General features: G+C 45.2%; 2 protein-coding genes and 1 pseudogene across 4 annotated transcripts; 2 read left to right on the top strand and 1 right to left on the bottom strand.

Moving 5' to 3' along the window:
• Positions 1–999: 999 nt before the first annotated feature.
• Positions 1,000–75,155, top strand: ZNF609 (zinc finger protein 609). 3 transcript variants are annotated; one of them, XM_087972725.1, is made up of 11 exons: positions 1,142–1,273; positions 15,562–15,716; positions 20,527–21,410; positions 56,327–56,552; positions 64,430–64,517; positions 65,402–67,781; positions 68,687–69,053; positions 69,796–69,971; positions 72,099–72,309; positions 72,480–72,558; positions 73,273–75,155. In XM_087972725.1, exons 3-10 carry the CDS (start codon positions 20,658–20,660, stop codon positions 72,551–72,553), a joined length of 4,275 nt encoding a protein of 1,424 aa, XP_087828851.1. In that variant the 5' UTR covers positions 1,142–1,273; positions 15,562–15,716; positions 20,527–20,657; the 3' UTR covers positions 72,554–72,558; positions 73,273–75,155. The 3 variants fall into 3 exon arrangements, with proteins under 3 accessions (XP_087828849.1, XP_087828850.1, XP_087828851.1); XM_087972723.1 differs by lacking the exon at positions 15,562–15,716 and having other exon boundaries at positions 1,000–1,273; XM_087972724.1 differs by lacking the exon at positions 15,562–15,716 and having other exon boundaries at positions 1,053–1,279.
• LOC148129698 (uncharacterized) lies at positions 36,932–38,297 on the top strand (annotated as a pseudogene).
• Positions 75,156–77,796: 2,641 nt separating the features above from the next.
• Positions 77,797–89,404, bottom strand: OAZ2 (ornithine decarboxylase antizyme 2). The gene is given in 6 exon segments (XM_087972726.1): positions 77,797–78,986; positions 79,915–80,000; positions 81,213–81,388; positions 82,853–82,933; positions 82,935–83,010; positions 89,228–89,404. Coding segments are annotated over 6 exon segments (576 nt in total). The 5' UTR covers positions 89,248–89,404; the 3' UTR covers positions 77,797–78,849.
• Positions 89,405–119,217: the final 29,813 nt, after the last annotated feature.

Below are 119,217 nucleotides of genomic sequence, written 5' to 3'. Positions count from 1 at the left end.
TGTCTGGAAATACCTTTTGGATTAAGCAGCTCTCTGAAGGATTGGGTAAACTCAGGATTTATGAATCCATTTGCTCTCAGATGAGCTGTTTGGGTTCAGAAGCATAACTTTTGCTTGCGTGATCTCAAATGACGCAAAGACTGTCTGGAAACTCCACAGCAGCTGCTGCTAGAACCATGGTGGAAGTGGACATTCAAATCATTTTCAGCCCAACCCTAGTTAAGTGGGCAATACACCCAATGCAATTTAACCCTGGCTTGGCTTCCTCAGAAGGTTGCATCAAGGCTGTTGAGGTGAACATGCAAATGGACTTCGGATCAGAGCCTGAAACAGGTTTACCTGAAAATCACTCCTATTCTTCTTTCTGTGGGATGAGATCTGCTCAAACTTCCCCAAAGTACAATAGCGGAAATCCTGGACTGAACAAGTATACTAAACTGAGACACTAAACTGAGACACCTGTCATCTTCCAGATCAGGCAGGGGTCTCCAACCTTAGCAACTTTAAGACTTGGGGACTTCAACTCCCAGAATTCCTCAGCCAGCTTGGCGGACTTCAGCTCCCAGAATTCCTCAGCCAGCTTGCCGGACTTCAACTCCCAGAATTCCTCAGCCAGCTTGCCGGACTTCAACTCCCAGAATTCCTCAGCCAGCTTGGCGGACTTCAACTCCCAGGGAATTCAACCAGGGAATGGTTGGAGAGCCCGCCGGGGCTGCCTCGAAGGGAGGCGCAAGCCATTGAGGCGCATGACCTGCCAGATGCCCGGGCGGCGAACCGCTTCCTCCTCCCCTCCCGCCTTTCTCCTCAGAACCGCACCGCCGCTGCTGCAAAAGCCGCCAACTACCGCCTTCCCGATCCGCGCCTCGGCTCCTCTCTCCAAGCTCCGGGTTTTCCTAGAGGCGCGCCCGCGCGCGCCGGGAACGCTTCTTCCCGCCCGGGCTTTTTTCCCCCTCGCGTTCCAGCCTCCGCGTCTTCCTTCCCGCCGAGCCGAGCCGAGCCGCTGCTGCTCCGACCGCCTCGACTACTCTTCCCCCTCCCTCCTTTTTCGAAGAGCGGCCGCGCGGAGGGAGGGCCGGGAAGAGCCGGATCGCAGCCGCTGTGCCGGACGCGCGCACACTCCCCTTCCCACAGGCGGCGGCGGCGGCGGCCGGGAGGAGGAGGAGGAGGAGGAGGATGGCGGGCTCGTGAGGCGGCGGCGGCGGCTTCATGGAGGACGAGGCGGCGGCGGCGGCGGCGGCTGAGGGGCGCGCCTGGCCCCGGCCGGGACCCGAGAGTGAGTGTGAGGCGAGGCGTCAGGCGGGCGAGGCCGGCCGAGCGAGCGAGGGAGAGCGCTCCTCATGGCGGCACGCTAGGCCCCGGCCTGGCTCGGGGCTCCTTGCTGAGGCCGGACCGGCGGGAGTCGCCTCACGCGGGGGCGGCGCGAGTGGGGGGAGACCCCTCCCTCGGCGAAGGGGAGGGGCGGGGGCTGGCCTCATCCGGGGCTTTTCCCGTGCGGGAGGGGGCGTCCCTCCCTCCTCCCCCTCCCACCCCCCTTACACAAAAGCCCCGGTGCGCCCACCGACCATGTGGAGGGAAAAACCTACCCACCCACCCCCGGGCAAAGGGGCCGGCCGGGGTCCTTCTGCGGGAAAAAGGGGGCGAACGTGGCCCCGAAACCCCCCAGGAGGGCAAGTGGGGTCGTCCGTCGGGACAGCCAGCCGGGGGCCTCCCTTGCCCTCCGGAGCCGCCTCCGCGCAGAGGGCACGGCCGGGGTCACCGCCGAGCGTCGCCTGAGGCCGCTCCGGGCACGTGTGGGCCCGCCAGCCTCGGGGACACCCCCGGCTGCCGGAGCAGCTTTCCAAGCCGTCTCGTCGTCGTCGTCGTCTCGAGTTCCGCAGCTTCGGGGAGTCTCCGCCGACGGATCGGAAGCCCGGAATTGGGGGGCGGGCGGGCGGCGGCAACCCGACGTCGGGGCGGGCGGCCTTTGAAGATGGGGAGGATGGGTGCTGGCGCTGGGCTTGGTGTTTTTTTTTTCCCTCCTTCTTCTTCTCGGCATTGGCTCCGGGAGGCAATTTATGGTTGCGATTGTCGGGCTTGGAAGGTAGGGCTCGTTCAGAGACACGTGTTTCGTCGGTGGGGTGTTGGCTTTGGGACACCGGCAGTCCGCAGGAAAAGGGTCGTTGCGCCCAGTTTCTTCGAGGATGCTGCTGTCAAGATAATGGCTTAGCCAGAGGGTTATAAGCCGACTCCTGCTTGTGGATAGGTTAAGCCAGAGGTCTCCAAACTTGGCAACTTTTAAGACTTGTGGACTTCGACTCCCAGAATTCCCCAGCCGGCACCTGTACAGCAAGGCTCAATAGAGATTTTTAAAAAATAAAATAAATAAAAAGCAAACTTAAAAGGTCTCTCTCCTTTTTCGTGCTTTTTAAAAGCACATACTTCCATCCTCCAGCAAGCATTTAATTGGGGGGGGGGGACACTGAATCATTTAGCTCAGAGGTCTCTAAACTTAGCAACTTTAAGACTTGTGGACTTCAACTCCCAGAATTCTCCAGCCAGTGCTGGTTGGAGAATTCTGGGAGTTGAAGTCCACAAGTCTTAAAGTTGCCAAGTTTGGGGACCCCTGGGTTAAGCTGTGCTCTGGTAAAAATCGTTGCCCAGAAGAAGATCTTAGTGGATATAGGTAGCCCTCAACAGTTCGTTTAGTGTCTGTTTTGTGCTGAAAAAGGGACTTCTTTTGACCGTTCTTTCACATTTGTGACCCTTGCAGCGTCCTCGTGGTCACCCGATCAAAATTCAGATGATTGACAATTGACTCGTATTTATGACGGTTGCAGTGTCCTGGGGTCATGTGATCAGCTTTGGCAGCCTTCTGACCAGTAAAATCGATGAGGAAGCCATCACGTGTTACTAACTTAACAAATGCAATGATTCACTTAACGGGGCCCAATTGTGGTCAAACCTCAGGACTTCCTGTGGTTAATGGCAGGTTTGTTGTAGGTCTGAGGCCATAAAATACTGGTGCTTCTGGTATCTCTCAAGACTTCCATAAAACCTCAGTGTCCTGAAGGAGTTGCCTTATTTGAAAGTGACGTTTGAATGTTGGTGTCTGAGGAGCGCAGCATTCAGGCCTGGTTTCTTGCGTGATATTTCTAGCCAGTCTGGCTGCCTCACATGGTACAGACCATCCTTCTGTCTTTGAAGAGTTCCTGAATCTAGAGTGAGAAATGACAGTTCATCAGCAGTGCCCTCAAAGGGTTGAAGTAAAGGCTGTTTTAGCATTTGCGGATGGTTGTAGGAGGAAATGAATGGGTAGGTTGAAATGTCCTGTGGGAGCCAATCTGGTTGCAGCTAGCTTTATTTATTTTATGCCTACATTTGGGATTTATTTAGACTAGTTATTTGACTCGGGAACAAATGCCTTTTGTCAGGGTTTGCTTCCGATATATAAGAGCTGTTCCTCTGAAGCTGAATTCTCACCTTCTGTATCTTAGCTCCCATCAAGCACTCTCTTCAGGAACCAAAGCCCTACCGTGATAGAATTAAAAGCTCTACTTTTCCCTCTGAGAAGGACAGGCGTATGGTACAGAAGTTCTGTAGTAACAGTTATCACTTCTGATGAGTTTCAAAAACTTAAAACCTTTCATTGGTCTATTTTGGACCCCCCCACTCCCCCCCCCCATCCCCGTGATATTACAGTACCATTGCTCTGAAAATGGTTTAATTTATACCTAGTCATGTTTTGTGATCTTAGTTTAGATCACACTGAATTTTTCGGCCTGCATGTGTTGTGAACTGCAAGGAATTATTAATCTTTAAATGTTAATGTACTGGAAAATGCATCCACAGCTATCTCCAGCAAACCACTTATAAGGTTAAATCTATGGAATAGTTCATGCTTTGTTTTGCTCTTTTGATAGAGGTGCAGGATGTGCACAAACAAGTTATTACCTCAAATGAGTAACTGTATTTGCTCGGGGTCCTACCTCCCCAGTGCAAACTTGATAGGAACTAAGTCCTTAAATTTTTGGATTTCTGTACAAATAAACAGACACAGAATGTCGGTACAAAAGCAGTAGCTAGCACTTTTGTTCAAATACTGGTTTTTTTTAAATTATTTTTTTATCTGCTTCAGACTCTCTTGCATAATTATAATGACAAGTAATCTCAGTGGAAATCCTAAGAAATATTTTTAAATTCAAACTGTCAACTAGTTATGTTATTATTTTAAAATATTAAGATTTCTTAGGTTTATTTTCTGTTAATTTTTTAATGTGTCTCAGTAGTATTTTGCATAATAGTTTTTTACTTGGTACTCTTAGACTTCCATTGTATTGGATATTAATAGAGAAATGAGCATTAACAATATTTAATCTTTTTATTAGTGCAGCAATAGCAGAAAGTTGTAATATTAGCAGTCCATATATGTCCAGTTTTAAGTTGTTATATTCTGAATAACATCTAGATAGTGACTGAGTCTTTCTCAGCTTTATAGCCAGAATACCTTTCTGGGATCTTCATTTCAAGACAGATGTCCTCTCCTGTATGGGACACCCTAAAAATGATGTCAGATGATACTCATGTATATCTTGCCTGGTGCTGGGTATATGTTGGAGAGAGAGAGAGAGAGAGAGAGAGAAATTTTAAGCAGTAAACAGTTTGCTGTTCAGATTATTTCAACATTTGCTTCTGGAGAAGCTTTAAAAAAAAAACAAGCTCAAATTGTCCTTGTCACTTTCCTTGTGCTTCAGCAAGCATAGACCTCTGTGTGCATTTGTGCGTGGGAATGGGATTGGTCTGGAGAATAATAGGTTCTGATTTGTAGGTAAAATTCCTTGTACTGAAGAACAGCCATACTGTGATGAGCGTGTTTTTGTTCTGTGCTACTCTGGTTCTTGCAAACCTGGAATACTTGCTGATTCAGGCGAGCAGCTACTGAAAGGTTACAGGGAAGGGTGTCAAAAGAAGCATTTAGTTGGTTCTGTAAATAGTTTTTGAGCTGATGCTGGGGGACTTCTGAGCTTTGTACAGGCAGGTGGCAGTTTGGCTAGTTCAATTTCCTCATACTGGAGAACTATAATACTTCGCTTGTCTTTGTGCTTATTCCCTTCGAGAACTGGTGCGGTGTGAGAGGCTTGGGCTTGGAGTCATATCACTGTAGCCAAGCAATGACTTGGCTGCTTTGTTTTGAAAGGTTTTGTGGTCTTCCTCTTTCTTTGTGAGCCTCCTACTTCTGACAAGAGAATGAACTCCTCTTGGGGGATTCACGGAATTATCTGGACAGACATTTCCAAGCTTTTGAACTTCTGTATCCAGAGTATGTGCATTAAGAGCTTCTGGTCACACAAAACACCCAGAGATCGTATCTTCTCCTGCTGTTTAGCCTCAGTGTAAAATACAATTTAGTGACTGGCTTTAAAAGTCAGTAAATCAGCTTAATTATATGGATTAATAGCACATTATGGTAGGATGCTAAGATCTAACTAAAACTGTTCTCACTATTGAAATTAAAACGAGATTAAAATCTGGTAGTAAATAGTGTCATATAAGTTACGTGAGATAATAGACTAAAAATAGTAAAAAAAAAATCTAGTCTGATACTAACAGAGGCCACATGAAATTACAAGATTAAGGTATAAAATAACAGATTAACATTGATGTTACGTGGATTATTTTATACAAATCTGTAAAATCTTAACACTAAGATCTAATTTAAGAATGGTTCTTAGTTCTAATATTATAAGACTATAAAGTTACAATGCAGCTACACAATGTAGATGACAGACCAGGAAAAAGGACACTTGGACTAAATAAAGATAAAAGCAATTTCTTACTTTATTATAATTTATTATCTAGATTAAACTATAGATTTGCTATAAAGGCATGGATATAAGCTTTTATTGTATGGGATACCACCAAGTCTACCTTGCAAAATTTTAGAAAGTAAGGCATTAGAAGAGGCCAAAGAAAATCACTAAAAGCATAGGCAGAGTGAGAATTTTAGTTGGATTTTCATCTAAGTAGCAATGGATGGTTCTGCTAAAGTCATTTTGTATATCAAATCCCATACACGCTATTTTACGGGGAGTTGGAGAAAGTCTGCAACCTTTTAGTTTTGATTCCAGTGAAATTATCCTCCTGGAGTGATGCTGATCATGTAGAGTTAAGGGGACTAGACCTTCTGGAGAATGATATGTCACCTTAAGCCGTTACACTAGCCTGCTTTGCCAAATCAGGGCTTCTAAGCAAATGAAGCCAGCTTTCTTTTACAGCATTCGAAATGCACCAGGAATCACTAAAATCAACCTCAGAATTTTAGACTGTACTTTCCCAAGTCAAAGAGCTTTGATTTATTAAAAACAGCCACTTGATAAGATTTATTAATGTAAGTGCTGTCATACACAGAAACAGCCTGTGCTCCAGTAGGGCCTCAAGTTATACAAGAAAAGTCTATAGCATAGTGATAGTATCTTCCAACTGAAGTTCTCATTAGATAATTGTAGTGCTGTGAATGGGCTTCACCCAGAGAGTAGGCAGTTTCAGAAAAGAAGCCATGTGATGGTAACTCATGCTAACTGAAGCCACTGTCGGGGATCTTCTTTGGCAGCACCAGGTAGAATTTCCAGAGGCTTTTCAACCAGTCTGTGAGACCCCACGGAATGGAAAAGAGACCACTTGCTCTGCTAGGTTCACAAAACTGCACAGTTTGCAATCTGGTTAGACGCCTAACATCCATGGTGGGTAGAGGTGTGACCCTTTGGCCCTGATAATTATTCAGAGCGTTGCCCAAAGAGCAGAGATACCTGAAAGAGGAGTTAACCAAGGTCTGTAGAAGAGCCAAACCAATGGCAGATGTGCAAACAGAACCGTGTGACCTCCGGGACCTCAGTGTAAGCCAGACTGTAGTTTCAGCAGTCTCAGGGAAACCATTGCTCCAGACCAGGGGTCTCCAACCTTGGCCACTTTTTTTTTTTTTTTTTTGGAGTTTTAAAATGCCAACCTTGGCAAAGCTGGCTGAGGAATTCTGGGAGTTGAAGTCCACAAGTCTTAAAGTAGCCAAGGTTGGAGACCCCTGCTTCAGACCACTATTCTGAGCAGGCTTTACAAGAAAATGTCTGGGGAATTGATTCACCGGATCCTAATTGAAAATAAGGCCAATAGGAAGGCCCTGTCAGCAGCAGAAACAACAAAAAGAAGAAAATAGATGCAGCTAGCTTCTTATTTGCCCTTTTGCCTTTTCTTCCTAGATGGTTTCACTTAGAAGTATGCATTGGGATACTCGACAACATAGGAATAGTCATCAGAGTTGGGGAGAAAAGTTTCTGAAGAAATATCTTTCAAATTGATGCTATCAGCTCCCTGGTAGAGCGTCTCTTGGCACGTAGACAATCCAATTGGAGCAAGTGAAACAGTTCAGACTGAAGGAGAGATTCCTACCTTCCCCAGTTTCAAAGAAAGGAGACACAGCAGAGAATAGGACATGTCATAGATCATTTATGGATAATCAATGCAGTAGAATATGTTCCAAACCAAGAAGGAAGCTCTGGCCTGATCTCCATTCTGTCCAAGTCACCAAACAGGTTCATCAAACAGGTGACCTTCATTCTGGAGACTATGATGACTAAGGTTAGATGCCTTTATTCCAAACAATTGGCTAGCCTCTATAACTTTTGGTGATCATGGTGAGTATGCTGATAAGCATACCAGAAATTTCTCTGTTTTGTGTACAAGGTTCAGTTTATCAGGACCAGTTCATGTCTGTCCCCTTCAAACTGGTGTTGGAGTTTTTTAACCAGAGTGATGGCATAATTCATCAGGCACCTGAGGGCTTGTTGGGTTCATATTTTACACCCTGTTTGGATGACCTTTTCATCACAGTTCCCTCAATGGAAAAATAATTGAATTAGCTTAACTCCAATTCCTTAGAGATTACAACTTTGTGATAAACATAAAGAGCTCCCTTGTTCCCTCCAAGTGACTACTACTACTGAATAGATGATAGGCCTGAAAGAGGGAAGTCTCTTCCTATCTCCAGAACAATCCAGGCTACAGAAGAATCCAACATGAGAAATGGTAGATTACAGAAAAAAACAACCCCTCATGTTGTGGGCAAGACCACAAAGAGTGATAGCAGCAGCTCAGAACATAGTCTTACCCCCACATTTTCATTCCGGACTGCTCCAGTTGCTTCTGCTCTCATTACAGGAATAGATAGCCTCCAGTATCCAAATAACCCTGATAGTCCTATGCAGGGGGCAGATCTCCGAAGTGGTGATTTGTAGTAATCTGTTCTAACCCCCCAGTATAGTTCTCGAAGAGCCGAACAGAGAGAAGATAACCATAGAGGTCACCTGAGCAGGATGAGGAGGTCATTTTGTGTCTCTCGGTTCAGAGCCTGTGGCCCAGTCTAAGGCCTTCCTCCTGCCCAATCAGTTGCTCAGAGATTCAAGCAGTTTATCTGGGGTTGTTGAACTTGAAGCATCGGACGAGGGGAAAGGATTTCCTAAGAAGGATGGACAATACTGTAGCCAGGGAGGCATGAGGTCAGTGGGCCTTTAGAAGGAGGCAAATCACTTAATGAGGTAAGCAGAAAACCACACAACTGGCTCAGCCACCAGAATATTATGGGGACATTTTACCCAAAGGTTTTCCAGAAGATAACAGAGATATTCAGTTTATTATTGATCATCTTATTTGCAACAGAGGAGAGCAGGCAGGCGAGCCATTTCTCATTTTTCCATGATGTCAGAGCACAGGAGATAGATGATCTGCTAATGTCATGGACAGAAGGATTTGCTCTACACTATTTTCATTGGCATAGATAATGTCCAGAATAGCATAAAAGATGAAGCTTCTCAAGGCATGAGTAATTGCGTTCGTTCCCTTCTGGCTCAGAAGCCTGTACTTCTCTGTATAGATGTCAATAATAAAGAAATTGCTATGGCTTCCTTTGGGCAAAGCAAAATCGCGGAGGGAGGGAGCGATTGTTCACCCAGACCAAAAATGGCTTTGGGATTGTGCTTGGAAGTTGAACACGGGTGCTTAGTGAACCCCAGTTTTCAGATTTCGTAGTGAAGATTATCTGCTGGAAAGAAACACCAGATGATCTGGCAAATGTTTGATAGTAAAGGAGAAGGAATCTAGAATACTGGAGATTCTGGGGTTCCTGTAAGGTGATCTAGATAAAATGCTGGTATCAAGTACCCTGACAAGGCAAGCTGCCACCCTTCGAATTAAACTTTTGGATGGGTAGGGAAAATGGCTTTCAGGTTACAGGCTTGTGTGTCTTTTCTCAGGGGGTTTGGCTTTTATTTCTTGCCCATTTGTTCCCCCTTTCTCATCATGGATTTAACATTGGTCCTCAGGATGTTGACCCCAATTCCTTTGAGCCAATTAAGCATATCTTTATGAGCATCCTATTTGGAAAGTAGCCTTACTGATGGTATTAGCCTCTGCTCGGCAGCTTAGTAAACTGACAACCCCTATCAGTGCAGGATGACCTGGGTGTGTTCCATCAGGAAAAACTGGTGTGAAGACCAGTTTCCTGCCTTTATATGCAAGATAAATTTAAGTTTTCATTGGGCACGGGAGATTGTTCTTCCAAATGTTCATCCAAATCCTGTTAATCCTAGAGAGCATGGTAGCGTTTGTCTGTCTCCTATAGAACAGGCAATCTAGGGAGGTGAGTTTCTTATTCTCCTATTGGCAGATGGGTTAAGGAGGCCATCCTGTGGGCTTGTAAGTTAGCAATGAACAGTTACGGGAGACATTATTGCTGTCTCCGTTAAAGGAATACCAGCCTTACAGCCTTATTGGCATGGTAGAGAATTGCAAAGCAACTATATAGTTGTCTGCCTAAACATTAATGGGGGTAGACATTGGCAAATACATACTCCCTTCCCTTCCCCATAATAGAGCCCATTCTTGCAGCTCTACTTTCAGAAGTGACCAAGAATGGCACATGGATTTAGCATGAGATTCTTTTCAGGCACAGTCCCACCCCAGTAAGATCTTGTTCTTCAGGTCATCTGCCCAAGTATTTGCTGGAAGGATCTTGTTTCATGTCAAATAATGAGCCTTCTGCGTTCCGATTTTAAGATATACAAGCTATAGAGAGTTACAATGTGTGCTCTGAGCTGTTTGTTGAATAATAAAGTGTTCTGTTTATACTACCTTTTGGCTGAAGTCAGTTCATGCAGTTGACAAGCAGGACTTAATCTCTATGGGGTAGCTGCTGCTGCTGCTGCTGCTTTTTTTTTTTAAGCCAGAGAAAATGAAGTTAAGCCTTTCATTCCAGGTCCATCTTTAGTGATTAGAAGGGCATCTTACAGAAAATGCAAGTGTTAATTTACAGTAGAAAATATCATGAGGTCTCAGGGCAGTGTTTTTGTTGGCATTGGCACCTTTCCTGGGTTTTGGTCTGACCCTCTCAGTCACAGTGGATTGAAAAGCTATTGTGGGATGGTTTCATTGTCTTTTGGGCATTTTTATGTTTCAGGTACGCTCTTGATATGTAGAGCAGCTGCGTAAGCATAGTTAAAAAAACATTAAACATCTCTACATTCCCTTTGAGAAACTGCAGTCTTTCATGACATTAGAAGAAAATCAAAACAGAACTGCAGTTAAAAGTATAAAATAGGATTCTCATGTGTTTTAGCTGTCTCAAACTTGTTTTAAAAATAGCCCATACTTAGAAATCAAATGTTTAATTGAACCTTTATGATATTACTTAGTTGCATAAAAGTAGCCAAAATGGAGCTGTTAATATGATGAGCATTTTTTCATGGTTTAAATACTGATTTTGGCTATTTTTTTACTGTTCTGTTCCTATTGTTTTTTATATACTGAATATGAAGATACATTAGGACATGTATGTTCTTTTGTGTACATGAAAGAAATCCATATTCTGCTTTCAGAATAAACCATGCTTATTAAGTTAGCAACTTAATTTAGTTCACATGCATATGTGTTTGCTTTATAAAATGTTTCTTTATAATATTTTGCAGAATGGAAAAAGAATATGTGCCTTGGGGCAATGGGACAGTAGGAATAAAACCTGTGGAAAAAGAAAAGAAATTAATGTTACTTTATACAAAAACTCTTCATCTATGTATTGTTTAAAGTTGTTTGGTTCATTTTCTCTTTTCCTTTCATTAAGAAAAGAGGAAAAGTGTATATTATAGACAAATGATTTATTTCCTTAATATTTACGCTGTTTCATTCTCTGGTTCTCTTGTATCATTTCAAGTAAGTCTTTGTATCAAACATGTATGTAAACAATACCATTGTCCCTCCCTACCCCTTCGCCCCCCCCCCCATGTTTTAAACATTAAACTTATTTTTAAGAAGTTATTTGTTCAAATACATACATGGGGAAAAAATCTGAATTGTATTGTTTTTATTTTTTGTGTGCTAATTATTTAACTAATATATTAAGTAATTTGAGGATTGCTGCAGTTTACAATTGTTACAGTCATGTTAACATTGATTTGGTAGCAGCCATGCAAAAACAAAGAAATCTTACATATCATTGGTACAGTGCATTTAATTTACGAATGTGCTTAATCCAGTAAAATAGATCTCTTGTGTTCCTTTGCAATGTGGGAGGGGGGGTATCCACATACAGTTGTCATGTTCTCCATTTTATCAAATGAATGGGTACCCTTCAGATAATGATAGTCAGGAATGGGGATTCCATTGCAACGAAGAGGGTAACTTTCTGCTTCAGGGCAAAGACAGTTTTTTCTGCTGCAGTTTTTACTCTCTCATATCATGACAGGAGAAGATGACAAGTGCAGGTAAACAGTCTACCATTACCTACAAAGCCCATCTCGTTCCAACATGCCTTACTTAATTAGTTGCTGAACGAATGGAACTGCAGCTGTTAGCCAACACAGCAACTGCCTTTTATGTCTAGAATATGGTTTGGTTTTATTACCTATTTATTGTCTTCCCTGAAGGCACCAAGACATCCCGAGCTGCCCATTTCTGATCTCCCTGAAGAATCCTTCAGTTCAACCTGTTTATTGCCCACCTGTAATGGGGTTTGAAGGAGTGAACAGGAGCTTTCAGGAACATATCTGAGGTCACCATTAAACCTAGTGTGCCTTATTCACTCCTCTGCAGGCTAGAATTTTAACTGTTGCTTGTGGCTTTATTAGGCTTACTTCTGCTTAACCTGTTTTTGCCCAGGATGTTTTCCACTTGGCAATACTAAACAATAATAAGCCATTATTATAATTGCTTTTCCTTGGATGCTCGGTGGCATGGAACAGGCATTTATCTTTAAGCCCCATAACTATGCTAAGTACAACTATGGAGTTATAGCTGCTATAAAGAAGACTGAAAGATACTTTTTTGTATTTTTCTTTTCTATTTTTGGCTTGGCAGTAATACATATAAAACGATTCTGGGTGTCCTTATTGTTTACAAGGTGAACATGAGCCCACAGCTACATTAACAAGAGCATTAGAGTCCAGATCAAGTCGTGAGTTCTCTTTTGCTAAAGATGAAAATGAAGTTGGATGGGTAATCTGTTAAATGCCACTGGTGGTTTCACTAAGAACAGGGCTGCAGCAGATAACCTTCGTAAGATCCCTTCCTATTATGATTTCATGATTCCTTGATGTAGCTTCCTTCTCTGGGGAGAAAGGATATAGAGTGGAAATGACGTAAGCCGGTTGTGTGAACACAGTAGCATCTCCATTTTGTTAATTTGATTACATGTTGTTATGGCATACTTAAAGTAAGAGAAGAGAAGATGGAGTATTTTGTTTGTTTTCCAGTCATTTAATTTCAGAAATGGCAAGATGGGTCCATCCTGAGGGTCAATTTATTAGGGGCTGTTATTGTGTAAACTTGAATAGAGGTGAGAGTTGGCTAGAGGAGAGGGATAAGAAAACAATGAGGAGTATAAAACACAAGAATCACCTTGTGGGACCAGATCAGAATTCTTCATTCAGCATCCTAAATCCAATAAAGGCCGACCAGATGCTCCCAAGAAGCTCACAAAAAGGGAATCAAAGCAATCACCTTCCCCTTTGTTGTCTTCCACTAAAAAGCATTCAGTGGCATGCTGCTTCTCAATTTGGAAGTGTCAATTAACCTTCATGGCTAATAGAGTTTCATGCTCTAAATATTCTTATTTAGAGCATTCTGTTCCATTAGGTTCTTGTGTGTTCATGAAATACACAACTTAGATTGGAGCAGCCACAAAGGAGAACTCCCAAGATTATGTGTACAATGCAGAATGAAGAAATCTGCCATGTGGGATGAGCTGTCATTTAAATTGCTGTCTCCCCAACCGATAGCTAGAAACGTCGAAATTAAGCTATAGGCATCACATATTTGAACATTTGAACAGAAAAAAAATATTTATTAAATTTGCTTGCCATCCATCTCACCACAATACATGAACTGCACATTTGTACTGGAAAAAATCATAATAAATTCAAGAACCAGATTGTCTGATAATTTAGGCAAGTTGAAATTTTCTTGGGCATAAATAACACCTTTATCCATAAACCTGTTATTACCATATCTGACATTTGGGGCAGTGTAACCTATTGCCTCCTGTATTGTGATTTACAACATTGATTTTAAAACAATTCTTTTTCAGATCATACAAACTGTTCTGAAGTCTTGCTGTTTATTTGATCTCTCATTTACAACAGTGTCATATAGTTATATACATAGGCATAACTCAGAAGCTGGCTATGAACATATTTTATAACTGTAGTTATCTGCGTCAGAAAAGCATTACCCCCTGACACAAAGTAAACTTGCCTTTTTATTACTTTTTAAGTGCTCTCTGCTCCACCTTGTACCCTGGTGATAATCCATCTGTTGTGCGTTTAAGAAATTGTCATAAAGATTGAGTAGAGCAAAACCCTCGGTCTGGTTTTGTTTGGATTTTTTTTGAGGTGTAATTATTTCTCAGATGAGAAGCTGGAGAAATAATGACTCAGGTCGACCTTTTGCAATTAAGAACAATTTTGTGAGATTATTCTAAGGCACGGACAGGTGTGGATAATCCTGTGCGGGACCTTTCATTTTAAGTTCAGTCTTGCATTTCCCTGTGCATCCCAATCTTTGTGGCTGGGCATCCATATTATAGGCAAGGCCAAGAGATTTGGCTGGGGGGTGTTTGCAACAGCACATTTTTGTAGTCCGAGGGGGATCTGCCTCAGAAAGAGAGAAGCAAGGGCTCCCTGCCTCCCCCTGCCAGCAGACAGTTCCTCAAACGAAAAGCAGCGAGTGAGGAAGCTCCTTTGTGCAGATTCCTTCATCTCCTTCTGGCTGCCAGCTGGCTTTCATTCAACATTGTTTTCATCTCTGGAAAGAGCACAAGAGAGAGAGAGCAACATCTTAAAAAGGAGGCTACAAAAAGACATGGGAGTTGCTGGGGGGGGTGGGGGAGAGAAGAGAGAGAAAAGAAAGAAAGGTTCGACCTAAACAAAGGAGCTGGAGGGAGCTGGGCTCTGTAGTGTGAGGAGCTCAGAGTGCAGCAGCTTCCTCCTCTGCCAAGTGAGATGCATCCCCCTGAGTTTCTTTAGTCAGGAAAACAAAAAAAGGAGCCTGTGACGAGGTGGTGGATAGAGGAGAGCCGTGGGCTGGCTGCCAACCCCAGGATGACGGGAAGAGCGACCCTAGAATACAGCAGCAGCTGCTGCTCAGGCTTCCACAGCCGTCTCCAGAAAAGTAGGCACCTAAGAGAGAGGCTGGATGGGCTTAACGGAACAAGGTCCTGGGTTAAGTGGAATTACTCTGGGCCCTCCGAGGTAGGTTTGTTACAATTGTCGGAGGCAGACTCATCTCAAAAACTGCTTTGTTCTGCTCTGGTTGCTCTTACTTGTTTTCCTGGGGATTGCCTGGAGCCAGAATGCACACAAGCTGGCTTGCTCTGGCCCTGGGAAAGAGAGAAGGCAACCATCTGAAATCCCTGTGAGCCTTGGCCAAGCTCTGGAGCTGCGGTTGCCTGGTGCTGGAGATTTTCCACTGTTTCTGTTGTTCCTCAGCGATGGCATTCCTGAAAGTTAATCAGGTTGAAAATTGCTGTGGGTAATGTCTGGAAGCAGCTAAGAGTTCTGCAGGCTTGAATGTAGCTGGTAAGAGACGTTCTCTTTGTATGTAGCTGAAAGTGCTGGTGGGATCAATCCATCTCTCGGTGTCACATCGTTCCCAGTTGGCTTTTCTTTGCAAGCTCTTACTTCTCCGCCAAAGGTCAGCAGCAGTGCAGGCTGTCGTGATCAGCAAGAGAGCGGAAACTCTGTGAAAAGTCAAAATGAGTCTTTGCAAGCTCTGATAGAGGTGTGTGTCTTCGTAGAGGCTACAGTTTGGAAGTCAACTTTCAAGTTGCTCTTTAGTGACATGACTCTTTCTCAGAATGCAAATGCAGTCAGTGGTGGTTTCATGCAGCCTTTAATGGAATTAAATTATTTATGTCTGGCCCTGCATATATATGTGGTTTTCCCAAGTGAGAAGCCGTCTCTCTCAGTATTTCTGTTCCAAGACTTCCCTTAGAATCCTGTTGGAAGACTGCCAGTTGTACAAGTGAATACATGCAGTTTCTGCTTTGCACAGGTAGAATTCTGCATGGCAAGAAGGAAATGGAGGAGAATTCCAATGCTTGGACTGATCCTATCTGATCCCCGTAATTTCTTGGGGTTTGGATGCCTATTTCTGGTTTCTGTACTAGACATTCTGGAGGGGCAATGTGCCACAAGCTGCAAGCTAAGGTACAGTTGGATAAATAGGATGTATCATTTCAGACATCTGTGGCTGAATCCACAGATTTTATTAGTTACATTTTCCAGCGATAATTTTAAACAAAACTAAACATTGGGACTTGCATACAAGCAGCAAAATTCTACTTTATTTCTGTTATTTTTATTTTTGTTGTTTTTAATAGCACTTAGACTTAATATACCGCTTTATAGTGCTTTACAACCCTCTCTAAGTGGTTCACAGAGTCAGCCTCTTGTCCCCAACAATCTGGGTCCTCATTTTACCCACCTCGGAAGGATGGAAGGCTGAGTCAACCTGGAGCCTGGTGGGATTCGATCTGCCAAATTGCAGTAGGAATAGCTTGCAGTACTGTACTCTTAACCACTGCGCCCCTGAGGCTCATTCATATGCTCCCAGATGAAAATGATCCATTGCATTTTACAGTAAAAATACAGTAAATTAAAAATACAGTTCTTATTTTTCAGATATACATTCAATAAAACAAGCGATATTATTAATAAGATAATCTATATGATAACCAGGACACAACTCTAGAGTACATGGTAGCAAATTGCAACTTGAAGGCTCTCTGGAAGAATTCCATGTCAGTTGCCTTCTGCAGTTATGCCAGTATAGCTACCAACCTGATCTTTGAGAAAAGGCTGTTCCAAGTGTAGGGGGCACCACAGCAAAGTACCCCTGGCCTCCCATAACTCTTTTCCACTTAGGTTATGGTGAGCACTCCAGTCAAGAACAAGTGTCCAGGACAGGCATTTCTAATTGGACGAGAGTATCCTGAAGATACTTGGGAGCTAAGTTCATAAGACCTTGCAGGTTAAAACTAGCACCTATTGAAATCCAATGTAACAACGCAACACTTGAAATGTGAGTATGATATGGTTGTAGCAGTCCCACCTGCTACTATATAGGCAACTGCATTTTGGACCGGTTCCAATTTGTGAGTAGTCTTCAAAAGTAATCCCAGGTCATGCACACTGTAGTAATCTCAGTGATGTTGAGGACGTGGGTTACTTTAACAAGAGTTTAGGCAGAAATTATTCACACACTCATACCTACACAGCCACACCCAAAGAAGCCTAGACAGGCATGGATCTAAGACACCAGAAGTGGAATTCATATTAAGAACCCTAATTCGTATCAGTATTAATACTCCACTCATTGCAGTAAGCATTTGGTGGCACTGATAGAGCTTTGATGCCACAGTGGTTAGAATGCAGTATTTGCAGGCTGATTCTGTTGACTGCCACGAATTTGATTTTCACCAGGCTCAAGGTTGACTCGGACTTCCATCTTTCCAAGATCAGTAAAATGAGAACCCAGGTTGTTGGAGGAATATGTTGACTCTGTAAATAGCTTACAGAGAGCTGTGAAGTGGTATATAAGTCTAAGTGCTATTGCTATTTGTCTTACAAGGCAAGACATAGTTTCTATAGGTAGCCTTTTGTGCCATTCTGTGAACGCAGCAGGAACAATATAGAAATGTTTTGTCTAGAACAGTTTATTTTTGAGGGAGAAGGAACATTTTGGAGAATCAGATTGTGTTGCTGTAGGTGAAACTATTTTGTAATTACTGTAGCTTGAGATGAGTTTGAATGTAGACTGCTTATTCAGTCTGTAGGTAGTAAATCCAAAGTTTTCACATACACCTTTCCAATTTTCTTAAAATGTGTGCTTCTGCTGAACTGATCAAATGATGACAGCCTAGTCTGCTTTATTAAGCATTCAAATACTGAATGCAGGTAATATTTATGACAGAAGCGCAATTGTGAGATATAAGAAAAAGCAACATCAGCTCGTTTGTTTGCAGTGTGTTGTTTTCTGTGATGAGTGCAAAGATATGATTGCCATGGAGGAGGGTATTTACTTTTTAGTACTGACAGAGTTGGTTGGCTTAAAGATAGTTTACACTCCCTGTTTTTATTTGCCAGGTGTGCAGTATTCAGATCTGAAGCAGGAAAGGAATTCCAGATCCAGCAAGGGTGGATTTACTGTGCCTGCCAGCAGCTCCTTAAAATGGTGTTTTTTTTCCAGAACTTACACTGTAGCTAATGGTAAACATATTTTCCATGGACCATGTGTAAGTCTGGAAAAAAGTATGTCTTCTTTAAAGAACCTCTGGCAGATACAGTAAATACATCAACCACATCTGAAGCTCCTTTCCTGCTTTGGAGTTGAGCACTGCATGCCAGATTTTTGACCTGTTAACGTAATCAGGACTGAAATGCAACTCTTCAGATTCTGTCATCTGCCATTTTTCAGTATGACAATTTAATTTTGTGTATTGCAACATTAGCTCCTTAAAAAGCATGATGCTTTATGCTTTAAAAGCAAACCAGTCTTGGGATCAAGGTAATTGTTGTGAGTTATAAAGACCTATTAAACCAAGGTGGTTTAATTATTAATAGTAACCACATTATTAACTTGGTTTAAGATAAACCATGTATGCAGTCTCCTGATACATTTATGAAGATGGATTTGGGCTATATTTAATACAGCAGTGCTTCTGAGCAGGCATCCTTCTACAAATCTTAATTCCCATAAGCCTTTTCAATTTGGCAGAAATGTCTGTAGAATGCTGTAATTTCTCTTCCAACCTCTTGAAAAACAGCAAAAAAAATTCAAAGAGTGTTAGTATGCACCGGTACCTGCTCTTCTGACTGTAGAACATGTTTCTTGTTCTATTAGTACTTAAAGATGGGGCATGTCGATAATCCATTTTGTGGCTCTGCCCCCTCTCTAAAACTACTCCAAATAGGAAGAAGGTTGCTTCTGATCTCATTAGAGGAATAAAGGCTTAGGGACAAGATGTGACAAGCCAATCAGCCAAAATATTTCAGGGAGACAAATAACAATACTATAAGGTATGTACTCTATCAAAAGGTGAGGTAGTGATAGGCTGCCGTTTTACAAAGCCATTCCTGATTCTGCAGCTGCTTATGCTTCTGCATTTATCTACCGTAAAGGCCAAATCACTGCTGTGTTTTTTAAAATTTCTTGCTCTAATACCAAATCTCGGCTCCTGAGGTTAAAAATCTCCATAATGACCTGTCAGAGACAGATTGTTAGCAGCCAAAATCAGAGAATCTATGGGGGAATGAATGGAAAATAGTGCAGCTACTGCAATCATATGAATTAACTGCTAATATTATACCTTGTTCCTTCCTCCTAATCTATTTTACCAACCTGCATCCTTGTGCTACTAAAACAGAATCCTTGTGCTTCATGGAATTAAAAAATAAAATGAAAATACAGTATCCATCTCTCTAAAAAACAGTATTGCTGTTTTGTTCTCTGAAGCGTTCCCCATGTGTTATAAGTACAGATCATCGGTATCTCGTGGTTAGCATGGAGCAGCAAAAGACAATAATGCTTAAAGAAAGCCACAGACGGAGGGGCAGCCATGGGTTCATAGGTGCACCTGAGAATGCCCTTTGCTGGCATTTGGCTGACTGCAGGGAAAATGCTATTTCATGTGCTAATTACACCTTGTAAATATAATTGTCTTATCTTACGGAATGACTGGCTTTCCCCTCATTTATCCTCCAGGGTACAGTCTTCTTGAAGATTTATTTATTTACTATATCTGTATGTCACTTATTCCCAAAGGTGTGATGGTCACTGAATCATTACAGGCTAAGAATCATTACAGGCTAGTATATGGGAATCAACATCTAAGTATTAATCTGGCCTACAAATGCAGTTCTTCTGCATATAGCTCTCACTGTTCTAATTTATACTGTTCTTATGTTTACCAGACTGTTTACCTAGTTTGGACTTCTAATTTGTTTCTTGTCTATTACTATCACTTTCCAGTAAATTTAATATTTCTGGGACTGTTACATTAAATTTACGATTTGTGGAGGGGAAATCATGTAGTTTTTCCTTTTCTCTGTAGATAATGTAGGATTTTGGAAGAAACAATTTTCAGGTGATGTGAAATACCTAGATAACATTGTCTCTTATTCAAGTCATTATGGCTCATAGTAACGGAATCTGGGATGTGTATATCAGCTACATTGAGCAGGCTTTTGATTTCTGTCCTCTAGTTAAAGCTATCAGGATATAAGGGGATATTGTTCTTTAAAAATAAGCATATTGACTGTGCTGGACCTGGTTCTTAATTTGAATTATGCAAGATTGTCTCCATTCTTTTCTAGGTTGCTTTTATTCTTCAAAATGAAGCCTGGTACATATCTGTTTTTTTTTTTAAATTGAGCTTCATTCTATTATGCAGTAATATTGTGCCCAATTTTGGGGGGTGGGGGGTGGAGTTGTAGCCTTTGAAAAGTGGTACCTTGAGGGAAATTTGTCCTTGTCCTTTGGATCCTGTATTCATTTTATGTGTACCATGTAACTAGTGCAAAAAAAAAAAAAGGTATGTAATCTAAGATATATAGGACAGATAGACTATAGTAGAAGAGCAAATTCTTTGCATGGAGAATATCTCATATTCATTCCCAGGCACCTAATAAAAAAAAAATCAAATAGTAAATGAAGGGAAGGTTAGAGACCGTAGAGAGCAACTGCCTATTGTAACATACTGGTTAAATTTATAAAATTATTTGACTTGATGTAAGAGTAGAGTCTGTAATCCTATGAAAATAATTTAATGTGATTTGACTTTCAAATTTTTCTTTTAGCCTGAAATTAAAGCAGGAATGGCTGATGATATTACTCTGCCTGGGCATTTTACATCTGCATGTAAAATCCTTTCCCACATTTGTATGTTGTGTATGATTTTAAAACACACTTCCTAAAAAATAGCAATGTAACATATGTTGTCCCTGCTTTTCCTTTCAGCCATTATGTTATCACCTGGGTACTTCTTGATCACTGGAGGCTTGAGAACATAGCTGAAGCTGCTACTTCACACTCTGAGGCTGAAGGAGCAGACAAGAGGCTTGAACCTTGAGGTGGTGGTTAACTCTAAGATGTCCTTGAGCGGTGGAGCTACCGGAGGGAAAGGAGTGGATGCAAACCCAGTTGAGACATATGACAGCGGGGATGAATGGGACATTGGAGTAGGGAATCTCATCATTGACCTGGACGCGGATTTGGAGAAGGACCAACAGAAATTGGAAATGTCAGGTTCCAAGGAGGTGGGTCTGCCAGCCCCGAATGCTGTGGCGACATTACCAGAGAACATCAAGTTTGTGACTCCAGTGCCTGGTCCACAGAACAAGGAAGGCAAATCCAAATCCAAACGGAGTAAGAGTAGCAAGGACAATGGCAAGGCTGCCTCAGGATCCTCCCTGTTTACGCCAAGTGAAGGGACTACTGGCAAGAAGGAGGTTCAGGGGCGCTCAGGGGATGGTGTGAACTCTGGGGGTTTGGTGACTACCATTGCCCCCAAAGGCTCTGAGAAATCAGCCAAGACTTCTCGTAGCGTGGCGAACTCCAAGAAGGAGAAGGAAGGTGGCTCTTCCAAGAGTAAGAAAGAAAGGAGTGAGGGTGTGGTTGCTCCAGCAGAAAAGGAGCCCACTGTACTCCAACCTCTTGCCTTGGCGGTCAGGGTTGGGCAATACGATGGTGGCCAAGGATCTGATCCGACTGCTGCTGCTGCTGAGCAGCTTGGAGGTATAGCTATTGACACGGGATCTGCGCTCAATCCTTTGGGAGTTAAATCAGAACTGGAAGATGGGGACAGCGAGTGCCGACAGCTCAAAAAAGTCAAATCGGAGAAGGTAAGACACAGGTTGGTTTTCGGGGATTCCTTGGATGCTGCTTTTGCTTGAAACCAAGAGATTATTAATATCCACGGTGTTTTTCTTAACAACAGGTGGAATATGCTGTCCTGTAGCTTATACGACATGCTATTTTGCGATGGCGAACCTATGGCATGCATGCCACAGGTGGCATGTAGAGCCATTTGTGCCGGCACACAAGCCGCAGGCAGACTTATCTCACTGCGCATGCATGCGCCTCCCAGCTGATTTTCGGCCCGTTTGATGCCTTTTTCAGCCCCCCAGAGACTTGAGGAAAGCCTTTGCAGGCCGAAAAATAAGCCCGTTTCATCACTTCCTGTATTTCCGGAAATACCGGAAATGACGAAACGGCCCATTTTTCAGCCTGCAAAGCCTCCAGAGGCTTTCCTCAAACCTCTGGGAGGCCGAAAAAGGCCTCAAACGGGCCGAAAATCAGCTGGGAGGCGAATTGCAGGTAAGAGGGTGGTGCAGGTAAGAGGGATTGTGTGCGCAGGGGATGTTGGGGGGGGGGCGTGCATTGCCTTCTGGGTGATGGCATGCAAGGGCGTGCGCACAATTTTTGGGACAGGAGCCCCAAAAGGTTAGCCACCACTGCTGTAGGGTGTCACTTGGTCTGAAATCTTGATAGTTAAGTGGATGTCATTCTTTACCCAGAAGAACCGGAAGGCTGATTTTTAATAGTTTTTAATCTGCTGATGTGAATGGTTGTTTCTGAAAGGCAATTGATGGAATGACGAAGGTGTAACTATTAATAGCTCTTTGTTGCTGCTAGACAACCTGGGAACTGCCTATCCTGTTCCTTATATTGTTTGTATGGAATTGCAGTGACTTTAGTGATACAGGCTTTCTTCTGTAACTCAGCCTGTTTATGCAAAGGCACATATCTGGAGAGGAAGGGAAGAGTCACGACAGGTAGTCCTCAGTTAACAACGGTAATTGGGACCACAAGTTCAGTCACCAAACAAAGCAGTTGTAAAATGCAGTGTCTCGTGACCACAGTGGCAACCCCAGCAATCCCTATTGCCACCATTGAGCAAGGATCCTGAATTGTTTAGCCAGGAGCTCGTTACAATTTTTGCCATTTCCCAACAATCCAAGTCAGTGGAAAAGACAGCAGGAAAGTTGCATGTCCCATGTAGCAGCCTAGCGTGTTGGTAAGAGGCGGCTCTCAGGTGGGGAGGTTGCACGGGTGACAAGTGCAGTGTGAGGGGGGCTGGGGGTGGTTGCTGCTGGATGAGGAAGGCTGACCACAATGACTTGCAACTTTCCCTGCCGGCTTCCCATTAATTCTGTCTGTGGAAAGCCAATAGGAAATGTTGCAAACGTTGACCCCCATGGCCGTGGGACACAGCAGCCATTGAGAGTGCAAGCCAATTGCCAAGTGCACAGATTGCAGTCACGTGACAACGGGGGTGCTGGACGGCCGGAATTTAGAGGACCAGTCATGAGTTCCACTTCTTCAGCACCATCATAACGTCAAGCAATTGTCGAACGAGTGGTCATTAACAGAGGATTAGCTGTATTCCTAGGAAGAACAGAAGGCATGAACGCATAAAGCTGCTTGGTTGCATCAAAAGATTTTAAAAGCAGACTGTGTGTTTAAAAGCTTGTGCGAGCTGTATAACTTGATATATTATTTCTGCTACTGCATCTCCCAGCACATCTATGAAGTGTCACCTGCCCGTACTGAATTATTTATAGCAATGTACTGTTTTTGAGGAGAAAAGAGCATCTTCATGGATTGTGCATAAGGCTTACTTGACCTTTCAGGTGCTAGTCTAGGAAATGCTTGAAGCTAATGGCTTTCAGAGAATCAGATCTGTAGCCCAGCTGATAGCTTATTACCTTCTTCCACCTAGATTCTGGAAATAGCAACACTTTATGTATGTATACATGTATGTATACTTTATGTATGTATACATTGCCTGGTTTTAGCTTTATTATTATTTTTATGTGGAAACATTGATGTGGAGAAACGGGGAAAAAATGCACATAGCTACCTACGTATCTCATAAAGGAAACAAAAATCTACCACTTGGGTTTACAGTGAATCAAGAGAAGTCAAATAGGATTCATGAATACTTGCTTCTCCACTATAGGGTAGCCATTCCCAGCCTGATGCCTTCCAGATGGCTGCTGAAGTGGGACTGAGCTCTTGCTTACACTGTAAAAAAAAAAAAGGGGGGGGGGGAACGCCTATTCAGTATCATTTTCTCCGGAGTGCTGTCAAGGTTCATCACTTTCCTATCATGGTTTTTATGGCAAGAGCTATTTGCAGAGGAAAAAGAAAACAGATTCTGGCTTAAGTGCTGTGGAAGCCTCCTGATAGTTAATAGCCGAAATCTGCATTTTCAGGACTCTTGTATAAGAAGGGAAGATTAGTCTATATATATATAAAAGCGAAATATCACTCATGCATCATCACAAAGTCTCCAGAACCGTAAAGCCTGCAAACTTGAAATTTGACACATATGTTCCTCTTGGCTTCTAGGGGCTCTCTAAGAAAGGATTTTTCAAAATGATCATCAGAGCATTAGTATTTCGTAAATTATTATTAATGAGCTTTGATGCTAAGGAGTTCTACTCCCCCTCCCCACTTGAAAAGAAATCTCTTCCAAATGCAAAACACAAGCAGAGGAGAGGAGTTTCAGTTTCACAGCAGCAAGTAGCTTTAGTACAGAACAGTTGAGCTAAACCATGCCCAGGCTCCTTGCTGTCTCCTTGCTCACACAGCAAATACTGTTTCAGTTTCCAAACAGCCCTCAAACTCTCACACACTGACAGAACGCTAGCCAGATGAATACCGATGGATGCTGGTAGGCAGAGGCACAGTTTCCCCCCCTTATTTTCATCCCCCAAAACTAAGTCCGATCACATAGTTTCGTAGCAAGCACGGGTATAGAGCTAGTATCTTTATATTTTAATTTATTTCCCTTTCTATCAACGCGATGAGCTAGAATATACTTTGGTATACAATTAAAATAGCATATATTGGAGGGTTGGCAGATTTTTTTTTTTAAAAAAAGTGAATAGAGACATTTGTTCGCTACATGTTTATTGCCCTACTACTGAGCTAGTTCACTTCTTTCCTATTGAATATAAGTAATGGTTTGCATTTATATTGAAGCTTACTGTCATTACCTCTATATGGTATAAAGAAAAAAGACTGGCTGTGTGATGCCTTTTCTCAAGCTAACAGATGTGTACAGAAAACTGGTGTGACAGTTCTGTAATATGTGGAATTTAGATTCCAGATTCTGAAACAAAATTGATTAGCCCTGTCAGATTGAGCATAAAGCTGGTTCTGCTTTTTATAGTCACAAAAATGGCCTGTGGTAAACTTAATAGGAAAACATGGCTTATAAGTCTTGCTTGTTTTCTCCTCCTATTATCTCCGGGCAGCACATCCAATGGGAGCTGTATTCCAGCTTATTTGGAGGGCAAGGATTTTAACAAAAACTGTTTAGCTTGAATTTGGCAATAAGGCATATCTTTATGAAATTGAAGTAGCAACAGAGTCCATTTCAAGGCACCTTAGCAGAATCCTATCCATCACATTTGGGCCTGAATAGAAAATGAAATAGTTGGGGAAAAAGTTTTCCAGAAGAGACTTTGCGTGCATCAGAAAAGATCCTACTCATCCTTGTAAATCTCTCCCTCAGGCTGTTGTGTTAATTGGGAGATAGATCCGTGATGGCGAACCCATGGCATGCGTGCCACAGGTGGCATGCAGAGCCATTTGTGCAGGCACACAAGCCCCAGGCAAACTTACCTCACTATGCATGTGCACGCTTCCCAGCTTATTTTTTGCCTGTTTGAGGTCTTTTTTGGCCTCCCAGAAGCTCGAGGGAAGCCTCTGCAGTCTTTGGAGGCCGAAAAACAGGCCCGTTTCATCACTTCCTGTATTTCCAGAAATACCGGAAGTGATGAAACGGGCCCGCTTCGGCCTCCAAAGACTGCAGAGGCTTCCCCGAGCTTCTGGGAGGCCGAAAAGACCTCAACGGGCCGAAAATCAGCTGGGAGGCGCAATGCAGGTAAGGGGGTGGGGGAATCATGCGTGCATGCGCAGGGGGCATGACCCACCCCCCGCGCACATTGCCTTCTGTGTTCTGGCATGCGAGTGTGCATGCGCGAGCGTGCAATTTTTGGCACAGGAGCCCAAAAAGGTTAGCCACCACTGAGATAGATGTTTGTATAAAGTATAATGCCAATATTTGTGTGTGGGGGGGTGTTCCTTTTTGGGGGGGTGACAGGTTCTTTTGCCCATGACCTTGGGAAAGAAATAAGTGGAAGATCAGGGGCCTGTTGTCTGAGCGTAATGCCACTTCACGTCCTTCTGCCAGCTCAGAGATTACGTGGCTGGCAGCTGGCAGTACTCTGGCTCTGTACTGCTTTGTGCTGATAATAGCACAATAAATGGCAGTTTCTTGCTGTGGGGCAACAACTTCTGTAGTGCCTGTGAGAGTGGGAGGAACAATCTAGTGGACTGGCAGCTCCATCTGTTATCATTGTTCTCTGCTGTGACTGTCTGCTTGACTTAGGATAAATGGAGAAGAAGGAATGACCAGTGGACAGTACAGCTTCCCTTCCCCTTTGGTTCTGGTGCAGCTTTGTTTTAATTTAAGAGTTGTGGGGTGGGGTGGAGAGAAAGCATGCTCCTCCGAGATATGGGATGCTGACATGATGCTATTAAATGGAGGAAGATAGGATTTTAATAAGCTTCTTGTAGAGGTATGTATAGGCAGCTAGTTTTGCACACGTAGTATTCTGAATGCATTCTTTATCATTGTCAAGGATTAGGAGACTCCATTACTCTCCGACTAAAAAACATAGTTGGGGAGAGGCACCAATTGCAATTTATAAATCAAAGCATTTCATACTGTATGTCAGTAATTATTCATAGGCCCATTTGAAATTATCATGACTCTTAAAACTTGCGGGGAAAACCCTCCTTTCTTTGTGGCAGAAACAAAATGAAAATGTGTAGTGTCGCTTTGTACCTTAACCATTTGCATATTTTGTAGGCCGCCGAAGACAATTCCTCTTCACCCAGTGCAGCCCAAGCAAGCCAAAAGGCTGGGCACACACACCGTGTAACTTGAGAGATGAAAGATTACATATTTAAAGTCAAATAAATACTTCTAATGGATGGTGTGGTGTACAATCGTTAGGAGCCTTAAGTTCAAAACAAATCCTTTTATTATGCTGAAACTATTACGATTAGATAAGCTTCTATCTGTTCTTTTCCTTAAATTCCTAGAGCTTTCTACTGGTTATTTACTTAGAGTGGATTTATTACCTTTTAAGTATTTCTTTAAGCAAAATAGTTATGCCTGAGCTTGCAGATTAACTGGTAGCATGTCCTCTTAATCTTTTAAGAGGAATTATGTTGCACTTGGCATTTTTGTCCACCTACTGAGCCCTTCCCAAGGACCTGAGGGAGGCAGATGTTTATAATAATAATATGGCATTGACAGAATCCCCATCGGTTAATTGCAGAAGGCAGCTTTACTTGGAACAGCTTACATCCTGTGATGATACCTTTAACACCATCCCAGGTCCTTGAGAAAGATTCGAGAGATGGGCAAAAATGCCATGTCCCGTCCAAACGTCTGGCTGTAATGAACGGTTATAATAATCCGTGCTTCTGTCTGGAAGGAGGAGAGATGATTTTCGGAAGCTTGTGCCTTCCGAATCCCCTTCCTCTCATTTCATCTATACTTTGAAATGTTAAAATTTCTAAGTATTCTTCAGTGGTTTGGAAACAAGAAACAATTAGGGAATGCAGCACGGCTGTGAGAGGAGTAACATAACAACACTAGAAATAACTGAGGGGAGCTGACATTTGGAGGGGTTCTCACACATTTATCGCTGGAGGGATATGGTGTTTATGGGATTGTTGGAAAAATAATGGGCAAAGCCTTCGCCAGAAGCACCTCAGTGTGAAGAAAAGGAAAAAAAGCAGAGCTAAGTACAGCCACAAGCTTTCGATCCCCTTTTCTCCTGGAGATGTGACAAAAAGGGCAGCAGCTTGTCAGAGACAATTTCCCAAGCCATCAATTTCCTTTCTTCTAGCCAGGCAACTGCTCCCGATGACAAGGGCTGAAGGCCAGCGAGCTAGAGTAGAGGCATGCTTATCATACTATGGTTTCTCGCTAAGTGGTGCCAGTCAGTTGCTGTGATTCTAAAAATGCCAGCAGCAGTAAATATACCCATTCCTACTCAAAACAGTTTGTAGCCAAGCAGATAATACACTCAAGTCTTGACTGCTGTTGGTATTCACGTTTACTTTTTCCCTTCCACCTATCAGTCCAAAAGGCTATTCGTGGCTGGAATTCCCAATGCGCCCGATACATTTTGAGGCCAGTAGTTTTTGCAAAGAGGCCAGGAATTATGTGTGGCGTTATTATGGTAGCTGCACTCATTTTTATTTTCCATTCTAGTGGCAGAGACACCACCTATTAACTATTGCATTCAATTTTCCACTTACTTGCTGTGGTGTGTTGCCTGATTTGCATTCTGACCTAAATATTTCTGGAATGCACCAGAAGGTGTTCCTCTCTTGTTGGAGCTTCCAGTTGCTGCTCAAACTCTGTTCCTTTTGCTGTACTCCCTGAGCAATGCATGAATAAGCTGCTAACTGGGCTGCCTTTGGAAGACTTGCAAATGAAGATTTATTTCCTTACCTTCCTCCTGCTTCCTTGTTTTAGAAACCAGGCCGAAATCTGGTGCATTACCCAGTATGTGTACAGAGACATGTACCATCAACCATGAGATGCCATAGGTTTGAAAGTAACACACCCATACACACACAATGATTTTTTTCATTTTTATTCCGCTTTCCTTATGAGACATACATGCTTACATGCTCACTACTTCAATCCACCCGAGATCACCATTTCATCAAATCAAATCTTTATTATGATCCTAGGTAAGCATCGCCACCATTTCTTCTTCACAGCATTCCAGCATTTTTTGAGTTGTGAAAGTTCCTATGAGCTGTGCAGTGGGTTGTTGCCTTGTTACCTTGTGCCTTGTGCATTTTCTGAATTGTGAAAGGGCCTACGAGCTATGCAGTGGGTTGTTGCCTTGTACTTATCTGCAGTGCCACTGTTAGCCTCCAGCAAAAGAATAATGATCTGAAAAATTCTTTCCAATGGTTTTGTTTTGCCTTCAGTTTCCTTGTTGACTGTTAAAACATCACTCAACCTATGGGAGAATTATTTTTGCTTATGCAATAACATTAGCCAAACACATTATACCTTATTCTATTTTTTATCTCCATTAGGCCAAACAAGAAAGGCAGTGGTGCCTCTTAAGATTACCATTGTGCTCATAGAAAAAAACTAAAATATTTGGCACGTTTGTAATTAATTAATTAATTCTCTAAATCACATTCAGGCAGTGGTTATTATGGATGCTAAAACACCAAACATGGTAAACAGCAGTAGCTCACACAGCACACTAAACAAAAACAAAAAAGCATTATGGCTTATTGTGATTACTTGGTTCATAGAGTACATTAAGCTATTAAAATGGTTGTTTATGGTTTAATGTGAAGATAACATATTAATTGTCAAGGAAAGGTTTAATGTGGCGTGGTCAAAAGAATATTTGTTCAAAATAAGGTTTCCTAAAGCATATCTAATATATTTTTATGCTTCTCTTAAAAAACCATGATGTAACAGAGCACCTGATAATTTAAAAATATGTATATTCTCCCTGATACAAGTTGATACTAAAGATGCCCCACTGCTAACAGGTCTTAGTCTTAATCTTAATAGTAGGGTCTTCATTTTTTTAGCTGTCTCCTGCATATGTGACACATGTTGGGTGTTTGAGATAGAAGAACAGCCCTTGGGCCTCATATTAGTCTTGGCGTGCCAATTGTGTCTTCAGAAATAAGGAATCAGGTACCGCACACTTTAGCTTCCCTTGGAGATGGAAAGTTGTGTGCTGAGTCAGACTCCTTTGTGCATCAGGACACAACCCAGAAGACTGAGGTGAAATAAAAGAAATTGAAGGGAAAAATGGATTACTTGAGTGCTTTCCAAAGGAACTCTGAAACCTTGCTTAGTTTCTTCATTCTATTATTTAAAATGGGATGCACTTAGTGATAGCTTGAAATTTCGTTATCTTTCCACAAAAGAACATTTTCGTAATTTTTCCTTTTTGGTGTTTTCCAGATTTGTTAGTACGTTTCGGTACCCATCTGCATCTTGTATTAGTAAGCCCCTAAAGGTATTGCATAGTTGATTTAAAGCCTCTGGACACTCCTAGCAGGCATTAAGGCAGATGGCGTTTGTTCTGCTTTTCAGGTCTGCTTGCCAGAGGAGGTAATTTTGAAGGATTTGATATGTCAGTAAATGGAAGGGGAAAACTGGTGCCTTTGCCCGTGACTGGGAAATGAGCCAGCCCTGGGCTGGCAGGGAAAGCAGCAAATTCATAGAAACTAACGGCTGCAGCTGAAAAGCTCTGGCAAGCTATTGGGTTCCTGAGCAGGGGAATAATAGCAAAAACATAATACAGACAACTACACCTAAGGAAATAGAGGTTTTCCTGTTGTTAATAGGGAACCTTTGGTTCTGTGTTCCATGGTGGAGCCTCCATCAATTGCAATACCCTAACAGAATATTGGCCATAAAGCTTCCTCTGGAAATGAATGAGGGCAGGTAGATGGATGCAGTTTTGCTTGCTTAAAGAAAGAAACGTTAAATGCGAAACTAACAATTTTAATCATGTACTTTCTACCTTGCTACTTTCTCTTATCTACATTGTATTCAAATATAAGAATGCTGCAAGTATTAACATACAAAAGCAGGTTTTCCCTTTGCAGTTCCAGAACTGAAAGCTGCTCAAAGAGCTGAATTATTTTGGGCTCATTTTCTATTGTGTATGCTAAATGTGGATTTGTTTGAAACAGGATTTAAATATTTGTTTCTTCTAAAAAAAATTGTGAAATTGGGTTCTGTTAATCTCTGTCCAGCAGGTAATACTTGCTAAACATAATACCCAGGTCTGTACGTGTGCTCCCAGTGTGCCAGTGGTTCTGCCAATTGAGGTTCTTTTGTGTCATGCCAGTCTGGTAGGTTTTGCAATGCAGAGACATTCTTGGCATTTCTGCCTCAAATAGCAATTGCTGAATGAATTGAGTAGGTTAATACATCCACAGTCTTCTCGATTCTTTCTAAGCCATTTAGAACATTAAGGTAAGCCAGTGAAACATAACCAAAGAGGAGTTGTGTGTCCACAAAACTGACACTCAATAAATAAATTATTTGTGTGTTTTTGTATTCTTCTGATATTTCCTATATTTTTATTACAGCCAGCGTGTATAACATGCTTGATGGAGTTTCAAGACTTATAATCAGGATTTGTCTTGGATGTTATAGAACATCCTTTTTCTCAAATAAACATGCTGTCAAGGGTTTCTGGGAATTTTAATCTGCAGTTGAAGAACATTACATTGGAGAAGACAATTTTAGAAGCATGTATTCATTCTTAACACATACGCCTTATGCTGCATATCCAAAAGTTTCAGCAGAAAGAACTAATTGTGACAATAAAATAGAAAAACTACAGTAATTTTCTTATAATGGACACCTCTACAGGTATTGCTAATGCCATGCATATTTCATATAAGACACTTACTGTAGTCAACATGGTGAATCTGATTTACCACATTTTACTTGGAAGTAAATTATCTTAATACGTATCCTGAATTCATTCAGCATGGTGGCCTACAAAGACTTGTTACTATTTTAATACTGATCACTTGTTAAAAAACTATTCTTTTTCAATCCTTAGTCTAGTTTGGAAATCACAAAATTCTTGAAAAATATTAGAGCTTTATTGTTAATCATTTTAAAACTTTTTTCAACAATGGTAGGTCAAAGTTCTTAAAAACTATACAAATTCTGGAGTTGACTGGATGTGTTATCAAATACAGTTGACATGTTAGGTGAGAGAATAGTGGATTCCTCAGATTGGAAAAAAATTCCATTTTGCTTTATATCTCTCCTTTAATGGCAAAATCTGACTATCCCGTGGATATGAATATGAGAGCAACAATTTGCTATAACTGTGAACCACATGCTTAGTTTCTGCTGTTCTTTGTTCTTGGAATCATCCCTTCACATCTGTTGAACAGATGGAAGCTACTGTACTCTCTTGTCTTTTTTTCTTTTCTGTGTGCTTTGGAATGTACTCACTGCCATTTAGGAGTAGAGTCCTTTTTCACAGGTAAGACCGTCTGAGTTAAAAAGAATTCTAGCATCATGTAGATTTTTGTGTCTCTAGTGAAATGTGATAGATCAAGAAAGCTCTCTTCACAATTGCAAAATACAAGGGTCTGTCTTGTCAGAATCCCTGTACTTAGGAGCAGCAACTCCTTTATTAGAAAAATACGGTTTATTCCTTGGTATAAAATCATGGAAAAAGCCTATTAACATTCTTTCCAAGCACTGGTTGTGCTAAAAGTTCTCTGTGTTCTAATTCTAAAAATGCTTTTTACAGCCAGAGTGCAAGATCTTTCCAAACATCCATGTGCTGAATACGTCCATCAAAGAATTCAGGGAAGTAGTTAGCAAGGAGCAAGTAAAGACCTATTGATGGAGGAAGGAGATGTGCGGACTGCTACACTGAGCAGACTGCTAGTGCTTACTCTAAACCACATCCAGATTCAATGATCTGATTGCAAATACTACCCACCTGTGAACAGTCTGTGAACAAATAGATTGATGAAGCACAGGAAAGTTACCCAATGTCCTAAAGCAGGGATCTTCAGACTTGACAGCTTTAAGACTTCAACTCCCAGAATTCTTCCTCCAGTCATGTTAGCTCAGGAATTCTGGGAGTTGAAGTCCACAAGTCTTAAACTTGCCAAGTTTGAAGGCCCTTGTCCTAAAGTTTGGGTATGTTTGGTTTTATGTTATTCGCTTTGTTCTGGTTTTCCTTGCTAAATAAACCGTACAACAATCTGACAATGTACTATTGAGAGGAAATTGTTGGTAATGTGTTCCAGTCTATACAATAACTCTGTTATCCTAAACCTGCTGGCTTTGTTTCTGTTGGCTAAAGACTAGAATATGTTGTGAGTCTGTTAGCTATATTTGTGTGACTGATTTATCCAATTAAATAAGATATTGTAAAGTGTTTTAGTTGGAATTGGAATTGTTGGTGTCTATAAAAATCACATCTTTTGTAAGTGCTCTGAATTTGATTAATGCTGTGTGTGAGTGGTTACCCTAATCCCTGGTAAAAGGAATTCTATCAATAATGTCTTACTCCTAGCAATCATCTTGTGGTATTGCTAATGAAACAATAATATGTAACTATATATTTTTTTTTGTTTTTGTTTGCCATTTAATCCATTGCTATCAATTTGCCAGGGCAAAAAACAAGGGCCTAAAAACTATTCAGAAAGTTTTTGTTCAGTCAAATTGTGGCCAGAATTAGTTATGCTTTTTCCCCTGTCCAAGCACATTTTGTGTAATTAATTGCCTGACCTAGGCATTTTTATAGCACTATTTATTGTTTATGTTTACAGATTGTTGTTTCATTATATGCAGTAAATTTCTCAAATGATATATTATTTAGGCAGAACAAGAATGGTATATCATATATTTGGTTTCAATAAAATTGGAAGAGGCCTGATTTTCTGATAGCCTGTACCAAATTGCAAGTAATTATACTTTTGTTTCTTGGTTTGTGCTAAATGTATTTTGTCTTGCTGTTTTTCTGAGAAGCCAGAGAAGATTATAAAGCTAGAATTTGATGCCATTGATTGTTCATGCTGAGAATAGAAGAATTGGAAAGGTTAAATGGAATTTCTGATAATTTCCAGACTGGGCAAGTGAAACGGAAAAACCAAGCATATAGATAAATTATTCCATTCTGTATTTTGTTATATAATGGTTGTGTTGGATAAATTCCAAGGTCCAATACTGATGGTGTAAATAGCTTAGATAATGTAGAGATTCAATGTATTCAAAAAGTTCTCATAGCAAGATGGTAAAAAATAATAATCACATTTCCTCATTCACAGCAGAATAATAACAGAATGTTGTGACTTTTCATATCCTTCCTTCCTTGTATCTTTTCAATAAAATCCAATAACTCATACATTTGGCAAATCTTGGCCTTTAAAAAAAGACAACATTTCTTTAATATGTTTTTGTACAAGGTCCAGGACAATCTTGTCCTCCTTCCATCTCTTAATTTCTTAAGAATTCTAAAGCTTAGCTCCAGCTTTGGGACAAAAGGCAATTGCCAGCACTAAATTGGCAGGCCCATCTTATTGTGCTGTTCTGAAATACAGAAGTAGGCGGTGTTTGTTTAGTAGGGTTGGTTAGGAGCAAGACAAAGGCACATACCAGCCCTCTACAAGTGGTATAATAGTATGCAGCTAACCAGGAAGAATTAGAGCATGGAGAAATTACAACAGGTGCAATAAATGCTTTTAACATAGTAAATCAGGAAGCAGCAATAGCAGAAGCTATTAAACCATACAGGAAAGAGTGAACTGCAATTACAGTGAGTCAAGCAGTGGGTGATAATTGCAAATATTCCTATGTTTGACATTCTTTCTCCTGACTGTAATTTTCCTACTGGGATCTGAGTGGCATTATTTAGAATTCTGTAGCTGCAGAAATAAGTAGTAGTCCAGCTTCAAAACACTTAGGCTCCAGACAGAATTTCCATACATCCTTTAAGCCAGGGGTCCTTAAAGTTGCCAAGTTTGGAGACCTCTGCCTTAAGCAGTAAATAAAAAGTGCATGAAATTATCAGGTGAACCCTCTTATCGTTGTACTCCCTTCTACATTTGGGATTATTATAGTTTATTGTAATAAATGTACCTTTACCTGCCTGCTATCCCCAAGTGATTTTTCCCCCAGTGCCTTCAACAGTCACTAAATGAATGGTTGTAAGTCAAGTGCTACCTGTATGCAGTTATTTGGTAGATAGTTAGGCAACAACTTGTTTTATGTAAGAGGCTTAAAAGTGCTGGCTGCTCTATGAAAATGTACATGAAATTGCTGATACCATGTTCTGTTCTACTTATATTGACATTTTTTGAAAGAATAAAACCGGTGGTGAAGTGAAGGAGAATAAGCAAATTAGGCACTTCCTTGCATAATGACGAGGTAGAATTGTCATAAAGAAGAGAAATTTGAGGAGAGGATGCCAAGTTGCAGTTGATCTCATGAAATGGCTGAATGGGACCTAATTGACCGTAGATTGCAGACAGCAGGAGGAAAGTGTGTTTCATCATTCATTTCACAATTAATTCTGCTGAATTCCATACTGTGAGAAATGATAGTAGCTGCTAGTTTAATGGCTTTAATAAAGAATCAGACCAAATGAGAGAAGATAACACCTGTTGGTGTAAGCACTAACCTGTAGCCAAACCACCCTCCTCTTTTAAAATCCAACAATTGTGGGAAACAAGGTATTGGACAAGATAAGACTGTTGATCTGATTTAATAGAGCTGCTTTTTCGGTGCTGCATGAAATGTGGTCCATCTCACCTCACCTCCGGTTCTTCTGTATAAGTAGTCCTGAAATTTGTTTTCCCCTTTTCCTTTGTCCTGAATTTATCTCTTGATACCATGGACTATATTTTGTTTTTCTCTCCTGTGTGGGGCAAACGTCTACCATTCAATCCTTCCTGGCATTCAGTTTAGATGATTACGAAAAAACATGCACATTTCAGGATGGTGATTTTTACCTTTTAGTTGCTAGCGAGTGTTCTTGTCCTCTCAATACCAAAAGGGGATTGTCATTAATACGAAGAGATGGTGATTCACACAGACAGGGTTGCCTAGTTGAAAATTTGAAATGGCTTCCATTCTTATGGAGAGTGAAAATTGGTTAATGTGTAGAAAGGCTCCAGCTTCTCAGAAAGCTATAATTTGCTGTGATCCATGTAATTCCCTGTTTGCATTGCAAGCAAATAAGAAGTGCAAACATTACATTCAGAATTTGTGGGTGGCAAAGTCACACACTGCAAACGAGCGATAGGAAAACGATCTGCAGTGAATTGCTATCAGATCATCTTGCTTCTGGGAGACCCAAAGCTCTTTGTGACCCTATGGAAAAGCAACTCTGTTTTTATTGGTTTTGGACACACTGACTGAAGAGCTCACATGAGATTTTTATGCTTGGTTGTTCTGCGTGGTTAATGGAGTTGCGCTATTAGTTTATGAAATGGTTATTCAACCATATTATATAAAGTGTTGGATGAGCAGACCTGCTGTAAATGATTGAGTTGGTGCTTTGCATATGTTGAAGTTGCACATAATATGCCTCTCCAAATAGTGATGTCATTACCCATCTTCTTAGCAAAAGTTAAAACACTTTCCTTTCTCGTAAGGTTACGAGAGTCCAGGCAAAGGGTTAACTCCATCTCCTAGCTGATTGGACTGAGTCTGTCAAAGCTGTTTAGCTCCACCTCTGTTGCTTGACCACCCTCAGCTTTCAATTCCGTCCTCAGCCAGGACAGATGTTGTTTTTACCTCTCTCTTCCCTAGCTGCATTTAATTTAAAAAATGTTTTTAAAAAAGTGGCTCCGCTTTACAGCTGATTAGCGGAGTCGTGAAACAGGTGTTTGGCCGCTTCGGCAGCTCCGGCGTTGCTGCCACAGGCCGCAGGGACAGTTTTGGGGCTCCGCAGTGAAGAGGAAGACCACGTGTTTGGTGGCCATCGTAATTTGGCAGGAGGACTTGGTCCGCTTCTCCAGGCCCTCCTACGCGCTGTACAAGCCAATGCTGGGGCATCTGCCCCTCTACAGCTACTGGATCTTGTTTTTTGGTAAGGTGCGTTTGGTAGGGTGAGGTGCGTTGTGCGGGTGTGGGAGCATGCTCCCTAGTGCCAAAGTAGACTGGGCTCTACAGGCTTTGGGGCCATGCCCAATCCTTGTTTAAGCCCAAATTGAATTGCAGCAGGCCCTGTTGGGGGGCAATAGTGCCAGCAGGGTGTGATAATGCCCTGCTGAGGTAGCAGGGGCTGAAGAAGGAGTGGCCTGGCGCATTGGGGGGATAGGATAATTTGATCCTCCCCCCCTCATTAGCCCCCATCAAATTATCCTCCTTGTGTGGGTGTGCACAGAACAGAAGCCTCATTTTCAGTACGGCAGACACCCCTAGAGGAGGCAGGGCCTCTAGGGCAGCCACCCACAGCTCCATGTCCTCGGCTCTTCCTCATTAGATCAAGCAAGAAAAGAAGGCCTTGCCAATAAAGAAGGCCTCGAAAGCAGAGGAGAAGGACGCTTCTAGGCGTCAGAAGGCTCCAGAAAAATAGATTGTAAAAAGCCAGAAAGGCTTCCAGTGGGAGGAGCAATAGATCACCTTCAAAGGGTGACTCAGCTGCTTCCCAACATAGTGAGGATCTTCCACAAGAGCAAGATCCTGGTCCTTCTACCAGGACAAGAGCTCAGGCATTTTCCCCACATGTCACTGAAGGTCCTGCTATGCAGCAATTACCTGCAGAGAGCAGGCGTTATGGGGATCCCCAAGATTTGGCCTTTCGTTCAGAGCCTTGGCAACAGCAGACTGGCAGACCTAGGCTGGAGTGGAAGCAATGTTCCCTCCTACAGCAGCAGGTCTTAGGGCCACTGAATCTACTGAAGAGGAAATTCCTTTTAATATGCAAGTCATTATAGACAGGGCCATCCGGAAAGGCATAGCTGAAGATATCCAGAGGTCTTGACATTCCCCTGAGGGTTCGGACGTATCTGTGATCCTACCAAGATAACAGGTGGGACGCTTGTCTGAAGGAGGTTTTCTAATCCTGGGTCTCCTGATCCTTCAGTGTATGCTCCTTCCTCCCTGGCAGAGAGTTTGACCTTTCTGAGGACGAGGATTTGGTACCTGATCAGCCGGCCTTTACTGGTCTGGTCTGTCCTATTCTAGTCAAGTCATTGCTGTTTAAGGCCAGAAATGCTGCCAATCTGGGTACAGATGCTGATGATGGAGATCCTGGTAGGGACGCTCCTATGGAAGCTGATACTCTGATGAACCAACTATTTGAGCAGAGGTTGTTCCATCTCCTAAGCTCTTTCTTAAGGTGGTACACAAACAACTGGATACACCTGCTTCAGGTCCTGGTCTATCTGCTGTGCATCGTAGATTTTTCAATGTGGGTCCAGAACTTATCAAGAGCCTGCAAATTCCAGTGGTCGATGGCTCTGTGGCGGCCTTGGCATCAGCTTCATCTGCGCCTCCTGATCCTGAGGAGGTCCTCAAAGCTGAGGATAAAAGGATGGAACAGTTGTTGCAGAGAGCACATCAAGTGGTTGCTTGGGCGGTGAAGGCATCCATGGCTGCCTCTTTTTTCACTAGAGCCTCTCTCAGATGGCTACGACAGCTACAGGATAGGCTTCCAGTCTCAGATATTAGAGCTCACCAGGATATTAATAAGTTGGTTGCGGCTGCAGAATTTACTGTGGATGCCACTCTGCATGGAGTCAGATTTGTAACTAAGGCCATTGCTGCTTCGGTGGCAGCTAGACATATGTGCTGGCTTCGACATTGGTAGGTGGATGGCAGGAGAAAGTGGAAGTTGGCCTCAAATCCAGTTCGAGGGGATTGGTTGTTTGGAGATGCTTTGGATCCTCTACTCGTGGAATCCAGAGATAAAAGGAAGGTGTTACTGGCTCTCTATAAAAGGGCAGAATCTCGCCCTTCCCCATACTTTAGACGACCGTCCTTTCGGTCGAAGCCAGCTCCCAGTCTTGAATTGTCTCAAAGGCCTCCTTACCAGCGTCCCGATCAACCTCAAGATCGAGCAGGCAAGGGCAGGCAACAATATTCGGGCAAACGGCCCTTTCGAGGAGGAGGAAGTCGTCCATTCCGTCGCCAACGCTAACTGAATTCCCAGCCCTCCCATCGGTTGCCGTTTTGTTGATAGATGGAAGGAGATTACATCAGACGCCTAGGTGTTAGTGAGGTCGGGCCTTTCCCTGGAGTTCCGCTCCACTCCTCTGAGGTTTTTCATTTCATGTCCTATTTCTAGGGACAAGGTAAGGAGGGGATTCATGGAGTCTGCCGTCCAGCATTTGCTGGATCTCCAGGCCATCCAGGGAGTTCCCATAGATCAACAAGGACAGATATTTTACTCGAGACTTTTTCTAATCCTCAAAGCCTTGTGGGCGGGGCGGGTGGAGAGCAATTCTAGATTTGAAAAGGCTCAATAGGTACCTCATTTATCGGTTTTAAAATGCAGTCCTTCCAGACTATTCTGAAGAGTGTTAGAGAGGGCGACTTATTTGATGGAAGCCTATCTCCGTATTCCTATCCGCCATTCACATAGATAATTCCTTCATTTTTGTTATGAAGGTGCAATTTTCAGTATAGGACCCTTCCATTTGGATTATCCTCTGCCCCCACGGTTTTCACTAAAGTGTTAGCTACCCTGGCAGCGCACCTTTGTACAGTTCCAGTGCATCTGCAATATTATTTGGATGATATATTAATATTATCAGCTTCGCGACGGAGCAAGAAAGGACCTGCAGACTATCATGGTCTTGCAGAACCATGATTTTTCAATAAATGTCAAAAAATAGTCAATTTATTCTTTCCACTTGTTTGCTTCGTTTAGGAGCCACTATAGATACTATATCTTGTCAGGTTTTTCTTTCTCAGGACCGTCAAGAAAGTTTGCAAACTTTAGCTAACCGTTTCCGGAGAGAGGGATCCACCCCTTTGGCTCACCTCTCTCAGCTATTGGGAAAGGTGGTGTCATGCATAGGCATCGCCCCTTGGGCCAGACTTCATTCCAGAACACTGCAGTGGTTCCTCTTACCTTATCAAAAGTTGGGCAAGAGCCACTCTTTGTTCAAGGTCAGGGTCCCCAAGATGGTGACGTGGTCTTTTAAATGGTGGCTCTCCAGGGCCATCTCTAATGGGATATTTTTCAAGGAGGCAGACAAGGTCATCATCACGACTGATGCCAGTCTCTCAGGTTGGGGCGCTCACTTGTTGTCCCAGGTGGCACAAGGTCTATGGTCAGCAGAGGAACAGTCTCACAACATCAATTGGCTGGAGCTCAGGGCTGTTTGCCTGGCTCTTCGACACTTTCAACAGTTTGTGGAAGGTGCACATGTCCTCTTGATGAAGGATAATGTGGCTACCAAAGCCCATATAAACAAGCAGGGAGGTACTAGATCTTGGTCCCTCATGTTAGAAGCAGAGGCCTTGGGCAGATGGGCAGAGAGACACCTGCTGTCCATCCGGGCAGACCATATTTCAGGTGGCGACAATGTACAGGCAGACTGGCCCAGCAGGGCCACGATAGACTATGCAGAGTGGAGGCTGCATCCTTTCCTTTTTTCTTCAACTGACTCGAAGGTTTGGTCAGCCCTTGGTGGACCTGTTTGCCATACCTGTCAATGCGCAGTTGCCATGATTTCTCCTGAGAGCCGTTCGGATCATCCAGTGTGTGGGGAGGTGCTCCAGTCTGCGTCGTTGTAGGCTGAGCTTAATTACTGAGGAACGCTCCGCCCTCCGTCACGTGGCTCCCTTGCGTTCCCCAGTTTGCGCTCAGCCTACGTGAGATTAGGCTGTGTAATTCTTCTCTCTCTCTAGGCCATTCCTTCCGGCCATTCCAGCCCCAGGACCGAACCGATCCGGGCGACAGGAACAGGAGGGGCAGCGGCTACAGGCACCCCTTCAGGGGTTCAGGAGGGAAGCCCTTCCGGCATAGATAGATCCCGTCCCTCCCTTCCCATCGGCGGCCGCCTCTGGCACTTCGCCGACCGATGGGACCCCTCCACTTCTGATGCTTGGGTCCGTGATACCGTTAGACTTGGTCTCACGCTTGAGTTCCAGCGCGCCCCTCCTGACTTCTTCATGGCACCCCCCCCTCAAGGGACCCCTCCAAACGCAACCTAATGGATTCAGCAATCCGTCATCTCCTCACCATACAGGCCATTCAACCCGTCCCACCATCCCAGCGTGGACAGGGGTTCTATTCTCACCTCTTCGTGGTCCCTAAATCCTCTGGTGGATGGAGGGCCATTCTGGACCTGAAAAGTCTTAACCGTTATTTGGTTTATCGCAGTTTCAAGATGCACACCCTACAGTCCATCTTACTCAGAATCCGGCAGGGGGATTGGCTATCCTCCATAGACCTTTCCAAGACATACCTTCACATCCCTATCCGGCCCTCCCATTTCTCATTCCTCAGATTCTGCTACAACCATCGCCACTTCCAATATGTGGCCCTTCCCTTTGGGCTGGCCTCGGCCCCGGGAACCTTCACCAAGGGCCTCGCGGCCCTGGCGGCCCACCTCAGGAACCTCCCGGTCCGCCTCCATTGTTATCTGGATGACATCCTCATCCTCTCTCCCTCCAAAACCCACGCAGAGAGGCATTTTAGAGCTACTCTCTCAGCCCTCCAAGACCATGGCTTCCTAGTTAATTGGCAAAGAGCCAACTGTCACCATCTACACGGATCACCCACTTGGGGGCCGTCATTGACTCAGTTCAGGGTAAAGTTTTCCTTTCCTCGGAGAGATTCCTTAGCATCCAGGAAGCCATCAAACATATCAGGTGATCAAGGAAGGTAACAATTTTAGGATTGTCTAAATTACTGGGTAAATGGTCTCTTGTATTTCCATTGTTCCATGGGCCCGTTTACACTCTAGATCCCTACAGTGTTTCCTGCTCCCGTTCCAGCGGGCCGGCAGAAGCAATTCAAAGGCCTCAGTCAAGGTGCCTTCAAGGGTCCTCATGTCTCCTCTGGTGGACCCGTCCCACCATCAACAAGGGCCATTTCTTCAAGGAGCCCCAACACCTCGCCCTCACCACAGACGCCAGCCTGTCCGGATGGGGCGCCCACATCCACTCCCTCTCAACACAGGGCAGATGGTCACAGGTAGAACGGGAATACAGTATAAACGGGTTGGAACTCCGCGCGATCCACTTGGCCCTGCGCAATTTCCTTCCACACGTATGCGGGCGGCATGTCCTCATACCCACGGACAACGTCACCGCCAAGGCTCACGTCAACCGACAGGGGGGCACCCAGTCCATCTGTTTGATGAGAGAGGCCGAGCACCTTGCCGTTGGGCGGAGCGCAACCTCCTCTCCCTCAAAGCCGAACACATCTCAGGGGACTCAAACACTCAAGCGGATTGGCTAAGCAGGACCACGGTCGACCAGTCCGAGTGGCGCATCCACCCGTTACTGTTCAGGGAGGCGACCAGGATGTTCGGTCTTCCATTGGTGGATCTCTTCGCCTCCCCGCTCAACACACAACTACCCAGGTTTTTCTCCAGGTACCCCTCCCACGGGGCCGAGAATTACGACGCCCTCCGTTGTCCCTGGCACACAGGGCTCCTATATGCATTCCCTCCACTAGCCCTGCTTCCCAGAGTCATCCAGAAGCTTATCTCCGAGAGAGCGGAGCTGATTCTAGGGGCCCCCCTCTGGCCCAGGCGCCCTTGATTTGCGGACCTCCGCAACTTGTCGGTGGCCCCTCCCTGGAAAATTCCTTCCAACAGGATATCCCTCTCCCAGGGGCCCCTCCGACACCCGGACCCTCAGTGGCTCCAGTTAGCCGTTTGGAGGTTGAGCGGGAACGTTTTAAAAAACGAACACTTTTCTGACCAGGTTATTACTACCATTTTAGCTGCCAGGCGGCCTTCAACAACCCGTATATACGACGCCACTTGGAATAGCTTCTGCAAGTGGTGCCATAGTCTCCAGGTCAACCCGCTTTCACCTCCCATCGCTCAAGTCTTGGAGTTTCTCCAAGAGGGCTTGAGGAAAGGGTTTCTACAAACACTTTGCAGCGTCAGGTCGCAGCTCTCTCAACAGTCATTGCCTGTGATAATCTGGGTTCCCTCTCCCACCACCCTCGTATTCGGGCATTCCTCAGAGGAGCCACCAACTTGTGTCCCCCAACCATACATCGATATCCTACCTGGGATCTTGATACGGTCCTGGTGTCCCTCACTAAACATCCCTTTGAGCCCCTCAGGGAGGCCTCACCCCAGTTCTTAACGTTCAAAGTCGTGTTCCTGGTGGCTATTACTTCGCCCGCCGAATATCAGAGCTTGCAGCCTTGTCGGTAAGGAAGGACCTTTGCATCTTCCATGCCGACCGGGTGGTCCTCCAACCGGATCCCACCTTCCTGCCCAAGGTCAACTCGGCCTTCCATAGGGCTCAGGAACTCACACTCCCGAACTTCTGCCCCAATCCCTCTCGGGGAAGGGAGCAGCTTTGGCACACCCTGGACGTTAGGCGGGCCCTATGCGTTTACATTAAACGTACTCAGCCCTTCCGGAGATCAGAATCCTTATTTCTTCCAGCCCAATTCACTAGGCCATAAGGTGTCCCCGTCTACCACCGGCCGCTGGATTAGGGCTACTATTGCCAAGGCCTATTTGTCCCAGGCCCTGCCGGTACCCAGGGGGATCACAGCGCACTCCACCAGAAGTGCAGCCACCTCGGCAGCTTGGGCCACTCAGGCTCCAATTTCCGACATTTGTAGGGCAACCACTTGGGCATCCCCATCTCCTCTCATTAGACACTATAAGATAGACACGTTTGCCTCGGCGGAGGCTTCGTTTGGTAGACGAGTCCTTCAGCAAGTCTTTAGGGAACCTCAGAGGTTGCAGGGCCAGACGGAGTCCCCCCCGTAGGACAGCCAAGCTTTGGTATGTCCCACACACTGGATGATCCGAACGGCTCTCAGGAGAATGGGCGTTGGTTCTTACCTGACACGCCATTTCTCTGAGGCCGTGAGGATCATCCAGCCCCACCCTTTAGATTTGCCGTCTGGTGGGAACTTGTTTCGGCCAATGAACTCTTTAGCATAGGAGGATGGGAGAACGACCTTCCTTCACTCTCGTCTTCGCGCAAACTGGGGAACGCAAGGGAGCCACGTGACGGAGGGCGGAGCGTTCCTCAGTAATTAAGCTCAGCCTACAACGACGCAGACTGGAGCACCTCCCCACACACTGGATGATCCTCACGGCCTCAGAGAAATGGCGTGTCAGGTAAGAACCAACGCCCATTTTCACCATATTCGTCACCCCGAGGGCGAAAGGGACCAATGCTATCCGCAGCAGGTGGCCTCCGGGCCTGTTGTATGCCTTTCTACTTCTGCCACTGTTGTTTGCAGTGGTTCAGAAGATCTTGGCAGAGAGGGCGGAGGTCATTCTCTTTGCTCCCTATTGTCCCCAACATCCTTGGTTCGCGGACCTGGTGAACCTGTTGGTGGCTCAACCCTGGCGGATTCCTAAGGAAGATATTTCTCTCCTCCAGGGGGGACCCTGAGACATCCAGAGCCCCAGTGGCTACAACTGAGAGCTTGGCACTTGAGTGGCGTGCTTTAAAACGTGACAAGTTATCAAGCAAGGTAATACGGACCATTCAGGCTTTCAGGCGACCTTCCACAATTCGCATCTATGACACTACATGGCAAGCTTTTTGCCTTTGGTGTCCTAAGTTAAAAATTATGCCTTTAGAGGCATCGATAGTGCAGATTCTGTATTTCTTAACAGGCAGGCCCAGATAGGGGTCTTTCCCCTAATATTCTTCAACATCAGGTGGCGTCCCTGTCATCGGGTTTGACATGTGGAAGGTTAGAATCACTGGCACATCACCCAACTATTCGCAGGTTCCTCAGTGGTGTATCCCGCTTGGGACCTGTCAAAGGTTAATACCTGTCCCTGACTAAAGCACCTTTCGAACCTCTCAGGTTGACAAGTTTACATCTTACGACTGTTAAAGTAGCCTTTTTGGTTACTATTACATCAGCCAGTATCTTATCAGAGCTGGCGGCTCTCTCAGTGTGTCCAGACCTGTGTATATTTCACCCACACGGGGTGGTTTTGAGGTTGGACCCGGCCTTCATTCCGATGGTCAACACATGGTTCCACAGGGCACAAGAGTTAGTTCTTCCAGATTTCTTCCCCAATCGGACCCACGCCTTGGAGAAATCTTAGCACACTCTAGATGTTCGTAGGGCCTTGAAGATCTACATAAAAAGGACTTCTGACTTCCACGAGACGGAATCCCTATTTGTTTCTTTTCAACTTGCCTCGTTGGGGTGCAAGGTAACTCCCTCTTATAGTCAGAAGGTGGATCAAGGCGTGTATTTCCAGGGTGTACATGAGTCACTCCCTACCAGTACCAAGGGGGGGCGGTGTCATGGCCCATTCTACACGAAGCGCGGCTACGACAGTTGCTTGGGCTACACAAGCTTCAATTGAGGAGGTCTGCAAGGCAACCACATGGACATCCCCATCTCCGTTTATCCGTAATTACCATTTGAACGCCTTTGCATTGTCGGATGCAGGGTTTGGACTCTCATAACCTTACAAGGGAGAAAGGGTGTTGGTTTTACCTGATATACCTATTCTAGATTCGAGAGTCCAGCCCCGCCCTGAGTGGTCTGGTCCGGGGCGTGGGCCAAAGGGGTGTGTGTGTGTGATAATCTGGTTCTTGTTTTTTCAATTCAGAGGCACATCCTGTCATGTTGTCTTCGCCAAAAGCTGGGGGCAGTCCAGCAACAGAGGCGGAGCTAAACAGCTTTGACAGACTCAGTCCAATCGGCTCGGAGATGGAGTTAACCCTTTGCCTGGACTCTCTAACCTACAAAGAGAATAGGCATATCAGGTAACACCAATGCCTTTTTTTTCTTTTATTTTTCTTAAACAAACCCTCCACAATAAAAGAAAAACAGATTCTAAATTCCCAAAATACACTTTTTAAACATCTGCTCATCATGAGAGATAAAAAAAAAAACCTTTGAAATATCCATATTGAGTATTTATCCAAATAACATTTGTACAGATAAAAGGTAAGTGTCCAGTCCCAGTGACGAACAATTAATTTGCTTAAATTAGTGTATCTTCTACAATTTGTGGTCCTTTGACTTCCTTGTCTGCACAAAGACTGCTTCATCAAGTGCAAGTCAGGATTTCATGGTGCCAGGATATCAGTATCCTTATCTCAATAACTTGGGACTCTAAAGTTGATTGAAGTGTTGTGATATTTACCTAAGCAGATAAAGAGTCAAGGTACAAATTCCTACTGAGCAGTGAAACTAATTAGAGGAAATTCTTGTAATTTTTTCTATTTATATATATTTATTTTTCAGTTTAAGTTATAAAAGTTTATAGATTAGGACGGTAAAAAGGTATAGATGCTCTTAAGGCAAACTCTACTTCTGGTGATCATATGGATGTCTTCTTGTAGGTTTTTTTGGTGGCCATATTGTCATATTGCTTTCTTTAATTATCTTTTTTTTTAACTTTCCACTCTTTCCCACAGCCCAGGAATTCTTTCTTGCTCTTCTATCCGAAGTAGAAGATAGACTTAATCTAATGTCCTGCCCAGATTAATTTCCAATTAATTCAGAATGATGAATACTAAAACCACCATTGTGACTTGCTTAAAAGAGGGGCAAATTATACAAGATTTAATGTGTGGACACAGATTAAATGGGGAAAATTATTTACTATACATACAGCACTGATCTTTCCCCTCCCATGGTTTGTTCTTTATTTGGAAAAATCAGTCCTTTAACTCAACAGTTCTAATATAAAATGTCAGTATCCTGTTAAAATCTCTTTATTTTTATTTTTTAAAAGTTTATTGAATATAAAAATATCTCCTTAACCCATATAGGGGACCCTTACACAGGAGCATATGTCAAAACTTTTGGTGTCTGTAGATATTTCAGAGCCAAATAAGAGAAATAAGGAGAAATTATCTGACAGTGAGAACAATCAATCCGTGGAACAGAAGTTGCCTTCAGAAGTTGTGGGAGCTTCATCACTGGAAGCTTTAAAGAAGAGACTGGACTGTCATCTGTCAGAAATGGTGTAGGGTCTCCTGCATGGGCCATGGGCTGGATTAGATGACCTACAAGGTCCCTTCCAACTCTGTTAATCTGTTCTGTTATTAAATATAATAGGAGCCAACAAGGAGCCCTGTGCCAGTGAAGACCCAGAGAGAACAAATTAGAATGCGGTGTTGCTGTAAATATTAACTCACATGCTATGTACAGGTTGGAGGAGAATTTATAAAATGCTTAGTTTTTGTAGAGAAAGAAGTTTGGAGCTCTAAAGTCTAAGTAGGCAAGACAACATAATTTCAGAATTGTTTATCCCTCAGGCAAGAAAAGACATCTTCTTTCAGTCTATTAATTATTAAAGCCTCTAACTTGTTATGATATGCATGCCCCAGTACTTGCAAGTTGCATACTTCAGAGGATGGAGTTATTCTAATTTTCTCCCCTTGGAAACGTTTTCTGCAGTTAGTTGGTTTCTCATCGCACTCATAGTTCTGGGTGGCCAGTTAAGGAAAGTAGAAGGATATATCATGACTATCTCAGTTGTACAATCTATTACACATAAAATGGGGAGCAGGAAGCTTCACCCTTCTTTGGCCTGTCTTAAGCAATCTAAATATTGGGGTTTATTCTAAAGAGGACATTTCCTCGATGTATGAATATCTCAGTATTCTGACCAGTTGAACACTTCTCATGTGCATCGGTTCTATTATAGTTTGCTATCCCACCAAGATCAGCAAGCCATGCTTTTCACTTTCGTTAGCAACATGTCTATGCATCATAATCGGAAGCAAATCCCCAGTTTCACTTTGAAGCACCAACTATGATTTGCTTTTTTGGGATACAGCTGGGAAGGGGAAGTGAAAATAAGAACCAGTAGAGAGAACTCGCCTCATACTCACCCTGCCAAATGTATTTATAAAACCCTGGTTTTTATATTTGGAAAATAGTTAATCCTTTTAGCTAATATAATAGCATAAGCTTCTAAGCTATGTAAAGTTTTTCTGAAGTAGAGAATGAATTAGTGGAGAGGTAAGTAAAGTCCTTTTACTCTCAAAAAATACTTTATAGTAAGAAAATGGAAGATACAAGAAATAAGGAATGCATAAAACTACACTGGGCTCTCCAGCTTGCAGACGATCCTCACAATTGAGCCCAAAATTTATGTTGTTAAGTGATAAAATTTTTAAGTGAGTCTTGCCCCGTTTTACGACTTTTCTCGCCACGTTTAGCAATAGCACATAGACTTATATATTGCTTTATTTGCTTTATAGTGCTTTTCAGCCCTCCCTAAGTGGTTTTACAGAGTCAGCCTCTTGCCCCCAACAATCTGGGTCCTCATTTTGCCCACCTCGGAAGGATGGAAGGCTGAGTCAACCTGGAGCTGGTCAAGATCGAACTGCTGGTAGTGGGCAGAGTTTGCCTGCAATACTGCATTCTAACCACTGTGCCATCACGGCCCTTCCATCCTTGATTGCTTGCTTCCTTCCTTTCTTCCTACTTAGCAATAGCACTTAGACTTATATGCCGCTTTATAGTGCTTTTCAGCCCTCTCTAAGCGGTTTTACAGAGTCAGCATATTGCCCCCAACAGTCTGGGGTCCTCATTTTACCCACCTTGGAAAGATGCGAGGCTGAGTCAACCTTGAGCCTGGTGGGATTTGAACTGCCAGATTGCATCCAGCAGTCAGCAGAAGTGGCCTGCAGTACTGTACTCTAATCACTGCGCCACCGAGGCTTTTTATAAACTGAATCACTGCCGTTCTTACATTAGCAACCCGGCTGTTAAGTGAATCTGGTTTCCCCATTGCTTGTCAGGGGGTCTCAAAAGGATCTCACATGACTCCAGGGTACTGCAACTGTCATAAATGTGAGTCAGTTGTCAAGCATCTGAACGTAAATCACATGACCATGGGGATGCAGCAACGGTCGTAACTCTGAAAAATGGTCATAAGTCACTTTTTTCAGTGCCTTTGTAGCTTCAAATGGTCACGAAATGAACTGTTTTGTAAGTTGAGGACTACGTTAATAGAGAACAAATCCTAAAAGAAAGTTTTCAAGTAATAATTTTGTAGAACTAGAAAAAGGAGACTCTTCCTGGAAGCAGCCTTCAACCTGTGTTCATAGTGGATTAGTCTGTGTGACTCACTTACAGCCAGTCTGTTCATCACATTTTCTCTTTTGTGCTGGGTTAAGCTCACCTTGAAACGGTTAAGCCACTTTTGAAATATAAATTGGATTTTTTTTTCTTTGCTTGTAATCCATTGATGATTTCTATTTTAAAAAGCCAGAGTTAGAAACAAGGCATTAAGCCAGCCCGTTTGTCCTGCCCTTTGAGGCGTTGCATCCAAAAAGAAGTCGTTGGCGCTTATTTTGCTTTGTTTTTACTGTGTTTCTCCATCTCTTTGATTTTTCCCTGGCGGCATTTGATAACATTGAACCGGTGCTCACTGTTAAAATGTATGTTCTACAGATGTGGCAGAGGTGCTTTCACACTGTTCCTTTAAGTCTTAAAAGCAACAGTTGTGAAGCAAGAAGTTATAAGCAAGAAGAACAAAGAACAACATTTTCAAGGAAGATAATAGCCCTTCCAGGAGAGTCCAAAGGAATACTTTAAACGTGTGCAATTTTAACTCCTCACAAGACAGAGGAAAAGGACGGCTCGAGTTCCTGATAAGCATATGTGGTTTCTAGTTGCAGCAACTAAGAAACCACCCTGGGGCTGTTAGCCAAGCTTAGAAAAGAATCTGGAGACCACACCCTGGATACACACAGATGGTTGAAATAGTTGCTGAAAGTTTGCAAAATGATCACTCTCTACTCATGCCAATTAAGTGAAGACTGGTCCAAAGATGTTGCCTGAAATGACCTTATCATCCATAAATATGACAGCTGGTCTCTCCAAATACATTTCTTGTAAGTGTCTGCAGACGGATCAGCCAGGGACAATGTTGGTAATGTTAAAGTGGTAAAAATATCATTTTCTCATTTAGGCCATCTCTGGTAGACGTGAATAAAAGCAAACTTTTTTGTGTGTGATCTGAATGTTGTCGTTCTGGAGTCTAATGTGGTAGGAACGTCATACAGCCAGCCAATATTCAGATGTTAGCTTTTCATTTATATCTATATCCACACATACTGTACGTACACACACATTGGCAGTTCATGTGCCCATATTTAACTTCGATTTGCAGCAATCTGTCAAGATTAATAGGACTCTGTTAATTAAAACAAAATTTTGGAGTTTTCTAATGTAATACTAAATAGCAGTTTTATATTAAGTTACATGTTTACATTTACTTGTCAGTGTGGTTTACACAAAAAGTATTGTAGGCACCTTTTACTATTTGTATATTGAACTATATTTAATTCAACACAGCTGTTAGAATATGAATAAAATAGATTATCAAGATTCAGTCAGCTCAACGCTAATTGCTTTTGCCTTTATTAAGCAATATTTACAAGATATTTAATAAAATGAGAAACCTGTGCTTGGCCATTTTGGCAGTTTCTGTAGGAAGTACTGTGACGTTGGAGTCATTGTAATAAAGAATGTGTATTGAGAACTACATACCATTGATGTGAATAATTTCCCATCTTATTTGCAATGTTTATTGTGAGAAGGAAGAACCATATCCTCTTAAACATAATTTCAACTTGAGATGTGGTAGAACTGTTCGCAGAACCTGCTGTAAATAAGATTTAAGAAAAGTGACTCTACTGTCAAGGGTTGTATATTTGTGCTTTGGGGAGAAAGTATTTTCCAGGAAAAGAATCTACGAAGGCAAATTTTATTCCGTATCCTTTTAAAATAGAAGCACTATATTTAAAATTGCACAGTAAGATGATGTTGCCACACATAAGAATTATAGTATAAGGTATTCTTGACAGTGACAGTTGGAATATGTACATCTTAAGACACAGCTTGACACGTCAGGCACGCTCTTATACCACCCACAGGTGCCAGTGTGATAAGACATCTTGTCATCATGTTCTGTATGTGAGCTGCATTTAACTTTTAATTGAATGGGGCAAAAAATACATGAAATGTTGCCGTGAGCATTTTTCACATTGCAAGACACATTGTATTCTATTGTGAATAAAGTTTTCCTTGCAGCTCCTTATGGATTTGATCATGGCTCCAAAATTTGCAGATTTTGGGGAGAGGGGTTATCTGTAGTTTAGTAACCATCACGAAGTTATCAGCTTTTCATTTACTTCTCACTAGTACTAATATTGAGCGATTCAGGTGGCGTGCCCCATTCTTCTGTCCTGAAGGACTGACAGTCCTTGCTTGTTGCTCGGTATCTCTGCTGCTGCCTGTCACTGTATCTAATATATTAAACTTCATGTTTAAACTTCATGATTTAAAAAAAAAAAATTGCAGAAGCTAAGAATTATTAACCTCCATGGCAAAATGTACTCTGTTATCTCCTTAATGAGAAATAATATGTACATTATGTCACTAGCATGCTAAATTTATATTATATGAGGGTTAGCATTCTTAAATATGCCTGCTTGATTAGACCAAATGTGTTCAAACATCAGACTTTCCACGAGTTAACTCTCATTGTTTCCAGGGTCACAGCTAAGTTCTTTGATTTAATAAATTGGCTTTGCTTGCATTAAATAGAGAAAAATATACAGGAACACGAGAATATTGATCCCACATATCTGCAGGGGACTAGGTTCAGAGGAGGCAGTGTAAATATTTAGCACTGGAGATACATTTGGTGCTTTGATGTTTACTTAATCTTGAAATGCTCCCATCTGGTTCTTAACAGACAGCAAGTAGTATCATAATACCCTGTGCTTTCTCTCTCTTCAGTTGACTATAACTCACATTAAAGTTGAAATCTAAAAACGTTGCAGTTAATTATTAGAGCACTGCAGCAGAATGCAAATTACAGATATATGCATATGATAGCTTAGACATGTAACAATTCAATTTTGGGTCCTGCAGCCCCCATGTCATCCAGATGAAATGGGCGACACACAAATCTAATAAAAATAAATAAATAACTGTCATTTAACAGGAAGAAAGAGAAGGGTGGGGAGTGTTTATTTAAAGCACACAATAACAGTAGCTGGATAACTGCCAGCCTATACCACTTCCAATTCCCCCCCCCCTTTTTTTTTTTTGCAATCCCCAGAGCACCCTCAAATCACATCATCGAAATATAACGGCAGTTAATAACCAATTATTAGCAACATAATTTCTAACCAACATTTGGCAGAACAAAAGGAATAAGGTATACTAATTATTAAAGTTAATTTACAATCCCATAGGTGCCTGAGTTTTGTGTCCATAACTGCAATTTAATAAAAAGGTACATTATACTTCTGCAACCAGTATTCTTCATGAAAAATTTCCAGAGCAGCGTTTAGTAAACGCCGTGTCACGTGATATTTCCCCTTAAAGATAAGTCCTATTTCTTTAGAATTTATTTTTGCAAGTGCTAATGTGAACCTTCTATTTATTAATTGATTGTTCTAGAGTACGGGATGAAAGACACAAAACCGAGGGGGGGAAATGGAACAGAAAAAGACAAAAATTTGTACAGAAAGGCAGCTCAATTTTTAAAATATAGTATTAAAGAAGTAAATCTAAAGCTTTAGGTATTTTTCCAACAAAGGTCATAAATGTTGGTTGAGTGTATTCGGTATAGACATAACATAGTGCACTGTTGGGGTGTTGTTTATTTAAGTTCTTTATTGTGGGACTTAAAGAAAGCAGGTCATTACACTGCAGGATTACAGATAGTTCTAAAGAGGCCACAAACTTTCTCTCACTACTATATCTTTCTTTGTTTAGATAAACATCATATTCTCATTTGCAATTCAGACACTCGGTTAAGGCAGAAACTTGATCAATTATAGAAGAGCAACTCCCTTTCCCTTTTCTCCCCTTCAGATGTACATTGGTCAGCAGCATGTATCATGTCATAATTTTTTTAAGAACTCTCCGCTTTCTCTCTCTCTCTCTCTCTCTCTTTTTTTTAAAAAATCTTTTCAAAAGCTGCAGGGAAGGTTGAGCGACCCGCCATCCTCTTTTCCTCCTGTGCCCCGACAACTGATAAATGACAGTACATTTGTTCCACTGCAGAGTGAAATATGAAATCCCATAAAGGCGTCTCACTTATTAGATAGTTCTCAGCAAGCTGCTTATTACGCATTGTGGCATAATGCAGATTACAGACGTGACCAAATGATAATTAGCAAAGCTGGAGCAGCAATTAGTGTTCTTCTGCTGAGTACTGATTTACCTTTCATAGTAGAAGAGCAGCTGAACAGTTTGCAAACCTACAACTTTTCTGACTCTAAACACTTCAAGAAGTGCCCCGGCTCTGCCTCCAGGGAGGTGTTGTGGTGAACCAATTTCCATCTTCCAAGACAAATTGACTGTCCCTAGTTCTTTGCCAAATGTTTTGCTGTAATACGAGAAGGAACGAACATCTGCTTGGGATTAGAGAATAAAGATTTCTGGAGCAGCTGATTAGGTTCGTTTTCTTCTGTCCCAAACAGCAGGCAGAAGTCTCCTTTATTCTCCCTGGTGGTAAAACTTTGACCTTCAGCTGGCAATGTTGGGACTCCACCTACCCCGTCCTTATGAGAGAATCAATCCAGTGTGCAGCGTTAGAATCAAAAATTACTTCCTTCAGTTACTATTGTCAGAACTGCTTTTTAAAGAAAAAAGAAGGGAAGTAGCATGGCTATCTTTGATCAATGCAGCCTTCCTTAGCCTGGAAACCCTAGTATACCTGGACTGTTAATACTTTATTGTATTTATTTGCGTCACTCTGGTTTTGTTGTGTTAAATTTTGCTGGACATTGATCAAATTAAATATTGATTGATTTCTGTTTCCGGAATCTTAGCAGTGATAAAAGTATGAATAATGTTGTGTTGCTTGTGTTCTGACTTGGGTGAAGGGTTTAGCTGCCTCCACTGCTCTTGTGCTTTTTTTGTGCTGGGAGGGCCTAGAATTTCTGCTTAACTGAGAACAGGGCACCCCGTGTTTATCCTTCGTTCCTTGTGCCATTCTTAAGCGGAGCAGAAAGCTAAATACATCAATATGCCTCCACAAGGGTACTCAGCAGGGTCAAGGATCCTGTTCAGCAAAATGTAAGTTACTCCACTCCTTATGTACACAAATACACATAAGACAAACTCAAGGAGAGAAGGAGATTTGTGTTATGCTAAGAACGCGGTCGCCTTGCAAATAGGGGCTTGCGTCAGGGAGCTTGCACATCTGAGGTATGGCTTTACTGCCCTTGAAGAAAAAAAAAAAACCAGGGTATAGCTTCTGTTATCTGCCTGGACAAACATAGCCAGCTCGATCACTACAGATTAAAAAGGCAGACGGTATTAAACGTTGATCAGATAAGATCGGCTTTGTTTGGCTAGCTGTCCAGAGCAAACATGTTACACAGAAGAAAAAGAGCCTAATGCAGGCAAGCAGGCAGTGACACTCTGGGTGATTTTTTTTTCCTGCTGTGTTAACTTGACTGGAAGTGAAAATCCATTCCCAGAACTCAGCAGTGCCTACATTCTTGGGCACCGAACCTTGCCAGAGGGTAGACAGCTGTTTCCCTCAGTTATTGCTTATGTGATGGGAGAGATTTAATGAGATTGTGCGCACTGAAGGATAAATACAAGCATTTCCCCCCCTCTTCCTGGTCCAGCAAGAGGCCCTGCCCGGGCTTCAAGATAATTCTATCATCTTCGAAGCATGGCTGTACCTGTCAGTTGAAGCGGTTTAATAAGTCAGGGCTGCAACTCTTCCCCTCCTCAAAAATGTTTGCAGGAAGAAAAGAAAAGAAATGCATAGATGCTCTTCTAATGTTCTGGACAAGCAACACTGAGCATGCAAGATTCAGCTTGCTCCATTTCCCTGTGTTTAATTGCTTCATAAAAAGACAGTGCTACTCTGTGTATGTGTGTGTGTGTGTGTGTGTGAGAGAGAGAGAGAGAGAGAGAGACAATCTGCAGCAACCAAGGATCTGGCAACCGTTCAAAAACAGAATTAGCTTGAATGAGAGTGCGTGGCTGTTGGCAGTCGTGTTCCATAAATAACCTCTGATTTTATGGTCACCAGGGCTCACGGGAAAGAGGATGCAGGTTATCTTTTGGCAAAGGGGATGGGTTTGGGGCTCACCCGAAACTAAAAAGCCACGCTCCACCCTGCAGCAGCCAGCGGGGCAGATTTCCCAGGGTGACATCTTGAAGGCTTTATCTCCCTGGCTGGAATGTGTCTGCACTTACCAAAGGAAACTCAGACCATCACTTAGCTGCAGAGTGACATGTCATGGGGTTCTCAAATTAGCGGATGATGCAAGGGACAACAATAGCCAAGTTGGGAGGCTTGTTTTGTGGAAGGAGTGCGCTCTGGGTGAGCAGCCAGCTTTCTTACACTGCAGCTCATGTTTCAGCCTAGAAGTCTATTAACTTTCTCTGGTGGATGCTTAGATTGGGAGAGCGAGAATGCTTTGCCATATGCAACAGCTAGATCCCTGGGCTGGGTGAATAAGAATATAGACCCGTGATGGCGAACCTATGACACACGTGCCAGAGGTGGCACACAGAGCGCTCTCTTTGAGCACACAAGCTGTTGCCCTAGCTCAACTCCGCCACGCATGTGCTCATGCTTCTCACCAGCCAGCTGGTCTTTGGGCCTCTGCTGCGCATGCGTGGGGACAGGGTGCATGCACAGGGTGCATGGGGATGCACACGCATGCATGGGGGTGGGGCAGGGGTGAGATTCTACCAGTTCGCACCTATTCGCTAGAACCGGTTGTTAACATTCTAAGCAGTTTGGAGAACCGGTTGTTAGAAGAAATTACTGGCCTAATCCTGTAAGGAAGGCAGGAAGGAAACATTCTGGTGTTGCTTACAGAAACTGCCTCTCCGTTAACCCTTATTACATTCTTGGCAGGACTAGACTTCCTGTCTCAGGAACTTCTCTGGAGGTTTTTTCCCTTCCTTTGCTGGTACTTTGCTTGTGTGGAGTGACCATTCTAAGTTACAGTGGCACTGAAAAAGGTGACATGAGATGCATGCCTCGATGTGAGTGATATTGAGTTGGCCACGGCCAGCCAATACCATGAGCACCAAGCCACGCCCACCAACTAAGCCACGTCCACAGAACCGGTGGTTAAAAAATCTGAATCAAATTTGAAAATTTGATGCATGTGCCCAGGGATGCGCGCACGTTGCCTTTGGGGGGTTTGCACGCGCAGCACACTTTGGGCACCCAGTGCCGAAAAGGTTAGCCATCACTGATACAGATACTTGATGGCAGGCATCAAGTGCCTTTTCCATAGGAAGCCCCCGTCCTTCCCCAGACAGAGGCTTTGAGATGGAACTTTCATGTGTACCTTTAGATGGAAATCCTAGGTGTCAAGGAGAAAGTTGTATATGTTTATGATGCTAGTTTGCTGTGGGTAAGAATCCTTTTATCCAGGTGGAACATTTGCTCCATATTAAAATCCTATCTGAAGTCTAAAGTGGCACAATTCGGGCATAAATTTGCACGAAGCATTTTCATTGGGAGCTGCCCAGAGTTTGATAAAAAAATATGGGCATCCCTATAAATGTTTTAAACACGTAAATAAACTTGCCTGCCTAGATTTCTATCTCTTTCTCCCTCCAAACGAATATCCTTTGGTTTGGCAGCCTAGCACAGAGGCAAGTGCTAGAGAATGGATATTGGTGTGGTGTCATGAACTGAGAGGAGGTGTTCTTGGGGAAAGGTTAAAGCTTTTTCCATAGCTAGTCAAAAGGGCCAAGTCTCTAAAGTAGGAGTGTCCAACTTTTTAAGACTTGTGGACTTCAACTCCCAGCATTCCCCAGCCAGCTTGTTGGGAGTCCACAGCTGTTAAAGTTGCCCAGGTTGGACCATCCCTGTAATTGTTCTTCGCTGATAAATATGCTAGATAAGAACTTACTACCCATCATTCGTGAAGATAAGGTCAAGTATAGGGCTTGTGAAAGGGCCCTAGTTTGGGAAGTGGCATGTGGCGGTGGGACCCAGGGACCCCTCAATGGTTGGTATGCCTCAGTTGTGACTGCTTCATTTTCTGTTTTTCCAGATGGAGTCTCCTGTGTCCACCCCTGCAGTGCTACCACTGCATCTTCTTGTCCCTGTTGTTAACAGTGATATCTCATCACCATGTGAACAGATAATGGTACGCACTCGCTCTGTAGGGGTGAACACCTGTGATGTGGCACTAGCTACTGAACCAGAGTGCCTGGGCCCCTGTGAACCTGGCACCAGCGTTAATCTGGAAGGCATCGTGTGGCAGGAGACAGAAGACGGTAGGTGTCCTTTAGTAAATACTTGTTTTAGACCAGTGCTGGTCACTTGGATCGATACAATGTAGTAGATCATACCACCACTGTAAGTTGCAGGCGTGTGTGTGTGTGTGCATGCGCATACAATGGTCCTGTGTTCTAGAGCCAAAAAGATGAACGCATTGATTTGAAGCTTCGTTCATTCATGAATCTCCTTTGTTTAAAGCAGGGGTGTCCAACCTTGGCAACTTTAAGCCTGGAGGACTTCAACTCCCAGAATTCCCCAGCCAGCTTTGCTGGCTGGGGAATTCTGGGAGTTGAAGTCCTCCAGGCTTAAAGTTGCCAAGGTTGGACACCCCTGCTTTAAAGCCTTGCATTTTCCAAAGCCATCTCTCCAAGTCATTGCTCAGTTTAAACTCTTTTTAATGTTTGCACCTCTGAAAGCAGTGATTGTAAACATGCGCAAACGCTCTAAATTGGAGACAAACTTTTGATTTCCGTTACCAAAACGAATGAATGCCCTCCTTTGTTTCATAAGCTAGAATGTCCTCTTCCACCAGCTTTTCCACCAGCCTCTGATCCACAAAAAATGTGTTTTTACGATACCATAAAACTCTTTTTTTGTTGCTTTTGCTGCAGGAGATTAATGCTGCTACCCCTTTAGAAACTTCTGAAGAGGTATGATTTGCCTTGGCCAGGAGCCAGTAACAATTGGGAGGTAGTCAATTATCTTTGGAGAGAGTGATACAAAGGAGCATCTTGCTGAGATGCAAAACGCATATCCTTGGCTGTTACTGATCCATTTTGACGTGATGCCAGTCAGAGTGGAATTGACAGATTCTGGGAGGTTATAATTTGGAGAGACAAAGACATGCTGACAAATGTTCTTTCCAAACTTACTTGGCGCACACACACTTGTATCTCCAGGAGCTTGTGTGAGAAGCTGACTGATGAGAAGAAAAAAAAAAAACCCTACCTCATCACTCAGCTTTATTACCTTGGGTATACTTGGCTTTCCGCTGATTGTTTTATTTTTCTCTATAACTTAAAAACATTCTAATGAATAGGTGAACCTGCCAGACAGGATGAAACAAATATAGAAAGCTCATGCAGGGCTTTCTTACTTTTACCATTCGATAGCTCTGTTAGATATCAAGTTGAGTTAAGGTGTTAACAATTTGTTGTTAGTGGCAGTTCCAAATATTGATTCCCTGGCTGTTGATGAGAGGAAGGGCCAATCTGTGGTCAAATTGGTCAGGTTTTGAACTGGTACCTGTGTCCTAATAATTCCAAGCTCCCATCACCCTAGCCGAACTCCTGAAATTGTCAAGAAGATCTGTGTACTGATCAGGATCTGAGCACATTACCACACGTTTCAGAGGAAACTACTTCAGGGGGCAAACGAGACGATCCCCATCCTTTCCTGCTTGTTATTATCTCGAATGCGTTGGCAGAATTACCCTTTTCTACAACAGCTATAATTTCAGATCTTGCCTAGAGGTTAGTCTGTGATTCCTGCAGCTGAACTATTTTTAGCCAGCGCTCATGGTAAATGTGCAGAGTTCTTGTCTGCCACATTACTCCAGCTGTGCCATGGTTCATACTGTCAGAGGAATAACATAATCCTCACAACGAAGGCTTTGCATCCTTTGGATCAATTTTGAACTATTTATGTTGCTGTGTGTGTTTTCTAATGGTGCATTGGGCAAGCCCTCGGCTGCCTACCTTACAATGGTACTTGGATTTCAGGGGATGGTTTACAATTTTGCCTGATGAATGCATTTCTTTTATACGATGCCAAGCCAGAAAACAGATTGCCACAATCCTTGTTCATTTACTTTTGTTGTTTGTGGCAAGCAAGTCCCCTTTTAGGCGAGCAAGAAGAAAATTCTGGTTCTTCTCTTTCTCTTCAATCCTTAAGATGCAAAGCGAACATTTAGCAATGCAGTTGTTTGCATGGTTGGGCTACTTACCCAACGGCTTAGTTCGCACATGACATTAGACACCAGGCTCATTTTCAGCACTAAAGACTTCATTTTGCTGAGTTTCCAATATAATTATACGTGTAGTTTCATTGATACTCCGGTAAATTGGAACTCTTGCATCTGAACTGATTACAAGTCAATTAACTAAGAAATTTGTCCCCTTTTGCCTTGATTGAGTCTAAAGCAGGGGTCTCCAACCTTGGCCACTTTCAGCCTGGCGGACTTCAACTCCCAGAATCCCCCAGCCAGCTTTGCTGGCTGGGGGATTCTGGGAGTTGAAGTCCGCCAGGCTGAAAGTGGCCAAGGTTGGAGACCCCTGGTCTAAAGGATCCCCTGGTTACGCAGAAGGGCAAAGAGATAGACACATTTCCTACCGGGCATAAACAACAACCGGTTCAGAGTTCTTAACGGCTAAATTTGTCTCTTCTGAAATCATTGACCTCTGTGCAAGTTGGATCCCTTGTCTTTGCTGCTCTGGCCCATCTGGCTCTTTCCGCTGAGCAAACAGGCTTCTTCTAAGTGCAGCACGGCTTGTTCTGTTCACCTGCCTCCCGCAGCAATACATTACGCTGGATAACAACAGCGAGGATATTGTGAAGACGTTTAAGACGGCGATCGTAGCAGTTTCTCTAATTCTGTTACGCGCAATTCTGATCTGCTGAGATCATTAATGGATTTAATTATACCAAAAGGCAGCCCTCCACTCACGGCCTTGCCAGCCGCCTGGTTCCCATTTCCTCTAATTGTGATGGATGCCATCTGGAGGGGAGCCAGTAAATGGAAGAGGAGGGGGGCGCGGGGGAGGGGGGGGGTTGATGGCCGCAGACCTGCTCCAGGTTGGAGGCAAACCCTTTTCAGCCACCTTCAACGTCTGAGGCTTGAAGTACCATTGCCACTCACCTGGGAAATATCTCAGCCAATAGCGGTGGGGCTTGCAGTTAAGAAGGGGGGGGGAGCCCATTGTCTGACACGCAGATCTTCATAGCAACAAGGATCACTGCATGGCAACAGCAGCTGCTGCACAAAGGAACCATCAAAAGCCTCTTCCTCCAAATCTCTCTCTCCTTCCCTTTTATCTTGGTGGATGAGAAGCACTTGGGGTTGCAATATTTCTTTTTCTTTTCCCCTTTATTTTGTTTTGAGAGGTATACATTTTCTCTGAAAGAGGGCAGGCAGTTCTGTCAAGTCCCCAGTGGAAAGAAAAAAAAAGGGAGAGGGAGGCTGCTGCCATTGTAAGCTTAGAGCAGGCCAGCTCTTTGAATTTTGCATAATTAAATTCTGCCCCAAGAGCTGAAACTTAGCGATGGAGCTCTGGTGTACAAATTGCAGAGTGTGTGCCAATTTTGAAAGCATCGGTAACCATTGTTGGAGCTGTTTGTAATATCTTTTCTATTAAATAAAATCCCCGTTCCCAACCTCCATAGCATTCAATGGTAATAGGCAGTGGGGAAACTATAAAATTTGCGTGAAAGAATACTTAGAAAGAATAACATTTCTCACACTTCTTGTTTCTCTTTGTAGTGCTAGAGACCTGTGGCTATTTAAAAAAAAAAAAAAAAAGGAAGAAGGAATTATCCAGTGCTGAAGTCAAAAAAAACAATGTTCATGTATTCAGAGCTAGGTGCTGTAAAAATAATTTGAACTTTTAGGCTGACAGTCCAGTACAACAAAATTGCCATGGTTGAAACAAACAGGTGAAATCTGAACTGAAAAGAACACAAAAGAATATGAGTTATATGAGAGAGCAAATGTTTTTTCTTTAAATAAAAAGGAAGTAAAACCCCATTGAACTAATATTGACAAAGTGGCGGTTGGTTCACGAAGACTCTCTTAATGACGCTGGTTTTCATGTGCAGTCACGAGGTGGCAAACACAAGCAGGAGCACAAGGTTGAAAGGAAAGTTTTTTCCAATTAAAATGACCCTTTGAATTTTGGAGAAATCAATTCTCCTTAGTAGAGAAGTGGCTCTTTGGCAGATCATAGCTGGAGATCACAGCAATTCCCGAGTTACAGATATGTAACCATAATAATGTAGGAAAGCAGTACGTTTTTAGTTTGGAAAGAATGGCCCAAGGATAAAATGGCTGCACTTTGGAAAATCTGACCAAACCAGCCTGTACCAACACAAAAGAATTTTGGCTCAGTAGCTGAACTACTTGGATATGACAGTTCTATCTTTTTGGCCCTATTAAAATCAAGTTTTTAGTCTTGCATTGCTTTACAAAATGCTCTTTGAAAGCAGCTGGTGGCTTTTAAATAATGCGAGAGCTTGCGGGAAATGGTTTTTTCCCTTCGCACCCTCGGCTTTCTTTTCCAGCAGAGGTTGGTGGTTCTTCCAAGGCAGACAGGTTAAAAAGGCTGCTTTGCAAATCACCTTCCATTTCATAAAATAATTCCGCATTTATTGGCTGGGAGGGGTTTCCCCCCCCCCCCACCACACTCTGTGTGTGCATGATTGATCGAGGTAGGTTAAATCTAGGACACGGTGTGTCAGGCGGGAGTTACAATTAGTCTTGTGCTTTGTTTGGTTGCCAGAGCAGCAGGCAAAGGAGAGAGAGAGAGAGAGAGAGAGAGAGAGAGAGAGAGAGAGAGAGAGAGAGAGAGAGAGAGAGAGAGAGAGAGAGAGAGAGAGAGAATATTGGGGGGGTGTTTCAACCACTGCCGAGGTCTCTGCTTTACAGAGCTCTTCATCTTTCTCCTGTGATCATGGCAGCGGGCAAGCTGCCAGGACGTCCTTCCTAATCTGACCTGCCAGCGCTGAGATGGAAGCAGCTGCTGGCGCATTGCCACACAATTAACTTGTAAGGCTCTGCGGGAAAGCCGGTGTGTGAAGCCCGAGCGTGAAACTGTACAAAGCAGCCTTGCCTTGAAACGCTGGCGCCTCCAGCTTGATGCTGACACCTGCAGGAAGCGAGGCCCCTCTCCAAGTAGAGAGAAATAGAAGGCGTTAGGATGAGTGGAAGGTCATCTTGGCCGCTTACGGAGTCAGCAAGAGGAGCTCTCTCCAAGGAAGGCGAGGTGAACGGAGAGGAGGAGAAATCAGCTCATCCCTCTCCTTCCCTCCCTCCAAGCCACTTCCAGAGCAAAGATAAGATTTGCCCCATTAGTTTCTTCCCCCACATCCATCCTGGAATTATAGAACTTAAGTCTCCAAGTCCATCTGCCTATTATCCAGATTTATATCCCCGATTCTCCGCCGTATTACAACTTGAGTGTAACCCTGCCTAAGAGTTTTATTGGAGAGAATTGTACTTATCTTATCTATATCTTGCCTTTATTATTTTCACCAATAACTCATGGCGGTGAACACACACACAATACTCCTTCTTGTGTTCCTCACAACACTCTCGTGAGGTAGGTTGGGCTTGAGAGCAAGTGACTGGCCCAAAGTCACCCAAATATGTATTACACAGCACACTTGAAAGCCTGCAACGCTACATATTGTCAGCTTGCTTTCTACATAAAGTACAAAAACCATTGTGTATACCCACATGTGTTTTTTTGCTTCATGACGAAAGAACAATTTTCCATTATCTTACCAGAAAGAAATTTTGCAACTTGTAAGGTTTTTCAGGGTGAAATATCTATACAAGCTGAAGCAAAGGCAACATGATGATCTTAAGTTACAGCCATGTTGAGATAACCTTCTTGTCATTTCTGGTAATTGGCCACTCTTATTGGGCTAATGAGGTCTGGAAATCATTAACTGCTGAACAGACACAGTAATTTCCTATTAATGTATGAACGAGTTTGAGTTAATAAAGCGTGATGCTTTTTGGTAAGAGAAGAGAAACATTTTCTAAACATTTGAAGGCATACAAAACAACTTTTGCTCGTTAATATTAATTTAAAGGAAAGTATTGTTTTGTATTTTAAATATGGTCCAGTTTGCTTTAGTTTTACCTTATTTCCTAGAAGCTGCTCTGGTTTCATATTGTTTCCTTTCTGTACTGTTCTGGCTAATATCAGTTTTCTATATCTTGGGAGATTTCTTTCTTTCTTCCAAAGAAAGAGAATTCTGTAGCTTAGATTAGGATTTGGCTTGAGAGAGATACCGATACTAGTTTTTTAGTAACATAGTTAATTTCTAAAAAAAAAATAGACGTTATAACTGAAGTAGTGCTGTTCTAGATTGTTTCCGCTTTCTTTAGCCATTCTAAATTGTCCTCCCTACTCTGCCCAAGAATTAGAGATTTCCACACTTTGCTTTCCCAAATTTTTGCAGGAGATGCATCTTACAAGCTGCATAAGCACACCTGAGATTTTGTGATACAATCATGAGGGCAGGTAGTCATTGGAAGGAATGAAAATTAGTTTTCAATATATGGATCTTAATATATAGTACCATGTATGTAAATGTAAACTAGGAATCAGTGGAGGCTTTTTTGTTTTTGTTTGTTTGTTTGTTTGTTTTGGTAACAGGAAACTTGTGGCTGGGAATGTTTTGTCTTTCATTATGAGACTTTTGATTTTTGAACAGTAATTTAGAAAAGGCTGGCAATATAGAGAGTAGATGAGGTGCCCTATATAGCTGCTGTTTGTAACTTGCACCAAAAGAACATAGGACTCTATTTATGGAAGGCGGTTGTATTATCTCCCCCATTAGCCCTTATTACTCTTAACAGTAGAGACCATAACTCGAACAGAGGACTTCAAACCTTTTCAGGCCCTCTTATGAACAATAGCTAGTCCAATAATAGGAAAAGGAGACTATCATTGCTTCTCAGAATGGTGGGGTATCAAAAGCCCATGCTGGCTAGGGACTGGTGGTTTTTAACCAGATCAAAAATGATTTGGTAGTGTGTGAGTAATCAAGGGAGTTTTTGCTGATCCACTTCAGCAGAGCACACACACACCCAAAGGCAGTTATCCCAGAATGGCAAACCACAAGAGAAATGTAAGTAGTCTACTGTAAACAGGACTAATCATCATATTACATTGAAGAACTGGTTTGACTCACTGTGAAGAGAACTTGCCAGGGACTGAATGAAGAGAAGCAGAGCCATGCATATACTGCTTTCACAGCCTAACTTTGATCCAAGAAAATTATAAGCTAGTGAAGGAACTAGACTATTAGGCCTTTTACTGTAAGATCTTGGAAATAATTGTATAAATACACCAGGATTGAAAAGCTGGATTTATATATAGGATAAGGGATCAGTTAGGGTCTCCAATTCTCCAATACTCTCTAACTCTGGAGAGGAATCCAGAGAGCAGGTGTCACTGCAGAGAATATACTGCAGGTATCCCAAGGTAATCGAAGGGATCATTGAAGTCTGTACCAGGAAAAGCTATCTGCAAAACTCACTACAATTAATAGATATGGTGACTATCTAACATCTTAAGGGTTGGTGAGGGCGTTCCTCACTACCAGTTGCTTTATTGCAAATTGTGTTCTAAAGGCCCTTGATTGAACTCGGTGGAAGAAATTGCTGAACCAGCTTGGCTGTGGACATGATCAGAAATATCTCTTATTTACGTTACCCACATCAAGGTCAATGGATAAAAGTGCTTTCTGAGTCAAAATTGATTCTGGGTGATGGTATCCTTGCCATTTTCTTGACATTATTGCAGAAGTATCTTTATGTTTAGCCAAGCTCAACAACATTATGAGCCTGGTCTGTAGTTCTTGCAATAAATAGCTTTTAGAACGGGGGAGGATCTTACTATATGAGAGAAATAAGTAGTAACGAAGCCCAAAGCAAATACTGTTGTCTAGGTTCTCCTGCTGACTTAGCTGCACAGAATAGATTTGAGTAAGAATTGAGTAGAATTTTAGTCACCACCCACACTTGTTCTGACTTGTTTGGCAGCGATATTTTTGTACTGTGGTTGAGAACGATGGGAAAAGAATGGGGAAATGTTTCTGCCCCCAAAGACCTGGGTACTCACATTCCTTTTCTTCCCCCTCACAGGCATGCTGGTGGTGAACGTTACCTGGAGGAATAAGACATATGTGGGAACACTACTGGATTGCACACAACATGATTGGGCACCACCCAGGTAAAACCCAAGACGAGGAGACTCTCTTGCTGCGTGCTTGATAGTATGTGCTCATTCGTGAGCTGTAGGTGGAGGGGCAAGGAGGGTGTCTGCTAGAGAAAATACTCTAATTTTAGGGAATATTGAGAAACTGTGCACTTTCTTCCCCTTGCAGTGTATGTCCTAGCCCACCACTTTTAAAAAAAACACAAAACAAAGTGACATAAGACCTCAAGCAGCTGAAAAAAACTTGCCTTGGGTAATCGGCCTTTTCATTTTTGTGTAGGAAGCCGGTGAGGCAACTTCTACCTAGGAAACCAACCCGTGTTGTATCTTAGCTGAGCCCGTTGAACTGCTGTGTGGTTTTTTTTAATTGAATTACTAAGAGGGAATTGGGAAAGGTTAGATAATGGATTGTTCAACAACTGTCAGATGGGGACTGTGCTTATTTGGAAACCTCTCTTTGAATGCTCGAGATGAGGTATTAAAAGCTGGAAAACTCAGGTTTGAGCTTGCCTAGTACAAGCAACCAGGAAGTTGCCACGGCCTTGGTGCTAACATTCTAGCTTTGGGAGATTAGCAATAGCAATAAGCACTTAGACTTATATACCGCTTTACAGCCCTCTCTAAGCACTTTACAGAGTCAGCATATGTCCCCCAACCATCTGGGTCCTCGTTTTACTGACCTTGGAAGGATGGAAGGCTGAGTCAACCTGGAAGCCTGGTGAGATTCGAACTGCCAAATTTCAGGCAGCCGGCAGTCAGCAGAAGTAGCCTGCAGTATTGCACTCTTAACCACTGCGCCACCATGGCTCATGTAATAGATAGTCACTTGCAGAGAGAGAAGATGGCTCGAGGGCTACACTCAGTGTTTATTCTTAAACTTCTGCTCTGCTACCCCCTAGATTCTGTGACTCTCCCACCAGCGACCTGGAGATGCGGAATGGCCGTGGGAGAGGCAAGCGTGTGCGTCCCAATAGCAACCCTCCGGTGGCCGAAAGCACAACAGCCACGGATACCAAAAGCTCCAGCAACAGTAGCAAGACTCGGGCAGGGACCAACAGCAAAGGACGCCGAGGCAGCCAGAACTCCTCGGAGCATCGCCTCCCCCCTGGTGGCACTTCGGAGGAGGTCAAGGCCAGCCCTTCGTCGGTGACCAAGCGAAAGAGCAAGCCTCTCTCGGACATGGAAGTGAATTCCAGCTCCGAGGATTCTAAAGGAAGCAAACGTGTCCGCACAAACTCCATGGGCTCCACAACGACACCTTTAGTTGTGGCGGCAGCTGCCGCCGCAGCTGCCGCCACCACGGCCATCAAAGTGGAGCCTGCCATTTTGGATAGGAACTGCCCCTCTCCCATACTCATTGACTGCCCCCATCCCAACTGCAGCAAAAAATACAAGCACATTAACGGACTCAAGTATCACCAGGCCCACGCGCACACGGATGAGGACAGCAAGCCTGAGGCCGATGGGGATAGCGAGTATGGAGAGGAGTCCTCTCTCCCGGCTGACTTGAGCAGCTGCAACGGTGCTTCCGGGAGCCAGAAGGGCTCCCTTTCACCCGCCCGCTCAACGACTCCCAAAGTGCGGCTGATGGAACCGCACAGTCCCTCGCCATCCAACAAGTTCAACCTCAAAGCCGCTTGCAAGAAGAAATTAGGTGCCGAAGGAGATCCCGATTCTGGTGCTCTTTCTAATGATGGATCTGAGGACGGTCCTCTGATCCCCGACGAGACGAGCAACGATGGCTTTGACTCGATCGAAAAGAGGACCAGTGACAAAGAGAAGACGAAAAAGCTGGTTAGCATCAAGCCCGAGAAGATCAGCTCAAAGAGCATCAAGTCCGCCCGACCCATCGCCCCGGCCATTCCGCCTCAGATCTACACTTTCCAGGCAGCCACGTTCACCGCTGCTAGCCCCGGCTCCTCCACGGGTCTCACCACGACTGTGGTCCAGGCCATGCCTAACAGCCCCCAGCTGAAGCCCATTCAGCCTAAGCCCACTGTAATGGGTGAGCCTTTCACGGTCAGCCCAACGCTGACCCCCGTCAAGGACAAGAAGAAGAAGGACAAGAAAAAAAAAGAACCCAAGGAAGTGGAGAGCCCCTTGACCCCTGGGAAAGGGTGTCGGGCTGAGGAAGGCAAGAGCCCCTTCCGCGGGGAGCCCGGCGATCTCGGGGTGAAGGGGGAGAGCCTCCTCAATGGTTCCTCCGACCCCCACCAGAGCCGCCTCGCCAGCATCAAGGCCGAGGCCGATAAAATCTACAGTTTCACTGACAATGCCCCAAGCCCATCCATCGGGGGGGCCAGCCGGTTAGACAGTGCGGCCCCCGCGCAGCCCATGACTCCCCTTCACGTGGTCACCCAAAACGGGGCCGAAGCCAGCTCTGTGAAGACAAATAGCCCAGCTTACTCCGACATCTCCGATGCCGGGGAGGACGGGGAAGGGAAGCTGGAGAGCACGAAGGCCAAGGACCCTGATCCAACGGCCAAGGAAGGGGCCAAGAAAGCCCTCTTCCCTTCTCAGCCCCAGAACAAGGAATCTCCTTATTACCAAGGCTTCGAGGCCTACTATTCCCCAGGTTATGCCCAGTCGAGCCCCAGCCCCATTAATCCCAGCAACCCAACGTCCGTAGACAGCCAGGCCCTGAAGCTGAAGAAAGACGAAGAGCCTCCCAGCCCAGAGGTGAAGGTGAAGAACGAGGCTTGTGAGGAGAGGAAGGCCGAGCTGGGTCCCTCGAGCCAGCAGCCGTCTGTCATTCAGCAGAGGCCCAACATGTACATGCAGTCCCTCTATTACAACCAATACGCCTACGTGCCTCCCTACGGCTACAGCGAGCAAGGCTATCACGCCCACTTGCTCAGCACTAACCCAGCCTATCGGCAACAGTACGAAGACCAGCAGAAGCAGCGCCAGGGCCTGGAGCAGCAGCAGCAGCAGCGTGCGCTGGACAAAAAGGTGGACTTGGGACTGAAGGAAAGGGAGGTGATCCTGAAAGAGGAGTGGAAGCAGAAGACGTCTCTCCCACCCACTCTGACCAAAGCACCCAGCTTGACCGACCTGGTCAAACCTGGACTCAATAAGGCCAAGGATCAAGGGAGTGATGTAGCCAAGTCAGTCATTATCCCCAAATTAGAGGACTCCACAAAACTCCAAGGCCAGACTATAGAAGGCCTCAAGGGAAAATTAAACGAAAGCCACCTTGGCAAAGAGACGGCGGACTCCAAGGCAGGTTTGGACTGTGGTCGGCAGGCTGAGGTGGACCCGGTACTTTGGTACAGACAGGTAAATGAGGAGGGGGGTGGGTGGGTGGGTGGGGGTTGAACTGGGAGAGCTGTTGTCAGAGTGTCTAATCCCTGGGTGCAGAAAACTAGATGGAGAGGAAGTGCGAACAGCATGAATGTGGATGCTTGTTTGGTTTCCTGGGTTTCTGGATCTTGGAGTCTCTGCCAAAATAAATACGGCTAGTGCAACTATAGATGGTTGGGTCAGATTTGTTGGCATTTAATTCATCCCTGGGTGGTATTTAATCACTCCCACTGCCCACATTAATATTTTTGGCAGCCAAATAGATGAAAAGGAGCTATTGCTTAGAATATTCTGCATGCAGCAGAAAAAGCATAAGAATTGTGTAGCTTTTGTCTTACTTTGATCAGTGCTTCAAAAGCCGAACTATCTCACTATGAAAGAGATGGGTTTAGCTCAGTGTTCCCCAAACTTGGCAACTTTAAGACTTGTGGACTTCAACTCCCAGAATTCTCCAGCCAGTACTGGCTGGAGAATTCTGGGAGTTGAAGTCCACAAGTCTTAAAGTTGCCAAGATTGGAGACCTGTGGTTTGGCTTACTGCTCAGTTTTAATAATGTAGGCCAGTGGTACTAAATTAAGTAACATTAATTAATAGAAATGAAAAATTTATAACATATATTTATTTCTGGTTATTAATGCAACTAGAACTTGAGAATTTCGGTGAATGTTATGCAATACTTCAGAGAGGCATTTGATTGGTCGATGAAAAGCCAATAAGGTGTATAAGGTATAAGGTGGGAGGAATCCATATGAATATAGAATTGCTTCCACGGACTCTTATTTTTTAAATGCTCCACCTGAGGTTCCCCTGCTTCCAATATGGCGACTTCTGGGCTGTGGAATTGCTAGTCACCCGACTGACTCAACCCTATGTTGCTGCAGGAGGCCGAACCCCGCATGTGGACATACGTTTACCCCGCTAAATACCCTGACATCAAAATGGAAGACGAGCGGTGGAAGGAAGAGAGGGAGCGAAAGTTAAAAGAGGAAAGGAGCCGCGGCAAAGAATCCATCGTGAAGGATGATGGGAAAGAGAGCATCAACTCTGACTGCAAAATGCCTTCCAGCGAGGACTCGCGCTTAATGGGGAAAGAAGCCAGATCTGGCACCCACGTGCCCGTGTCCTCCCCGCTCACCCAGCACCAGTCCTACATCCCCTACATGCACGGCTACTCCTACAGTCAGTCATACGACCCCAGCCATCCCAGTTACCGTGGCATGCCAGCCGTCATGATGCAGAACTATCCAGGTAGGGGGGATTGAAAGGGAACCCTGTGATTATTACAGGTACAGGTGAATAAAACGGGGGAATTGAGCTCAGATAGACTGATATGGTGAGATGTCTCACAACATCAAGATGTTGTCAGGCTCCAAAAAACCAAGAAAGACCCATCATGATTATTCCAAGTAGATTTCTTTAGGGTTCCTCACCCATAGACGGAACCTTGTCAAGCTAAAGCAGGCTTCCATCGCCGTAAAACGTATATTCTGGGAATTATGAGGGAGGAGCCATCTTCACCCGCTTTCCCTCACACAAACGATCTGAACGGGGATGCCTCTTTCTCCTCTGGAATGCCCTTCCTGGGAATTCAGACCCCGTTCCTTCAGTTGCAGAGAATTTACCTTTACCTTTCTAATGTGGCGGCGTTTCTTAAACTATTTCCCCCCCTCAGATCCCCTCCACGTTTTAAAAAATTATGGAGGACCCCAAAAGAGCTTTTGGGTATATGAGTTATATTAACCCGCGTGCCCTAAGCATTCAAAGTGGGTAATTTTTGTCTTAGCAACTAATGATGATCTAGGAATATAAAACCAGAAGAAGATTGGGTGGAATGACATCTCCTAAAACTTCTCCTCCTGCCAACCTTGAGTGGGTCCCTTTCCTTTCCTCATCTTTTCCCTGCAGATGTATGACGTCCATTGGTTTCTTTGGGTGGGTGGCTCTCCTGACAAACCCAGGGTAGAAATGCTGACTGGTATCTCTCCCGCAGGCTCTTACCTTCCTTCCAGCTACTCATTCTCCCCGTACGGCAGCAAATCCTCGGGAAGCGAAGAGAGCGAAAAATCCCGAGCTAGTCCTATTATTGGCTGTAAATCCAGCTCTGAATCCAAGGCCCTGGACATCTTGCAGCAACACGCCAGCCACTACAAGAGCAAATCCCCAACGGTGAGTGCTAGTTGTGGCGCGGCATTAACTAGTTCTCAACACCGGGCCTTTTGGTTGAGCCTGGCTCAGAACCTGTGGCTCTTCTCTCGTGGAGCCTACCGTGATTGGAGGAGAACCTGTGGCTCTTCTCTCGTGGATCCTACCATGGTTGGAGGAGAACCTGTGGCTTTTCTCTCGTGGATCCTACCATGGTTGGAGGAGAACCTGTGGCTCTTCTCTCGTGGAGGCTACCATGGTTGGAGGAGAACCTGTGGCTCTTCTCTCGTGGAGCCTACTGTGATTGGAGGAGAACCTGTGGCTCTTCTCTTGTGGATCCTACCATGGTTGGAGGAGAACCTGTGGCTCTTCTCTCATGGATCCTACCATGGTTGGAGGAGAACCTGTGGCTTTTCTCTCGTGGATCCTACCATGGTTGGAGGAGAACCTGTGGCTCTTCTCTCGTGGAGCCTACTGTGATTGGAGGAGAACCTGTGGCTCTTCTCTCGTGGAGGCTACCATGGTTGGAGGAGAACCTGTGGCTCTTCTCTCATGGATCCTACCATGGTTGGAGGAGAACCTGTGGCTTTTCTCTCGTGGAGGCTACCGTGATTGGAGGAGAACCTGTGGCTCTTCTCTCGTGGAGGCTACCATGGTTGGAGGAGAACCTGTGGCTCTTCTCTCATGGATCCTACCATGGTTGGAGGAGAACCTGTGGCTTTTCTCTTGTGGATCCTACCATGGTTGGAGGAGAACCTGTGGCTCTTCTCTCGTGGATCCTACTGTGATTGGAGGAGAACCTGTGGCTCTTCTCTCGTGGAGGCTACCATGGTTGGAGGAGAACCTGTGGCTCTTCTCTCGTGGAGCCTACTGTGATTGGAGGAGAACCTGTGGCTCTTCTCTCGTGGAGGCTACCATGGTTGGAGGAGAACCTGTGGCTCTTCTCTCATGGATCCTACCATGGTTGGAGGAGAACCTGTGGCTTTTCTCTCGTGGATCCTACCATGGTTGGAGGAGAACCTGTGGCTCTTCTCTCGTGGAGCCTACTGTGATTGGAGGAGAACCTGTGGCTCTTCTCTCGTGGAGGCTACCATGGTTGGAGGAGAACCTGTGGCTCTTCTCTCATGGATCCTACCATGGTTGGAGGAGAACCTGTGGCTCTTCTCTTGTGGAGGCTACCGTGATTGGAGGAGAACCTGTGGCTCTTCTCTCGTGGAGGCTACCATGGTTGGAGGAGAACCTGTGGCTCTTCTCTCATGGATCCTACCATGGTTGGAGGAGAACCTGTGGCTTTTCTCTCGTGGATCCTACCATGGTTGGAGGAGAACCTGTGGCTCTTCTCTCGTGGAGCCTACTGTGATTGGAGGAGAACCTGTGGCTCTTCTCTCGTGGAGGCTACCATGGTTGGAGGAGAACCTGTGGCTCTTCTCTCATGGATCCTACCATGGTTGGAGGAGAACCTGTGGCTTTTCTCTCGTGGAGGCTACCGTGGTTGGAGGAGAACCTGTGGCTCTTCTCTTGTGGAGGCTACCGTGATTGGAGGAGAACCTGTGGCTCTTCTCTCGTGGAGGCTACCATGGTTGGAGGAGAACCTGTGGCTCTTCTCTCATGGATCCTACCATGGTTGGAGGAGAACCTGTGGCTCTTCTCTTGTGGAGGCTACCGTGGTTGGAGGAGAACCTGTGGCTCTTCTCTCGTGGAGGCTACCATGGTTGGAGGAGAACCTGTGGCTCTTCTCTCATGGATCCTACCATGGTTGGAGGAGAACCTGTGGCTCTTCTCTTGTGGAGGCTACCGTGGTTGGAGGAGAACCTGTGGCTCTTCTCTTGTGGAGGCTACTGTGGTTGGAGGAGAACCTGTGGCTCTTCTCTTGTGGAGGCTACCGTGGTTGGAGGAGAACCTGTGGCTCTTCTCTTGTGGAGGCTACCATGGTTGGAGGAGAACTTACGACTCTTCCCTCATGGATCCTACCGTGATTGGAGCAGATGATGAAGCGCTTATCCTGCCTGGTGGTTGGCGTTTGCAGGGACTGGAGAAATCCTAGCAACAGTTGCAGGGCAACGTCACAAACTCTGCTCGGGATGGCCTGCCATTCCTTACAGGTTCACACTCCGGGCTTCAAACCCGTCTGTTCTTCTGCTTACCATGCAGATAAGCGAGAAGGCCTCTCAGGAGCGCAGTGGCTGCGGGATAGGAGGAAGCAGCGCAGGCTGCAGCAGCCTAGGGGGAGCCAGTGGCGCTGAGAGAAGCGTTGACCGGCCTCGCTCCTCCCCTTCACAGCGCCTGATGTCTACGCATCACCACCATCACCACTTGGGCTACTCGTTGCTCCCAGCCCAGTATAACTTGCCCTATGCAACAGGTGAGTGCTTGGGTAGAGGGGGGTGGTTTGGGAGGGTGTGGGGGGGGGTGTCAGGATTCCAAATTCAGTATTTGTTTTTATTGATCGATTCAATTTATGTAGCCCCCCCCCCCCATCCCCCATTTGCAATTTTAACGGTCTTTGGGAATGTCTTCGCTGTTCCTCTACAGGTCTTTCATCTACAGCCATTGTTGCCAGTCAGCAAGGTTCTGCTCCTTCCCTCTATCCCCCGCCCCGAAGGTGAAAATGGTAAGGACACTCCGACACACCTGCCTTGGTGGCTGTGGAGGGGAACAAAGTGGGGGGATGGTTTCATTGCTGGCTTCACCCCGTTCAGATTCTAGGAAGAACTTCAATTATAAACCAAACAAACTGGAGGGGATTGGCAATATATAAACCGGCTTCAGCAACCTCCTTTTCTTGTAGTGAAGTCTTAAGTAAAGAATCCAGTTGTGGCCCAGGTGACAGCTACGGAATTATCTTCACTCCCACATTATGATATGCCAGTTGTCTGTACCAGCCCTTCTGGCCCCCGCTTTCCTATTGTCTGTGGAGATTCTCAGGTCATAGTTGTTCCAGAGGTGTTTTTCCAAAAGGCAGCTGGACTTTCTTCTTGTTGTTTCCTTGAAAATGTTTTGCTTGTCATCCAAGAACCTGACCAGAACCTGAAGGAAGTTCTTGGATGAGAAGCAAAACGTCTTCAAGGAGAGAAAAAAAAATAAAGTCAAATTGCCCTTTGGGAAAGCGCTTTTGGGACTGCTTTCCTATTGTTCAGTTTTGATAAAAATTAAAAATTGGGTAAGGGGCTGTAAGACCAGACAGAGAACTGCCCGCTTCCTAGTTCTGAGCCCACCTGCCTCTCCAGCTGGGAAGGCCAGATCTCCAAGTCCACCTTCTGAGCTACTGTTATTCTGGCTCCATCTTGTGGCTGAGATTGAATTTACTTTCTTCTCTTTGCAACAGGACATGACTGATAAGGTAACCCCGGCTGTACCAAGACATGTGACTGGCTCACGTGAGGAAGCGCTGCAAACTGCATTAAGACATCAGTTCAATGGTGTTGGTTGTTCTGCTTGGTGGTCCTGCCACAGTGTGATGCAGACTCTGCCCCTCCCCTGTTGAACACACCACACACACACAGAGAGACACAGATGCTGAGCCCCGTCTGAGTGAGTTATGGAGCTGGGACTTGCCGAAATATTTATTCAACTGACTTGGGGGTGACTGGCCGTTTTCCAGGATTCTTCTGGGAAAGAGGACAGGGACGGTGGGCCGAGCAGTGTGGACATCACAGGACCTTTGGAAGTACGCTGGGGAGGAAGAGCATCTGAGTTCTGAGTTCCAACTCACACCTTCCCCTTGTTCCTGGGCTGCGGCCGAGAAAGCTATTCCAGAGTTGGCCGAAGAGAACGTCCAGATGGTGGGTTTGGGGTTCTTTTTTGTTTTCTTCTTCACCCCCAATTCTTTTCATTGGTGAGAACTAGTCACCTGGCACAAGCAGGTAGGTGGACTCTCGCAAAGAGCGCCAGAAAGACGAGGCTCTCGTGCCTCACGCCAGCCTGGGGAGGAAGCAGGGAGGGCCACCAGGCCTGCCACGAGCCCCACTCAGCCGTACGTTTCTCGGTCAAGGAACGGTTACCGGACTTCTCTGTCCTGAAACTTCTCTGTAGCACTTTGCCTCGGGGCCTGCTGCTCTCCCGAAAAAAAGGCCGTCCCGCCCGCTGCTTTTTTTTCTAGCCCCTCCTCCCTGCTGGCGTGCGGCAAGGCAGCGGCTGCTTTGCTCCCCAGCACCAACAGCCTCTCAGTACTGCTACAATATGGCCTTTTGGGCAGGCTGGTCCTGCTTCTGTCGGTGGGGGGGGCAGCTCCTCTCGGCTTGAAGGGCGCCCGTCGCTCCTGTCTTCCCCGGCCCTTTGGCACAAAGAAGAAGCCCCCCCCCCGGCTGCCGTGGTGTAATCCTCTGGGCAGGGCCTTCCTCCCCCACCACCACGCCCGGCCAGCCTTCCTGCAAACCCTGGTTGCGGGGCGAGCAGGCAAGAAGCGGTTCCCTCCCGCTGAACGGCCCCTGGGCTGGTGACAAAGAGGCTAATGCCCCTTTCCGTGCATTGCCGGGCCGTCTCGCTCCCTGCCCCTCGCCAGTGCCCTCGAGGGGACCCATCTGACTGGAGCTGTCTCCCCCTACCCCCGTTTCCTGTGGGAGGCCTGTCAGGTGGAGAAGGGCAAGGGGGGCCCCAGTTGCGCCCTCCCAAGCGGACTCTTAAGGAACGGGTGCTGTACCTCTGTGCAAGCGCCCAGCTCTTTCTCTTTTTCTGTTCCCGTCTGTAATGTTGCGCGAGGCCACCCTCTCTCTCTGCCTCTTGGACTTTGTATATACTGTAAAAAGGAATTGTTTGAAATTTGTCGGGCTTTTTTTTTTTCTTCCCTCCTCTTCCCCCCCACTTTCCCAAGCTCGAGGTTCTCGCGTAGCTTCGTCAGAGTCCCTGGAGGAGGAGGGGGAAGCAGGAAGAAGAGGAGGCTGCTTATCCCCCCCTGCCCCAAGTCTCGTTTGACGGTGATTCCCACTGTCTTAAAAGCACATCCTCTCTCTCTCTCTCTCTCTGCCTTCCTGGCACTGGCTCGCCCTTCGTACAGGGAGGAGGGCTTCCAAGAGTTGCCTTAGAACCACGGCCTGGGAACTCTCTCACCCCCCCGGGGCGAGAGGATGGCCTCGGAGGAGGCAAGCACATCAGGAGGTTACCAGCCTTTTCTTACCAGCATAGTGAGAACATTCAGTAGCAGACTTGAGCGCTCACCATCCTGACACGGTTTGATGAATTTGTGACTCAGGTAGGCACAAAAAAATACAACAGCCAAAACACGAGCCGTGCAAACTCCTGACGGGAGGTGCGTCGTCGTCAGCGAGTAAACCTCAGGGTTGCCTACTTGGGGAGAGGGAGGCCTTTACAGAAGCACCGTGTTGTAGCAAGTTCTTGTAAAAACGGGATACTCACGTTCTCTTCCGGGCCCGACTTTGATGCCCCTGACCTTACTAGGTAAGGTATTCGTATAAGAAATGCCCTACCTCAGCTGCCGGATCCTTGCCCTGTTGGGTGCATGCAAAGCTTTGGCCTTTTGTTTGTATTGGTGTTAGTGTATTGCTGTTGTTGTTTTTTTTTAAAAAAAAATACAGATAGTCATATTTGTGTAAAAAAAAAAATTATTTAACTGATATTAGTGCACCTCCCAACTTGTGTAAGGGCTAGAAATACATTTTCAGGTTCCAGGCTGCTTCTGCAATTGTGCAGGTTTTACCTGGAGGTTAAACATTCTGGCCTGTGCAGCTGGATCAATCTAGTAAGCAGGCAGCTCTTTGCAGTCCACGGTTCACTAGAGATTCCGCTTCCCTTTGCAGAACTTCCTGAGTGGAGAATTAAAAACCAAAGATATAGGCTAGAGGAAACCGTAAGCCAATGTTTAAAAAAAAAACAGGAGTGGAAATGATGGGGAAATGTTTCACACTACTCTCTCAAATATTGGTATTCCACAAAGCAAATTGATGTAATGTTTGGCCCTTTCCAATCTGGTAGTCCACAGATAAATAGAACTGCAGGTGTGGGTGGGTGTTTGGGTAACAGCTCCGTCTGAGGATGTGCCTGAGGACTGAATAAGCAGCCATGATTTTTTTTTCCCCTTTAATGTCAAGAATTCAGCTGTCATATGGCTTTTAACGCAGGTCGTAAGCAAAGGGCAAAAAAGTGGTATCTATGTATCCAAACCCTCCCAAAAAGGCTTTTGAACCAAAGCACTTATAGGATATTTTATGGACTCATCTAGTATAAACTGCAAGGAAGTCGTAACAAGCTGAGAATATTCATGAGCAAACAACTCTGTTCTTGCAAACTGGGTGTCATTATGCCTAAAGTTCAACTAAACAAGCTTTCTTTTTTTTTTTTCTACACTCTAGATGAGATAAATATCTGTAGTAACAAATGAGGGGAAGAAAATTTGATAGCACTAGTATTTTTATTCTCTGCCAAATGTGTACCTTCCTAAATAGAACAAGCTTACTTGTAAATGTAACAATGGGGAGAAGTAGTTGAATTTTTTCCCTTTTCCTCAAAAATTGCATTTTGAATAGCCCTTGATCAAAGACTCTGAATTTTATTGGACTGCTATTTCCTGGGTTCAATAGAAATGTCTTTAAATGTGTTTTTGTCCCTCTAAAGATTAATTAGAGTGGGATGAAAGGAACAGCTTGCTGAAAAGCAGTTCTTGTAACACATTGAAGCAAAAGAAAATGGGGACATTATAAAGCTTGAATTTAAAAAGCCACAATTCTTTTATATAGGCTAGAAATCTAGAAAAACAGCAAGCCCAAGTATTTTAAAGATTAAGGGGGCCAGTATAATTTAGGATCCAGCTGGCTTGTGCTTGTTTCCACAAAGGGTAGTAATATTGTTGGTTTCAAGTGTCACTCAACCGAAGAAGACGACAAACCACAGCCAGGAAAGCAAGCAGAACAAACGAGGTTTCGTTTTAGATGAAGAAGACGACAAACCACAGCCAGGAAAGCAAGCAGAACAAACGAGGTTTCGTTTTAGATGTCCTAATTTGCAAGGGCAATATATTCAAGAATTGTCGAAGACATATAAGTAGCCTTGTCACTCAAGTTTATAAAAAGTGTGGTGAATGTAGAAGCCAACTTTACCAGGTCTGTCCAACTGGCGCATAGTTCTTGGCTCAATGAGTTGTTGGCGCTCTCCTGTCACAAGGTGATTTTCCATTAACTGGACAGTGCAGATTAAATTGCTTATCAAACAGCCAGGTAACTCTAAATCAGGGGTGTCCAACCTTGGCAACTTTAAGCCTGGAGGACTTCAACTCCCAGAATTCCCCAGCCAGCAAAGCTGGCTGGGGAATTCTGGGAGTTGAAGTCCTCCAGGCTTAAAGTTGCCAAGGTTGGACACCCCTGCTCTAAATGATCAACCTACTGAGTATCTTCCTTTCCATTGCCTACCTATCCTATTATCTATTTTTCCTTCCATTATCAATAGGTTACTCCAATAAATGTTCAGGTTATGGATAATACTAAAGCCTGTAGTTGTGAGATCTGGCATTTTAGGAGCAAAAAAATTGTGAAAGGGTGTAAATAGTTTTGTTTTATCCCCATGATAAGTCCGTCTTACGTTATTGCCCCCCTGCCCCACACCCCAATACAGAAACCAGCCAAAGATCTGATGATATGAAATACTCCCTTCCAACCCGCAGGCCCTTAAGGCTGGAGAATAACTTAGGCTGCCCTAAAATGCAGCGAGGCAAATGAAGACAGACTATAACTGGATACTCAGAAGAATTTCCTCCAAAGAGCCAGCTTATCATGCACCCCTAGGTTGTTTTGTTTTTTTTAAGGGTTTCCCTTCTGTTATAGCCAGATGGCTCCCATTTTACACAAGACGGATACCTGAGAAGCAAAAAGTGCTTTGGATAACACAAGTAAATAGACAAGAGGAGCTTTTAGAATTGTATATTGTGAATGAAGTTTGAAGGAACTGGCTGTTTTAAAAGAAAGGTAAGCATGATAGCAGTCATCTAATAGTCCCAGGGGGGCATTTGAAGGAAGGATGAGGACACGAGATCTCAATTACACGAGCTACTTTTAAGGAGATTTTCAGGTGCATTGTGAGGACGCATAAGATTGAAGTCTAATTAAGTGTCAAATCAAGTTGCCTACGATTTTTCTGGAATCCATAGACTTCCGTGTGGGGCCATACAGTCTCCCCCCCCCCCTCAAAAAAAGGGGGGGAGCTTGATTTGACTTGATTCTCCATTTCCCCACCTGATCCCAGGGCAGAACACAAGGCTGCCCCCCCCCTGATCCTTTTGAAAGGGATGGCACTTCAGAAGCAAGGCCAACTTCCGCACCCTTCTTTCATTCTCTCTTCCTCCTAAATGAAGCTGCAGTAGAGTTAATACTAAGCTAATAAAGCCGAAAAGAGGGTAAGAGCTTCTCAGAACCCCAGAGTCTTGGTTAACCCAGTGGTGCCATCATCTATTTGCCAAAAAGGAAAAAAAAGAAAGCAGGAAAGCAACTGTTCCTCGTATTTCCACACTCAAAAACATCCCCCTGCTTAAGAGTCTGAGTGAACATATAAATATGCCTTTGAAATGAAAGCCAAATATCCAAACTAATAGATAAGCCCAGCAATGTATGTAACAAGTAATTTTGAGGCTTCTCCCTCTCTCTTCCCCGTCTGCGGGCTCTGTAGCCACCACGTGGGCTGGGCAGGATGTGACTTCGCTAGGCTTAAGAGCAGGCCCCAGAGCCTTCCATTTACCTTCCGTTTACTATTGTGCAATTACATGTGCAGGTTTTATATTATTCGCTAGGTAACACATTTCAATGGAAAAGTCAACTCAGAAGATATACAGGCCACTCTAACAATAAGAAATGCAGTTTCAGTCCAGAAGAATTTTGTTTTCCCTTTCCTCAGCAGGGGCCTTTTAGCCCCCCCACCTCGTCCTCGAAGCATGTCCAGGCCCCACTGAAATGCTGCACTGGGTCTAATCGTTGTCATCAGAAGAAGAGACCTGATCCAGGGGGTAGACCATGAACAACACATCTGGCCGCGATGGGACACAAGGATGACCAGGCCTCACAATTTCAAAACCCAGAAAACTGAATGTCTTCAGTAACGGAGCTGCAAAAAAAAACAAAAAAAAAACAGAAGGAAACGTACAAGATCAGATCAATGCAGAGCCAACACTCTGGGATCTCTGTTGACATGGGGCACAACTCAACTGTCCCGTTCTGTTGGGGTTTCCCAAACCAGCCCTAAGCCTTCGTGTAACTTTTGTGTAGTGGCCCGTCCTAATTTTTCTGTCCCGTGTTGCAAGACAATTGGCTACTGGCCCTAGAACACAGATAGTCCTCGACTTACAACCACAACCGAACCCCAAATTTCTGCTGCTAAGCAAGAATTTGTTATGTGGGGGTTTGACCCGTTTTACGACATTTCTTGCTCACGGTGGCTAAGTGAATCAGTGCCATTAAGTTCGCAACCCCGCTGTTAAGTGAATCTAGCTTCCCCGTTGACTTTGCTTGCAAACGGCGATCACGACCCCCAGGATAACAGCAACGGTCATAAATAGGAATCAGTTGCCAAGCGCCTGAATTTTGATCACGTGACTATGGGGGAAATGCTACAACGGTCGTGTGTGTGAAAAACGGCTGTAAGTCGCTTTTTTTCAAACAGCCACTAAATGAACTTGTAAGTCAACTACTTATATGCTGTCCAAAGTCAATCAATTCATCGAAGTCACATTATGAACAAAGGCGAGTTTTTCTCTGCTCGTGACGAGGGCTGCAAGTGGCCCAAACCATGCGCAGCTCATCAAGGGAGACGTCGTTCGACAGACATTCCAACCTAGAAACCTGACTCTTCACAGAAATTTAGGGGGAGAGAAACTTATGCTGGCAATTTGAGTCTCTATTGGTAGCAATTATACCCTGAATCGTTCATTCTCGACTAACTGGAAGGAGAAAATCCACCAAGTGCTCCGAATGACACCCGCTTTGCTGCTAACGTTTGCCTGAAAGGAGGGGGGGGGGGGTGAGGGACAACGTACCTCTGTCTTCTCTACTTTTTCGAAAGCAAATAAAGACGTAACTTGCTTTCATTTTCTCTTCAGCAAATTCTAACAGCGCTAATAATCTGGCAGGTGGGGAGAAAAGAGAAGGTTACACACTCAGCTAAGCTCCTAAATAATTCCATCCTGTTCATCTCAAGATGGCACGTCCCTACAATCGTTTCCCCCAGTGTCAGCACTGATACTTGGGCAAGGAGGAGCGTACTGAGGAAAATAGGCTGCTGCACAGTACGTGGGGAAGGGAAAGTCCGTCAAGATACTAACCACACTTGCTGAGTGGTTATTTGCACAGCAGGGGAGCACAGCTGCATAAAAAAAGGAGGAACTGGGGACATTTACAGAATAACAATAGCAGAGTTGGAAGAAACCTTAGTGGTCTTCTAGTCCAACCCTCTGCTCAGCCAGGAAATCTCAAGTACTGAGTTCTGGATTTTAAGTTTGGAAAAACTGACAAATTGCATTTGAACACCGGGAGACTGTTCCTATGGAAGGTGTGTGCAGGGAGAGGCAGGGGTGTTGTTCTGCTACTTCAGAACAAGCTACGTCCAACTCAAAGGCTAGGAAATGTATAATCCATCACCTTGGAGGGTATAAATGTACCTAAACGCCTACATAACCATCTCTTTTGCAGCTAGCGTTAAAACAAATATTAAGCTACAACAATCCTCTGTGCGGCCTGTGTTAGGGAATAGTGTCACCTGCAGATGGTTTTTCAAGTTATCCCTTTAATAGCCTTATAGAAATTACCTGGCACAGAACAAACTGCTCTTCTCGCTTTGGTCCAAGGGTATCGTTGCTAACTGATCGAGCAAGTAGCAGATCAATAAGGTTTTAATCGGAGGCGGGAAAGCAGCAGAGATTTTAACTTAGAAGGGATTTTGTTAGCATCCACTTTAATTATAACTTCCAAGCTGCTTATTTTAGCTGGCTATAATTAATCAGTTATGCAATTGTACTTAAAGCACGCTAACAGGGGAAACGCCACGATCAAAGAATTATGGCAAAAGGAAAGAATAAACTAGCGGGAGCACTTTTATAACTGAAAGGCTCAAGCCTGCTTAATCCAAAGGGAAAATGAAACGGCGTGAGCTGCTTTGGACAGCTAATCAATATGCGTAGGCAGGACTAATGCTTCCCATCTTCAAAATACCAGGAGCTTAAAGGAGAGACAAATCTGTGCACAGCACTGGTAGAAGTCAGGAGGGGGCAACCTGCTCCTACAGGGGACTATGTTCCTTGGGGCGTAATCGGTGGGAGGAGTCATGCACACGCCTTACCCTTCTTTGCTCCCGTCAGCTAATAAGCCATCAGGGATTTCCACAAAAAGACTCTGATTGGATAGCACTGCATCCCAAGAGGAGACCTTTACTTCCGTAACTTTGTACTGGAAGTGGACAATATGTGGTTTCCCATCATGCACTGGAAGATCTTGGTTAACAGTGAGCTTCTCATCCTTTAAGAAAGGGTGAAAAAACAATTTTTCAAGGGTTAGAACAAGCGAAGAGCCGTAAATTCCCCGATTCCTCATTGCTATGGGAACCAACACCAACCCCTGGTCCTGCTTTTTAAAGGACAATTATAAAGCTTCAGCTCACTGTACTCGATGACCAAACCAAGTACATTTAATAAATCAAAAGTCTTTTATCTCCTGGGCAAACTCCAAGAGGTACCTCCAATTCATTCAAAGAAATGAACAAACTTCACACATCAACAATGCTTACGCCAGCAGAAATGGTCTTAGAACAACTAGCCTTGGCAGCCACAGAATTGTGTCGATACATTACAAGCACAGTCCCTTGATAGCTGCTCCGTCTTGCACTTTATGCAAGACAGGAACTGGGGGACAAAATGTAAAGCAGCTTTAGAAAAATAAGGGGGAAAACTTGACCTTTGCATATTTTTTATTTTACCGATCCAGAATACTACCTCACTTATAAGAATCCAGAATATCATCCATCTCTCGGCCTCATAGCAATGTTCCTTTTGAGGGGATAGCCAAATCTTGCGGATGTAACAGCTCATTGATGCTTCAGGATCAGAAGAGAGACCCTTCTCCTTGCTAACATAAGAGGAAACCTCTCTTAATACCTATGAAGTTGTCCCTACGTAGTTCTACACTGTTCAGAAATTTCATTTCTGGACGGTGTAGAACCGTCAGGCAAAACAAGAAACAACAGGTGGAAACTAATCAAGGAGAGAAGCAACGTGGAACTAAGGAGAAATTTCCTGAGTAAGAACAATCAGTGGAACAACTTGCCTCCAGAAGTTGTAAATGCTCCGAGACTGGAAATTTTTAAGAAGATGTTAGATAACCATTTGTCTGAAGTGGTGTAGGGTTTTCTGCCTAGGCAGGGGGTTGGACCAGAAGACCTCCAAGGTCCCTTCCAACTCTGTTATTCTACTCTACTCGGTTCTTCCCTTGCCTCATTATTTTTGCTTCCCAGTTAGAACGATATTTAGGAGCCTTTGATTCAGTATTCGCTTTGTAAGCGCTATGGAAACAGAGCTCCAGGGAGAAGGAGCAGTTGGATGATTACCGAAGAACAACCCTAAGGGGAAAATTGGAGCGCATACTTGTTTTCTTCGTTTCGTAAACTCAACATCTTACAAGCGACTGACCTGATGCAGAGCACCCCTTTCATTATATTTTTCTCACATGTTGGGTTCTTTAAAAAAAAAAAAAAAAATGTAACAAAGCAATTAACACCGAGGTGCCAGAAAAAGTACCAGAAGTCACTTATTTTAAAACCATCTCCAAGGCAACCAGCCCCCAAAATAGTGAGCTTCCAGAATGCTGGGGACTGGAGGTGGGGAGGACAACACAGAAATGAGACATATGCAGAGCGTTCTTGGGGAGTTTCTGGCTGGCTTGTCGTCTCACAGCAAAAAGCCCCGGGAGAAGCGGAATTAGGCTCACCTTATATATCAAAGCTGAAAGAGAAGGATCCCTGCCAACCCCTCGCCCACCGGGGACCTTCGACAGTGGGTGAGGGGCATCAGGAGCACCACAGAGGCCCTGGAACAATGTGCCTGCAGCACGGTACTTGCGGGCAGTTACTCAAAGGTAAGATACTCCTGGAAGAGAAAGAGAGCACAAAGGTGAGAGCCACAAACCCACCAGCAAGATTCCAACGGAACTCGGGAGCGCGAACATCCTTGTGGGTTAGCCATGGTATCAAGCTCAAGACAGCCTTGCAGGAGATAATCTGGGCAGTTCAATTTTTCCACTAAATCATAAGGACGTGATTCCACCATTAACATTTCTTTTAAACAAATAGCAAGAGCAACAAGGGGTTATGTATTTCTCAGAAGCAAGCTAAGCTGTTGCCATGTTCCACCTTGCAATATCTTCTTTCTAATACTTAGGCAATGTGCCACCCACGTTATCTTATCCGCTAAGCGAAGAGCGTTCCCTGCTTTGTGTCCTTACACTGCAGTGTTTCTCAACCTTCTGGCCACCTTTAAGATGGGCGGGCTTCAATTCTCAGAATTCCCCTGGGAATTCTGGGAGTTGAAGTCCACCCACCTTAAAAGTGGCCAAGGTTGGGAAATAACTGCTCTACTGCATTCATCTCATGCTTTTGATTGTCATATTTTAATTACAGCCTTGTCTTAGTTTAAGGTGAAATCTCAATCTGGCAAAGACGCAATAGGTATTAACAGTGTCCCTCCCATGCCACACCCTGTCTCAATCTATTAAACACCATATTACACCTACACAGGTTGCAGCTGGCTGCAATGTCCTTTGTGCTGTTGGCGAGACACACACGTTCGGCTCCACTAATGTTTTGTAGGAACACACACACTAATTCTCATTTCTCCCTACAGGCCACGAGGCTGGCTTAGCTAGATGCACAATATTACTTATTTCATATCTGGGTTTTATGTGTTGTTGTTCCTTTCGCTCAGAACTAGGAATGTCTTTGAAGACATTCTAAGAAGACACCTGCAAACTCATGCCGTATTTTCTAAACTTTGTAGACAAAACAAGCAGAATCTCGGATGAAAAGGGTACCATTTTACGGTCTCTTTCTGTTGTCCTTTTGCAGTCTTTCTCACAGCTTCCAAAACCAGTTCAAACATGTGTTGATGCCAGTTGCACATACAGATGGTCCTTGAATTACAACGGTTCATTTAGTGACTGTTGAATAGAATAAGAATAGAATAAGGAATAGAATAGAATAGAATAGAGAATGGACTGGAATAGAGAATAGAATGGAATCGAATCGAATATGGAATGGAATCGAATATAGAATAGAATATAGAAAGTAGAATAGAATAAAATAGAGAATGGAATGGAGAATAGAATTAGAAGTAGAGTAGAGTAGAATAGAATTCTTTATTGGCCAAGTGTGATTGGACAAACAAGGAATTTGTCTTTGGTGCATATGCTCTCAAGCTACAACTGCTGAAAAAGGTGACTTATGACTTTTTCACAGTTACGACCTTTGCAACATCCCCATGACCATGTGATCATCTTTTGCGACCTTCTGACAAGCCAATGGAGAAGCCAGATTCCCTTAACAACCAGATGACTAACTTATCAACTGCGGTGATTCCCTTAACTGTGATAAGAAAGGTTGTAAAATGGGCCAGAACTCACTTAGCAAATGTCTCACTTAACCACAGGAATTTTGGGGCCCAATTTTGGTCGTAAGTCACGGATGACCTGTACGGGACACCTGGATCAAGCACCTCCCTTGGCAGTCCTGATTTTCAAAACTGAGCTGGCCTGTTTGTGTACCTTTCATGGAACACAATTAAAATAGGCGGCGGCCGCCAACCGAGTGCTAAATTGGAAGGCAAGCAGCTTGTCCACAGCAATGACAAAAAAACCAAAACATTTCTTTTTAATCCCAAATTCACTCTGCCCACATACAAAGCAGCTGCAACCGAGGCTACTGGCAAAGGAGTTTGCACACAACCAACTCGGCCTGTCTTCATCATCCACATCCACTGCCATAATTGACTGGAAAAACAGCTCTTCTGTCAGGCTGGTGTCTGGCGGAGACTGGGAAAGCATAATGCTAGGCTGTGTTTTTTGTCCACCCCTCCCCACCTTAGCCTCCAATACAGCTGGCAGATGCGCTTGTTTTCTCCACTCAACAATACAGCATTATTGTTGCTCGGAGGAACCACCAACTACTAGCAGGAAGCAGTTCATTCGTCCAGATGAAAGCCCTAAGGCAAGGGGTCTCCACCCTTGGCAACTTTAAGACTTGTGGACTTCAACTCCCAGAATTCCCCCTTGCCAGTCTTAAAAGTTGCCACAGTTGGATGGACATTCCTGATCTAAAGACTAACTAATTCCACCATAACTCAAATTGACTAGGACAAAAACCCCTCGAGATGCATCTGGTTCCCTTCTACAACAACACTAGTAGTTTTACTAGTCAATTCCACTAATTATCTGTGAATGTCGCAGAATTTGTCCTAATACAGGCTACACCCAGAAACGTTTTAAACAGCCTGACAACATAAATTTGTGCATTCATCAGTGGTGATGGTAATCACAATGAAAAAGCCTCGGTGGTCTCGAAGAACACAAGGATGGCATTATAACTGTGCAATTGAGATTAGATCCTTAACTCTTAAAATGTGTCCTGGATTAGCACAGTGTATGAAAACAAGATTGATCTGCAAGGTTTAGAGAAGTCCTGGTAAATGATAGTGATTATCAGTTTGATTTTGATCCTTACCACTGTTGACTCTTGCTTTGCATAATAATATTTTTTTTAAAAGAAGTAACACTGTATTTATATATAATGAAGTGATTTCCTTCCTAAATCTATTATGAATGGTAAATTCCCAACCAGCAGGATTTCATGTAGTGGGTTTTAAGACATCAGGCTTCTTAGAAACTGGGAGGCCAGGAGTTCTAGTTCTGCCTTGGGCACAAAGCCAGCTGGGTGACCTTCGGCTAGTTGCTCTTTCTCAGCCCTAGGAAGTAAGAGGCAAACCACTTCTGAAAAACCTTGCCAAGAAAATTGCAGGGATTTGTCCAAGCGGTCACTAGGAATCAACACTGACTCCAAAACGCCAAAAAAAGGGGGGGGGGGATAATTTGTTGGGTGTAAATTCTGGATAATTTCGTCCCAATTACAGAAGGTACCAAAATGAGAAAAGAGGCGTAAAAATTCTGAATTATCAACACACTATCTAACAAAGCATCATACTGGCTGGCCTATATTTTTCCTGTTTTGAACTGAGAACAAAGGTGCAGTCTTTTGAAAATCAAGTGTATGAATTATAAACATTTCCTGGCAGACACATGCCCAGCGTGGGAAACAGACTGATAAATACAAAGGATTGTATATAACTCACTAAACAGAATGGACGTTAAACTCCCAAGGCCAAACTTCCTCTACAGCTTCAACTCCTTAAGCGCTGTATTTTCAAGTGAAGGAAACCCCCCCAAGATAGAAAACCAAGCATTTTGCAGATAGGGATAAAAGAAATCTGGTTATCAACCAGATACTCCAAAGAAAAGGGAGCTAGGTTACAATGAAAACACACATTTTATAGTTGCTATGCCAAACCTGATGTTTTTTTCAGCCAGGGTATTAGTAGAAACAGATCTAAAATTACTTTGAAGAGGGAAGAACAAGTAAGCAAGCTTATGTGGAGTTTATAAACTCTATAGTTAAAAGAATTGTTCGTTCCCACCCCTATCGCTGACCTGATTGCCAGGCCTCTGGAGAGATGGAATTACTTCACCCATTTACGTAACACCAAAAGTCTTAAATAGATTAAAAAAATCCTCCCTGGGTAGGCAGCACCCAGATTTAACAATTAACCACAACCTCGTATTCTGACCTGTGTTACATTTCAGATAAATTTAGGATCAGACCATAGAGGGGTTTGGACTTTTATTTTTAAAGTTCACCAATTACTCATGGCCTCAATAAAATGAAGAAATCCTTCCTTGCAGTAACTGTAAATAAACAGCCTTCCTGTTTTGCAAACCATTTCAATTGCACGGTGCTTGCCAATTAAAGTGAAAGCCTAACTTGCAAACATTTACAGTTAAGATAAAACTTTCACTACCACCCCTTTCCTAAAGATATTGACATTTTTGTTTTGAAAGGAAGGGGAGCTGCATTTCTCTGAAAAGCTGTTGCTGAAGGCCCTTGAGTGAGTCTGATTCTTTTCGCTCCTTCCATAAACTGTGAAAATAGCATTTATCACTTCAAATTCTTCAACTGCTGCAGACAGAATTCTGCCTTCATTCACTAATATTAGGAAATACATTGTGCTTTACACAGACACAACTTTCCCTCAGCTCCCAAAACTGTCTTTAGATAAACACTTCTAGGAATCCTACACGATGCAAGGAAAATATATACAACACCTTCCAAAAATAATTACTGGCTTCTGTCCAATGCAAAACTACTATATAATAAAACCCCACAAAGTATGAGTTATCATGCTGGAAGGAGGTTAATCACCATAACACAAAATTGTGTATGCTTCCTGGAATCCAAACTACTTATGCAAACCTCAGTTCTTTCAATTGCAAATTTTGCAGGAGTGCACAGGGAATAAAGCAGGCCGTAGGTGTATTTGATCTTTTTCTCCATCCAGGTGACAACTCCTTCCTATTTGTCCCCAATATTCTCCAACTTTCCTTCAGGAGTTTGGTGTGCAACCCCATCAGCCCAACCCACTTTTTCTGGGAACGAAAGTAATTGCAGCATGTATAATCTTGGGTGTAGCTATGGCTGCTTTTATCGTAGGAAAATTCAGATCAGGGAAACAGCAACTGTCCCAGAAAAGATAGCCAAGTTTAAAATACAAGCCCATCTTTTATTTTTCCTAGCATAAAAGACAACAGCATGATGCTTTTTTAAAAAAAGCTGTCTACCAGCTATTATCCATGCCAATATAAGGATCCCAGCATTAGGGATTCTGTTCACATAATCATATCATCTCAGACTTCCATCCTTCTTCCAAGGTTACTCAAATGAAGAACCAGATTGTTGTGGGGGCAACATGCCGACTCTGTAAACCTCTTAGAGAGGGCTGCAAAGCTGTATATAAGTCTTAAGTGCTATTGCTAGCTATCCCACCCTGGGGAAACCTGGTTTCCATTAAACCCAAACAAGGACTTTGCTGCTCTTGGGAAGGCCCCCAAAGGCACCTGCCAAGACTTGAGCCTTTAACTTCCCCGGAAACAAAAAAAAAAAGATTGACAAGAACCTAACTCCCACATCCGAGGCCCAGTCACAACAGACTCTCCAATTGTTTAACGATTAAAAAAAATACAAAAAAAAATACAAGGCCTTCTCCCAATAGTTTTGGATCTCAGCCAGGTAGTCCAAGCCACATCTTCCTTCCTTAGTCCACCTGTCGGTTTCCACCTATTGTCCAGTCACTGGACGACAGGGCTCCCTGGTCACTTTTGCAGCCCTGCCCTGCTTTCTGGACCTTCACCAAGGATGGGGAGGGTATCCAGGGATGCCCCTTTGGCCCAGAGGGGTTTCTTGGTTAGCCCAAGCAGGATTTTCGGCGCACCCACCCAACCCACCTCCTGCTTCCCTTCCAAGGAAACACCTGAGGCTCCCTGGCACTCAAACCCACCTGGAACCCAAAACTTGCCTCCTCCCCTCCCTCGGCTGGCTAGAAAGACACCCCCGCCCCCCCAGGGCATCCTTGCAACCTAGGAAGGTGGGAAATACGTGGAGGGGGGAACCACCTTGTTGGGGGCAAAGGGGGAGGGGGTGTCTTAAAAAGTGAAAGCTTTTGCAACACAGGGGACACGCAGGGGTGTGTGCATGCATGCATTCGTGTGCGTGCAAACGGGGCAAAAAAATAATAACCGGGGGGCAGCAGCCCCTTTCCTAGGCTCCGGGGTCCAAGGAGGTGGGGGGATGCCCGCCCACCCACCCACTCCTCTCTCCACCGGCTGCTCCTTCCACCCTCCCCCCGGCGGTGTGGACGTGCGGAGGAGCAGCAGCGCCGCCCCGCCCCCTCCGGCCTGCTGCTGTTGCTGTTGTTTTTGTTTCCTCTTCTCCCCCCCATCATTTCATCCTCCCCCCCTTGGGCTCCGTGCAAAAAGGTGAGGAGGGGGGGAGAAAAGCCCGAGGGAGGGGCAAGGGCCGAGCTTCCCCCGCCCCCGCAACCCTGCAGCGACCCCCCCACCCCAATTTGCCCCCCCTTTCTCTTGGCCCCCTCCTGATCCAGCGTGGGAGGGGGTGCTTCTGGAGCCCCTCCCCCCAAAAAAATAAAGGGGTGGCGGGGGAAAGTAGGCCTTGCCCCCCCCAGCCTCCCCCTTCCCCCCTCCCCCGCGTACCTATCCTGGGTGTTTATCATCCTCGGGGGTCGGGGAGGAGGCGCTCGCTCTCAGCCCTCACAGCAGCTCCTCCGTGGGCGAGCGAGGGCCGAGCTCCGACCGTCTGGGAGCCGCTGGCGAAACGAAGCGAGAGCGAGAGCCGATGCCGCCGCCGCCGACACCGCCACCGCCGTCGTCGACGTCCGCCCCGTTGCTCATCTGCATAGCCACGCCCCCTCCGCCGCCAGGCTGCCTGGGAAACGGGCCGCTCGGAACAAAGACGCGCGCGGAGGGGGGGGGGGAGAAGGAGGAGGAAAGCGGCGGAGACTCCGCCTCCCGGGCGCATTGCGCAGGCGCCGCCGGGAACGCCGGAGTGGGGAGGCACGTGGGGTGACCTTAAGGAAAGTGCCGCGGTTTTCCTGGGTGGGTGTGTTTACTTTTTTATATATATATATGTGTGTGTTTATTCCTATACGTGTGTGTGTAATATAAATATATACACACACACAAAACAAACATCTGTATATGTGTATGTTTTATATGTGTATGTGTGTATATATGTATGTATGTATGTGTATGTATGTATGTATGTATGTCTATATATATGTGTGTATTTGTTTTCTGAGGTTTTCGCGGTTATTTGTATGTGGATCTTTGGTTATTCGGGTTTTCTCCCCCGTAAAATTGGAAGTATCTAGGTGACGTTTCGATGAAGTCTCATTCATCATCTTCAGGCTTGTGTCTTCGGCTTTGAAGCACAAAGCCGAAGACACAAGCCTGAAGATGATGAATGAGACTTCATCGAAACGTCGCCTGGATACTTCCAATTTTACGTGGGAAAACCCGATAACCAATGATCCACATATATATATAATATATGTATATATATACATATATATATGGTATTCAGCTTTGTTTGGGTATTTTCCCACGTCATTATAGTTGTGCTTTTAAAGTTGTAGCGCGTTTCAGCAGAATCCCATCTGCCATCATCAGGCTTCTGTATCGTGTTCGTCTGTGAGTCTATACAGAAGCCTGTATACACAATACACAATACAGAAGCCTGATGATGGCAGATGAGATTCTGCTGAAACGTCGCTACAACTTTAAAAGCACAACTACAATGACGTGGGAAAATACCCAAACAAAGCTGAATACCATACATGTAAGTACCCTGAAAACTTAAGAAAACAAATTTTATATATATATATATATATATATATATATATATATATATATATATATATATATATATATATATATATATATATATATATATATAAAAAAGTGTATATATATATATATATATATATATATATATATATATATACACACACACACACACCAAAAAAAAATACATCTGCATATATATGTGTGTATATTATATATGTGTGTGTATTTATACATATGTGTGTATAATATATACACAAAAAACGTGTGTATATATGTGTGTGTGTATATATACATATATGCACATACAAAAATACATCTGCATATATGTATATTATATATGTGTGTGTGTTTTTATGTATGTGCGTGCATATATAAACACAAAACAAATATCTGTATAGGTGTGTTTTATATATGTGTGTGTATGTGTGTGTGTGTGTATATATATATATATATATGGATCTTTGGTTATTCGGGTTTTCTCCCGTTATTCGGGTTTTCTCCCAAAGATCCACATACAAATACCCGCGAGAACCTCAGAAAACAAATATATATATATATATATATATATATATATATATATACATATACACACACACACACACACACACACATATATATACATATATACACATACATACAAATATGCATCTGTGCATATATATATGTGTGGGTGGGTGGGTGTGGGTGTTTATGTATAAAAATTATGTTTACACAAAATACATGTGTGTGTGTGTGTGCGCGCGCGCATTTGTTTAGGTTTATATATGTGTGTTTACGGTATATACCGGTATATAAAATAATATATATTTTATGTACACAAAACAAACTTGTGTGTATGGATGTACCGTGTTTCTCCAACAATACGGCCTCCACCAATAGGAAGGCCCAGCATGTGTTTTGGGCATAAAATCAAATTAAGCCCCTCCCCCAAATTTAGGCCTATTTTAAAATATGCAAAATAAGGGGGAAGGGCGGAGACTTGCTGTTAGGAGCGCCCGGCGGGCCGATTCCTCGCCACCAGCCGCTCCTAACGGCGATCATGGCCAAGCACAAAAGAGCTCCTACTCCCACCTTTGCTGCAGACACCTTTGGCACCCGCCGCTGTTGCTTTCCCTTCTGCCCATTACGCCGCCATCGTTTGGAGCTGCCACTTCCGTGATTGGAGTGCGGTCGCCATTTGGAGCTCAAACGCGGAAGTGGCAGCTCCAAACATGACGGCGGCGATCTTTTATTTTGGTCCTTGCGAAGTTCAGAGCAAGCAAGAGAGGGGAGACCGCGATGCCTTGCTAAAGAGCTTTCGCCTTTCCCTCCTTGCAGCGCGCATGCGTCCCAAGCAACACTCCGCCCGAAGAGTCGTCCTACTGCCTTCACTCTGCGTCAATTACACGACTCCGCCCCTCCCCTCCGTCTCACCCTCCTGCGCTTTGGGCATCTCTGTGTGATCGCGACCCTGTCCTTTCCACCTGGCGCCCTTGCTGCTTTCTGGCTCTTTAGCAACCGAGCTTCGTGTTTGGAGCACTGCCGCTGTTTGGAGCTCAAGCGGCGGCGGAAGCTCCAAATGCGGGAACCTCCAAACATGACGGTGGGCGATCTTTTATTTGGCGCCTGCCTGAACTCGTATACCAAAATAAAAAGATCGCCCACCGTCATGTTTGAGGTTCCGCATTTGGAGCTCCGCCGCCGCTTGAGCTCCAAACAGCGGCAGTGCTCCAAACACGGCCGGTTGCTAAAGAGCCAGAAAGCAGCAAGGGCGCCAGGTGGAAAGGACAGGGTCGCGATCACACGGAGATGCCCAAAGCGCAGGAGGGTGAGACGGAGGGGAGGGCGGAGTCGTGTAATTGACGAGAGTGAAGGCAGTAGGACGACTCTCGGGCGGAGTGTTGCTTGGGACGCATGCGCTGCAAGGAGGGAAAGGCGAAAGCTCTTTAGCTAGGCATCGCGGTCTCCCTCTCTTGCTTGCTCTGAACTTCGTGGGACCAAAATAAAAGATCGCCCGCCGTCATGTTTGGAGCTGCCACTTCCGCGTTTGGAGCTCCAAATGGTGACCGCGCTCCAATCACGGAAGCGGCAGCTCCAAACGTGGCGCGTAATGGGCAGAAGGGAAAGCAACAGCGGCGGGTGCCAAAGGTGTCTGCAGCAAAGGTGGGAGTAGGGAGCTCTCTGTGCTTGGCCATGATCGCCCGTTAGGAGCGGCTGGTGGCGAGGATGCAAGGGGGGAATTAAGTCACCCCCGAAAAGACGGCCTAGCCGTTTTTCGGGCTCAAAAAAATAAGGCCCGGCCTTATTATGTGAGAAACACGGTATATGCCTGCAAGTGTGTGCATTTGTGTACATTTATGAGTGCACATGTGTGTGTAGATATAGCTATAGGCCTGTGAAGGTTCTAAATGCGACCGTTAAGTTAGCTTTTCTTTACCGCAGTAATTGCAAATGTTGCTAAAAAGGCAGTTACTAAATAAGGATCACCTTTATTAAAGATATCATTTGGTCAATTTGAATGGTCTTTTTCCAACCTTAGAACCAGCGGTGTCTGTGGAGCAGCGTGTCTCAACCTTTGCCCACTTTAAGTTCTGTGTACTTCAACTCCCAGAATTCTCTATCCAATTGGCTTGGGAAAATCAAAGGTCGCTGTGTTTTGTGTGTGTGTGTGTGTTGCACAGAAGATTCTTCCCCAGACCAAAAGGGGAATTAGTGCCATGTGTATCCTTGAGGACTGAGGTTGCTTGTGCTGGATTAAATTCATGCCAATGTGCCTGGGATCACCCATTACCCTGAGTCATAAATTAGGATTTCAATTCACCGTGGCCAATAAATGGCAGCAAAGATGTTAGTTCTTTCCTGGCAACTTGGGGTCATCTTGATTTTCACACCCCAGATCTGAGAGGCCAAGTTATTAATTATTATTCTATTATTATTATTAAACTCAAGAGGGCAAGCCTCCTAATATTCCTGCCACCTTTTCCCCCCTGCAACAACAACCCAGTGAGGTAGATTGGGCTGAGAAAGAGAGGGACTGGCCCAATGTCACCCAGCCGGCTTTCATACCTAAGGTGGAACCAGAACTTCACAACCTCCTGGTGATTGGCCCAAAGTCACCCAGCTGGACTTCATGTCTAAGGCAGGACTAGAACTCCCGATCTCCTGGTTTCTAGGCCAGCCCCCTCACCATGACATCCAATCAGCCACACTTCATCTTAGTACACTGCGTGACTGCATTCACACATGGCTTGTTCAACTCTGGTTTATACATGGGAGCCCAGCCCATGTTTTAAAGACCACAAATTTGTCTGGCAGCGTTACTTAGCTTCGACTTCCCTTCAGTGAAACACAGCTCGCTTTTAAGGAGAGGGAATTCAAAGTCATTTGAAACCCAAGGTCAAACAAAGCCAATGGCTTCCATCCCTTCCACTCCCTGCCTTTCTGATTCAACATCCCTTATTTGAGGAAAAAGTCCTATTTATATGCCTCAGGAAAAACAAAGTTGGCCTTTCTCACAGAGGCCACTCTGCCGGTTAATTGTTGCTAGAGGAAGATGGAATGTGCTTTATATTATTTTTAGGATTCACATGGGAAAAGGATGGGGAGGGGGTATATTGCTTCACTTCCAGTGCTATGGAATATTATCGGGCCAGAATATATATATATATATATATAAAGTCCCTCCAACCTGGCCCCCGATGGCCAGTTTTCATCGGCTGGAGAAAAAACTCTCGCAAGAACAGTTTTTAAAGGGAAGAAATTCAGTCCGAACCAAAGTTACATATAGATCAGGGGTGGGATTCAACCGGTGTTATTACTGGTTCAGTGACTACGTTTTGCGCACACATGCTAAGTGCTATTGCTATCTTCCTTCCTCCCTCCCTCCCAGTGGTTAGAATGCAATATTGCAGGCTGATTCTGCCCACTGCCATGAGTTCAATTCTCACTGGCACAAAGTTGACTCAGCCTTCCATCCTTCCGAGGTGAGTAAAATGGGGACCCAGATTGTTGGAAGCAATAGGCTGACTCTGTAAACCACTTAGAGAGGGCTATAAAGCACTCTAAAGTGGTATATAAGTCTAAGCGCTATTGCTATTGCCCTTCCTTCCTTCCTTCCTTCCTTCCTTCCTTCCTTCCTTCCTTCCTTCCTTCCTCCTTCCTTCCTTCCTTCCTTCCTTCCTTCCTTCCTTCCTTCCTTCCTTCCTTCCTTCCTTCCTTCCTTCCCAGTGATTAGAATGCAATATTGCAGGCTAATTCTGCCAACTGTCAGCAGTTCAATCCTGACCAGCTCAAGGTTGATTCAGCCTTCCATCCTTCGAGGTGAGTAAAATGGGAACCCAGATTGTTGGAAGCAATAGGCTGACTCTGTAAACCACTTAGAGAGGCTATAAAGCATTTTGAAGTGGTATAAAAGTCTAAGCGCTATTGCTATTGCCCTTCCTTCCTTCCTTCCTTCCTTCCTTCCTTCCTCCTTCCTTCCTTCCTTTCTTCCTTCCTTCCTTCCTTCCTTCCTTCCTTCCTTCCTTCCTTCCCAGTGATTAGAATGCAATATTGCAGGCTAATTCTGCCAACTGTCAGCAGTTCAATCCTGACCAGCTCAAGGTTGATTCAGCCTTCCATCCTTCCGAGGTGGGTATAACGAGGACCCAGATGGTTGGGGGCAAATAGGCTGACTCTGTAAGCCGCTTAGAGAGGGCTGGAAAGCAGGGGTCTCGAACCTTAGCAACTTTAAGACCTGTGGACTTCAACTCCCAGAATTCCTCCTCCAGTCATGTTAGCTCAGGAATTCTGGGAGTTGAAGTCCACAAGTCTTAAAGTGGCCAAGGTTGGAGGCCCCTGCTGTAAAGCCCTGTGAAATGGTATATAAGTGCTATTGCTATAAAAAGGGGAGCTGCCTTGAGGATGTCATTACGGCACAACTGCCCCAGCCTCTCACCGTTTCCACATCTCCAATGGATGCCTGGCCTGGCTCCAAGAGCAGCAGGAGAAGCAGGAAGGACAGGAGGCCGTGGGAACCAGTCTTTGGCGACAGCTCCCTGCCGGGGCTCAAGCCAGCTGCTTCCCCTCCCCGGCTGCGTTCCGCACGGAAGTCGAGGACAATGTGACAGTCCCCAGCCAAATGCCAGCAGCCCAAATAGGCACAAATAATAACCCAAGGTGTCACACAGAAATCCCAGGCTGCCTTTCCCTCCCACACCCCTTTTCAGCTGCTGTTTCATTCAGATTTGGGAGTTGGGATCTTCAGGGATAGGCCTGTCTTTAATTTAAAAAACACCTTGTGATAAGTTCGACTGCTGTTTTTGGATTACCTTGTGTTCCACCCATTTTCGGGGGAGTGGTGGCTTTCTGCCCCCAAATGGGGTGTGCTGTTTATGAGGAAGGGGTTGAAAAAAGGAAAGGGTGCCCCATTTAACCAACCCTCTCCCCATTTAGCCTGGAACAGATCAATAATGTACACCAGTGTTTTTCAACCCAGCCAGTTTAAGCCTTATGGACTTCAACTCCCAGAATTCCCCCAGCCAAATATGTTTGCCAAGGGATTTTGGGAATTGGAAGTCTACACAAACTTAAAAAGCTGATAAGGTTGTACCTCTACACAGATGGGTTTTCCTACACCAAACCATAAACCGACCAACTATACGAAGGTCTTCCAACTTGGCAAGTTTAAGACTTGTGGGCTTCAACTCCCAGAATTCCTGAGCTAACATGACTGGAGGAGGAATTCTGGGAGTTGAAGACCACAAGTCTAAAAGCTGTCAAGTTTGAAAACCCCTGGAATAGATAAAGAGAGGTAGAATAGATAAAGAAAGAGAGAGAGGATGGATGGATGGATGGATGGATGGATGGATGGATAGATAGATAGATAGATAGATAGATAGAGGTAGACTAGATCAGGGGTCGGAGCACTCTGTACCGGGCCGCAAAGAAAAAAAAATGGCGGCTTTCTTCGCCTTCGGTGAATCTTGCTGGGATCGGGGATCAAGGACACAAATGAAAGAAGGGGAGGGAGGAAGCAACCGAAGCCTGTCCTGCTCTCTGGCTCAGCAGCTTCGGTTTCCTCCCGCCTCGTTCCTCTCTCAGTCGCTCTCTCGCTGCTCCACCAGCCCAGGAAGAAACTGCTTCAAAGAAGCCGGGGGGGTGGCTTTTCCTGTTGCCGCAGCTCCTCCGAGCGCCCATTCACCCCCACCCCGCCCGCCCACGCGCGGTTCAATCCACAGTGCTCCGTTCTGCCTGCCTGCCTGTCTGGTTGTTTGGGAGCAGCTTCGGCTGAGAATAATAACTATTCGCCTCTTTTATCAGCCGAAGCTGCTCCGAAACGAAGGCAGGCAGGCAGGCAGGCAGAACGGAGCACTGGATTGAACCGCGCGTGGGCGGGCGGGGGTGGGGGTAAACGCAGGCGCTTCGGAAGAGCTGCGGCAACAGGAAAAGCCACCCCCGGGCTTCTTTGAAGCAGTTTCTTCCTGGGCTGGTGGAGCAGCGAGAGAGCGACTGAGAGAGGAACGAGGCAGACACCTGAGGGAGGGAGGGAGACACCTGAGGGATGGGGCTGAGGGAGGCAGGGCCGAGGCGCTCCTGAACTTGGTGGTTTGCTGGCAGACGTTTTATTACCCGACTAGGTAACAACATCAGATGTTACCTAGTCAGGTAATGAAACGTCTGCAAGCAAACCACCAAACTCAATTCTTCCCGCCCCCCCCCCCCCGGTCCTTGAAAAAGTGTTTGTGCTTGAAACTGGTCCCTGGTACAAAAAAGGTTGGGGACCACTGGACTAGATAGAAAGAAAGAGATAGGATAGAATAGATCTATCTATCTATCTATCTATCTATCTATCTATCTATCTATCTATCTATCTATCTATCTATCTATCTTGGCAAGTTTAAGACTTGGGGACTTCAACTCCCAGAATTCCTGACTGGAGGAGGAATTCTGGGAGTTGAAGTCCCCAAGTCTTAAAGCTGTCAAGTTTGAAGACTTCTGCTTTAGACAGTTTGGTGTAGTGGTTAAAATATTAGGCTAGAGACTCGGAGGCTATGAGTTCTAGTCCTACCTTAGACCCAAAGCCAGCTGGGTATCCTTGGGCCAGCCAGTCACATTCAGCCCTAGGAAGGAGACCATGGTAAATCACTTCCGAAACGTCTTGTCCAGAAAACTCTGTCCAGGCAATCTGCAAGAATTGGACAGGATTGAGCAGAAGAAGAATAGTTTAAGAGTACAATGCTGTATGACCCATCCTGTGTCTGTTGTTTATGGTTCCATAAAAACTCTGGACCCCTAGGTGAGTTGAATAAACTATGGTTCTCATAGCCCTAATCATGCAGGTACACCGTATATGTGAATGCCTCATCAAACTCGGGCGGGGGGAGTTGAATTCAACTGCTGTCTAGCCCTATTAATACTTGATGCTAATCTAAACTAATAGGCGTTTGGATAAATCCTTTGTGCAGTGTATATTTTTTTAAAAAGCAAAGCCAATCACTTCAACCACCTTGTCATTCTGAGGACATACCTGCTTTCTGCTATAGGAAGTTAGCACCCACCCATCTCCTAGAAAAATGAAATATCCTAGGAAATATTAAAAAGGCAGAATATTTCCCCTAAAAAGAGTAGAAATTCAGAAGCAGAAACTCACCTCAGGAGCAGAAACTCAGCCCCCGCCCCACCTGTGCTAATGGGCCATTACTCTGGCCTAAGACAGCCTATTTTACATAACAAAGATCTACTCCAGGTAGAGCTATAATAGGAATTGCCCAAAGCCCTTTCATTACATCATCATCCAGCAAGGCTCAACCAAGCCTGGGACTCGGGACAGCCTACAGAGTTGCCCCTGCGTGGCCCCATGGGAGTCTGACAACCAATCAGAATACAAGCTCAAATTCAAATCCCAACGGAGGGTATAAAACTAAGGGTCTCTCAGCATCTTGGCCCTTCTTTTCCTTCACACAACATCTTGAAGCACGTGATCGTCCTTTTCACTTTGGAACTCCAAGCCATGTGGTCCTGTCCACCATTAAACCATCTTTCCAAACAGCCCCCACGTTTTCCAGTGTCTTTTACCCCACTTGGAACTGAACCCAGAAGGATAATTCTTCCAACACTGCCAAATTAAAACTCAGCTTATGTCCACATGAATCCATAGGATTCTGTAGTAACTTTAATAGGTTGGGGGAAACTAACCAATAGTCTCTTTGGCAGCCTATGCTGAAGCCAGACACAGATATGAATCTGCTGTGCAAACTCCGTGGAGCCAGGAGTGTGGAAAATACAGCCCACGCACTGCACTGCACTGCGCTGCACAGGGCCTCCCAACCTCCCCTTTGCAGCCTCTGAATGGGGAGGGAAAGGAAATGGATCTGGCAAACTTTCAGAATCTACTTTGGGAATCTTGTACAGTCCTTGAGCTAACAGGAGTGGTGCAACTCTGCATTAAATCAAAAGTAAATACCGCTAGATCATATGATGGTTGAGACTGAGGCACAACTGCAAACGTGGCTTAATCACCTTACCTTGTGCTCAGGCGTGGAATTTTGAGAAAGACCCAGGACAGATTGCAAAAATTACTTTTTCGTCGGCGTGGTAGCTACAAAGAACTGCTGAACGAGGAGGCAGTTGCTACAGGAGGAATACCTGTACAGTCCAGTGGTACGTTAACATCGTTAACTTTAAGCTTTTCCCATAAATCTGCTAACATACAATAACACACAAATCGTCACCAAAAAAATACCTTAATTGTAGGTGCTGAGGATAGCAAGTTTATTCAACAAAGCAAAAAGATTGGCATCCTTCCATTGATTCAGCCAATAACGCTCCTGACCAGATCTGATATTTGATCTTACTCCACCGCCAGATGAAACAAGCACTCATCTGAGAAAACGTTGTGGGTTTCTATGAAGGAAGTCAGAATTGCGATGCTGAGATGCCTAATTTTAGTGAAATGCCTAATTTTAGTCCGGATGCTGGCTGGGCGGCCTTTAGCCTCCTCAACCAGCAGGTGGCAGTGTAGCCTTTAAAAGGAGAGAGAGAGAGAGAGAGAGAGAGAGAGAGAATTGAATTTGCAGCTGGAATTGAAGGACTGAAATGAAAAGCAAGTCCTTTGTGCCTTACCATTCTGTTGCTGAAGATCGCACAATTCTCCCCCCTCCAAAGGATGGATAATCTCTCATTTAGAGCCCCCTCCCTTTTCCACTGCTTCTTTCATCCTTCCTCCCTTTAGATGCATCTATCAAACCTCATGACTTCCGATTGTGATTGCCGACTACTTCTCAGCCAGCGGGGCAGCTGGAGTCCAGCACATCTGGAGGCCCCCAAGTTGGGGAAAGGCAATTTTAATCAAATGTGACTTTGGCCTCCGTGCCTCACTTGAACCTAGCAATTGTTCCCTTAGGCCTGCTCTAAAGCAGTGGTCGCCAACCAGTGGGCCACGGGGCCACTGGTGATCCACAAGAAAATTTTGGTGGTCAGAAGAAGAGAAATGTCACCCCCCAAAGCATCCCCCAAAACAATTAACCCAGGCTGCCCACATGGTCCACGGGAAAACAAGGCTTGCGACACTTGCATTGCAAACAACACCAAGTAGTGAGGGGAGGGGGGAAAGGGTGGAGGAGGGGAACTCGCCCCACTCGCCCCACGCACCTGGCCTGGCCACCGGGCTGCTTCTTTCCCGCTTCTTTCTTCTTCTGCTTTTGGCTTCATGCAAAGAAAGTCTTTCTTTCTCTCCCCCAAACTCCGCCAGAAATGAGTCTTTGGGACCCTGCAAGGCCTCCTGCTCCAAGAGGCTGCACTGGCGTGACGAGTGTCACAAAGACTCATTTCTGGTGGAGTTTGGAGGAGAGAAAGAAAGACTTTTGCTGCTTCTGCTGCTTTCCTTGCATGAAGTCTCTCTCTCTCTCTCTCTCTCTCTCTCTCTCTCTCTCTCTCTCTCTCTCCCTCCCTCCTCCTCCTCCCTCCTCCTCCCTCCTCCTTCCCTCTGAGAACAAAGCTGGAGACGATATCCTGTGATCCCAAATAAAGAATGAGTCACAAAGACTCATTTCTGGTGGAGTTTGGGGAGAGAAAGAAAGACTTTTGCTGCTTCTGCTGCTTTCCTTGCATGAAGTTTCTCTCTCTCTCTCTCTCTCTCTCTCTCTCTCTCTCTCTCTCTCTCTCTCCCTCCCTCCCTCCCTCCCTCCCTCCTTCCCTCTGAGAACAAAGCTGGAGACGATATCCTGCGATCCCAAATAAAGAATGAGTCACAAAGACTCATTTCTGGTGGAGTTTGGGGAGAGAAAGAAAGACTTTTGCTGCTTCTGCTGCTTTCCTTGCATGAAGTTTCTCTCTCTCTCTCTCTCTCTCTCTCTCTCTCTCTCTCTCCTCCCTCCCTCCCTCCCTCCTCCTTCCCTCTGAGAACAAAGCTGGAGACGATATCCTGCGATCCCAAATAAAGAATGAGTCACAAAGACTCATTTCTGGTGGAGTTTGGGGAGAGAAAGAAAGACTTTTGCTGCTTCTGCTGCTTTCCTTGCATGAAGCCAAAGTTTCTCTCTCTCTCTCTCTCTTTCTCTCTCTCCTCCCTCCCTCCCTCCCTCCTTCCCTCTGAGAACAAAGCTGGAGACGATATCCTGCGATCCCAAATAAAGAATGAGTCACAAAGACTCATTTCTGGTGGAGTTTGGGGGAGAGAAAGAAAGACTTTTGCTGCTTCTGCTGCTTTCCTTGCATGAAGCCAAAAGTTTCTCTCTCTCTCTCTCTCTCCCTCCCTCCCTCCCTCCCTCCTTCCCTCTGAGAACAAAGCTGGAGACGATATCCTGCGATCCCAAATAAAGAATGATCGATCGGTAGAAAAATGGGGTGGGGAATTTTCCTGTAGACTTTTTTTGGGATTTCCCCAGGGTCTCTGGTCTGCGGGATTTAAAATTATGAGTTTGGTGGTCCAGGAGGGCCAAAAGGTTTAGAGTGATCCTGCTCTAAAGCATAACAACTAGCGACCGCATTGACTCATCTTGCATTATTTAGAAACAAAAACATTAATATAGGGCCTTGTTCATACTTGGAGAAGAGACCACCAGGAAATTGTGAGGTCCCACTAAGGACTGGAAAGTTGAAGCAGCATTGTTAAAAAAGAAGCAGTAAATCGAAATGGTATTTAATCCTGTAAAAGTTCTGATCGACAATATCTCAGAAACTTTCACGGACTGTATTATTGCACTTTACATTTGGGGTGTGCATATTTAACAATTGAGCGTCTTATCTTTTTTCTTTTTAAAGCTTCCGAAAGGCTCCGTTCCTCAACCAACCTCCCCATTCTAAATATCAGGAATTTGTGTTGCATTTCTGTGAATCAAGTGTAAGCAGGTTTACTTGGAGGCAAATGCACCATTTTTTTTTCTTCAATGGAACCCATTTTCAAATTAAGATACTTGACTTTGTAGCTCTGCAGTGTAAAACCGACTGGATTTTATTGTGAATAAAAAGTAGACCAATTTGGGTTCAATGGCATTTCTGTCTAAAAGAGCAGGAACAAGTTTGTTTTTTAACTGTCTAATAGCCTTTGCTGTCATCATTCTGACCTGGCAGGAAAGCTGAGTTTGGGATTAAATGTGCTGTGTTGCCCCAGCCAAGTGCAGGTATTATAGTAAACCATGTTTAACCCAAGCCCTTCTCACTGTGGTTTATTCTCCCATCCCCCTGCATGATTTCGGGAATTCAGAATTCAGCTTTTAGACTCAGAAGGTTAAAGAAAGAACAATCCCGAGAAGTCACCAAGAGCGGACAGAGCAAATCCATCAACAGTTGACCAGACTCTTCTGCCTCTTCAAACATGGTGGGCCTTCAGTCAGCTATGAAGAAGATTGTCCAAGAAAATTGTTATCGTTTTAGCAATATTTATACTTTTCACACTACTTCTAGGACCAGCTCTACTCTTAGGAAGCGGTGGCCCCTTCCTGCAACAGGTGCAAGAAGGAGTGGAGGTGGTAGAATCCCATCACCCAACCGTTGACATCTTCCCCAGTTGGTACACTGGGCAGTAACCGCTGAGACAATTTTTTTATCCATTTGGTTTAATCTCCTTCCTATATTATGTTCTAGAGAGGACAACTGGGGCAGTCCCTAAATAAGTGAGCAACAAAGCTGCGACCAACTTCTGGAGATGTTCTGGAGAACCTCACCGTATGGATCCCTTGCCCACCCATGCTGTTCTCAGGCCCAGTAGAGGATGCATTGCCCGTGTTGGCCAACACCTCAATGGCCTGTCCAGATGGCTTGCATTTGTAGGACGCTTCTTGGTTCCAGACGCCATCCTTCCTTCGGCCCACTCTTCCTTCTCCATGGCTGGATCACGGTCCCACCATGTCATGCCGACCCCTCCAAGACCAAGAACTTGTTCAGAGCAGGGGTCTCCCAACCTTGGCAACTTTTAAGACTTGTGGACTTCCACAACTCCCAGAATTCGCTTCACTGGCTGATGAATTCTGGGAGTTGAAGTCCACAAGTCTTAAAAGTTGCCAAGGTTGGGAGAACCCTGGTTTAGAGGATTTCTCTCTGGAAGAGCAGCACAGCGGCAAACCTTGGCATCCTTCTCTCCCCCCACCCCCCCGCTTCTGCCTCCCTTGCACACTGCGTCAGCTACCATCATCTCAACTTGCGCAGAGTGGAGACATTGCTCAATATTTTATGGCTGTCCCTTGGTAGCTTGCAGAAACGACCACTCTGCATGGCTTGCTTTGGCGTGCCTTAGCCGGGGAAGAAGGAAGCCTTGAGCTCCAAACAGATGCAGTTGGGCAGAGGTGGGGTGTCTTTTCAAACCAGTGTTTTGCAACCTTGGGGGAACTTTAAGATGGGTGGACTTCAACTCCCAGAATTCCCCAACCAGTACAAGGAGAAGGACCTCTTCTTCAAGCTTGCTGGAGAATCCTAGGAGTTGAAGTCCACCTGTCTTAAAGTTCCTAAGGCCGAGGAACACTACTCTAAATACTAAAAGGGTCTCTTCTTCTCCACCTGCCAAGCTAACGTATTTTACATCATTTCTATCATTCTGTTCCCCAAGAATGGCCCGCTTCCTATCCCCTACCATATCTCCATAGGTCCATCACCACCAACCTGCTCCCTTCAAAGACAACACTGTCCCCCAATCCAGCCTCTCTGGTTCCCAAGACCAGAGTTCTCCCACTGCTTCCATACCCTTCATCTGAAGGAGGAGAAGCCAGGCACCCCCAGGGCCCTTTAGCACCCCAGTTGCAAGGTTTGGGTATGGCTACTCTAGAGAAAAGAAGGACTAAAGGGGACATGACAGCAGCGTTGCAATATCTAGAGGGGTTGCCACGAAGAAGAGGCGGTCCGCTTGTTTTTCCAAACCGCCAGAAGGCAAGACAAGAAACGATAGAAACTGACCAAGGAGAGAAGCAGCCTGGAATGAAGGAGGAACTTCCTCACAGGGAGGAACAATTAACCAGTGGAACAACTGGCCACCAGAAGTTGTGGGTGCTCCATCACTGGAGGTTTTTTTAAGAAGAGACGGGATAGCCGTTTGTCTGAAATGGTATAGGGCGGTGGTGGCTAACCTTTTGGGGCTCCTGTGCCGAAATTTGCACGAGTTGCGTGCCACCAACCAGAAGGCAATGCATGCAGGTCCCCCCTCCCATGCAGGTAGGTGATAGGCAGGCAGATATAGAGGTGGATGGATGGATGGATGGATGGATGGATGGATGGATGGATGGATGGATGGATGGATGGATGGATAGATAGATAGATAGATAGATAGATAGATAGATAGATAGATAGATAGATAGATAGATAGATAGATAGATAGATATGCAGGCAGGCAGGCAGGCAGGCAGGCAGGCAGGCAGGCAGGCAGGCAGGCAGGCAGGCAGGCAGGCAGATATAGAGATGGATGGATGGATGGATGGATGGATGGATGGATGGATTGATAGATAGATAGATAGATAGATAGATAGATAGATAGATAGATAGATAGATAGATGATAGATAGATAGATAGATAGATAGGCAAGGCAGGCAGGCAGGCAGGCAGGCAGGCAGGCAGGCAGGCAGGCAGGCAGGCAGGCAGGCAGAAAGATGGATGGATGGATGGATGGATGGATGGATGGATGGATGGATGGATGGATGGATGGATGGATGGATAGATAGATGGATAGATAGATGATAGATAGATAGATAGATAGATAGATAGATAGATAGATAGATAGATAGATAGATAGATAATCGGCAGGCAGGCAGAGAGGCAGACAGACAGATAGGCAGGCAGGTAGGCAGATATAGAGATGGATGGATGGATGGATGGATGGATGGATGGATGGATGGATAGATGATAGATAGATAGATAGATGATAGATAGATAGATAGATAGATAGATAGATAGATAGATAGATAGATAGGCAGGCAGGCAGGCAGAGAGAGAGAGAGATAGGCAGGCAGGCAGGCAGGCAGGTAGGCAGATATAGATAGATGGATGGATGGATGGATAGATAGATGATAGATAGATGATGGATGGATGGATGGATGGATGGATGGATGGATGGATAGATAGATAGATAGATAGATAGATAGATAGATAGATGATAGGCAGGCAGGCAGGCAGAGAGAGAGAGAGATATGAGTGGATGATAGGCAGGCAGGCAGGCAGGCAGGTAGGCAGATAGAGATGATGGCAGAGGCATGGATGGATGGATGGATGGATGGATGGATGGATGGATGGATAGATGATAGATAGATAGATAGATAGATAGATAGATAGATAGATAGATAGATAGTGGTTTAGGGTACATGTATATATATATATCTGTTGATGAGCTCTGTTTCTTTAACTGTACCAGCTGGAGAAAATTCCAGGCTCTAGGAATGCAGCGTTTGCTCAGTGAGGCGAGGGAGCCCCGTCTAAGTGCTTTGTGGCATCCGGATATTGATTGAATGTGACGGCTGCAGCCAGGCGTGCAGGTGGAGACTCCACTCAGCTGCTGCTTTGGGGACGGGGTTGGGGGGGAGAAGTGACCCTCCCAAACTGCAGAAGTTGGGGGTCTTCGGCACAATCCTGCAGGCACCTGCTCCGCTTTCTCTTCCTTGAGGGTGGATGTTGCGGGCCGTTTCCTGGACCCATGCCAGGGTGGGATTCACCCCGAATGCAGCAACTGGCATGAGGTGTGAAGCCAGCGATGGCAAGGACTGAGGATTATTAACTTAGGCCTGGGGAGGAACCCAGATGGTTGCAGCTGAGGGGGCCAACCATGGTTGGAGGGTTGCAGCTCAGGCTGCCAACCATGGTTGGAGGGTAGTGATTGAGGGTACCAAACATGGTTGGAGGGTTATGGCTCAGGCTACCAACCATGGTTTGAAGGTGCTGGCTAAAGGTACCAACCATGGTTGGGGGGTTGTGGCTCAGACTACCAACCATGGTTTGAAGGTGCTGGCTAAAGGTACCAACCATGGTTGGAAGGTTGCAGCTCAGGCTACCAACCATGGTTGGAGGGTGGTGATTGAGAGTACCAACCATGGTTGGAGGGTTGTGGCTGAGGGTACCAACTATGGTTGGAGGGTTATGGCTCAGGCTACCAACCATGGTTTGAAGGTGCTGGCTGAAAGTACCAACCATGGTTGGAAGGTTGCAGCTCAGGCTACCAACCATGGTTGGAGGGTGGTGATTGAGAGTACCAACCATGGTTGGAGGGTTGTGGCTCAGGCTACCAACCATGGTTTGAAGGTGCTGGCTGAAAGTACCAACCATGGTTGGGGGGTTGTGGCTCAGATTACCAACCGTGGTTGGAGGGTAGTGGTTGAGTGTACCAACTATGATTGGAAGGTTGGTATAAATGCAACCAAGATCATTTTGGAGGATAGACGTCTCTGGAAGAGGCTTCTAGGGCAGGGTTCTTGTGACAACTTTAAAGACTTATGGACTTCAACTTCCAGAATTCCTCCTCAACCAGATCACCAGCTGAGGAAATTCTGGGAGTTGAAGTCCACAAGCCTTTAAAGCTGCCACGCTTGGAGATAGATCCTTGCTCTGGAGGGTGGGTGGGGCTCCCTAGCTCAGCCTTCAAGTCCCAGAATTCCCTGCCTACCTGAGGCTCGCTGAGCATTCTGGGAGATCAAAGCCCCTCTCTGGGAAGCAGGCGGGCTGCAGAAGGTGGAGGCAGGTGGGCAGGGCAGAGGCAGGGAGCGCAGCTGAGCTAAGCCGGTTCCCAGACGTTTCCCAGCAGGCGCTTTCGGCTCCACTTTGGCTCTCCCGGGGAAAAAAAAAATCACACAACCGTTTAGGCGGAGCCGGTGGGAAGCAGCAGCCGCCACCGCCTTGACTACCCTTGTAGGGGCTTGTTCCCTCCCCACGGCCACCCCCTTCCCCCCTGGATAAGCCCGTGGGGAGGAAGTGGGGAGGGACAAGAGAGCCAGAGTCACCAGCCCTGATGAGGGGAGGGAGGGGGGAGGGAGCTGAGACAAGCCAGGCCTGGGTGATGTGACAGGCCAAGCCTTTTATGGAAGTGAGGGGCCCTGCCTGGGTCTTTATCTCTCCCACCCACCTTCCTCCAGGGAGCATCCACCGCAAAAAGCTCCGCTTTTGGGCTGGGAAGCTGGGCCCCTTCCTGGCTCCCTCGTTAGGCCAGGAGGCAGCTTGAGTAGGTTCCCTGAGGATGAAGCCCCAGGTGTGAGGGGCCACAGCTGGGAGAGGCCTCCCCCCCCACCCACCCAAGGCATCAATCCCTACAGTACATCTTTATTTGGAAACCCAGTTGAGGTCCTCTCGGTTAAATAGATGAATACATTTATAGATCAATCTATTTCTCCTCCTCCTTCTCTTCCGACTCCACCTTCACCTCCTCCTCCTCCTCTTCTTCCTTCTCTTCCCGCTCCTCCTCCATCTCATCATCATCCTTCCTCCTCTTCTTCCTCCTCCTCCATCTCAGCATCATCCTTCTTCCTTCTCTTCCTCTTCCATCTTGTCATCCTTTCTTCTCTTCCTCCTTCTCTTCCTCATCCTCATCCCTCCTCCAGACTCCTCTTCCTTTTCCTCCTCCTCCTCTTCCTCCTTCTCTTCCTCTTCCTCCTCCATCTCATCATCATCCTTCCTCTTCTTCCTTCTCTTCCTCCTCCATCTCGTCATCCTTTCTTCTCTTCCTCCTTCTCTTCCTCTTCCTCCTCCATCTCATCATCATCCTTCCTCTTCTTCCTTCTCTTCCTCCTCCATCTTGCCATCCTTTCTTCTCTTCCTCCTTCTCTTCCTCTCCTTCCTCCATCTCATCATCATCCTTCTTCCTCTTCTTCCTTCTCTTCCTCCTCCATCTCATCATCATCCTTTCTTCTCTTCTTCCTTCTCTTCCTCATCCTCATCCCTCCTCCAGACTCCTCTTCCTTTTCCTCCTCCTCCTCTTCCTCCTTCTCTTCCTCCTCCTCCTCCATCTCATCATCATCCTTCCTCCTCTTCTTCCTTCTTTTCCTCCTCCTCCATCTCATCATCCTTTCTTCTCTTTTTCCTTCTCTTCCTCTTCTATCTTGTCATCCTTTCTTCTCTTCCTCCTTCTCTTCCTCATCCTCATCCCTCCTCCAGACTCCTCCTCTTCACTTCTCTTCCTCTTCTCCTTCTCCATCTCCTCCTCTCCCTCCTTCTCATCCCTTATCCTCTTCCTCAGTGGTGGGATTCAATTTTTTTAAACTACCAGTTCTGTGGGCGTGGCTTGGTGGTTGTGGGCATGGCTTGGTGGGCGTGGCAGGGGAAGGTTACTGTAAAATCCCCATCCCCCGCCCCCACTAACCTGCTTTCCAGCTCCGATCTCCTGTGCAGGGCAACCAAAGAAAACCCAGCCGATCAGCTGGGACTCAATGGGAGGCAGAGAATAGAAGTGGGATTTGCCAGTTCTCCAAACTACTCAAAATTTCCGCTACCGGTTCTCCAGATCTGGTCAGAACCTGCTGAAGACCCACCTCTGCTCTTCCTCCTCCTTCCCCTTCCTCTTTTTCTTCCTTCTCCTTCCTCCTCCTCCTCCTCCATCCAATAAACAGGCCAAAGCTATTGGTTCCTCTGATACATCACACTGAGTCACACTTGCAAGCAAAACCCACACAGACTTTCACTGGAACTTACTACCTAAAACAAACCCTGGTTCATTCACTAACCCTACTTGTCCATCACACTATGTCACACCTGTGACGTGACTCAGTTAAGTCCGTGAATGCATCATCGACTCCAGGGGTCTCCAACCTCGGCAACTTTAAGCCTGGCGGACTTCAACTCCCAGAATTCCCCAGCCAGCTTGCTCAGAAGCTACAGCATGATCTGTTGCCGGTTTGGTACGTTAAGCAAGGCGAGGAAATTGTTGCTGAGCCCCCTAAACCTGGTTAACTAACCGCAGCTCAGAGCAACGTGGGAATCCAGGGTCTGGCTTGCTTGGGAAACTCTGCCCGATTTTGGAGGCTTGAATTTTTGGCTTCTTTTCAGGGGAAAACAGCCCTCCCAAAATGGCAATGGGCCCCTTGTTTATTTTTGTAAAAGGAAGGAACATGGGGGGGGTGAAATCTCTCCCTGTGTTTGACTGGGGGGTCTCTGCAATGGAAAAATAGTCGCATAAGAAGGAAAATTGCCCTCTGGGCAACCTTAAAGGTACAGATGCTCTCAGCAAAATCACCGTCTGCAGCCACTGACCAGTTTTGACAATAATGCTCTCCTCACCTGGTTTCCTTCGCTGGTTTTGCACGCAAGTAGAATCTCGGGAATATTCCTCAGACGGCCAACCCTGGCAGGAAAAGCTGCTCGAGTCAGATAAAAGGCTAAATCATGAAAGAAAGAAATGGCTGAATTGTCCAGCGAAGATTTTTTTTCAGGTGCCCGAAGATTTTTCTGTTGGTGAGGGGTTTGGGGGTGGGGGAGAGAGAAGGAGCGATGCACTGGGACAGAGTAACTTTTTGTATTGGGAGAAGGGTCCAGCAGCATCCTTGAGCATCCCAGGAAGGAAGGAAGGAAGGAAGGAAGGAAGGAAGGAAGGAAGGAAGGAAGGAAGGAAGGAAGGAAGGAAGGAAGGAAGGAAGGAAGGAAGGAAGAAGAAGGAAGGAGAGAAATAGGGAGGGAGGGAAGAAGAAATAGGGAAAGAGAAGGAAGAGGGAAGGAAGAGGGAAGGAGGGAGGAAGAAGAAATGGGGAAGGGAGGGAGGGAGGAGGGAGAAACAGAGAAGAAAATGGGAGGGAGGGAGGAAGAAGAAAAGGAAAGGAAGAAAGTGAAGAAAGAGGGAAGGAAGGAGGAAGAAGAAATAGGGAAGGGAGGGAGGAAGAAGAAATGGGGAAGGGAGGGAGGAAGAAAGGAGAAACAGAGAGAGAAGAAAATGGGAGGGAGGGAGGAAGGAAGGAGAATATGAGAAGAAATAGGGAAGAAAGGAGGAAGGGGAAACAGGAAGGGAGGAAGAAGAAATAAGGGAGGGAGGATTGCAAAAATCCAGGAGAATTTCTGTCGGTCCTGTGGGAACAAGATTGACTTAATCTTAAACTTTATAGCAACTTTAAGACGTGTGGACTTCAATTCCCAGAACTCCAACCAGCGACCTGGCTGGGGAATTCTGGGAGTTGAAGTCCACACGTCTTGAAGTTGCTGAGGTTGAAAAGCACTTGAGTTGAAGCAAATCCGATACAGACCTAAGGATTAATTAATCGATTAATCAATGAAATAACTTGCCTCCTGCAGTTGCGGCTGCCCCATCACTAGAGGTTTTCAAAAACCGACTGGACCAGGGGTCTCCAACCTTGGCAACTTTAAGCCTGGCGGACTTCCACTCCCAGAATTCCCCAGCCAGCTTTGCTGTGTGAATCGAGCTCCCAAGGTCCAGGACAGTGTCTGGAGCAGGAAGCTACCTGGCTGCCAGAACTGAAGTCAAATGCATCTGTAAGCCCCTACATGTGACCCATGCAATAAACCAAAGGGCCTGCAGTCCTCCCAGCCTAATCCTAAAGGGTTAAACGGGATTAACTCTCTTCCCAACCTAGGAGGGAGCCGGTGTGGTCTGCCTGGCCGACTCCCTCCTTCCTCTCAGGCTGCTCCCTCTTGCCTTGACTATTTAAGGCAAATCTTGCTCCAAACACCCAGCCTGTCTCTGCCCTGCTTTTTTAAAATAACTTGCTGGGAACAAACAGACCAGGCAGAAGTCTATAAATCAGGTGACAGCCTGCCAGGGTCTTCCAGAACTTTGTGTGAAAAAGAGGAGATGATGGCACACGGAGAGGGAGGGAAGGAAGGAAGAAAAAGAAAGGGAGGGAGGGAAGGAAGAAAGGAAAGAGGGAGAGAAAGAAAGAAAGAGAAAGAAAGAAACAGAAAGAGGGAAGGAAGGAAAGAAGGAGGGAGGGAAGGAAGGAAGACAGGAAAGAGGGAGAGAAAGAGAAAGAAAGAAAGAAAGAAAGAAAGAAAGAAAGAAAGAAAGAAAGAAAGAAAGAAGGAGGGGGGGTGACTTCTCCCCTAAGGCTGTTCTATATCTCGATGCTGGGAAAAGCACCACCTGTTGAATTCGGCCTGTGACCTCCAAGGTCCCCTCCAACTCTTATTATTTTGCTATGGGTCGTCCTCAACTTACAACAGTTCCTTTAGTGACTGTTCAAAGTTAGGACGGCACTGGAAAAAAAAGTGACTTACGGCCATTTTTCACACTTACGACCTTTGCAGCATCCCCACAGATCCCATGATCAAAATCCCAGAGGCTCGGCCAGCGGCTCAGACTTACGACCGTTGTTGTGTCCCAAGGTCACTAGATCCCATTTTGCGACCGTTTGAAAACCCAGAGTCCACGGGGAAGCTTGATGCATTCGAACAACCGTGTTAACTAAATTACCAATTACAACGATTCACTTAATCACGGAGTGATGCGGTGGCCTAGAAGTGGAACTCTTGCCTCACAATCAGGAGGCTGGGAGTTTGATCCTAGGTAGAGGCTCTGGGCATACCGAGTATACATCTGCTGAAAGAAAACTCCGCATTGGCGACAGGAAGGGCAACCAGCCAGTAAACACTCAGCTCCATTCAGTTTCCCAGACTCCACCCCGCAAGGGATTATTGGGCAGGGGGGTTGTCATTAAAAGAAGATGATGAATGATTCACTTAACCACTGTGGCAAGAAAGATCGTAAAATGGGACAAAACTCCCTGAACAAACATCTCACTTAACAACAGAAAGGCTGGACTTAGTTGCGATCATACGTTGAGGACTCACTGTATTGTGTTAAGTGGCCGAATTTGTGAAATGGAGGGAATGTCACTTTTAAACGAGGCACCACAAAGCAAAGAGAGAGGGAGACAAACCGCTGGCTTCGTTGGCTTTTGTGGGAGCGGGTGGATCTGGAGACCGTCAGCTTCACGCTGTCACAACAAAGCGGCTTTGTGATCAAGTGGGTTTGCCCTTATCAGGTGGCTGCCATAAATAAGCAGGAGTTTCTGGGCAGGAAAGAATGCAGCGGCACAGCCAGCGGCCGGCCGTGACCAAGCACAGCCCCGGGGTGCCATTTATAGAGGCAGCCTGAGTTTCCGAGGTGGACATCCGCTTTCCTGGAGGCTGCTTTCTCTTCTGAGAAGGAGCTTTAAAGGGGTCCTGAGAAAGTGTCCCAGTTTGTGGGGCGACTTGGACACTCTTGCAACCTTAAACAGGTTATTAATAGAGTTGGAAAGGACCTTGGAGGTCATCTAGATCAACCCCCTTGCCCCAAGCAGGAGACTCTACACCAGAGGTCTCCAAACTGGCTCACTTGAAGACTTGTGGACTTCAACTCCCAGAATTCCCTAGCCACGTTGTGCGACTTGTCGAGCCGACGCAGCCTCTTGGAGCAAGGAGGCCTTACAGGGTCCCAAAGACTCGTTTCTGGTGGAGTTTGGGGGAGAGAAAGAAAGACTTTTGCTGCTTTCCTTGCATGCAGCCAAAAAAACAGAAGGAGAAAGCAGAAAGAAGCAGCCCGGTGGCCAGGCCAGGCGTGTGGGGCGAGTGGGGCAAGTTCCCCCCCTCTGCCCTTTCCCCCCTCCCCTCACTACCTGGTGTTGTTCGCAATGCAAGCAACGCAAGCCTTGTGTTCCTGCGCAGCCTGGATTAATTGCTTTGGGGGTGACATTTCTCTGTGGACCACCAAAATTTTCTCACGGACCACCAGTGGTCCCCAGCCCACCGGTTGGCGACCACTGACCTAGATTACAGATAGCCCTCACCTTACAATTTAGTGCCCATTTGAAGTTACAGAGGCACTAAAAACGTGACTTATGGCCTGTCCTCACACTTGCGACCATCACGGCCTCCTCATGTCATCAAAATCCTAGCACTTGGTATAACCAGCATGTATTTGCAATGGTTGTAACCATCCTGGGGTCACGTGATTGTCCTTTGTTGACCTTCCCAGCTGGCTTTGGACAAGCCAAGTCAATGGGGGGAGAGGGGGAGAACCAGATTTGCTTAACGACCATGTGGTTTGCTTAGCAACTGCAGTGATTCTCTTAACGACTATGGCAAAAACCGTTGTAAAAAATGAACGTGACTCATTGAATGCCTGCCTCACCTTGCAACTGGGAAATTCTGATTCCCAGTTGCGTTGGTGTAAGTCAAGGACTTCCTGCATCTTGCAAGGGACTGACACTCCAGATTGATTGATTTATTTGTCAAGCGATTATTAGAAAACAGGTATAGGTATAAACATAGTTATGGATACATGAAATTGATACATATAGAAAAAAATTTAAAAAATCAATAGGACAGGCATGGTAGGCACATTGGGGCGCTTATGCACGCCCCTTACAGACCTCTTAGGAAGGGGGTGAGGTCAATAGTAGACAGTCTAAGGTTAAAGTTTTTGGGGTTTGGGGAAGATACCACAGAGTCAGGTAGAGTATTCCAGACATTGACCACTCTATTGCTGAAGTCGTATTTCCTGCAAGCAAGTTTGGTGAGGTTTACCTTGAGTTTGTATCTATTATGTTATGGTTGAAGCTGAAGTATTCATTGACAGGTAGGACATTGCAAGGTATGATTTTATATACCATACTTAGATCAGACCGAAGGTGGCGTAGTTGTAGGTTTTCTAGGTCTAGAATTTCGAGTCTGGTGGCATAAGGTATTCTGCAACGAGTAGAGGAGTGGAGAACTCTTCTCGTGAAATATTTCTGGACTTTCTCAACTTTATTAATATCAGATACGTAATGTGGGTTCCAGACTGATGAGCTGTATTCGAGTATTGGTCTAGCAAATGTTTTGTATGCTCTAGTTAGTAGTGTGATATTACCGGAGATGTTCAGCATCCTTGACTGGAGAGCCAGCAACATTTAGAGAGCCAGCGCCATCACTTGAGACTTTCAAGAAGAGATTGGACTGCCACTTGTCAGAAGTGGTGTAGGGTCTCCTGCTTGGGCAGAGGGTTGGACTAGATGACCTACAAGGTCCCTTCCAACTCTGTTAATCTAATCAAACTATACTTTTGTGGGAGCTTCATCCCTGGAGGCTTTTGGGAAGAGACTGGACTGCCATTTGTCAGAAATGGTGTAGGGTCTCCCACTTGGGCGGAGGGTTGGACTAGATGACCTACAAGGTCCCTTCCAACTCTGTTAATCTAATCAAACTATACTTTTGTGGGAGCTTCATCCCTGGAGGCTTTTGGGAAGAGACTGGACTGCCATTTGCCAGAAATGGTGTAGGGTCTCCCACTTGGGCGGAGGGTTGGACTAGATGACCTACAAGGTCCCTTCCAACTCTGATTATCTGTAAATCAGAGTTAGACGGTCAATGGGGCATCTCCAGCTCTGAGCTCAAATCTGGCTGCTGGAAGCCTAGTCTTGCCCCCCAGAAAACCCTCAGCTCATGGGTCCATGCTGCTTTTGTAAACGAGGCAAAGAATGCAGGGCTGAGCATGTTTTTCCTCTTGCGCGCATCGTTTTTCAAAGCATCTTTTTATCTACTTATTTGTTCATTATTCACTCAGACTTAATTATTGCAAGCTGACCCAAAACTCCCCCCCCCTCCTCACCGGCCTTCGACTAGCAAAGATTCTCAGCGGTTGATCAGAAACTTCCATCCAGCCTGTTTTGGATTTTACTTGGTTGAGCTGCTTTTATGTCCCGAATATGTGCCTTGCAGTAGCCCAAGTGGTTTGCATGCAGAGATCCTGGGCTTCCTTTCATACATCTCTCCATAAAGCTGGAAGGGAGAGAGAAGGGGTGTGTGTGTGTGAAATAACACCTCCTCTGAACCTGTACCTGCCAGTGTCAAAAATAATAGCCTTAAGCCTTGTAAGTAGAAGGAATTCTGGCTGTTCTGAGAGACAATCGGAAATCCCAGATTGTTGGATCAAAATAAATTGCGGGAAGGAGGAGGGGGAAATCCAGAAAGAAGAAGGAAAGCCCCCTTCTTCCAGTTGCCAAGAAAACCCCAGAGAGCCCCACAATGACTTCATGAGGTCATCCTGGATTGAGTGGACTTCAATTCATTTACTAATCTCTTACTTACTATTTATATCTCCTCCCCCGCTAAGCCACAAGGAATCTGGTCCGTTTCAAAAGAGAAATCTTCTTTCCAGGAGATCGCTTGGTAAGGGAGATGTGCGGCATAGAAATTAATCAATTTGTTATAAGGGCATGATCTACTCCAAGTTAAGTTTCCCGTATCTTATATTGGTCTTTTCCGGCTGAGGAAAGAGAGGCGGGGAAAGAATGTTGAAAAAGAGAAGGAATATAAGCCTTCCCCATCCCTTAATTCCCAGACATTCTAGTTATAAGATTTCCTGTGAGAAAAGCAAAAAACTTCCTGATGGGAAAAATGTAAAGGGATTTTCACCGTCACCACTCCCACTCAAAAGCTTTTGGTGAGAACTTCCTTCTCCTTCTCGCCCCAGAGTAGGAACTTATTCGGCTGGAGAGAATAAAGCAGAAAATTTTCCCAGTCTGTCTTAAGGTGAGGAGCTACAAATTGCCTTAGCTACTCACAAGCATGGAGGAAGGAGAAGAGACTGAAACCCAAGGAATCCTTAGAGGATGTTTTAACAGATGAAATGCATTTTTGCCTTTATATAAAATGCAAATTGTACAGATTATATATAAAGCTTATCCCCAAATAATTCTTATAAGCAAAGGTTGTTTGCCAGGAATCTTACCTATACGGATACTTTACAACCCGATTCTTGGGAAATAATCTAGACCAGGGGTGTCCAACCTTGGCAACTTTAAGCCTGGAGGACTTCAACTCCCAGAATTCCCCTGGCTGGGGAATTCTGGGAGTTGAAGTCCTCCAGGCTTAAAGTTGCCAAGGTTGGACACCCCTGATCTAGACTGTGAAAGAGTTACTGGTTATTATTAAGAACAGTTCTTGCTTTAAACAGTCGTTAGCTGATCCCTTTTGATTTTAGCCTAAATGACAGCTGCTACTTGAAGTACCTGACTTTCCCCCCTCAAAATTAAATTGAATGAATTAAATGTGCTTAATCAAGGGAGGTGCAGTAGGCCAGTCTACCCCACTGATCCCTTTTAGGATAGTGTTTTTTTTTCTTTATAAGATTTTTTTTTTTTTTTGGAAATCCTGCAAACACACATAAAATTTCTCCTTCCTATTTTTTTTGCCAAAACAACCTTGTGAGTGTGTGCTGAGAAGGAGATGCTCAGGCACCCAGCTGACTTTCCTGCCTAAGGCTGGACGAGAACTCACAGACTGTTAAGGTTTCTAGGCACCTTAACAGCCACACCCGATGAATCCCTTGCTTTTTGCAAAGGGATCGATGAAATCGGATTTTCCTCCCAAGGAACAATGTTTACAGGATTGGCACTCTCCAGAATTCCCAGCACCCTGACTAGGTCACCCACACTGGCAGGTTGGAGGAAGATATGATGAGGCCTTTTGTTTTCTCCACAAAATAATCTCTTGCATCCGGAGAAAATGTCCTTTAGCAGCCGAGGGAGAAGGAGGAAGAGGAAAAGGAGGAGAGGAGGTGTGTTCCTTGTGCTTGCTGTAGGTGGGAACACAAGAGCTAATCGAATGTCATTCCGAATGTTAAGAAAAGAAGCCGTGGTGGCGCCCACAGCTACAATTTGGCTTGGAGAAGAGCCACCTTTGTCCTGTCGGTTGCCTTCACATGAGGCTCCTTACACGGGGTCGGAGAAGGGGGACCTTCAGAACGCAGATAGTCGGGCTGAGATTCCTTCCTTCCTTCTCCTTCACAGTTCCCTCCCTCGTCCTTCTAATCTCTATTCCTTTTTTCCATCCATCCATCCCTCTCCTTCCTGCCTCTCTCTCCTTCCTTCCTTCTCCTTCCCATCTCCTCCTTCTTCTAATCTCTATTCCTTCTTTCCACCCATCCATCCCTCTCCTTCCTGCCTCTCCTTCCTTCCTTCCTTCCTTCTGCTCCCTCTCCTTCCTTCCTTCTCCTTCCCATCTCCTCCTTCTTCTAATCTCTATTCCTTCTTTCCATCCATCTCTCCTTCCTTCTCCTTCCCATCTCCTCCTTCTAATCTCTATTCCTTCTTTCCATCCATCTCTCTCCTTCCTCTTCCTTCCTTCCTTCCTTCTGCCCCCTCTCCTTCCTTCCTTCTCCTTCCCATCTCCTCCTTCTTCTAATCTCTATTCCTTCCTTCCTTCCATCCTTCCTTCCTTCCTTCCTTCCTTCCTTCCTTCCTTCCTTCCTTCCTTCCTTCCTTCCTTCCTTCCTTCCTTCCTTCCTTCTGCCCCTTCTCCTTCCCATCTCCTCCTTCTAATCTCTATTCCTTCTTTCCATCCATCTCTCTCCTTCCTTCCTTCCTTCCTTCCTTCCTTCCTTCCTTCCTTCCTTCCTTCCTTCCTTCCTTCCTTCCTTCCTTCGAAGGGTCGAGATACAGAGAGATATTCTCTCCGCTACCTCCATGCCTGAAAAGAGAGGCGGCCGAAAGAGAGATTTCTCTTGTCGTTTTCTCTGCTCCGAAGAGCGAAGGGAGCTTTTAACACCCCTCGATCTTCCGCTTCGCTTTCGCCTCGTTGCCTTTCCGAGATAAAACAGGTCTGATCGACGAAAAATGCGGGCTAAAGAATCGAGCGGATACATTTGGACCTTTTTTTTTCTGTATTAAAAAAACAACCATCGTAAATAAGGAAATCCGAGGTCTCCTGGACACACGCGAAAGCATAACCAAGACCTTGGGCTCCCAGAGAACGTGTGTATCGGGACCACCTGGTCGCCCCCGAATTCTTTGCAAACCCCCAAAAACCCAGGTGCAAAATAACAGTCTCCCCTTTCCAAGAAATTCGGGGTTTTTCCCTACAACACGCCCCCCCCCCAATCCTGGCGCAGGCGAGCTCTGGCTTGGCAAAGGCGCCGCTTGTCTTCCGATCAGGTTTTTTTTTCCCCCCGCACTCTGCCAGGGCGACCGTGCCCCTGAGCATGTGCAGAGAGCCTTTTCCCTTCCCACAAGGACGCCTCCCACTTCCACCCCGGAATTAACTATAAAGAAGAAGTGTTCGCCCGGAATTGCGAAAAGGCAGCGGCCCCCCCCACTCCCCCCACCTGCGGGGGGGGCAACAGGATTATAGACGGCGGGAGGTGGGGGGGAAACGATACCCTCCCCCAAATTGCCCGAGCTTTTAGAGGCAGGAGAGCCCGTTGGGTTTTTTTTTTGCAACGCGGCGGGTCGGCTTTCGCACGGAGAAGCGTTCCCACGTGCAGACTCGCTCCCACTCGCAGTTTTAAATACCCCCAATGCCCTCTCGGCTCGTTGGCAGGTCGCCTAAACGGATTTGGCATCTCCCACTTGGGGAAACCGTCTGCGGAGATTCTCAGTCACATCCATCACGGTTGTCCCAAAGGTGTTTTTTTCTTTTTTCTTTTCCAAGAGGCGACTGGACTTCATGGTTTTTCTTGGAAGACGTTTCCCTTCTTATCCCAAGAAGCTTCTTCGCCTCTGACTGGAAGGATCTTATAACCAAAGGTTGTTTGCCAGGAAATCTCCCTACAAAGATACTTTACAATTAAGATTCTGAGCAAATAATCTAGACTGCGAAAGAGTTAACTGGTTATCTTTCCGTTTCCCAACCATCAGGTCGGAGCTGAAGAAGCTTCTTGGATGAGAAGAGAAACGTCTTCAAAGAAAAACCAGAAAGTCCAGTTGCCTCTTGGCAACACCCCCCCCCGTTTTGGGGAAACGATCCCTTCGTTGAAGCTTCAAAGGAAGGCCAGCCTTTGATCCTTTTTCTGGTACCCGGAATTCCTCCTCCGTTGCCCCATCCTTGCTCCTGGCGCCCCATTCTCCAGCTCCCCCGATATAAACCGGGGTTCGTTACGTGCTCGACTTTCAGAAATGAAGTGAATTGAATTGAACACTCTATTTGGCCAAGTGGGATTAGACCCGCAAAGGAAACATTCGCCCCAAAGCTACAGTTCAACCACAACTGGCAGACTTCGCCCCAACGTCCTAAACCCCAAACTTGCAATTTTACAAACTGCAGTTGGGTTAGTCTTGCCATAACCTACGGTGGAAACCAAACAACCCTGGGTTGTGTGAACGCAACCTTCAAAAATCAACCGCCTTTGCTAGAAGACGCGTGTTGTTTTTCCCGCTCCGACGGTGGTATCCTTATAGAAAAAGGAGACGGAATAAAATCGAATGAAGGCTGCAATCTTGCGAGCAGATTATCTGAACAAGAGAAACCAGAGTGGGTTACAGCCTGGATGGGACACCACGAGGAAAGCCCAGGGCCGTAGGATTTCACCAGGGACATCGGGGAGGAAAAAAAAAATATTCAGCAAGAAGTGTACACGGCGGAGGATTTTATTGCTGCCAGGAAAAAGATGCGGATCCTTCACGGAAGCCACGGGAATCGAAGAACCCGGAGTGGGATGGAAGAAGGAGCAAAGCCGAGTTTCGGGGTCCGAGAAGGCCGCCGAGGGGACGTGATTTTCGTAATGGAAACAAGCAAGTTGGGCC

This window comes from Notechis scutatus, chromosome 11 (assembly GCF_049901735.1).
Source record: "Notechis scutatus isolate UNSWTSFEM ecotype Mainland chromosome 11, rNotScu1.2, whole genome shotgun sequence".
In the NCBI taxonomy this organism is placed as follows: Eukaryota; Metazoa; Chordata; class Lepidosauria; order Squamata; family Elapidae; genus Notechis; species Notechis scutatus.
Note: the sequence above shows the minus strand (reverse complement) of the source record. Positions and strands in the feature narration are given on the sequence as shown.

What these genes read in the sequence shown, in the direction of transcription:
- ZNF609 (XM_087972723.1), top strand. Translation starts at nt 20,658, where the DNA reads ATGTCCTTGAGCGGTGGAGCTACCGGAGGGAAAGGAGTGGATGCAAAC. An exon ending in AAAAAGTCAAATCGGAGAAG is followed by an intron (nt 21,411 to 56,326) that starts GTAAGACACAGG and finishes CTGTTTTTCCAG; the next exon opens with ATGGAGTCTCCTGTGTCCAC. An exon ending in CGGTACTTTGGTACAGACAG is followed by an intron (nt 67,782 to 68,686) that starts GTAAATGAGGAG and finishes ATGTTGCTGCAG; the next exon opens with GAGGCCGAACCCCGCATGTG.